The sequence below is a fragment of the Zootoca vivipara genome, chromosome 17, assembly GCF_963506605.1.
Source record: "Zootoca vivipara chromosome 17, rZooViv1.1, whole genome shotgun sequence".
Lineage (NCBI taxonomy): Eukaryota > Metazoa > Chordata > Lepidosauria > Squamata > Lacertidae > Zootoca > Zootoca vivipara.
The window spans coordinates 40,558,474-40,686,851 of record NC_083292.1 but is presented as its reverse complement, the minus strand read 5'-3'; the positions used below and the strand labels follow the sequence as shown (position 1 = coordinate 40,686,851).

Genomic DNA, 128,378 nt, shown 5'->3' with positions numbered 1-128,378 from the left:
GAGAACCCTTTCGCTGTTTGGAGCAAGAGGGGATGTATGGAGGTGTACTGCGGAAGAGGCAGCTGCTGTCGCCGCCTTTCCATACTCCTTTCTGTGCAAAGGGAGAGCGGGTTTCTTACAGCCGCCGCGTTTCTTTGGGCATTGCTTACGAGCGCCGAGAAAGAGCCCTGTGTCATCCTCAGCAGAGCAGAACAGACAGTGCTGGCTAAGAGAAAAATGACTCGCGGTGCCCTTGTTGCGCCCAAAGTTATTGCTCTTGTGAGCCACGAACGTGTCTGGTGCCGGAGCGGTATAAATAGCTGGAGTGGGAGAGGGAGAGGGCAGTGCGGACCCCTCTGGAGTGAGGAGGATGGCGCTGGGTGGGGGGCAGCAGAGAGAGGAGGCTCAACCTCGAAAAGGTAGCCCAGAGGAGGAGGAGGAAGTGGGGCGGGGGAGAAAGTTCTGGACGCCGAGCGCGCTTTCCTGACTGCAGTGAAGCCTGCTTTGATTGTCATCGTGAGTTTGGCAAAGCCGAGCTGCTGCCCCGCTGGGCTCCTCGCACTGCGCCGCTGCCGCCTGCTGAAGTTTCCTGGTCCACAGAGGGGTGGGGTGGCGAGCAGGGAGACCTGGCTTAAAATGGGGGGTGCTCTGGTGCTCTTGTGCGTGCGTGCGCGCGAGGGAGAAGTCCCCTTTTCCTTACCCAGATGCAGCAGCAGGAGGTTACCCCCGCGAGGTGGGCAGTCTGTGCTCTGTACACACACACCCCGTTTCGCCTCGCTCCGTCTCTCCCCCCTCCGCAAAGACAGCAAAAAAAAAAAGACATCCCCTGAAAATAAGCCGTGGTGTGTTTTTTGGGAGGAAAAATAAATATAAGGTCTTCTTTTACAAGGTCTTCATTTCAGCCACAAACCTTTAAAAATCCTCAATGAATATAGCAGCTCTGAGAGCAAAAACTCAGGGTGACAAAAGGAAGAAAAACTGGCACATCTTCAGTAGATCAAATGGAAGCTGTGACGAATTTGAAACTGTTCTGTTATATTTTTCTTTCACAACCGACCTATCAAAGGGTTAACACAGACTCCTGGTTAACTGACAGCAACATTCCATGGGAGGCGTGGCCTGCTGAGGGTTGAAATAGAAAGGGCAGCCTTTATGTCAGTTGAGAGGGATTTGAGGTGGGAGGTTGTGAGGAGGGTGGATTAGAGTAGATGTGGTATTCGTTAGGTTATCTGATATTTGCTTATTAGGAGCAATACCACTGAAACTAAGTTTGTACTAATAAAACCCGAAAGCAACCATCAAGAAATAATAGAATAAATGTGCATAGTTGAAGTGTTATACAAACCATCGCCTGTGATATTTTTTTTTCCAGCAAAGGTATCCTGAAACTCATTTGGTGGGAATACTCTTTTTAAAGACAAAACAGCCTTCAGGACTAGAAGGGTTAATTTGTGTCTGAGAGGGCACCAGGGGACAGGAAGGGGACAAGTTCTGGGTTGTGACAAAGTTACCTCAGGAAGGAGGAAAGCTTTTCAGTAGGGGAGTTTCTAGTGGAGTGAAGCCCTTATCTGTGTACACAAGGAACTGTCTCAGTTATAGCCCTGGGTTCATTAAGGTACCTGGCCACGTACGTACTGGAAATAATACTCTCAAATTATTCTAAAACCCCAAGAGTTATAGGGGGTGTTGTAAGACTAAAGGGAAGCGTGGAATGTTTTTATTTTACCTCATAAACCCCTGTTAGTACTTCTTTTAATTTGAGAGGTTTGAAGAAGTAAAGGCGAAAGACAAGAGGCCGATCGTCGCAGAGCCATCTCAACACAGGTAGCCAGTTGAGGTACTTTCAATTTGTTTCAGTTTTTCTTAACTTTTGTATGTTTCAAAGTAGCTTTGTAATTTTTTCTTGATTTTATTGTTTTCTCTTTTTGCAAACTTCTTTGAGGGTTTCCCCCCTCTAACAAGCAGCGTATAAATTTTATTTTATTTACGAAGTAAATAAAAAATAAATATATACATGCTGTGACCTTCTAAACTGCAGGATGGCTTCCAAACCCTTGAATTACTGTTTTACCTACCAACCTCTCAGATATAGAAAATGTAGCATCAGAGACGCTAGGCATGGCAATTTACAGTACTGGGCTGTTTTCATTCTAATGGTTTGCGACTATTTCCCTCCATTAATTTTCTCTCTTTTGCCCACCAGGCAGCTAAGTTGCAAAAATTCCCCTCAAAGGGCATTTCATCTCCCTCCCAGAGATCTTCATCAGCTTCAGTTCCTCTTCTTTCTTCCAAATACATTCACAGAGATGGTAATTGTGATCTGCACCAGAAGTCCCAGAAGAATGACGATAACTCTCCGGCTCTCCCAAGACAGGGGGACGTTTTTCCCCTATAGATAAAAGAGGAGGGAATGGAGGGGGAGGGACAGCCACCAGCAAAATCTGGAGAGCTCCCAATCTTGATGAATTCCCAATTGCAGCCAAAAAAGATAAGCTATGAACATTGGAGGCAGATGATGGAGAGTGTGGCATTGAGATGTTGGGGGACAGCCTGCCCTGTGCCCCCTCATGAAGCCTGCTGCCCACAGGAAACCACCTTCCCATCACAGGCCCCCCAAAATAAGTTTGAGCTGCCAGCCCAATGTGAGGGAGGGACAGGGCACCACCTTCTTGTCAGGCGGCAACATGTGGTGGTCCAGCCCTGGTGGGTTTTGGCCTCTAGCACCCTCCCTCCAGGGTCCTGAGATGAAGAATGTGCATTCCAGGTTGTGCTCATGGACCTAGCTAGGCTCTGATGCAGAAACATAGAATTGCAGAGTTGGAAGGGACCCTGAGGATCATCTAGTCCAACCCCCTCCAGTGCAGGAATACGCAGCTGTCCCATACCGGGGGGGGGGGGGGTCCAATCTGCAACCTTGCCATTATCAGCACCATGCTCTAACCAACTGAGCTATCCAGCTGATCTTACAACCTTCTGGATTCCAGTTGCTGGAAACCGCAGGAGATTGCTCTTGTGCTCAGATCCTGCTTGCTGGTTTCCTATAGGAACAGGATGCTGGATTAGATGGGCCATTGTCCTGATCCAACAGGCTCTTCTCGTGTTCCTATGCTCTTATCCTTTTATTGTCGAGCCCTAGTGGATTTTTAAAACTCACAGTCATGTGAATGTTCAGAGAGGGAGATCTGTTTTTATGCTGGGAGCACTTTGTGCTTGCTCTCCCCCCCCCTTGCCCATTACATACCCCAGAAAATATTTGATTCCATTAACTCAGTGTTCTTCTTTTTAAAACATCTTTGAATAATGTTCTAAGGCAACTCATGCTCAGTTTGGCAGGTGCTGAGCAAGTTGAAGGAGTTGCTCTGTTGATTGGCTGGATTGGTGACCAGGCAGGTGAAGTTGGGCTGTGATGAGTTGGGCAGCCAGGACAAGTGGAGATCGCTGTTGTTGTCAGAAAGATGGTACCAGCCCATGTCATCTTCTAAACCTGGGGAGGGGGGGGCATTCCCTCTTTTCCAGAAGATGTCAAATTCTCATTTTCCAGACACCACATACTGTAGGGTCATGTTGCAGCCCTCAGGAGTTTCAGACACATCTCGGGGTAGAATTGTTGACTCTGGAACTGGCTCTGTTGAAAATGGAGGAGGAATGCAGGTCATCTGTGCCCTCCACAAGTGTCAGGCCAGTAAAAATGCTCTCAAGGGGGAAAAGGCTAGATCCTATTTTATTCTCTGTTTCACAACTAGTAGACCCAAACAGTGAAAATTTTACTTACGATATACATAAAAGAGGGAGGTGTGTTCTTGAAACACTTTTGTAACAAATCTCACATGAACTTTATATGTTCCACTGTCCTCTGTCTCCAAAACTTTGATCTGCAGAGCAGTCTTGCTGGCTACTTTCAGCCTCTGCCCAAATCTGTCTGTCGGATTAGACCCCTCCAGTTTTTCATCCCTGAATTCAGTAAGCCAAAATGCCAAACCAGCTTTTGACTGGAAATCCCATTTGATTCTTTCCACGGCTTCTACTAAGGGAATGTTTATAGCAGGGGTCAGCAAGGTTTACCCCCTCCCCTGGGCTGGTTCACTCCAGCAGAGATCCCTCCATAGGTCGGATCATGCACGCACATGAGTGCGGCGACCGCGATTTCCTGTGTCTGTGCAGACACGATTTCCGGTGGCTGAACATGCACAGACATGATTTCTGGCACCACGGAAGCGAATCCCCGCTCGTGCTGGTTTAGTGCAGTGCATGGGGACTCACTGAGTGGGCAGCTCGGTTCGGGGGCAGCTCGTGGGCTGGTTAAATGACCCCCGTGAGCCGCTTGTGGCCCATGGGCCTTAGGTTGCCTAGCCCTGGTTTACAGCAAGCAGGACTGATCCTCTCAGGATCCCATCTACCTGATGCAAGTAAGGATTCTGCACTGCATTACTTGGAGAGCCTATTTATAAAAGAGAAAGGAGAGAGGGAAGATTTATGTCCCACTAAAAAATGGCAAAGGCACAATGTCCACGATGCTTGAAGCTTCCTCCTTGCAAAGGAGGTTGCAGGTTTTGCAAGGTTCCACCTGCATCCAGTCAATGCTTTTGCATTTGGCAAAATATCCACCATCCATTCAAATAGTCAATGCTGCTGGTAACCCTTACAATCTGGGATCCACATTTTGTCTACACCGGGGAGCATCACCCACACACTACAAAGGAATCAGTCTAGAGGACACATGGAAGGAGGACCCTGGGCTGGCTTCAGGTGTCCTGCCAGATTCCTTCCTTACCTGTGGTTTGGACAGTCAAAAGAGTTAGCCAAGTGCTTTTTGACTCCATCCTCCTTGCCACTGCCCTTTGTCAGATAAGATGGGCTTCAATTTGCAGGGCTCCACTTTGCTTGGTTCAGCCCCTCCTGCTTTGACCACAGCCCCCCAACCAAAACAGTTTCCTTTGTTTGGCCCACCAGCTTCACTCTTACATCTCACTTCCCTTCCAGGCCAGAGTGCCATAAAAAAATTTTTTTTACCTCCAACAGGCATTATTTTCTGCACCAGCCCCATGTCACTGAAGGTGGGTGTTCTGTTGAAAGCCCCAAGAAGCCAGGCCCACAGCCAGTCACTGTAGATTGGTCAGAATGAGATAGACCCCTAGGGTCTGACGTGGTATAAGGTAGCTTTCAAGTCTGTCAGCTCTGTCAGCATGGAAAACCCAGTCACAACATCCCTGCCAGGTGGGCCATCCAACCCCAACTTCAGAATGTCCTATGAAGAGTCCACCCCTTTGCAAGGCAAGCTGCGTATGTAGGAGGCCAAGGCATATTTTGCAGTAAAGGTAAAGGGACCCCTGACCATTAGGTCCAGTCGTGACTGACTCTGGGGTTGCGCGCTCATCTCGCATTATTGGCTGAGGGAGCCAGTGTACAGCTTCCGGGTCATGTGGCCAGCATGACTAAGTTGCTTCTGGCGAACCAGAGCAGTGCACGGAAACACTATTTACCTTCCCGCTGCAGCGGTACCTATTTATCTACTTGCACTTTGACGTGCTTTCGAACTGCTAGGTGGGCAGGAGCTGGGACCAAACATTGGGAACTCACCCCGTCACGGGGATTCAAACCGCCAACCTTCTGATCGGCAAGCCCTAGGCTCTGTGGTTTAACCCACAGCGCCACCTGCGTCCCATTATATTTTGCAGTACGCACACCCAAAATAATGGCAAGTTATCTCAGTTGGTTAGAACATGATGCTAACCATGCGTTTGATTCCCATATGGGCCTAGGACTGTAGCTCAGTAGCAGAGTATCTGTCTTGCAACCAGAAGGTCCTGGGTTCAATCTCCGGCTTCTTCAGGTAGGGTTGGGAGAGACTCCTGCCTAAAATCCCAGAGAGTTGCTGGTGGTCAGTGTTAGACATTACTAAGCTAGATGGACCAATACTGTAGTCTGATTTGGCATAAGGCAGCTTCTTGTTTTCCTAAGTTCCTAATTTTTTTGGTACCTATGATGTCATATCATCAACAACAACAACAACAACAATGATACATTTATTTATACCCTGCCCATCTGACTGGGTTTCTCCAGCCACTCTGGGCAGCTCCCAACAGAATATTAAAAGCATGATAAAACATCAAACATTAAAAAAATTCCCTAAACAGGGCTGCCTTCAGATGTCTTCTAAAAGTCAGGTAGTTTTTTATTTCCTTGACATCTGATGGGAGGGTGTTCCACAGGGCGAGCGCCACTACCAAGAAGGCCCTCTGCCTGGTTCCCTGTAACCTCACTTCTCGCAGTGAGGGAACCGCCAGAAGGCCCTCAGCACTGGACCTCAGTGTCTGGGCTGAATGATGGGGGTGGAGATGCTCCTTCAGGTCTACTGGGCCGAGAGCATCTAGGGCTTTCAAGGTCAGCACCAATACTTTGAATTGTGCTTGGAAACATACTAGAAACATCTCACATGTAGATGTGTGTTGCATAAGCAGGATAACTTTGATCAAAGGAAAGGATTGTTGGGCTTGAAGGGGAAAGTCTCCTGATCATAGAGATATAGGATATGGGGCAGCCCAAAATTATTTTGGGGTTCAGGCACGTATGAACATTCCTTTGGGTTCAGGGACTGGGAATTTTCCTGCTTCTTTTCTGTGAACTCCCCCCCCCCCCAAGCATCTGGCTTTTTGTTGCTGCTAAACCAACACCTCCACATCCTGCCCATGTGGACTGCACTCTCCTCCTCTAAGAAATTTAGTTTCACGGGTTCCGGTTTCCGCCTGCAGGAATGGCGGACCTGTTTTCCATCCCTCTGACCTTCGTAAGGAATTTGGCGGTTGCTAGGGGAGTAAATGGCAACCCCCTACCCTCTCCGGGGGTTACGGAGAGGGTCCGCTGGCCCGCGATGCCCCCAGACCCACTCCGACTGTTTATGGAGTGGGGGGAGCTTGGGCTGAAGCACTTACGAGGGCCAGGACTCCCGGACGCTAATCTGCATGGCGGGGATTTCCATGATTAAAGAAGATAATTAGGCTTAAATCTATGGACATACTTCAGAAGGAGGGGCAGAAGCGCTGTTTACTGCCGAGAAATCTATGCTGCTGAGGGTGAGGAGTTAAAGGCTGTATTTCATCTGGAAGAAGGATTGATGGGGACGGAGCGATAAGGGAAGCGAGTCTTTTTTATTTTTTTTCATATGAGTTACTTCGTACCTTCCCAGACGTGATGTCCTGGCTTGTTTGGAGTGAAAGAGAAGCAAAAGACTGTGTGAGTTGAACTTTATAAACTGTTGTTATTGAGCATATTTTTTGAAGATGAGGAGTTGCTGACGAGAAAAGCCCCCCTCTAGTTGGATGGGAGGAGTGCCTGGACGCGTTCGGAGGATTTATGAGTTGTGACGCACTTTGAATTGGAGCAGCGACCTGAAGCTAAGTTCAGCTATAGGGCAAGGAGATCCATTAATTTACCAAGAGTCTATGCATGGTGTGAGGTCTGGTTCTTCTGCCTGGAAAAGCTGTAAATTTTATAAAGATCGTTAATCTATGAGAGAAAACGAAAGTGATTTGAGTTTTTTTAAGATGGCGCTGCTTCGTGTTGAGAGTCGACGCAATAGGGACGCTCCAGACCAAGAAGATTTATGGGGAGGCTGGACCGATTAACTCACACAGGAGAAAGAACATTTGTGAAACTTTGTTTGACATTTATCTCAGCAGCTGGGAAATAATCGGTTGAAAGAGGAAAACATCTATGTGACTGTAAGGGAAAGATCTGGATTATTATGAACTCGGAGAGACGATTTGAACTTTAGAAAAAAGACGGCAGTGGACGGTTGCGAGGAATCCCCAATTTCTTGAAGCATGGGAACCCAAAAAAATTTTCTAGATGATTTGGCATAACATTCGGTTTGATTGATATATATGTGTATAATTTGAAATAATGAATGTGATATAATTGGTTTTAATTGGAAAAATTAATAAAAATATATTTAAAAAAAAGAAAAGAAATTTAGTTTCACTTTTGAGACAACTGGAAATGACAAAAGCCCTTCATTAACTTCTAGTCCTTGCCAACAAATCATGGCTCACTGCAGCAGAGACACAATTCTGGATTTTGCACATAGACAGAGGTGGAGCAAGGTGGGGGCAGCCGCCCTGGGTGCCATCCTGAGGGGGGGTGACATTTGTTGTGCCCGCGACTCCAAGCATACCCCGAGCCATCGGGGGAAGGGGGGCAGCTGCGCCACTTTGTTGGTGTCGCTGTGCTCCCAGCTGAAGGAGGCAGGCAGGCAGGCAAGCAGGCAAGAGGATGAACTATGCCACTTTTCTGGTGCCGCCGACAAAGCGGCACAGCTCCCCCCATTCCCCGGAAGGCTCGGGGTACGCTTGGGTTGTTGTTGTGGGGGGAACCGTTGCCCCGCAGGATAAAACAAGCACGCTCTGCACTCTGACAAAAGCAAACCATCTGCATGGCGCTGGGTTTACTTGTGAGCAAGGGCCTTTGCTTGCGGAATGAAACGTGGTCAGTTAGGACCTGTCTGCAAACCTGTCAATTGACCGCTGTTATTATGGTCAATTTAGGGCTGCCATATATGGAAGAGCCGCCTTTTCTTAACAGAAACCTTTGACAGGCACATAGGCAGGTGTATAACATACAAAGAAACACCCTGAGCTCGCACACTCTTTCTCGTCCTCCACTGATCCTTCTTGGTTTATATGGGGAGGAACAAAGAGCAGTGAAAGGAAGAGTCAGAAACAATGAAAGGAAAACTCAGTTTTGCTTGCATGAGAAGGGGAGGGAAAGCGAGCACAGACAGCCTTGCTGGTATAAAGAGGAGAGGAGGAAGGAGCCAACTATTGCGTTCGAAAGTTCACAGCTCTTGCAAATAAGACTCTGGACTCAGGCTATGCTTAAAGATGAATAAACAGGCTTATTTTACAGCATCTATCCTGGGAAGGAAAATGAAGCTATCTTCCTCACAGTGGTGAAACAGATGCCTCAATACTCACAGGCAGGACCTGAGCTCAACAGCAGCAAGTCTCCCCATCTGTGAGTCCCAGAAACGGACATTCTGGTGCGTGACTGCCACTCATGGCTCTCTGCACTTCCGGAGAGATACTACGATGGTGGATTTTTCTCCCAGAAGCACTCTTCTTCAGACTACTGCTGTGCTCTTCCTTGGGTAAGGACTTCAATGCTTTCTCCCTAAAGCAAGCAAGCAAGCAAGCAAGCAAACAAACAAACCCACCTAAATATCTGAGTTTCATTTGTTATGAAGAAGGAAATCAATGGCAATATTAGTTACTAGCACTCAGGGCATCCTCTCCCCAGCTGGAACCCTCCCAGAACATACTTGCTGGCTTCAATGGAAGCTCCAACAGAAGGCTTTTGAAATTTATTTGTGTGTGATATTTGTTACTGAGCTGAACTTGGGAGGGCAATCTGCATTTATAATGAAGGTGATCATCTGGTGATTCTGGTGAAGGTGATTCAAACTACAAGAAAGAAAATTCCACCTAAACATTAGGAAGAACTTCCTGACAGTAAGAGCTGTTCGGCAGTGGAATTTGCTGCCAAGGAGTGTGGTGGAGTCTCCTTCTTTGGAGGTCTTTAAGCAGAGGCTTGACAGCCATCTGTCAGGAATGCTTTGATGGTGTTTCCTGCTTGGCAGGGGGTTGGACTGGATGGCCCTTGTGGTCTCTTCCAACTCTATGATTCTATGATTCTATGATCTCCTCTGAAGGTGTGGAGTGAAATGGGATAAAAACACTGGACATGGTGATTGCAAGTCAACCTTGTCTCTAGGGCAGAAATGTTTTCCTGCAGGATTCTTTCCTATCATGTGTCAGTCATTAACCAATACAAAATACTGTAAATGTCAGTTAAGAGCAAACAGTGAATTAGAGGAGCCAACCAATGAGCAGAAAAAGGGGACTGGGGATCTTGGTGAAACAGAGTCAGTTTCTTCTCTGAACTCTGTGTTAACTTAGCTCAGTTGAACACAAAAATAGTGCATAAACATTGCTTCTTAGAATAATTTCTCACTGGGTTGGATCTTTTTGTGCTGAGTTTTTAACAGAAATTTTGTACAGCACTGGTTTTCTAAACTGCTTTGAGACTATCTTACAAGCAAGAAGTACATAAATCTTGTGAACTGAAATAAATGAAGTTTTGTTCCTTGGTTGGGGAAATTCTACTTCTTTTTCAGAATTTCCACCCCAAAATCAGTTCAATGGACAGCTTTGAAAAGGTTTAAGTGTTTAATCAATTGCTTTATTTACAGATGAAGTTCAGAACTCACATTATTTTATTTCTAAACTTTTTCTCTTTTTAAAAAATCTGCTGGGCCAATCTTTTGTCTGAGTGTTTCAGCATTCCAGTTCCTGGATACCAGATTGCTGGAGAACAAAGTGCACTTGATTATTGGAATTAAACTTTGGACTTATAACAATGTCCTTCTCTTCCAGTAAAGGGCCACGTTGTTGGGACAGCTAGGAGAAATTGTAAAATTTATTGGATTTAGGTTCAAATACCTGAGAGACTACTTCCTTCCCCATAGACCATCTCACCTGTTAAAACCAGCAGAAGGGGCACTCTTGGTAGTTTCACCTCCCTCATCTATTTGGGGGAGTGCCAGCCCAGGAGAAAACCTTCTTTGTGGCAGGCTGCTAAACTGTAGATGTCTCTCCCCACAGAAATGCACCTGGCACCTTAATTGTAGAGTTTCTAAAATATGCTGAAGATTCACACCTTTACCCACCCATTGACACCTGCAATATCATTTTTAGAACCCTCCCTATTACATTTTAATACTAGAAACAATACTGATACTATTTTCCCCTTTGTTTGTATCTCCTCCCCCACCACCCTCCCCTCACTAGAAACTTTAAGCCATGCAGTGGGGAATCCAACCCATCAGGTGAAGGGAATCCTGGGAGGATCAGTCTTGTTTCCTGCCAATGTATCTCTAGGAATAACAGTGGAGAAAACTGAATGGGACTTTCGTCCCCAAAGGCATGGCATAGACTATTGGCTGGGGGAATTCAGCCACGGTAAACTGGAGCACCCAAGTCCCACTGACCGGTTTGGACAACGGCTAGACATGGTGGACGAGACAACACTGAGGATCAAAGACCTGGAGTTGGATGATGGTGGAATCTACAATACTCGCATCTGGTTTACTAAATCACAGTATCAAGAACAGCGTTTCAGCCTCACTGTTTATGGTAAGTTTTTGCTTTCAGTGTTTGGCTCATGGAATAGGATCAGCACCATTTCCCTACAAAGGTACTGGAACAAGTGGGACACAACCTTATGCTGATTTCATTTGTGTTCAACAGAGCTGGTGCCAACACCACAGATACACCACCAAGTGAAATGCAAGACTCCACGTGGATGTAATGTGACCTTGCGATGCCACACACCTGGAAGGGAAGATCTCAAGGTCTCCTGGAAAACAGGGGTTCCTCACAGGGCCTTAGGAAAGAGTGTGAATCACTACCAGGTTTTTGACAATGGCAGGGAGCTCCGTGTCTTCTACTGGAACAGGTCTTTTGACTCCAAATTCACCTGCCTGGTCAGCAATCCTGTTGACCAAAAGAGAGCCTCCTTTGACTTGCTCAACATCTGCCAGAGTGAGGAAGGTGAGCAATGTATCCTTTCCTTCATTATCCAAAAGGGGTGCTTGTGATGGTGAATAGGCAGGATGGCCCTTAACATGAGGGATTTGAGGAGTTCTGTTTGTAGTCATAAATGCTGCTCTTCGCATGCTTCTCAGCAGAATTGGAGCATACACAGCACTCCTTGAAGACTGCCCTGATCCTGTGAATTGCTGCTGCTGCCCCCATCTCTTTCTATTCCAAGCACAAGAAAAAGATTCAGAGCAGACAAGTGTGTCTGACAGGCATTCACAGTCCAAATTCTTGCAATACAAACGGAACAGATTAACAACACTTGCTTATTTCATGTTATTTATTCTACTGCTCTGGGCCAGGTCTGAATCTCGGGCCCATGGGTTCAAGCCCCACCTTGGGCAAAAGATCCCTGCAATGCAGGGGGTTGGACTAGATGACTCTAATTGTCGATTCCACCTCTACAGTTCTATGACTCTATGAGAGTCACTCTGGTGGTTGTTATTAGAGTATGTTTTGAAATACTCTTATTGCTCATTGCAGGTGGACAGTTTGGAGCCTTGAGTTGGGGTCCATGGCTTATCCCTGCCCTCATAGCTCTTCTGGCAATAATGGTGATGGTGATGTGGATGTGCTGGAAGATCAGATTAGAAAGGCATAGAAGAGGTAGAACCATCTATATTGATCTTCTTTCCATCTCGCCTGTGAAGGGGCTTCCTGCCAAATACAGTGGTACCTGGAGTTACAAATGCCTCAGGTTACAAATGCTTTAGGTTACAAACTCCGCTCACCTGGAATAGTTACCTCGAGTTCAGAACTTTGTCCCAGGATGAGAATGGAAATCGCAGCGGCAGCAAGAGGTCCCATTAGCGAAAGCATGCCTCTAGTTAAGAACAGTTTCAGGTTAAGAACAGACCTCCAGAATGAATTAAGTTCGTAACTAGAGGTACCACTGTATATCTCTACCTTAATTTTGCTTATCCCAAAAGGCAGAGACTGGTCAGTGCCATGGACTCAATAATATGTCTCATGTTGCATTCCACAGGTGTTTGCTCTTTGATGCAAGAGAAGGGGAAAAGTTGTCTTACAGTCTGGAACTCAGAGAGGAGCCACTCAGAAGATGGTGATGATAAGGTGAGATGATTGTTGTGCAAAGTAATGAAGGGGTGATTGGTAGATAATAACAATTAAAGCACCTGATACATTTGGGAGGCATTTATTACTTATGAAATTATTATTAAAATTGTAATCTGTTATTTTTAAAGTAACAGCAAAAGATTTCAAACAGGCTAGTGACCCGATAATAAATAGCCATCAATTTGGCACAACCTGTCCCTACGAACTATCTCTGCTCATCTGCAGGAAGCTTCTCTTAAAATTATCTTTCGCTGTCACTTGACTCCATCACTTCCATCCAAGAGAAACTCTAGCATCTCTCCCTTATGCTGGAAAGGCTCATATTTCCATGTTTGGTGGAACTGCAGGTAGATATACTCTTTTTGGGAAAAGCTGTTTCACATTATTTCCAAAATTATGCAGCAATGCCTTCCACCCACATCAACTCTTGCCTTGTTATCATTAGACTCAAATTTAAACAATAACCTTCAATGCAGAGACTTTGTAGTTTTACTATTATCAGCAACCTGATTTACAAAGGTCAATTCTGGAAACAACCTATAGAAATCCCCATTGGAATCTGCTTAAATAACATTTGGAATGTGGCTCTATCAGAATAGAGCCTTACTCATCATAGAAGGGTAATTAAAGGCACTTCAAAGATAGACAGTTTTGGCGAGACAAGGCTTCCATTCCTTTCCTTCATAAAATGAGACAAAATATACTTTTATTCCACCCCCAACGTAAGAATCTCTGTAGAGAAACTACTTGACTTGACAATGCATAAATACATGTATTGTTTGTGTACTGTGTGCTGCATATGAAACTTAATAAGAATGTACCACTGGACAAGTTACTGTAGTTATATGTTGTCCTTGTATTTACATTGAACCAATAAAAATTATTTGGATTAAAAAAAACAGACCAATGACCCAAACATTCTGATCAAAAGACCTAACAAATGGATTATGGCACAAGGGGAGGCTTGTGCCAAGAGCCTGTTCCCATCAGGAAAGCATGCATGCCCAGTTAAAGGGGGCAGAATTGAACCCTCCCCTCACCAGCTAGTGAATGGAGAATTCAGGCCTCTGGCTGCAGGGCTCTGCTTCCCACATCCTTCCCCCAGTGAACCTAACAGGATTGCGCTCTCCACTCACCAGCTGTTCTGCACTCTTCCCAAAATACTCATTTTATCATTTCTTTAACCTGGAATCTCAAGTAATAACTGAGTGCTGGAGAATGGAAAGGACATACTTTTGTCAATTCAAAATGGCCCATTCCACTTGCTCTCTCAGGGACTTAGTTATGGCAAGTTGTTCAGGAGCCCATGGAACTAGAAAGCTAGCCCTAATGGCTGGGACTGAGGTGCAGGGAAGGTGCAAATTGGTATCCTTTCATAGAGAACGCTGGCCTTGGACAGGACTTTAATTTGGTCCAGGGTGCAGGTAGGTCAAAATGCCCAGGAACTCTTCTAGGAGTTGCATCTCAAGAGTCCCTCCTGTAATATTTTTCCCCCAATGCAGATTGAACCCTGCATCCCTCAGACCAACATGGGAGATCAGGCACATCTCCCGGAGCCAATGCCAAGGAATTCAGGGGAAAGAGCCACTGAAGTTCTCGCATTGCTGCCAGCTGAGCCAGAGGTACAGCCTACCAGCAGGCTTAAACATTGGCCCTCAAAGTCCCATGACCAGGCCAAAGAGCAAGACTTATCCAGTGATTATGGAAGGGGTCCAGCACTCCTCTTCAGCCTTGCTTTTGATGGAAACAGCACAGGCAAGAAGGGGTAAGTGAAGATATACATCAGATTCAGGAACAGGGGAGGCAGATAGATAAAAATCTGCATTGGATCAAAATGGTCCAATGGTCTGGGTCTCCTTGTGCGCAAGGAATCTCAGGAACGCCTTCATGACCAGCAGCAGATACACTCCTCTTCAGCCTTCCTGTTGCTGCAAACAGCACAGTCTCCGGCTCCTTCAAACCAGGCGCCTTGCCTTGCCTTGCCTCTCTTTTCCTATTTAGCTTGGACTCCCTCCATGCAGAGTGAAGGTGTAAATGGGTGAATAAACCATATTTCTGAAAGTTACAGCAGTCTTTGCCATGTCTTCCATTCTCCAAAGGAACACAGACCCTGTGTGGTGCTTGGGATCCCATGGGCTCTTGCCACTGCTGGGCAGAGAGAGGGGCAGGCACCCGACTTCTGCAACAATACATTGGTCTGGAGCGTAGGGTTGTTTTCACTCTTCTCCCTGGTGAAACATCTACAAAAGAGATTTTCTTTGGGGAAGGAGACATATGTTCCCTAACAGGGATACTCAAAAGGAGCGAGGCAAATATTTTAACAGCAGCAGAGTGACGGTGCTTGTCTGGTGTCAATAAGCAGGGAGTTTCCAAGAGTAGTGCTTCCAACCCTGAAAGATAGATCCCTTGGAATCATTGTATGAGGTTTGGGAAAGAAACAAAAATTTGCTGAAAAGGAAAACACCATGGTGGATATCACCTATAGAGGCTTTAACTGTTAAAAAGTTGAATATGGAAGGGAGATGGGCCACATATGAAGAGATTTTGGTGAAATCAAAGGATGGAAATTAAAACCATACAATGAAATAGAGGAGTTTTTATTGGATGGTTGCAATACCACCAAGTGAATGATGTGTTGTTGAAATATAAAAAAATAGGTTTTGAAGACAAAAGTCTAAATTTCAAATTGAATTGTTGGAAGGCAGAAGCAAACTTTTATCTAAATTGTATAACTTTCTGTTAGAATGGTTTACAAAAGATGAATTGTCAAAAGAAGTGATGATAAAATGGGAAAATGATTTTGGCTATAATATTGAATATGATGCATGTTTAAAATTATGGAATGAAACCTTGAAATTTACAGCATGTGCCGCCTTGAAAGGGAATGTAATGAAAATGATGTATAGATGGTACTTAACACCAGTGAAATTAGCTAAAATGTACCAGATAAGTAATAGAGCGTGTTGGAAATGTAAAGAAAAAGATGGCGAATTTTTTTCATATATTGGGCATGAGAGAAAGTAAAAGGATTCTGAGAAATCATAGAATCATAGAATCAGAGTTGGAAGAGACCACAAGGGCCATCCAGTCCAACCCCCTGCCAAGCAGGAAACACCATCAAAGCATTCTTGACATATGCCTGTCAAGCCTCTGCTTAAAGACCTCCAAAGAAGAACACTCCACCACACTCCTTGGCAGCAAATTCCACTGCCGAACAGCTCTTACTGTCAGGAAGTTCTTCCTAATGTTTAGGTGGAATCTTCAGTATACCTTTCCCAAAAAACCTGAAGCAATTTTGCTAGGTTTGATGGGGGAGGAAATTGCAAAGGTAGATCTGAGATTATTTATGTATGCAACGACTGTAGTGAGGACTTTACTAGCCCCAAAGTGGAAATTACAGGAGATACTGACGATTGAGGAGTGGCAAACGAAGATGATGGACTATGCTGAACTGGCAAAGTTGAAATGCGGGATCCGAAATCAGGGCGAGACAAAGTTCCAGAGAGAATGGAGTAAATAAATTGATTATAATAAGAATAACTGTAGAGGTTTGGAGACACTTGCAGGATTGAAATAAATCCTACGATATGAACTTGAGTTATCAGAAGGAACTATGAGACTTGGACTGAGAAACAAAGCCAAATGGTGGGAGGGAGGGAAGTCATAAGCTTGGCAGAGTGAATGGATTGAGAAGGGTGAATATATGTTGAAATGTAATTTGTTTTGTTTGTTTGGAAAATTTAATAAAAATTATTTAAAAAGAAAAAAGAAAGAGTGATCCCTTGGAAGTGCAAAGCAAACATTATGACATTTATACATGAGCCAGTTCTCCTTGCTGTTTGGTTCCATCTTCATTTTGTTCTTTCTTTCTTTCCTTCTTCTCCTCACCCCTCATCAGACTGGGAAGTGGTTGTGGTCTCGGATGAGAGAGGAAAGGGGAGGATTTTTGAGATCCTGGGGCTTGTATTTTGTGTCAAGGGGGAGAAGTTCTCCAGGTGTTGTGTTTCAAAAGGGGGGGGGGGGAGAGAGAGAGAGAGAGAGAGAGAGAGAGAGAGAGAGAGAGAGAGAGAGAGAGAGAGAGAGAGAGAGAGAATCACACGCTGAACAGGGGTAATAAGAAGTGGGGCAGGATCCCAGCTTCAGCACCACTCATATCCACCCCAGAGTGGCTTGCTCTGCCCCAGAACCCCTCAAGCTGGGCTAGAGACCCTGGAGGCACATTTGCCTACAGAAACCTTCCCTGGTGTCTTCAGGGTCCCATCTGCCCCCTTCCTCCATTTTAGCTCAATTTAACACATTTTGTGTTATTTTCAATAATGCTTGTATTGCTTTGTACACTTTATGATTAATGCATACAAAACGTGTGCACTGATGTGCACATATTTTACCAGAGCATGCATATTTGTACTTATTAATCGGCTGCTGAACAGCAAAGCAAAATTCAAACAAGTGTGGATTTCATCTGTCATGGATGGTTTAGCTAAGATTCCTGCATTGAAGGGGGTTCGACTAGATGACCCTTGGGAGCCCTTCCAATTCTACCATTCTATGATTTTTTTGATTCAAATTAAGTGCTAAAAGCAACATAGATACTAAAGTAAACATAGATACAGAAAAGCTAATGCCTCATGCCCTCATAGTGTAAAAGATACGAGCTGCAACTTACATTGAATTTCTGGGTGGGCACCTCGTGAACATTTCCTATTTTTAGCTCACAACTTTCTCAGCCTGGAAGACAATATCATGCTATTTCTGGCTCATGGTATCATGATTTCAGTTACTCTGCAACCTTTCCCTCTTAGAGGGAGCTTTGGGGATGTGACCTGCAGCATTTCTTATGCGTGGGAATGAAAGCAGAAGCCTGCTGCTGTACAACTGTGGGCAAATCAACTCTCCACCAGCAGAAGGCACACCTGAGGCTCCCTATGTTCCTGGCCAGAAATATTCATGAATTTTGTGAGCAGGAGCCTGGTGATCCTTCTCTCCTTTGGTCCATGGATCCTCTCTTCCCTGGGTAAGAAAAACAGAATGCATAGGGTGAAAAGCTATAGGTTTGGTTGGTAATGAAGGGGAAAGTAACTGACAATGCGGAGCTCATTTAAAGAATAGGCCTACTCCCTGAAAACTCTCCCCCCCCCCGCAATCTCAGGGTCAATGTGTTTTGGCACCTGCTGGTGGTTCACATTCCACTTCACAGCAATTTGAAGTGGCAAGATTTGCCAGAGAGCAGCCTGTTTGGAGGGCTGCAATTTGATCTCTCCGACACCCACGTGATGTGGGAGTTTTTGTTTCCTGAAGCCAAAAGCCCCAGTCGTGTTTGGCATTTTGGCTGGAGATGGAACTGTTTTCCTGTTCTGAAGAAAACTTTCCAGAACGGAAGGAGAAGACTGTGACGTCATCTCAATGACCACTGCAACCAGCAGGTGGCACTGCTTTGGGAGAAGCAGTTGGAACTTTTGTCCTGTGATGTTTGGACTCATGTCCAGAGGCAAAGACTTTTGGACATTAGCTGCAATCGTGTCAAGAAGACCAACAGCAGCACACAGAAGCAAGAAGCTTCACAAAGGGGACTTTTTGCTAGAAGCAATCTCTTTTTGCTGAGTGCATTGCACCAGAGAGACCATGGGACTGAAAAGCATTTGTTGTTTAACATGTTTTTCTCATTCCAGGTCCAAGCGCAGGTGAATGGGTTTCCAGGTTTCGCAGTGTGACTGTTCTGTTCTCAGAACACAAGCTATCCAAAGGAACTAAAGCTCAGCCTGAAGTGCAAAAGTAGCTTGTTCTTTACCATGTTGTGTTATTATGTACACATGAGGATGGTGGAAAGGTTACAGCAACATGTGATGTATTGTCTGTTAACCATATTTTTCCATGCAGGTTGTAAGCACGAAGACTTCCCAGATGCTGATATGTCTGTCACCAAAATGGTCAAAGTACCAGTGATCAGAACGTCGCAAATGGGGGGAGGAAGTTGGTGTCAGTGACAAAGTGTACCCGGAAAAAGTCTAGATTCCAGTGGCAGGGTCTGATATGTGGGTTCCAAAGTCACACACACACAGCACACAATGCTTAGCAAACATATTTAGCAAGTTTTTTCCTGGATAGAGACAGTGACAAAACCCAGAAAAAGCCAGTTTGCCAATGTTTGCATCTGACATGTGGGTTGGGAAAGTCACAAAACAGGGAGCATAACTTCTTCCTGTGGTATTGAGGCATGTACAAAGTACTAAAGCCTCATACCGATTTGTTTATACTCTATTGAGTGCAGTGCAGTGTGGGAGGTAGTTCTAGATGTTTTCCTAGACAACCCCATTGCTGCAGACTTACATAGTAAGTTTTTCGCTGTTATAAACAGCAGATGTGCTCACAAGAGTTTCCACTGCCATAGTGCAAGAGTTGCTAGCACAGTTGCTAAAAGATGGCGCTGTTTGCAGGCAGCTCGATACACAAAGGTATGTGTATGCTGAAGAGTTTGCTAACACAGATGTTTTGATTTCACTGTTGTAAGTAGCTCACCACAGGTCTCAAAACCCGGAGTACAGAGAAGGGTACAGAGTTTGTCCTCAAGAGGCAGTGAACCATGCCCAAAGGCTGTATGGGTAAAGACCATTTTCCTTGGAGAAGGAAGCTGGACCAAATGGGCGTGTGTACCAACAAAGCCAACTGTGCAATTTACTGATAGTCAATGTGCTATGACACCATGACTTATCAGATGTGCAAGATGGTATGGCCAAAGGCAAATCCAGTTGCAGGTAGTTCCAAAGGTGAACTGCAGCACAGGATAAATCGGGGGAGTTTGTTAGGAGATTCATTCCCCATCTGCAGTCATAGGTTTATTGTGTATCATATGACTGTATGTGTTTTCATTCCACAGAGTGGAAGTGACGTAGACAGGATGTTTACGTGGGACTGTTGTTTCTTTGTTCTTTCTCTTTACTGACTGTGATGCCAGAGAGAGGGAGCCATGATGTAGAGCTCCCAGTTTATTTATATGTAAATAAAGCAGTTTAGCCTTATTTACTGACTTGTGCTCATCATGTTTGTGAGAGCAATCACATATTTGGCCTGTGGGACCAGTCTAACAGCTGGCCCCCAGGATGGCCAAATTATTGACAAAAAATAGTGCATAAACATTTTTCCTGAAACACACAAGCAGATGGTTTTTCGATTGCTGCTTAGAATAATTTTTCCCTGGGTTAGATCTTTCTGTGTTGAGTTTTCAACAGACATTTTGCAAAGTTCTGATTTTGTAAACTGCTTTGAGGTTTTATGACAACCAAGAAGTATTAATCTTGTGAACTGAAATAAATGAATTTTTGTTCCATGTGAGGGGAAATTCTACTTATTTTTTGGAATTTTTCCTTGGGACAATTACACAAAGCCAGATATTCCAAAAATTGCAGCATTGCAAACTTTAAAAAGATTTAAGTGTTTAATCAATTTGTTTTTTCAGACTTCACTAAAAACGTTAATGATACTAATTTTGTTTGTATCTCTTCCCCCACCCCTCACCCCTCACCCCTCACTAGAAACTTTAAGCCATGAAGTGGGGAATCCAACCCTTCAGGTGAAGGGAATCCTGCAAGGATCAGTCTTGTTTTTTGCCTATGGATCTGAAGGAATAACAGTGGAGAAAATGGAATGGGACTTTCTACCCCAAAGGGGTGGCTTGGGCTTTTGGCTGGGGGAATTCAGACATGGGAAACTGCAGCACCCAAGTCCCACTGACCGGTTTGGACAACGGCTAGACATGGTGGACGAGACAACACTGAGGATCAAAGACCTGGAGCTGGATGACGGTGGGATCTACAATGCTCGCATCTGGTTTGCTAAATCATTGTTTCAAGAACAGAGTTTCAGCCTCATTGTTTATGGTAAGTAATTACTTCCACTGTTTGGCTCATGGAATAGAATTAGCACCATTCTCTTTATAGGTACTGGGATGGGTGAGGCAAACCTTAAGCTGATTTCATTTGTGTTCCACAGAGCGATGTGGTAAGCAACGATTTTCACAGTTCTGAGCAATGTTCAGGATTGGTGCCATTTTTCTTGAGAGTAGAGGGACACAAACTTCATGTCACTTTCATTTGTGTTCAACAGAGCCGGTGCCAACACCAAAGATAGACCACCAAGTGGAATCCATGACTCCAGGTGGATGTAATGTGACCTTGCGATGCCACACACCTGGAAGAGAAGAGCTCAATATCTCCTGGGAAACTGGGGGTCTGCACAGGGCCTTAGGAAAGAGTGTGAATCAGTTCCAGGTTTCTGACCATGGCCGGGAGCTCCGGGTCTTCTACTGGAACAGTTATTTCGACTCCAAATTCACCTGCCAGGCCAGCAATCCTGTTGATAAAAAGGGAGCCTCCTTTGACTTTCTCAACATCTGCCAGAGTGATGAAGGTGAGCGATGTATCATTTCCTTCATTATCCAGAGGAGGTGCTTGTGGTGGTGAATAGGCAGTCTGCCTCTTAACATGAGGGATTTGAGGAGATTCGTTTGTATTAATAAATGCTCCTCTTTGCATGCTTCTCAGCAGAATTGGAGCATACACAGCACTCCTTGAAGACTGCCCTGATCCTGTGAATTGCTGCTGCCCCCATCTCCTTCTATTCCTAGCATAAGAAATAGATTCAGAGCAGACAAGAGTGTTTGACAGGGCATTCACAGTCCAAAGTATTGCAATACAAATGGGACAGATTAGCAACATTTGCTTATTTCATGTTATTTACTCTACTGCTCTGGGCCAGGTCTGAATCTCAGGGCCATGGGTTCAAGCCCCACCTTGGGCAAAAGATCCCTGCAACGCAGGGGTTGGACTAGATGACTCTAGTTGTCCTTTCCAACTGTAGAATTCCATGGTTCTGTGAGACTCTGTCAGTTGTTATTAGAGTATGTTTTGAGAGACTCTTATTGCTCATTGCAGGTGGACACCTTCGACTCTCAAGTTGGAATCCATGGCTAATCCCTTCCGTCACAATTCTTCTGGTGACAATGGTGATGGTGATGGTGATAGTGATGCTGAATTGGATGTGCTGGAAGATCAGATTAGAAAGGAATGGAAGAGGTAGGACCATGTCAATTTTTTTTTTATATAATTATTTTTATTAAAGATTTTCTTGGGTTACAAAGGTAGTGCAATGTCTCGTTGATGTTTTTTTCATGCGTCATTTTTACACATCAATTTTACTTGTTGAGACATTATGAGGAAGGGGGGAAAGAGGTGGGTGGGATGAGGAGTTGGGTGTGATGGATTGTCGATGTTTCTGTCTTTCTTGATATGTGTAGGGGTTCGGCGTCAGCAACGTTTGTGCAGGTTCTCTGTTGTCTGTTCGTGTTTCTTTGTTGGTGAGAGAGGTCAGGATTTGTCTTAGAATGTGGTTGTTCATTTATGGTTGGCTGTGATGATCCTTAGTTTCTTGCGTGAGTGGGGTGGGAGGGTGTTTTGATCAAGTTAGCCATATTGATTTGTATGCTGATGGTAAGTTGTTGTCATTGTCCTCTTGGGCTGTATAAGTGATGAAGGGGAACCATACTGGGGTGAAGGTGTCTTCTTCTGTTTGTCCCCGTGTCAGTTTCAGCTTACTGGTTAGCTTTTCTAGTAGGGCTGTTTCCCATACAACTTGGTACCAGTGGTCCAAGCCCACTCCCGATAGGTCCCTCCAGTGCCTGGCTATGATGTTTCTGGTTGCTGATAACAGATGAATAATACGTTCTTTATGATCTGAGTGAGCGTTGTTATCTTGAAAGATATTTAGTAAAACCAATTCTGGGATAATTTCTAGCACTTGCTTAGTTATTTTACAAATTTCTTGCATGGATGACTTCCAGAATGATTGAATTTTAGGGCACTCCCACCACATGTGGAGATATGTGCCTGTGGAAGTGCATCCTCTCCAACATTTTGATGAGATTCCTGGACGTATTAGTGATAGTTTTCGTGGAGTCAGGTACCATCTGTGAGTTAGTTTCAACGAGAGTTCTTTTCTTTTCATTGATATAGATTTGAAAGGGGGTTTCGACCACATTTTAGTCCATTGGGTAGGGTTGATTTCATATCCTATGTCATCCTCCCATTGTCGTTTTATCTTGTCCAGGGGATCTATGGGATTCTGAATTAGTATTTTGTAAATTGCAGATACCATCCCTTTTCCGTGTCCTCTTGGCAATTGGAGGAGGCTTTCGAAAGCTGTCAGGGGTCTAGTTGCTGCTGATTTTACAGTTGGGTTATTCAGAAAGGCATGTAGTTGGTGTTGTGCTAACCAGGGCATTGGGATGTCTTCTAGTTTGTCCTGCATTTCTTGTGGTGACAAAGGCTTGTTATCTTTATAGAAGTCCATTAGGCGATGTAAACCTTTGGTTTGCCAGGTCTTTATCTGGAGGTTTTGTGCTGCATGATGGAACAATGGATGGTAAGCCAGGGGAATTAATGGGGATGGGGTTGGAGATAATTTACTGGTTTCTGCTTTCCATGCTTTGAACATGGTTTGTGTGTATCTGTTGAGTGTTGTGGGAATCTTCCTTAATTTGTTTGGGAGAAATGGATATGCTGTGGTGCAGATATTTTCAATTGAATCCCTCTCCAGATGTACCCATTGTTTTGTCTCGTCTTCTAGTATATATGGGATTATATGGCGTATTTGGTTGGCGTTGTAGTATGTTTCTATGTTAGGGATTCCCCAGCCTCCTACTGAGGTGGGGAGGTGAAGGTATTTGGTGCCAATCCTTGTTTTTTTATGTGAGAAAATAAAAGAATGTAATTTTCCCTGCCATTTGCGAAGTTGGGTTGGGGAGATCCAGATTGGGAGGGTTTGGAATAAGTATGTCAGTTTTGGGAGGGTGACCATTTTGACGATGGCTATCCTGTCTGAAAGAGTGAAACTCATACTGTCCCATTTCTTTAGGTCTTTGTTTATTTGTCACCACATGGGTTTGTAATTATGGAGGTATAATTTATTGAGGTTCTTGGTTATTTGTACCCCTAGATATCTGAATTTGGTGTGACAAAGTTTTATTTTGGTGATATTAGTAAGTTCTTTTTGGATATGGGGAGGGGTATTGAAGCACATGGCTTCTGATTTTCCAAAGTTTACCTGTAGACCCGACACCATTGCAAATGTGTTGAGTTCTCTGATTAGGGAGGTTGCTGTATTTAAGGGGTCTGGTGTTGTGACCATCAGGTCATCCGCAAAGAGCCCTAATTTATAATTTTTGCCTTTTATTTCCACTCCCTTGATGTCTGCGGCTGCTCGGATTCGGATTGCTAGGGGCTCCAAAGCTAGGATGAATAGGAATGGAGACAGCGGGCATCCTTGTTTTGTGCCTCTTTGGATTGCTATGGTGTTTGAGTCCATATTATTAATTCTGCATTTTGCTGAGGCTTGGGAATATATTTGTTTGAGGATTTGTAGGAAGTTGGGGCCAAATTTCATGTTAGTTAGTACTGCTAGTAAGTATTTCCACTCTAAGCAATCAAAAGCTTTGAGGATATCTAGGGACATAATTGTCAGTGGAAGTTTAGTTGCCTTGCTGTGGTTGATTAAGTTTAGTAGTTTCCTGATGGGGTCTGTAATATTGCGACCAGGGACGAAGCCAGTCTGGTCTGGGACTATTAAATTGCCTAGAAAGAATTTTAAGCGATTGGCCAAGATTGATGTGAATATTTTGTAATCCTGATTTATTAGTGAAATTGGGCAGTAAGATTCTACTTTGAGGCTGTCCTTTAATGGTTTTGGGATGGAGACTATTTTGGAGTGATTCCATGTTTTGGGGATGAGCCCCCCTTTCATGATATCATTGAATAGGCGGATCATGTAGGGCATCAGGGGTTCCTTGAATTTTTTATAGTATCTATTTCCTCAGGGGTGATAGGGCTGTCCATAAATTCTTGTTCCTCGTCGGTTAAGGTGGGCATGGTCAGGTTTGTCAGGAATTTTCTAATTCCCTCCTCAGTTGGGTTGTGAGAAGTGTACAGATTGGAGTAGAATTCTGCAAATTCAGAGGTTATCTCTTTCGGGGAAAATGTTACGTTGCCGTCTTTTTTGGTGATGCAGTGTATTCTTGTCTTAAGTGCTTTCTTCCTGCATCTATTTGCTAATAGTCTGGAGTTTGTCCCTCCGTACTCATAAAAGTGCTGTTTAGAATATAAAATATTGATCATTGTTTTGTTGATTTCTAAGGAGTCTAATTCTCTTCTCTTTTGTTCTAGAAGTTTAAGTAGTTTTTTGGAACCTGTTTGTTTGTAACGTGATGAGAGGGCAGTGATGTCTTGTTCTATTTTGTTAATTTTTGAAGAGGTTTGTTTTTTAAGGAGTGCTTTCTCTTTTATGCAAGCTCCTCTGGTCACCGCTTTCATTGCGTCCCATAAGAGGGGGGTATTTATATTGTCTACATCATTCTCCTTAAAATAGTTTTGAAGAGTTTTTGTGATACTTGCTCTAATTTGGGTGTTTGTGGTTAGGATGGGACTGAAAGACCATGATGGAGTGGTTTGCGTTTCTTCACCTATTTTAACAGTGACTTCTACTGGGGCATGATCTGTGATTTTGATGTTGCCTATGTTTGTTGATTCTACTAAGTGGATCAGACCCTGCGTGAGCATGATGCTGTCCAGTCTGGACGTTGTACCATGGCGTCCGGACTGGAATGTGTGGGTGGTGTCTCCCGGGTTGTGTTTGCCCCAAATGTCATAGAGACCCCTGTTTTTTAACATTTTTAGTAACTTGTAAGAAGCCTTAGTTGTTTGGGAGGGGGGGTTGAGGAGGTTTGCCTGTGAGTTTACAGGATGTGTGTTTTCCAAAGTTATGCCCTTTATATTTAAGTTAAGGTCGCCTCCTAGAATTGCTTCCCCCTCAGAGAAAGAAAGGAACTTGTTTAGTGTTGTTTGAAAGAATTCAAGTTGTCTCGAATTAGGGCCATATAATGAGCCGATTGTCAGTTTAATTTTGCCATCTAGTATTCCTTTAATGAAAATGAATCTACCTTTTTTGTCCTTTAGGACTGTTGTGGCGTTGAAATTTAGGTCCCTACTAATTATTACAGCTACTCCGCGGGCCTTTCCTGAGCCTTGTGCTACCCATTGTTGACTAAAACGAGGGTCATTCAGGAGTTTGTTCCCTTTGGGTGGGTTGTGTATTTCTTGCAGGAAGGTGATGTGTGGTTTCATGGTATTTATGTATGAGGTGATACGTTTTCTCTTGATGGGGTTTCCCAGCCCCCTCACATTTAATGTGATTGCTTTTAAGCTAGCCATCTTGTTTATTTATTTTGTAGGATGGTTCCTTGCCAACCCGTCTGGGTTGCCCTATGTCCCTCACTTCGTGTTGTGTATTGAACCATTGGGGTCACGCTGACTTATGGTGTGGCAGGTGGGGGTTCAGTGGGATTAGAATTAGAATCGGGTGAAAGAGTGGGGGGTAAGTTATAGAGGGTTTCCTATATGTAGTTATATAGGTGTTTGTTTGGGGTATTTTGGACCTTACGGCAATTAGCCAGTTGGTCCTTGGTCTCGGCTGATGTGAAGGGCTGTACTCAAGGACAGGCCTTCCCCTTCGTCGTTTGTGACAGGGGGTGATCAGTGAGACTTTGTAGAGTGGTTTTGTAATGTCAGTGTCAGGTACAAGGTTTGTGAGCAATGTTGCCAATGTTAATAGCAACATCACTGATGTGTTAGAGTGTGTGTATGTGTTGGCGCGCTCTGGTGCCACCATGTTGTTGAATATGTATCATGTTTTAGCCTGATAGTGAGTTGTGTTATGGATGTTGGGGGAGCTGTTTTTCTCTCGTTTGGTATGAAAGGGATACTGGAGATATGGGTTGTGGTTGATGGGGAATGTAATTGAGGTTATCTGGACTGGTGTCGGGGTGGGGTTGGGATAGGTTCTATGGAGGTGTGGTGTTGGGGGGGGATACTGATGATGTTAGTTATGTTCAAGGCCTATGGGGAGGAGGGTAGGGGGGGTAGGGGGATCACCAGACTTGCAGTTCGATATGTTTTCCGGTTGCCTCATTCAGCTGTGGTTGTTGTTGTTGTTGTTGTTGTAGGGTTGTTCCTCAGTGATGTTTTGGTTCGGTTGATCATGGATTGGCGTCCTGTGGAGAATGTTCGGTAGAATGATTTTGTGCACGATGGTAGATGATTGTATCGACGAGTCTTGACGTATTGCTTCTGTTGTCTCTTTCCTCTCTTTACTTCCATCCATTCATTTACTGCTGTTCCATTTTCTTGATCTCGGCTGTCACTTGGTAGGTCTTTCTGTTGCTGGTTCAATGGAGGGTCGAGCCCAAGGTTCCTCAATAGTTGTTGGGCTTCCGTTTCGTTTGTAGCCATGTATTGCGTTGTATCAGTTGCCACGATGAGACAGAAGGGAAAGCCCCAACGATATCGAATCCCTTTTTGCTGAAGAAGTTGAGTGTATGGACGTAGGCTTTTCCTCCGATTTAGGGTGTCCTGGGATAAATCTTGTAGGACCAATATGGAATTGTCTTTGTATTGGAGGTTGGTTGAGTTTCTGAGGCTGTTCCATATCTCCTCCTTTTTTCTGTAGCGTGAAAAGCACACTATGATGTCTCTTGGGTGGGCACCAAGTTTTGGCAAAGGTTTTAGAGCTCTGTGTGCCCTTTCCAGATCAGATATCTCGAGTGTCAGATTTGGGATTGTATCTTTCAACCAGCTCACAATTAGGTCTGCTGGGCTTTTCTCCTCTGCTTTTTCTGGGAAGTTGCGGAAGCGGATATTGCAACGTCTGTTTCGGTCTTCGATGTCTGCTTGTTTAATTCTCAATTCTTTGTTTTCTCTTTCCAGTTCGCACAATTTCTCATTCATGCGTGTGGTTTCATCCCGATATTGCTCTATTGTTCTTTCTTGCAATTGATTCTTCTTTTCTAGAGCTTCCACTCTGGAGGTAAGATTGCTGATTAGTAGCTGTATAGGGGTCGTTGCATTTTCCACTGCAGCTTCCAGTTTACTTGTCATCCTCTCTTCCATTTCTCTTAGGTGTTGTAATATTTCATCATTTTGAGGAGGTGTTGCGATCTCAATGTTTTTTACCATCTTTTTAGTTGGTGACACCTTCATTTCCTTGACGTTTTTGGTTTGAGGTTTGTTTGGCATTCTCTTGTTTTTAAAATACTTTAAAAAAGTATTCTTATGTATTAAGACGGAGTGAATAATATAAAGCTAGGGTAAAAGAGGTTGAGGGGGAGAGGACAACAGCTTTAAAGTGGTATAGGTGAAGTAAAAGAGTTGGGAGCTTGCAGGGGAGGGGGGTTGATTTTGTTTTGCTTTGTTTTTTCTTAAAGGGTTAAAATGTATGAAGAGAGAAGAGTTGGGTGCTAAAAGGTGAAAGGTGGAGGTGATAAATGGTAATAATACTATAAATATTGATTAAAGAGGGGAAGGGGGGGAATATTATTTTTTTTATTAAAAAAAAAGTGGGGAGGGAGGAGGGGGAAGAGGAAAAATTATTTCTATTTATTTTGTAGAAAAAAAATTAAGGGTAAAAGTGGGAAAAGGGGAGAAAAAGAATATATTTATTTATTTATTTATAAATATATATATATTTAAAAAATGTATAGATATATAGATATATAAAAATTTAATATTATATATATATATATAATTTTTTTAAAAAAAAATTCTTTAAAAAAAAATTAAAAATGGAAAAAACGAGGCCTTTCTAGTGGGCCTCCCTCTGGGCTTCTGGTTCGCTCCTTCCTCAATAGTTGGCGGGAAAGTGGACTCAGGCTGGGTCTAGGCCCAGCCGTGTGCTTCCTCGTGGCCTCAGTCCGTCCTCCTACCTCTCTCACAGTATTGGCGGCGGTAGCGGCAGCAGATCGATGGCGGGGCAGTTGGGCCAGGCTGGCAGGACCTCCCTCCTTCCCCCACGCAGCTCGCGCTTGCCCCCGGGTCTCTCCGGTCTCGGGGCCCTGGGCAGCCGGGTGACCTCGGTGCGACGGTGGCGCAGCAGCAGCCGCAGCAGGGAAGTTGACAGGTCCGAGGCTCAAGGCTCCACTCTCCGAGGGACTCCTCTCCCTCCTCAGGTCAAGCGCGGCGGTGATGGCGATAGCGGCGGCCGCGGCAGCAAAAAGGTCGGGGCTATTACCCCCAACAACCACCTCTCTCTCCCTCTGCCCTCGAGGCCCCGGCGCGCCGTGAGGCGGGAAATCCTGGGCAAGCGCGGCGGTGATGGCGATAGCGGCGGCCGCGGCAGCAAAAAGGTCGGGGCTATTACCCCCAACGACCACCTCTCTCTCCCTCTGCCCTCGAGGCCCCGGCGCGCCGTGAGGCGGGAAATCCTGGGCCTCGGGGCTTCGCTCAATCAGCGGCCGATGGGCGGACGGGTGTCCTGGATTCCAACCCGCCGCGCTCGCAGGGGAGGGGGGGCTCCCGGATGGTCCACTGGGCACCCCCGGCACCCACGCAACTGCAGCGGCGGTCACAGCGGCTCAGGAGCCGCTCAGGCAGCGCGAACTCACCGGCCGCCCTCAAGAGCTCCGTGGTGCCGTGGCGCGCGCCATGATGCCTCGCCCAGGACCATGTCAATTGATTTTCTTTCCATCTCCCTTGAGAAGAGGGGTTCCTGCCAAATACAGTGGTACCTGGGGTTACAAATGCCTCAGGTTACAAACTCCGCTCACCTGGAAGAGTTACCTCGAGTTGAGAAGTTTGCCCCAGGATGAGAATGGAAATCACAGCGGCAGCAAGAGGCCCCATTAGCAAAAGCACACCTCTAGTTCAGAACAGTTTCAGGTTAATAACAGACTTCAGGAAACGAATCAAGTTTGTAACTAGAGGTAACACTGTATACCTCTACCTTTCTTTTGCTTATCCCGAAAGGCAGAGACTGGTCAGTGCCATGGACTCAATAATGTGTCTCATTTTGCATTCCACAAGTGTTTGCTCTTTGATGCAAGAGAAGGGGAAAAGTTCCATGACAGTCTGGAACTCAGAGAGGAGCCACTCAGAAGATGGTGATGATAAGGTGAGATGATTGTTGTGCAAAGTAATGAAGGGGTGATTGGTAGATAACAACAATGAAAGCATCTGATTTGGGAGGTATATGTTACTTATGAAATTATTATTAAAAGTGTAATCTTTGATTTTTAAAGAAACAACAGCAACAAAAAACAGATTTCAAACAGGCTAGTGACCCGATAATAAACGGCCATCAATTTCGCACAACCTGTCCCTACGAACCATCTCTGCTCCTCTGCAGGAAGCTTCTCTTAATATTATCTTTCGCTGGCTCTGGACTCCATCCCATCCAGGCAAAATAAACACGAGCATCTCTCCCTTGCACTTCAAAGGCTTATATTTCCATTCATGGTAGAGCTGTACTTTGGTATACTCCTTTTGGGAAAAGCTGTTTCACATTATTTCCAAAATTATGCAGCAATGGCTTCCACCCAATTCAGCTCTTGCCTTGTCATCATTAAACTCAAATTTAAGCAATAACCTTAAAGGCAGAGACTTTGTATTTTTACAATTATCAGCAGCCCAATTTGCAAAAGGCCAATACTCAAAACAACCGATAGAAATCCCCATTGGAATCTGGGTAAATAACATTTGGAATGTGGCTCCACCTGAACACCTTACTCACCATCGAAGGTTAATTAAAGGCACTTCAAAATAGACACTTTTGGCGAGACTTATCTTTCATTCTTTTCCTTAATAAAATGAGACCCTACCGTATATAGTTTTATTCCACGCACAGCGTAAGAATCTCTGTGCAGAGGCTACTTGTCTTGACAATGAATAAATAAATGTATTGTTGTGTACTGTGTATTGCATATGAAACTTAATAACAATATACCACTAGACAAGTTCCTGTAGTTATATGTTGTCCTTGTATTTACATTAAACCAATAAAAAATTTTTGGATTAACAAAAACAAAAACAAGCCAGTGACCCAAATGTTCTGATCAAAAGACCTAACAAATTGATTATGGCACAAGGGGAGGCAGGAAGCTTGTGCCAAGAGCATGTTCCTATCAGGAGAACATACATTGCTAATTAAAATGAACAGAATTGAGCCCTCCCCTCACCAGCTAGTGAATGGAGGATTCAGCCCTCTGGCTGCATGGCTCTGCTTCACACATGATTCCCCCAGTGAACCCAACAGGATTATGCTCTGCACTCACCAGCTGTTCTGCCCTCTTCCCAAAATACTACTTGATTGATTATTTATCATTGATGATAACTGAGTGCTAGAGAATGGAAAGGACATACCGGTACTTTACTCAATTCAAAATGGCCAATTCCACCCGCTCTCTCAGGGACCTAGTTATGGAAAGTTGTTCAGGAGCCCATGGAACTAGAAAGCTAGCCCTAAAGGCTGGGACTGAGGTGCAGGGAAGGTGCAAATCCGTATCCTTTCTTAGAGAACCCTGGACTTGGACAGGACTTCAGGTGGGTCAAAATGCCAAGAAACTCTTTCAGGAGTTGCATCTCAAGAGTCCCTCCTGTCGTATTTTTTCTCCAATACAGATTGAACACTGCATCCCACAGACCAACATGAGAGATCAGGCACATCTCCCGGGGCTACGGCCAAGGAATCCACTGAGGGTCCCTAAGAGGAAAGAGCCATTGAAGACCTCTCATGGCTCCCAGTCAAGCCGGAGCTACAGCCTACCCAGCGCCTTTGAACACTGGTCCCAAGAGTCCTGTGATCAGGACAGAGAGCAATGCACCAAGACTTATGCAGTGACTATGAAGGAGGTCTCCTTGAGAGCAAAGAGTGCCAGAAATGCCTTCATCACCAGCACTTACAAGAGTGTATAAGGCACTCCTCTTCAGCCTTGCTTTTGATGGAAACAACACAGGCAAGAAGGGGTGAGTGAAGATATACATCAGGAACAGAGGAGGCAAATAGATAAAAAGCTGCATTGGATCAAAATGGTCCAATGGTCTGCATCTCCTTGTGTGCAAGGAATCTCAGGAATGCCTTCATAACCAGCAGCAGATGCACTCCTCTTCAGCCTTGCTGTTGCTGGAAACGGCACAGGTCTCCGGCTCCTTCAACCCAGATGCCTTTCCTTTCCTTGCCTCTCTTTTCCTATTTAGCTTGGACTCCTTCCATGCAGAGGGACCCAGGTGGCGCTGTGGTTAAACCACTGAGCCTAGGGCTTGCTGATCAGAAGGTCGGCGGTTTGAATCCCTGTGACGGGGTGAGCTCCCGTTGCTTGGTCCCAGCTCCTGCCAACCTAGCAGTTCGAAAGCACATCAACCTTTCCCTCTTAGAGGGAGCTTTGGGGATGTGACCTGCAGCATTTCTTATGCGTGGAAATAAAAGCAGGAGCCTGTTGCTGTACAACTGTGGGCAAATCAACTCTCCACCAGCAGAAGCCATACCTGAGGCTCCCTATGTTCCTGGCCAGAAATATTCATGAATTTTGTGAGCAGAAGCCTGGCGATCCTTCTCTCCTTTGGTCCATGGATCTTCTCTTCCCTGGGTGAGTCCCTGGGTAAGAAAAGGAGAATGCATAGGGTGAAAAGCTTTAGGTTTGCTTGGTCATGAAGGGGAAAGTAACTGACAATGCTGCGGTCAACTGGAGAATATGCCAATTCCGCCCAAGCGCCGTAGAAGATGCCCAAAAATTCCAACTCTCCAACACTCACAAGGAAATTTACATCAAATCTAAATCCTTAAACCTGTTCCTCACTTCCACTGTGCCAGTCATTAACTAATACAAAATAAATGTCAGAGGAAACACAGAATTGGGGGAGCCAACCAATGAGTAGGAAAAGAGGACTGGGGATCTTGGTGGGACAGAGTCAATTTCTTCTCTGAACTCTGTTTTAACGTAGCTCAGTTTAACACAAAAACATTTTGCAAAGTTCTGATTTTGTAAACTGCTTTGAGGTTTTATGACAACCAAGAAGTATTAATCTTGTGAACTGAAATAAATGAATTTTTGTTCCATGTGAGGGGAAATTCTACTTATTTTTTGGAATTTTTCCTTGGGACAATTACACAAGACCAGATATTCCAAAAATCGCAGCATTGCAAACTTTAAAAAGATTTAAGTGTTTAATCAATTGCTTTTTCAGACTTCACTAAAAATGATAATGATACTGTGAGGGACAGGGGATATCGCGAAGTCCCTCCCCTCCTGAGTTCCAGCCCATCCCCGAGCGCAGGGGAAAGCAGGGAGAGTTCCGACTCAAGTGGGGAAGCAGGAAGTCGTGTCCGAGGCTCAGGCAAGGTAGCGGAGCCATCGTCCCAGGTGGGACAGGAAGGGGGAAGCAAGGGGGGCAAGCCTATCCCCCCAACTCCGGAATTGCGCAGGAGGCGTCGGGGGAAGAGGCTGGGTCTCCCCAAGTTGTTATGTTGGAGAAAGACGCGCCAAACGCCATTCGGAGGTTCTGACTCAAGCGGTTAAGATGTTCCTCTGTAAATAGCACTGCCTTTAGCACTGTAAATACACAGCACCAAATAAAAGATAAAATGCAGAGCTGTGTGGAGTCGTTACTCTGAAGTAGCCCTTCAGACCCCTGTGACAGATACTAATTTTGTTTGTATCTCTTCCCCCACCCCTCACCCCTCACCCCTCACTAGAAACTTTAAGCCATGAAGTGGGGAATCCAACCCTTCAGGTGAAGGGAATCCTGGGAGGATCAGTCTTGTTTTTTGCCAATGGATCTGAAGGGATAGCAGTGGAGAAAATGGAATGGGACTTTCTACCCCAAAGGGGTGGCTTGGGCTTTTGGCTGGGGGAATTCAGACATGGGAAACTGCAGCACCCAAGTCCACTGACCGGTTTGGACAACGGCTAGACATGGTGGACGAGACAACACTGAGGATCAAAGACCTGGAGCTGGATGACGGTGGGATCTACAATGCTCGCATCTGGTTTGCTAAATCATTGTTTCAAGAACAGAGTTTCAGCCTCATTGTTTATGGTAAGTAATTACTTCCACTGTTTGGCTCATGGAATAGAATTAGCACCATTCTCTTTATAGGTACTGGGATGGGTGAGGCAAACCTTAAGCTGATTTCATTTGTGTTCCACAGAGCGATGTGGTAAGCTACGATTTTCACAGTTCTGAGCAATGTTCAGGATTGGTGCCATTTTTCTTGAGAGTAGAGGGACACAAACTTCATGTCACTTTCATTTGTGTTCAACAGAGCCGGTGCCAACACCAAAGATAGACCACCAAGTGGAATCCATGACTCCAGGTGGATGTAATGTGACCTTGCGATGCCACACACCTGGAAGAGAAGAGCTCAATATCTCCTGGGAAACTGGGGGTCTGCACAGGGCCTTAGGAAAGAGTGTGAATCAGTTCCAGGTTTCTGACCATGGCCGGGAGCTCCGGGTCTTCTACTGGAACAGTTATTTCGACTCCAAATTCACCTGCCAGGCCAGCAATCCTGTTGATCAAAAGGGAGCCTCCTTTGACTTTCTCAACATCTGCCAGAGTGATGAAGGTGAGCGATGTATCATTTCCTTCATTATCCAGAGGAGGTGCTTGTGGTGGTGAATAGGCAGTCTGCCTCTTAACATGAGGGATTTGAGGAGATTCGTTTGTATTAATAAATGCTCCTCTTTGCATGCTTCTCAGCAGAATTGGAGCATACACAGCACTCCTTGAAGACTGCCCTGATCCTGTGAATTGCTGCTGCTGCCCCCATCTCCTTCTATTCCTAGCATAAGAAATAGATTCAGAGCAGACAAGAGTGTTTGACAGGGCATTCACAGTCCAAAGTATTGCAATACAAATGGGACAGATTAGCAATGCTTGCTTATTTCATGTTATTTATTCTACTGTTCCGGGCCAGGTCTGAATCTCAGGGCCATGGGTTCAAGCCCCAACTTGGGCAAAAGATCCCTGCATTGCAGAGGGTTGTTATTAGAGCACGTTTTGAGTGACTCTTATTACTCATTGCAGGTGGACAGTCTGGATTCTCGAGTTGGAGTCCATGGCTTATTCCTGCCCTCATAGCTCTCCTGGCGATAATGGTGATGGTGATGTCGATGTACTGGAAGATCAGCTTAAAAAGGCATAGAAGAGGTAGGACCATGTCAATTGTTCTTCTTTCCATCTCATCTGAGAAGGGGGCTTCCTGCCAAATACAGTGGTACCTCGAGTTACAAATGCCTCAGGTTACAATCGCTTCAGGTTACAAACTCCGCTCACCTGGAAGAGTTACGTTGGGTTGAGAACTTTGCCCCATGATGAGAATGGAAATCGCAGCGGCAGCAAGAGGTCCCATTAGCGAAAGCATGCCACTAGTTCAGAACAGTTTCAGGTTAAGAACAGACCTCCAGAATGAATTAAGTTCGTAGCTAGAGGTACCACTGTATAGCTCTCCCTTAATTTTGCTTATCTTGAAAGGCAGAGACTGGTCAGTGCCATGGACTCAATAATGTGTCTCATGTTGCATTCCACAGGCGTTTGCTCTTTGATGCAAGAGAAGGTGGAATGTTGTCTTACAGTCTGGAACTCAGAGAGGAGCCACACAGAAGATGGTGATGATAAGGTGAGATGATTGTTGAGCAAAGTAATGAAGGGGTGATTGGTAGATAATAACAATGAAAGCCTCTGCTACATTTGGGAGGCATTTATTACTTATGAAATTATTATTAATATTGTAATCTGTTATTTTTAAAGTAACAGCAAAAGATTTCAAACAGGCTAGTGACCCAATAATAAATAGCCATCAATTTGGCACAACCTGTCCCTACGAACTATCTCTGCTCGTCTGCAAGAAGCTTCTCTTAAAATTATCTTTCGCTGTCACTTGACTCCATCACTTCCATCCAAGAGAAACTCTAGCATCTCTCCCTTATGCTGGAAAGGCTCATATTTCCATGTATGGTGGAACTGCAGGTAGGTATACTCCTTTAGGGAAAAGGTGTTTCACATTATTTCCAAAATTACGCAGCAATGCCTTCCACCCACATCAACTATTGCCTTGTCATCATTAAACTCAAATTTAAACACTAACCTTAAAGGCAGAGACATTGTAGTTTTACTATTATCAGCAGCCTGATTTACAAAGGCCAATTCTGGAAACAACCTATAGGAATCCCCATTGGAATCTGCTTAAATAACATTTGGAATGTGGCTCTATCAGAATGCCTTACTCATCATAGAAGGGTAATTAAAGGCACTTCAAAGATAGACAGTTTTGGCAAGACAAGGCTTCCATTCCTTTCCTTCATAAAATGAGACAAAATATACTTTTATTCCACCCCCAACGTAAGAATCTCTGTAGAGAAACTACTTGACTTGACAATGCATAAATACATGTATTGTTTGTGTACTGTGTGCTGCATATGAAACTTAATAAGAATGTACCACTGGACAAGTTACTGTAGTTATATGTTGTCCTTGTATTTACATTAAACAAATAAATATCATTTGGTTGAAAGAAAACACAAACAGGCCAGTGACCCAAACATTCTGATCGAAAGACCGAACAAATGGATTATGGCACAAGGGGAGGCAGGAAGCTTGTGTCAAGAGCCTGTTCTCATCAGGAGAACATGCATGCCCAGTTAAAGGAGTCAGAATTGAACCCTTCCATCACCAGCTAGTGAATGGAGAATTCAGGCCTCTGGCTGCAGGGCTCTGCTTCACACATGATTGTGCTCTCAACTCAGCAGCTGTTCTGGACTCTTCCCAAAATGCTACTTTTATCTTTGATTATTTATCATTGATGATAACTGAGTGCTGGAGATTGGAAAGGACATACTTTTGTGAATTCAAAATGGGCAATTCCACCTGCTCTCTCAGGGATTTAGTTATGGCAAGTTGTTCAGGAGCCCGTGGACATAGCTGTCAACTTTCGGATTTGAAAATAAGGGATCAGCAGCCTCACCTGTCCCGGGGACAGTCTACAGTATATCTAACAATCCAGTATAGCAGCCGGAAACGGCACTGGAATAAGCGAGTTTCCCGCAAAAAATGGGGAGGGTTGACAGCTATGCCCGTGGAACTAGAAAGCTAGCCCTAAAGGCTGGGACTGAGGTGCAGGAAAGATGCCTGCTTTTCGGCAAATTGGTATCCTTTCTTCTTTTTTTGCCTTTTTTAAAAAAAATTAAATACCTTTATTTCGTATTTTATAGTTACAAACCAAGATCATAAAACATAAATCATAAATTATATATCAAAGTTACATAACAAAATCATAAAACATAAATCAATAAGATAGGAGAAAGGTAGAAGGGGGAAAAAAGAAAGAAAAAAAGAAAAAAAAGAAAAAAAAGAAAGAGAATATAGCATATATATATACTCCCATGCATATGTAATATGTGTACATACACATGTACATATACATACCAGGTAAAAAAACAACACATACATAAACATAGAAATATAATATAGATTAAAAAAGAAAAGAAAAAAAACATTTCCTATTGTTTGAACATCACTTCCCTTTGTCAGTTCTTCCTTATCCTGCTTTATCTCTGTCCCCACATTATCTACCAAATTGACATTTTCTCCATTTATTATCCATTTGTTATTCATCCTATATGTATTTCACCTCAGATCGTATAAATCTTTCGCCTTTTACTAAATTGGTATCCTTTCTTAGTGAACCCTGGACTTGGACAGGACTTTAAATTGGTCCAGGGTTCAGGTGGGTCAAAATGTCCAGAAACTCTTTTAGGAGTTGCATCCCCAGAGTCCCTCCTGTCATATTTTTTCTCCAATGCAGATTGAACCCTGCATCCCACAGACCAAGATGGGAGATCAGGCACATCTCCCAGAGCCACTGCCAAGGAATTCATTGAGGGTCCCTCGGGGGAAAGAGCCATTGAAGATCTCTCATTGCTGCCAGTTAAGCCGAGGATACAGCCTACCCAGCACCTTTGAACACTGGTCCCAAGAATCCCGTGACCATGCCAAGGAGCAATGCACCAAGACTTATCCAGTGATTGTGGACAAGGTCTCCTTGAGAGCAAGAAGAGCCAGAAATGCCTTCAGCACCAGCACCAGCAAGAGTCTATAAGGCACTCCTCTTCAGCCTTGCTTTTGATGGAAACAGCACAGGCAAGAAGGGGTAAGTGAAGATATACATCAGATTCAGGAACAGGGGAGGCAGATAGATAAAAATCTGCATTGGATCAAAATGGTCCAATGGTCTGGGTCTCCTTGTGCGCAAGGAATCTCAGGAACGCCTTCATGACCAGCAGCAGATACACTCCTCTTCAGCCTTCCTGTTGCTGCAAACAGCACAGGTCTCCGGCTCCTTCAACCCAGGCACCTTTCCTTGCCTTTCCTCTCTTCTCGTGTATACTGTGTTTCTCATAAAATATAACGCACCTATCAAATAAGCCATGGCAGGGTTTTCATGCCTTGAAAAAATATAAGACATCCCGTAGTGCAGTTCCGGAGGGCGCCAAGGAAGAGGAAGAGGCCTGTCGGGTTTGGGCCCGAAACTGCTGCAGCCCCGCCAAAACACCCAGCAGCACGCGCCGCATGGAGCCCCGTGTCAGCAGGACCCAGCAATGCCCGCAGCGCGAAGCCCCGAGCCAGCGGGACCCAGCAACGTCCGCAGTGTGCGCCGTGTGGAGCCCCGAGCCAGTGGGACCCAGCTGAAGCGCCGACAAAGCGCCCAGCAGGCTGATTTATTTCAGGAAAATCATGTTAAAATCTGGAAGGAGATTAAAAAGAAAATGGAAATTTGGACAAAATTTAAAATCTCATTATTGGGGCGAATATCATTGGTTAAAATGTCAGTCTTAGCGAAGATGAATTATTACTTTCAAAATTTACCCATCCTAGGCGGACGCGGAATGAAATGCTTTAGGGATTGGAAAAAGGATATCACCAAATTCATATGGGGAGGCAGAAAACCTAGAATAAAATAATAAGGTGTTAATAGATCACAGAAGCAGAGGTGGCCTGGACCTACCGGACCTGGAGCTCTACCATGACGCAGCAGCCCTTTATTGGATGAAGGAGTGGGTGGACCTCAAGAATGATGAAATATTGGTTTGGAAGGGGAAGGGGAAGGTTTCAGGTGGCACTTCTATCTACTCCAAGAGAACTTAAAGCCCCCAAATATTTTTTTCAATAATATTATTAGGAAGTCTGTCTACAGAATCTGGAAAAAACACCGCGGTATTTTAGAAACAAAAATTCCCAGGTGGATATCACCATTAGAAGCGGTGGCAATTAAAAAACGTAACATGGGCACAAATTGGCCAAAATATAAAGAGGTACTAGAAGAGGATGAGGGTAAATTAAAATTAAAAAGTTATAATGAATTAAAACATCTCCTAAATAGTTGGTTGCAATATTTCCAATTAAATCAAAGATTCCAAAAAGATAGAAAGATAGGATTTAATAAGGAAATCTCTAAATTTGACAAAATTCTAACAATTGGCAAGAGTAAATACATAAAAAAATATATACAGCTTATTACTGGAATGGGAAACAAAAGAAGAATTAACTAAAACATCAATGATTCGTTGGGGACAGGATCTGGGAAAGGAAATCATGATTGAGAGCTGGGAGAAATTATGGAGCAGGGATATGAATTATACACCAAGTTATGATTTGAAGGAAAACTTAATCAAGATGCAATACAGATGGCATCTAACACCGCAAAAATTGGCCAAAATGTATAAAGGAGTGGATGAGAAGTGCTGGAGGTGTCAAACGGAGATAGGTAGTTATATTCATATATGGTGGAGGTGCAGTGAAATCAAACCATACTGGGATATGATATATAAGGAAATGAAAAAAATACTTAGATATTCCTTTAAAAAGAACCCCAAACTATTCCTCCTGGGCATGCTCCATGATGAAATTTGCCCAAAAGACAGAAACATTGTAATGTACGCAGCGACAGCAGCTAGAAATTTAATTGGCTCAAATTGGAAAAGCAATAAGATACCGACCAAAGAGGATTGGCAGAATAAATTGTTAATATATAATAACTCAGCAACAAAAAATGCTGAAGTTAAAGGAATTAATGAGGAAACCAGAAATAAAGATTGGGGGGAATATAGAAATAATCTAACAACAATGGTGGAAAATCCCTCGCTAGCAGATGCCATATGAGGGCTCAGAAATAAAAGGTTCACTAATAGAATTAGAACAAGTAATCAGGTATACAATTGCTCATAAGAACATGACTTCCGGTGAAGGCGCCCTGAGAGCGAGTCACGAAAACTTGGAGCTCCGCGTTTTGCCGAGCCCAACTAAAAGGATAGTGGCGTTTAACGGGGGGTGCTTAGCGTCAAAGCCCCCTCCAAACGACGAAAGTACGGGGGTTTCGTCGGAAAGAAAGAAAAAAGCGGCAAGAGGGACAGAACTCCGCAACCGGCACTTTTTGTGGAGGCGGCGGAGAGGAGTCCAGCTTTTAACTACAGACGCCATTATCTCGACGCGGCAGGCTTGCCCGGTAAGCGCTTGAAACTCACCGACTTAGAGATTATCAAGAGGGATCCCCCCCCCCCCCGTGAAGGTCGGAGGAATAAAGCAAGTACAAACTAATCACTAAAGAGTGAAAATCTTGCAGCATAGAAAAGCGCTGCTTAAGAGGACGATTGGAGAGGCGGGGGGGGGAGAGGACAAAGTCGGAGAAACACAGTATCACTGGCTGAAAGAATAGCTACAATATCTGCTTGTGTTTAAGCGTAACTTGTAAGAAAATATCACAATTTGAGTTACAAAAAGGTTAGAGTGCTGAGCGCCAAAGAGACTATTAACACCGGGAGACTTTTTGACTGTTATACGATCGAGTCTGACTGTGATTTGTGGCTTGGAACTGCGTTTTAGAGAAGGGGAGAAGAGGAGTGAAGAAGGGAGAATTAAATAACATCTTGGAGGAAAGAAGACGTGGCAAAAGGAGAGGGAGAGGAGGGGGATGAGAGAAGGGGTGGCTTAGGATATATTGAAAGAAAATGGCGATCGCCCGCTCTTGCTAAACCGCTCAGACAAACACTGCTTGAGGAAGTGGGTGAACTTGGAGGGTTTGATTGGAGTGACATCTAGTGGCTGAACACCTTAACGACATCTAGGCATTTCACCCCCCTCCCTTGAGTTTGTGATTCTACGACCTCCAAACCCTCCCTGCGAAGACAGATGTATCTGGAATTCATCAATTAAGGCCCAAATCAGACGGAATTCTTTATACTTCTCAATTTTATGTTTTCAACTTTAATTTGGGAATAATGACTCATTAGAGTCCGTGCAAGGAGATTCCCACAAATAAAGGACTGGGGCTTAAAGAAAGTGACTAAGGTGAATCTGGAGAATCAGTGGACACCTGTTTCGGAAATAACAAAATTTGGAAAGAAACGGAAGAACATGGGATCCAAAACTAGAGCAGCGACGGCAACAGCAACTACAAAACGCCAATCCCTTACGGGAGACAACGACCCGTTAGGTGATGTCAAGGATCTGATCACCGAAATGAATAAAACTCTAATTACCGAAATAAATAAAACTTTAAACGACAAATTGGACTCTGTTGAGGCTAAATTAGAGAATAATTCTAAAGTGATCTCAGAATTGACCGGCCAAATTAAAGAACTTTTTGGCAAGAGCAAGGAAATGGAAAAGGCGGTGAAAGAGCTGAACACCAAGGTTAACAATCAAGAGGATAATATTAGTAAATTAACAACAGAGAGCAAAGACCTGAGGAGAACCCAAGAAAGAAATGACAAAGAGAGGAGAGAATTATTAAAGATGCAAGAGGAGCTGGCGGATCAACTAGCCCTCGTAGAGATGAGACAGAAGGAGTTAATTGAGAGGCATCCCTGAAAGGCAAGGTGAAAAGATCGATGAGAAGTTATGTAAAGATTTGGCGGAATGGCTTGGTGTTAAAGAAGAAGATCTGATACTAGATGTGGACAAGATATACCGAGTTAGAGGGGACAGATCCAAAAGATTTAAAGGACCCGGGGACTGCCTCATATTTCTAAATTCTGGTCTGCTAAAAGACAAAATTCTCCAAAAGAAAAAACAGGGACCCTTGGTGATTGAGGGCAAATCGATTGCCATTTTTAAGGAGATTCCGAAACGAATTAGATTTAAGAGACAAAAATATAAAAAATTGACGGACGCCCTAACAACGAAGGGGATTTGGTATGTGTGGGAATTTCCTGAGGGTCTCACTTTCACATTTAAAGACAGAAGGAAAACTATAAAGAGTGCAGAGGACGCAGAAGCCTTTTTGGAGAGATCAGGGAAAGAATTGCTGGGAGGGGGAGAGGAGGAAGAGAATTGAGATTGAAGTAAACTGACAAGAAAAGGTTTGCAACTGAAAGTAATCTTTATTGAGGGGTGGAGGTGAGGTGATTATAACATTGAATGATAGAAGTTCATGTAATAAGTTCATGTATTAAGTTTTCTTTATCCTTCTTATCGAAATAATAAAAGTTGACAATCTTAAGAAAAAGAAGTAAATTATTAAGAGGAATATCTATACGTATACGTAAGTAGGTATACATATAGATATATAGAACGACAGTAACTCTAATTGTATCAAAATAGTTATGGAATTAAATATAGTGTCATGGAACATAAATGGGTTGAACTGCAAGAGGAAAAGAAATAGGGTGGAACATGTTTTGAAAAAAGGAAATTGGAATGTGATTTGTCTACAGGAAACCCATGTGGTAAAAAAACACGAAAGAGTCTTAAGGAATGAACGATTGGGGATAGAGTATGTATCGGCTGACAAAAAGAAGAAAAAGAGAGGAGTAGTAATATATGTAAAAGGGAACTTAAAATCAGAAAAGGTATTCCAGGATGAAGAGGGGAGGGTGGTAGGGGTGAGAATTTACACTCCGAGAGGAAAAGTAATAGTGATAAACATATACGCACCCAATGGATGTAAATCCAACTTTTTCCAAAGAATTGAACAAAATCTAAATGAGGTTATTGATGGGGAGGAGATAATATTTGTGGGGGATTTTAATGGTGTTGTATCACCAAATTTAGACAGATCAAGCAACACTAAAAAGGGAGGTAAGCTGCCGAAAACATTCTTCCAAATAATTGAGAATTATGAGTTAAAAGATATGTGGAGACTCAAGCAACCAACGGAAAGGAAATATACGTTCTTCTCCGAAGCTAAACAATCAGCCTCAAGGATAGATATAATTTGGGTCTCCACAGGTCTAACAACATTGGTTAAAAGATGTGAGATTATGGCCAAATCGGTAACGGACCATAACCCAGTGATGGTGCAGATTAAAGAAGTGAGGGAAAGCATTAAAAGGTGGAGAATGGACGATAGGATGTTGGAGGATGAGGTCTTTGCCAGAAAATTGAAAGAATCGGTTAAAGAATTTTTTCAACTCAACATATCGCCAGAGGTAAATATAACATCTGTATGGGATGCTAGTAAGGCCTTTATTCGAGGATTGTATATACAACAAAAAAGTAGATATAAGAGGGACAAACAGGCAAAATTAGAGAAATTAAAAGTAGAGATAGAACTAAAAGAAAGGGAGTTGGGGAGAAACCCGAAAAATGTGAATATAAAGACACAAGTGAAAATCTTACAGAATAATCTAAAACAGCTAATGGATGAGGAAATAGAGAATAGAATCATGTGGGCAAAACAAAGAACTTTTGAATTTGGAAATAGGTCTGGCAAATTATTGGCCTGGCAGTTAAGGAAAAGACGAAGTCAACAACAAATTATAGCTATAAAGGATGGGGATAAAATTAAGACCAACCCGGATGAAATACAAGATTGTTTTGTGAAGTATTATAGTAAATTGTATAAAGGGGAAAATATTAATAAAAAGAAATTAGAAGAATATTTAGACAAATTTAATGGAATTAGTATTAGGTCAGAAGAATTGGAGAATTTAAATAAGCCAATATCATATCAAGAAATAGAAGAAGAGATAAATAAACTCAAATTGGGGAAATCACCAGGCATGGATGGCCTTTCAGGAAAACACTATAAAGTGCTGCAGGAGGAATTAAAAGAAGTGTATAAGATAATGGTAGATGGGATTTTAGAGGGAGGAGAGTTTCCAAGAACATGGCAAGACACATATATTACCCTGATACCTAAAGATATAGAGAGAAAAGAGGAAATAGGGAATTACAGGCCAATTTCATTGTTAAATATTGATTATAAAGTATTTGCCGGAATTTTAGCCAACAGGATTAAGTGTGTTCTAAATAGAGTAATAGGGAAGGAACAACAAGGATTTTTACCCCAAAGAAAGATGTCAACTAATATTAGGATTCTGTTGGACATGTTTGAATATGTGGAATGGAATCCTAGTAAGAAGGCTGCCTTTATATTTTTAGACGCCGAAAAGGCATTTGACAATTTGGCATGGGAATTTATGAAGGGGGCGTTGGAAAAATTAGGAATCAAAGGAAGATTTATGGAAGGAATAAAGGCCATATATAGCAAACAAATGGCGAGGTTGATTATTAACGGGAACATAACAAAGGAATTCGAAATAACTAAAGGAACGCGACAAGGATGCCCATTGTCCCCGCTATTATTTATATGGGCCCTGGAATTTTTAATAAAAGATATTCAAATGGACAAAGACCTCAAAGGTATATCGGTCGGGAAAAGTGAGTTTAAAATACGAGCCTTCGCCGACGATCTGATAATAATGCTGGAAGACCCAGTGGAGACCCTACCCAAATTGAAAAGAAAGTTATTGGATTATGGGAAAGTAGCTGGATTAAAAGTTAATAATCAAAAAACTAAATTGATGATTAAAAATATAAGAAAAGCAGAAGGAGAAGAAATACAAATGATTAGCGGGTGGGAGATAGTGAGGAAAATTAAATATTTGGGAATCATTATTTCTAATAATAAAGTGGAATTATTTGATAATAATTATGCTAAAACTTGGAGGAAAATAAAAGTAGATACGGATAATTGGAAGGGATTGAATCTAACATTTTCCGGCAGGATTGCCGCAATTAAAATGATGGTTTTACCGAAATTGATATTTTTGTTTCAAATGCTGCCAATAAAATTAAAAAAAGAAACATTTGACACCTGGAAGAAAGATCTAAACAATTTTATTTGGCAAGGAAAGAAGGCAAGAGTACAATATAGATTATTAACGGATGCAAGAGAAAGAGGTGGATTAGGAGTTCCGAATCTCAAATTGTATTACGCTGCATCTTGCCTGTGTTGGATGCGGGAATGGTTCATGCTGGATGACTTGGAGCTACTCAAATTGGAAGGTTTTAAAAACATCGGAGGTTGGCATGCACACCTATTAAAAGAAAAAAGAGGTGAATACACATCATTTACAAACCATGTATTTAAAAAACCCCTATTAGATATATGGGAGGAATTTAGATGCTTATTAGAGCCTAAAATTCCATGGTGGGCCTCACCTGTAGAAATCTCAGCAACAAGTAAGGAACCCAAAGGGAGTAATTCGCCGACATATAAAGAACTGCTTAGAAAAGTAAATTACCAATATGAGCTAAAACCATATAACCAAATCGAACAATATTGTCAAAGCTGGTTACATTATCTTCAATTGCAATCGATTTTTAAAGGACATAAAGTAATTGGATTTGAGGATAAAAGATCAAAATTACAAGAATTATTATTGGAAAATCAGGAAAAACCATTGGCAAAAATTTTTATTAGAATGGGACATGAAAGATGAGATAGTAAAAGATGTAATGATAAAATGGGCTAAAGATATAGGGAGGGTAATCTATGTTAAGCAGTGGGAGAAATTATGGACCGAGGATATAAATTTTACAGCTTGTATGACAATAAGGGAAAATATATGGAAGATGGTTTATAGGTACCACCTCACACCAGCCAAATTGGCAAAAATTTACAGAAACAATCAAGATAAATGCTGGAAATGTAAGGAGAAGTTGGGAGACTTTTTCCACTGCTGGTGGAGCTGTAGTAAGATCAGCTCATATTGGTCAAGTATATATGAAGAACTGAAAAAAATGTTGAGATTTACATTCGAGAAAAAACCCGAGATCATGCTGTTAAGCATGATCCCGGAGAACATACCATCGGATAGGAGGAATATTCTACTCTATGCGTGTGCGGCAGCCAGGGTGCTGATCGCCCAAAATTGGAGAGGAGATAAGATTCCAACCATTCAAGATTGGTATCTAAAATTGACCGAATACATGACACTAGCAAAGTTAACCGCAGTGATCAGAAGGATACCTAAACAAAAAGTTAAAGATGAATGGAAATATGTGGATGAATATTTTTATAAACAAAAAATAAGCACAAAATTAGTGATATGTTTAGATTGAGAGACATAAGAGAATAAGAAATAAGGTGATGGGAGTAGAGAAAGATATTTAATTAAAAAGAAAAGGAGAAGCTTAATAGAACATAATAATGAGAGGGAACCGATGATAAGTGTTTGGAAGTCACATCTCTATTCTACTTTACATCATACTTACCTTTACTTTCCTTACTCTTACTTTTCTCGTTTTCTTTCCTTCTCCCCCCCCTCTCCCCCTGTTTTCCCTCCCTCTTTATTTTATCCCACCCCCCCTTGTCTTACCCCCCCTTTCCTCCCCTTATCACTGACTTACCTGGGATCTCTCCTCTCCTTTGTCTTCTTTCCTCTCCTGCTTTCTTCTTATCTGGCTTTTATATTTCGAGCCTCTCGGTCCAAGATTATAAAAATTGTAAAGATCAAATCTCAAATTACCGAGATTCGGAGGCCGATTTCATAACGGTACAATTCGAAAATATTGTTTATTTGCTATATATATTTTGTTTTGTTTTTGTAACTGAATAATATGTGCTTTGTATGTATTTTCTTATGTATTTTGTTTTTTGAAATTTTATAAGTAAATAAAGGTTTTTCAAAAAAAAAAAGAACATGAAAGGCGCAGAACAATATATGGCTGGAAGTATCAAATCATGCACGGTGGGTGGTGGGTAGGGTGGAGGGACATAGGAACATAGGAATACAAGTAAATATTTATAACTCCAAAAAAATTGTCATTATGTTTTGCTTTTGTTTCTATTTGATGTTTTGTTATTAATTGGTGTTATTTAATTGTCATTAATTGTTATTAATTATTATTAATTGGTGTCGACTTCTGTTTCAAGTGTATCTGAAGAAGTGTGCATGCACACGAAAGCTCATACCAAAATAAAAACTTAGTTGGTCTTTAAGGTGCTACTGAAGGGATTTTTTTTTAATTTTGCTTCAACTCAGACCAACACGGCTACCTACCTGTAACTGGTGTTATTTTGTTGAGTTTTACTTTCCTTGTTTGTACATACAATGTACAGATTATGTTGAATATTATAGGATTATAATTTTATATGATTTACTATTATTCATTTCTCTTTTCTTTTTCTTCTTTTTCTTCTGTGTCTTTTCTTCTTTCTGTTTATGTTATTGGTGATGTTTTGACTTGTAATGCTGATTTGTAATGTTGAAACATAAAAATAAAAGCTATACAGTAAAAAAAAGAGAATCCCCCTCCTGCTGCTGCGGCTCGGGCCGCTCTGCGCGGCGCTGCTGGGCACCTTGTCGGCGCTTCAGCGGGTCCCGCTGACTTGGGGCTTCACACGGCGCGTGCTGCTGGGCTCTTTGTCAGCACTTCAGCAGCAGCAGCAACTTACAGGTATTTTATTTATTTTTTTTAAAAGACACCCCCCGAAAATAAGCCAAAGGCTTATTTTCTTGAGTAAAATAAATATAAGACGGTGTCTCAAAATATGAGAAACACGGTAGCTTGGACTCCCTCCATGTAGACTGAAGGTGCAAATGGGTGAATAAAGCCTTTACCTTAAAGCTACAGCAGTCTTTGCCATGTCTTCCATTCTCGAAAGGAACAGAGACCCTGTGTGGTGCCCGGGATCCCTTGGGTCTCTCCACTGCTGGGCAGAGAGGGGGGCAGGAACCCGACTTTTGCAACAATACAAGGTTGTTTTGTTTGGAGCGCAAGGTTGTTTTCACTCTTCTCCTGGCAAAACATCCTCAAAAGATATTTTCTTTGGGGAAGGAGACATATGTTCCCTACCAGGGAGACTTAAAAGGAGCGAGGCAAATATTTTAACAACAGCCGAGTGACGGTGTAGTCTGGTGTCAATAAGCAGAGAATTCCAAAGACTAGTGCTGCCAACCCTGAAAGATTGATCCCTTGGAAGTGCAAAGCAAACATTATGACATTTATACATGAGCCAGTTCTTCTTGCTGTTTGGTCCCATCTTTGTTTTGTTCTTTCTTTGTTTCTTCTCCTCACCCCTCATCAGACTGTGGGATGTGGTTGTGGTCTTGGAGGCGGGAGGAGGGGGAGGGTTTTTGAGAACCTGGGACTTGTATTTTGTGTCAAAGGGGAGAAGTTCTCCAGGTGTCATGTTTCAAAAGGAGAGAAAAAGAGATAGAATCACAAGTTGAACAGGGGAAATAAGAAGTGGGGCAGGATCCCAGCTTCACCACCACTCATATCCACCCCAGAGTGGCTTGCTCTGCCCCAGAACCACTCAAAATAAGCTGGGCTAGAGACCCTGGAGGCACATTTTCCTACAGAGACCTTCCCTGGTGTCCACAGGGTCCCATCTCTCCCCAACTCCATTTTAGCAAAACAATTTTGCGTAATTTAACACATTTTGTGCTATTTTCACTAATACTTGCATTGCTTTGTACACTTTATGATTAATGCATACAAAACATGCGTGCACTGATGTGCACACATTCTCAAAGTGCATAGATGTTTGCACATATTAATCGGCTGCTGAACAGCAAAGCAAAATTCAGACAAGTGTGGCTTTCATCTGTCATGGATGGTTTAGCTAAGCTTCCTGCATTGAAGGGGGTTGGACTAGATGACCCTTGGGAGGCCTTCCAATTCTACCATTCTATGATTCTTTGATTCAAACTAAGTTCTAAAAGCAAAATAGATACTAAACTAAACATAGATACAGAAAAGTTAATGCCTCAAGCTGCAACTTGTATTTTCTGTTTGTCTGAAGCAGTGTATGAAGATAGTCCTAGAGCCATTTTGACTCTCCCAAACTGACCAGGTGTTTCTCTGCAAGGAGGGAGGAAATGGAAAAAAAACTCCCCATTGTCTCTCTCTGTGCTCACAAATCCTGCCTTAAGGGCACATTTGGGGTGTGAATAGGGTGAGCCTGTGAGCCTGTGTCCCTGCTCAGGAACGAAGTATTTATCATTACAAAAGACTGGCTGGGCTCCTCAGGTAATCCAGTCAAATGACCATTAACAGGTAAACTGGTAAAGGTACTCAGATTTCTGCTGGAGACCACCTCCTTCTGTGATGTATTGGGGGTGGTGGTCCCGGGCTGCATCCCTACTGTGATGTATTGATGACGCTTCTGGGACTGGTCTTGAATTTGAGGTGGGCAATTTCAAAAGTATATATAGGGGCTGACACGCCTTTGGTTGGGGGTCCTTCATTTCTCCTGTGTGAGAGAGAACACCCTGTTGCAACAGATTATTATTTTGTTTGCAAATAAATCTCGGGCAAATAGCCTTGCTTTTTCGGGTACCCTTGGTCTGGTCTGCTTTTTCCCATTTCAATACTAAACTAAACATAGATACAGAAAAGTTAATGCCTTATGTTGTCATAGTGCAAGATAACAGCTGCAACATGTATTGAATTTCTGTGTGGGCACCTTGTAAACATTTCCTATTTTTAGCTCATGTCTTTCTCAGTCTTGATGATTGTACAGTATCATGATATCAGTTACTCTGCAACCTTTCCCTCTTAGAGGGAGCTTTGGGGCTGTGCACTGCAGCATTTCTTATGCGTGGGAATAAAAGCAGGAGCCTGTTGCTGTACAACTGTGGGCAAATCAACTCTCCACCAGCAGCAGCCACACCTGAGGCTCCCTATGTTCCTGGCCAGAAATATTCATGAATTTTGTGAGCAGAAGCCTGGCGATCCTTCTCTCCTTTGGTCCATGGATCTTCTCTTCCCTGGGTGAGTCCCTGGGTAAGAAAAGGAGAATGCATAGGGTGAAAAGCTTTAGGTTTGCTTGGACATGAAGGGAAAAGTAACTGACAATGCTGGGGTCAACTGGAGAATAGGCCACCTCCGCCCAAGTGCCGTAGAAGATGGCCAAAAATTCCAACTCTCCAACACCCATGAGGAAATTTACGAGGCTGTAATGGGAGTAGCAGCCTGCCAAAATCTTCCTGGGGAGTACGGGAAGATGCAGTCTCATCCGCAGATGCCCACCACCAGCTTAGACTTCGGAAGGAAGGAGGGGTTGGGGGCACTGGATGGAAAGCCCCCGTGGGAGCCTGGATCTCCCAGACGCTGTTTTTATGAGCGATTTTGGGCTCCATGACTTAAAAGAGAAATTAGATCTGAATCGTGGACATGCTTCAGACAAAGAAGGAGATTTATACTGCAAAATACAGTCACTGAGAAAACAAAAGACCGAGGAATGTCTTTCATCAGATTAAGAAGGTATGCGACAGAGCACAAGGGGGATTGTGCTTTACTGAACCGTTTAAAATATTCATAAAGCAAGTGAAATTGGAATATAGACTGTGAATTGAAAAGTATAAATAATTAAAGTTTATAATCGGGGATTTGTTTGGAATGTGGTCAAAGTCTCCCTAAATTTATGGATATCAGAAAGAAGCAAGCTCATTAGCAGTTGGAAACCTGTCAAGAAATTTCTGAGATTTGACGCAGCTTTAAAAAACAGTCTCCGCCATTTTAAGAGACAGCCGGCCGTAACAGCAGTCAAAGGGGGAGGGAGCCATAAATAAAGACATCAGATTTGTGTATACGGTTGTGGCCTAGCTAACCTTCCCTGGAAAGGCTGCTGTGGAGAAACACCAGATTTATTGGGACTGTTTGAGGATTGTGGTCACCAGCTGTAAAGAAGATTTGTGGATTTATGGACGGACTTGGCAGGATGCCAGCGTGCGAGGAGACAGTGCTAAAATTACAAAAGGCAACTATAATATAAATTCATACAGAATCAAATATGATCTGATTAAATTTGCTTGCTGGAAGGAACTCAGTGACTTGGAAAAAAGAAAGAATGATAATAAAAGAATATGGAACAAGATCTGGACAACGAGAAAGAATTGCAGCACTATAAGAGGGCTAGGCCTTCTGAGTCTGGAGCATGGGAAGTCGATAAATTTGTATAATTTGGCAGAAGATTTGGATAAAATGTTTAATTGATATTTGTATAATTGGAAAATGGATTAGATATTTAAATTGGAAGATCTAATAAAATGTTTATTAAAAAAAACAACTGGAGAAAGGCCTCCTCCCTGAAAGCTCCCCACCACCACCGGAGTCTCAGGGTCAATATGGTTCGGCACCTGCTAGAGGCTCAAATTCCACTGACAAGAGCCCTTGCCCCTCCAGACCTTCTCCTTTCCACCACTGCGTTCACATTCTGGACCAATCAATAATGGTGGCCCAAGAGGGTTGGGGCACTGGCCAGAGGAGGCTGGGGACAGGGAGGAGTTGCCCATGTAGGATCCCCCAAAAGGACCAGCTAGACTGGGAGTCTGGGACAGACCCTGGGGGGCTCAGTGAGCTGTCTTAGTGGGGAGAGTTCCCCTTGTCCTGTCCAGGCTCCCCATGAGTCACTCTTGTGTGCAGAACTGGCCTCATCTTCAGAGCTGCCAGAGTCAGGCTCTGGCTCAACCACTCTGCCTGTTGCACCACTGGCTCCACCTCAGGAGCTGACAGATTCTTCCAGCCCCAGCCTGAGGTCAAGTACAGTGTTCTACCCAACTCTCTCAGCCGTTCCTCATGAGGCTTAATTTACAGACCCTTGATCAGGCATCTCCAAACTCGGTCCTCCAGATGTTTTGGGACGACAAGTCCCATCATCCCTGACCTGTTAGCTAGGGATGGTGGGAGTTGTAGTGCCAAAACATCTGGAGGACCGAGTTTGGGGATGCCTGCCCTTGATCATCTTAGTTGCGCTCATTTCACACGCTAGCAAGGTTATGCTTAAAATTCTACAAGGCAGGCTTAGGCAGTATGTGGACCGAGAACTCCCAGAAGTGCAAGCTGGATTTCGAAAGGGCAGAGGAACCAGAGACCAAATAGCAAACATGCGCTGGATTATGGAGAAAGCTAGAGAGTTCCAGAAAAACGTCTACTTCTGCTTCATTAACTATGCAAAAGCCTTTGACTGTGTCGACCACAGCAAACTATGGCAAGTTCTTAAAGAAATGGGAGTGCCTGATCACCTCATCTGTCTCCTGAGAAATCTCTATGTGGGACAAGAAGCTACAGTTAGAACTGGATATGGAACAACTGAGTGGTTCAAAATTGGGAAAGGAGTACGACAAGGTTGTATATTGTCTCCCTGCTTATTTAACTTATATGCAGAATTCATCATGCGAAAGGCTGGACTAGATGAATCCCAAGCCGGAATTAAGATTGCCGGAAGAAATATCAACAACCTCAGATATGCAGATGACACAACCTTGATGGCAGAAAGCGAGGAGGAATTAAAGAACCTTTTAATGAGGGTGAAAGAGGAGAGCGCAAAATATGGTCTGAAGCTCAACATCAAAAAAACCAAGATCATGGCCACTGGTCCCATCACCTCCTGGCAAATAGAAGGGGAAGAAATGGAGGCAGTGAGAGATTTTACTTTCTTGGGCTCCTTGATCACTGCAGATGGTGACAGCAGTCACGAAATTAAAAGACGCCTGCTTCTTGGGAGAAAAGCGATGACAAACCTAGACAGCATCTTAAAAAGCAGAGACATCACCTTGCCGACAAAGGTCCGTATAGTTAAAGCTATGGTTTTCCCAGTAGTGATGTATGGAAGTGAGAGCTGGACCATAAAGAAGGCTGATCGCCGAAGAATTGATGCTTTTGAATTATGGTGCTGGAGGAGACTCTTGAGAGTCCCATGGACTGCAAGAAGATCAAACCTATCCATTCTTAAGGAAATCAGCCCTGAGTGCTCCCTGGAAGGACAGATCGTGAAGCTCAGGCTCCAATACTTTGGCCACCTCATGAGAAGAGAAGAATCCTTGGAAAAGACCCTGATGTTGGGAAAGATTGAGGGCACTAGGAGAAGGGGACGACAGAGGACAAGATGGTTGGACAGTGTTCTCGAAGCTACGAACATGAGTTTGACCAAATTGCGGGAGGCAGTGCAAGACAGGAGTGCCTGGCGTGCTATGGTCCATGGGGTCACGAAGAGTCGGACACGACTAAACGACTAAACAACAACAACCCCGAAAATAAGCCATACTTCCGCGACGTGCGGAGCAAGACCACCGAGTGCCCCAGCCAGCTAGCGGGACCCAGCACGGCGGCCGCAACAGGAGGAGGAAGCCTGCCGGATTGGGTCGGTGTCCGGAAGCGGCTGCTGCTGCAGCAGCACCGATAAAGCGTGCAGCAGTGCCGCACGGAGCACCAAGGGCACAAGCCAGCAGGACCCAGCTCCTGCAATGCCGGCCATGGCAGGAGGAGTAAGCCTGCCAGGTCGGGTTGGCGCTCGGAAGCGGCGGCGGCTGCAGCGCTGACAAAGCGCGAGGCAGCGCTGCACACTCTCTGTGTGTGTGTGCGTCCGTCCGTCTCTTTCTCTGTGTGTGCATGCGCGTCTCTCTCTTCCCCCGTGCGTCTTTTTCTCTCTCTCCCCCTGTGTGCGCGTCTGTCTCTCTCTGTATGTTTGTGATCGCGTCTCTCCCCCCCCCCCCCCCGAGAAAAGGTGCCGCTCAGGTTCCTCTTTGGCTCGTCATTCAGCTGCCCTGGCCTCCTCGCTGAGAGCTGACGCCGCTCCTCTCCCCCTCCTTCCCTTTCCCCCCTCTCCTTCCTTCCGTCGGTCCCCCTCGCGCTTCCCTCACGAGCGTCTCGGAGTGGGACGGGTCCCAGCCTCCCTCCTCATTCCCCGGCCAGCGTGTGAGAGCCCGGGTAGCAGCCTCTATTCCTCCGTGCGCGCACACACCCGGCCGCCGCCGCCTTCGAAGCCATGGCGGCGAGCGCCAAGCCGAAGCAGGAGGAGAAGCACCTAAAGCTGCTGAGGGAGATGAGCAGCCTCCCTGTGTTCCCACCCAACCGCAAGTGCTTCGACTGCGACCAGCGCAGTCCCACCTACACCAACATGACGGTGGGCAGCTTCGTATATGCCTCCTACTCCAGCATCCTACGAGGTTTAAATCCACCTTACTGAGTGAAGTCCCCCCCCCCCCGTGTGCACGTCTGTCTCCTAAACAGGTGGCCACCCAGCCTCTGCTTAGAAGCCTCCAGGCCCTTGATTCAGGATGGGGAGGAGGGGAAACGGAGACAATAGAAGAGGCAGAAAATGTGCGCGGAAGAGAGCGCCAAGTGTCCTGAGCCAGTGGGACCCAGTTGTACCGGCACTTAAAAAAAAAAAAGACACCCCCTGAAAATAAGCCACCGTGTGTTTTTTTGAGGAAAAAAAGTTGTAAGACGGTGTCTTAAAAAAGGGGAAACACGGTAGGAGAATGTAATAAATGTTTAACTCAGAAATCCCCAACCTGCGGCCCTCCAGATGTTATGGCCTACAACTCCCACAATCCCTATTTAACAGGACCAGTGGTCAGGGATGATGGGAATTGTAGTCCAAAACATCTGGAGGGCCGAAGGTTGGGGATGCCTAATTTAACTAGAGAGTGAGCAGTTCAAGTGGGTCAATGTACAATTCAGCAACAGTTAAGATTAATCTGGGAAATGGTAAACTTCCTTTGATTTAGTTCCCAAATACATGAGAGACTACTTCCTTCCCCATAGACCATCTTAGCTGTTAACAGGGGCCCTCTTTCGAGTTTCACCTCCCTCAAACATTTGCGGGGAGTGTCAGCCCAGGAGAAAACCTTCTTTGTGGCAGGCTGCTAAACTGTAGGTGTCTCTCCCCACAGAGATGAACTTGTCACCTTCATTGCAGAGTTTCCATTATATGCCAAAGATTCACCCCTTTACCCTACCATTGACACCTGCAATATAATTTGTAGGACCCTTCCTATTACGTTTTAATGCTGCATTTTAAAATTATTGTAACCTGCTTTAGGACCTCATGAACGAGGATGGATAAGGAGCTCAAAATGATAATGATACTAATTTGGCCCTCTGCTTGTATCTCCCCCTCCCACACTAGGCTCGTTAAGCCATGCAGTGCGGAATCCACCCCAACAGGTGAATGGGATCCTGGGAGGATCTGTCTCATTTCCTGCCAACGTATCGCAAGGAATAAAAGTGAAGAAAATAGAATGGGACTTCCTCCCAAAATATGGTGGCCGGGCCTTTAGGCTTAGTGAATACAGACATGGGAAACCAGATCACCCAAATCCCACTGACCGGTTTGGAGAACGGCTAGACATGGCAAACCAGAAAATCCTGAGGATTAAAGACCTGGAGTTCAATGACAGTGGGCTATACGGAGCTCGTGTTTGGTTTACTAAATCATTGTTTCAAGGACAGAGTTTCAGCCTCACTGTTTATGGTAAGCTGTTATTTTCATTGTCTTGATAAAGGAAAAGGATCAACAGCATTTTTCCTACATATGTACACGTGGGACACAGGCTTCATGTCACTTTCATTTGTGTTCAACAGAGCCAGTGGCAACACCACAGATAGACCACCATGTGGAATCCAAGACTCCAGGTGGATGTCATGTGACCTTGCGATGCCACACAAGTGGAAGGGAAGAGATCAATATCTCCTGGGGAACAGGGGGTCCTCACAGGGCCTTAGGAAAGAGTGTGAATCGATGCCAGGTTTCTGAAAATGGCCAGGAGCACCGGGTCTTCTACTGGAACAGTTCTTTTGACTCCAAATTCACCTGCCTGGTCAGCAATCCTGTTGATCAAAAGGGAGCCTCGTTTGAATTGCTCAACATCTGCCAGACTGATGAAGGTGCGAAATATATCCTTTTCTTCATTATCCAGAAGAGGTGCTTGTGGTGGTGAATATGAAGGCTGGCCCTTGACATCGGGGATTTGAGGAGATGTGTTTGTATTAATAAATGCCACTCTTCACATGCTTGTGAGCAGGATCGGAGCAAACAAAGAGCTCCTTGAAGATTGCCCTGATCCTGTGAATTGCTGCTGCTGCCCCATCTTCTCCTTTTCCTAGCTTAAGAAATTGATTCAGGGCAGGAAAGTGTGTCTGACAGGGCATTCACTGCCCAAATCATTGCAATACAAACAGGAAAGATTAGCAACACTTGCTTATCTCTTGTTATTTATTCTACTGCTCTTGATCTGGTGTGAGCATGAGACTCTGAATCATGGGGTCATGAGTTTAAACCCCACTTTGAGCAAAAGATCCCTGCAATGCAGGGGGTTGGACTAGATGAACTCTAGTTGTCCCTTCCAACTATACAATTCTGTGATTCTATGAGAGTCACTCTGTCGGTTGTTATTAGAGTATGTTTTGAGAGACTCTTATTGCTCATTGCAGGTGGACAGTTTGGACTCTCAAGTTGGATTCCATGGCTTATTGCTTCCCTCATAGTTCTTCTGGTGATAATGGTGACTTAATAATGTGTCTCGTGTTGCATTCCAAATGTGTTTGCTCTTTGATGCAGGAGAAGGGGGAAAGTTCTCTTGCAATCTGGAACTCATAGAGTAGCCACACAGAAGACTGTGATGATAAGATGGATGATTGTTGTGCAAAGTAATGAAGGAGTGTGTCAGTTCCCAGCCCAGCTTGTGCACGAACATCACAAACCTCGCCCAGTAGCTGGGTATGGTCATGGAGCCCTGCTTGAGCATAAGCAGCTCCTGTTCTGTCACGTTTTCCTGCACTTCACTGGTAAACATTATATCCATCGCTTCATTGAACTTTTTAAGATCTTGGAGGGTGTCATTTCCTGCTGCAATTAACGGTCTGACCCATTTGAGCGCGGAGCCTTCCCGGTGGGCGATGACAAAAGCCACTCACTCTCTGTCATTGGCAAATGCCCCCCTTTGCAATTGCAGGGTGTAGTTTATCTCAGTCCTAAACCATAAATATTCCTGGGGGTTCCCACTGAATTTGCTCACCAGAGAGGGCACCTTCTTGCCCAGGCTTACCAGCTATGGCTACTGGTCCTGCAACCTGCGCACCTCCAGCCTCGCGTTGAGAAGTGCGGTGTGCACCTCTATCTCAGCATTCCTCCGAGTTAGGGCTTCCAGCTGCCTCACGAGCTCTGCTGCCTCCTCATCACCCTGAGCTGCTTGCTGGGCGGCTGCCGCCTGCTCCTGTTGGCTCATGTTGGCATCCTCTGGTCAGTCTCACTGGGCGAGGTGCTGGTGAGCAGGAGAGGCGGAGGCTCCCTGTACGGAGGTCCCCTGACAGGGTGATTGGTAGATAATAACAATGAAAGCATCTGATACATATGGGAAGCATTTATTACTTATGAAATTATTGTTAAAATTGTAATCTGTTATTTGTAAAGAAACAACAGTAACAGCAAACAGATTTCAAGCAGGCCAGTGACCCGATAATAAAAGGCCATCAATTTGGCACAGCCTGTCCCTACGAACCATCTCTGCATGTCTACAGGAAGCTTCTCTTAAAACTATCTTTTTCTGGCACTGCACTCCATCACTTCCAACCAAGATAAACTCTAGCATCTCTTCCTTATGCTGGAAAATCTCATATTTCCATGTATGGTGGAGTTGCACATTGGTGTACTCCTTTTGGGAAAAGGTGTTTCACACTATTTCCAAAATTACACAGCAATCTCTTCCACCCACATCAACTCTTGCCTTGTTATCATTAGACTCAAATTTAAACAATAACCTTCAATGCAGAGACTTTGTATTTTTTTTTTTTTACAATTATCAGCAGCCCAATTTGCAAAAGGCCAATACTCGAAACAAACTATAGAAATCCCCATTGGAATCTGGGCAAATAACATTAGGAATGTGGCTCCACCTGAACGCCTTACTCACCATAGACACTTCAAAATAGACACTTTTGGCAAGACTTGGCTTTCATTCTTTTCCTTAATAAAATGAGACACAATATACTTTTATTCCACACACAGCGCAAGAATCTCTGTGGAGAGGCTACTTGAATTGGCAATGTATGAACAAATGTATTGATTGTGTACTGTTTGCTGCATATGAAACTTAATAAGAATGTTCCACTGGACAAGTTACTGTAGTTCCATGTTGTTCTTGTATTTACATTAAACCAATAAATATTATTTGGATGAAAGAAAACAAAAACAGGCCAGTGACCCATATGTTCTGATCTAAAGACTGAACAAATGGATTATGGCACAAGGGGAGGCAGGCAGATTGTGCAAAGTGCCTGTTCCCATCAGGAGAACATGCATGCCAGTTAAAGGGGGCAGAATTGAACCCTCCCCTCTCCAGCTAGTGAATGGAGAATTCAGCCCTCTGGCTGCAGGACTCTGCTTCCCACATCCTTCCCCCAGTGAACCTAACAGGATTGCGCTCTCCACTCACCAGCTGTTCTGGACTCTTCCCAAAATACTCATTTTATCATTTATTTAACCTGGAATCTTAAGTAATAAGTGAGTGCTGGAGAATGGCAAGGACATACTTTTGTCAATTCTAAATGGCCAATTCCACCCGCTCTCTCAGGGACTTAGTTATGGCAAGTTGTTCAGGAGCCCATGGAACTAGAAAGCTAGCCCTAAAGGCTGGGACTGAGGTGCAGGGAATGCCCAGAAACTCTTTTAGGAGTTGCATCTCAATAGTCCCTCCTGACATATTTTTTCTCCAATGCAGATTTAACCCTGCACCCCACAGACCAACATGGGAGATCAGGCACATCTCCTGGAGCCACTGCCAAGGAATCCATTGAGGGTCCCTCAGGGGAAAGTGCCATTGAAGAGCACTCATTGTGATGTACCCAGGTACATGCCCTCAGGTATCAAGCCTATGTCTCAGGTACATATCTGCAAGGCCTGAGCTATATCTTTCACTTTTGCCTAAAAGCAATTTAGATTTCTTTCAGAAATCATTTCTTTGGTCTGTGTGCTCTTTGGTCCACTGGAAGAAGGATGCTATGTTATTACAAGCGTATCCTCATCCGAGATTACAACCACCTGGTTTTAGTCTGTGTTCTTCGCTAAGAAGAATAGGTTCAGAAGATAGAAGATGTTCAAGGTTTCTGAAGGAACTCGCGGATTGCCTGGAACTCTTGATAGGGGAGGCATTATTGTGAAATCAGGCGAAAGGGTTATGTGTGGACTCGTAGATTCTAAGCAAGAGAATATATATCTAATAATCATTTTTCCTTTCTGTATTGTTTTCTTAGATATCAATAATGTTGAATGTATTTGTAATGGAAATAAGGATGTTGGAACGTACCTGTGTTGGAAACCTAGCTTCTCTCTATAAGGGGACTGAAAGCTGGCTTGAGTCCTACAGGAGGGAGGGGTCTGGTTTGGAGGAATACTGCTCAAGCATCATGCAAACTGGGTGAAAGTTACATGCTTTGCAAACCACGAGGTCATCCTAACCCCAAGTTTGGCTGGACATGTCTTTATAAGGAATATGGGTATGCCATCCTTGTAAGGTAACTGCAGATGTACAATTTTGGTCAAAGGTGGGCTTTCCTGGAAAGGGGTTGTCAATTCCTAGAAGAGGTTGGGGTTTGTTCATATTTGGTGAACCGGAATTAGGCAGCAGCTTCGAAGTTTTAAGACTCGGTATTACAATTGTTGCCAGTTAAGCAGGGGATACAGCCTACCCAGCGCCTTTAAAGACTGCTCCCAAGAGTCCCGTGACCAGGCTAAAGAGCAATGCACCAAGACTTATGCAGTGACTATGGAAGGGGTCTCCTTGAGAGCAAGGAGTGCCAGAAATGCCTTCATCACCAGCACCTACAAGAGTGTATAAGGCACTCCTCTTCAGCCTTGCTTTTGATGGAAACAGCACAGGCAAGAAGGGGTGAGTGAAGATATACATCAGGAACAGGGGAGGCAGAGAGATAAACATCTGCATTGGATCAAGATGGTCCAACGGTCTGGGTCTCCTTGTGTGCAAGGAATCTCAGGAACAGCTTCATAACCAGAAGCAGATGCACTCCTCTTCAGTCTTCCTGTTGCTGCAAAAAGCACAGGGCTCTGGCTCCTTCAAACCAGGTGCCTTGCCTTGCCTTGCCTCTCTTTTCCTATTTAGCTTGGACTAATAGCCATGCAGACTGAAGGTGTAAATGGGTGAATAAACCCTTTTCCTTAAAACTCAACCACTCTCTGTCATGTCTTCCATTTTACAAAGGAACACAGACCCTGTGTGGTGCCTGGCATCCCTTGGGCTCTCTCCACTGCTGGGCAGAGAGAGGGGCAGGCACCCGACTTCTGCAACAATACATTGGTCTGGAGTGCAAGGTTGTTTTCACTCTTCTCCCTGGTGAAACATCTACAAAAGAGATTTTTTTGGGGGAAGGAGACATATTTTCCCTACCAGGGAAACTAAAAAGGAGTGAGGCAAATATTTTAACAACAGCCGAGTGACGGTGTAGTCTGGTGTCAATAAGCAGAGAATTCCAAAGAGTAGTGCTGCCAACCCTGAAAGATTAATCCCTTGGAAGTGCAAAGCAAACATCATGACATTTATACATGAGCCAGTTCTTCTTGCTCTTTGGTTCTATCTTTGTTTTGTTCTTTCTTTGCTTCTTCTCCTCACCCCTCATCATACTGTGGGATGTGGTTGTGGTCTTGGATGAGGGAGGAGGGGGAGGGTTTTTGAGAACCTGGGACTTGTATTTTGTGTCAAGGGGGAGAAGTTCTCCAGGTGTCGTGTTTCAAAAGGAGAGAGACACAGAGAGAGTCACAAGTTGAACGGGGGAAATAAGAAGTGGGGCAGGATCCCAGGCTCAGCACCACTCATATCCACCCCAGAGTGGCTTGCTCTCCCCCTGAACCCCTCAAGCTTTGCTAGAGACCCTGGAGGCACATTTGCCTACAGAGACCTTCCCTGGGGTCCATGGGGTCCCCCCTCCCACTCCATTTTAGCAAAACAATTTTGCTTAGTTTAACACATTTTGTGCTATTTTCACTAATCCTTGTATTGCTTTGTACACTTTATGATTAATGCTTACAAAACAATCCTTCACTGATGCGAACACATTTTCCCAGTACATGCATATTTGTACATATTGATCAGCTGCTGAACAGCAAAGCAAAATTCAGACAAGTGTTGATTTCATCTGTCATGGATGGTTTAGCTAAGATTGCTGCATTGAAGGGGGTTGGACTAGATGACCCTTGGGAGATTTTACCATTCTATGATTCAAACTAAGTGCAAAAAGAAACAGGGGGTTGCTAAACATAGATACAGAAAAAATAATGCCTCATATCATCATAGTGTAAAATATAAGACCTGCAACTGACTCACTGAAGTTCCGAATCTCTGTGTGGGCACCTGGTGCCCATTTCCTGTTTTTAGCTCACAGCTTTCTCGGCCTGGATGACTGTGGACAAGCTTATCAGTTACTACCAACTATTTCCCTCTTAGAGGGAGCTTTGGGGCTGTGACCTGCAGCATTTTTTATGTGTGGGAATAAAAGCAGGAGCCTGTTGCTGTACCAATGAGGACAAATCAACTCTCCACCAGCAGCAGCCACACCTGAGGCTCCCTATGTTCCTGGCCAGAAATATTCATGAAATTTGTGAGCAGAGGCCATGTGATTCTTTTCTCCTTTGGTCCATTGATCTTCTCTGTGGGATGTGATACATAAGTAGCAGTCAAATACAACATTCCTAGTTTTCCTAGAGTGGACATGCAAGGGAATGTTTGGTCCAGCCACTCGAAAACTCCATGTTTTCCCCTGGCTTGGAGCATCCTTCCTCTTAAATGTGACTAGTGGTGGGTGTGACCTTACCTGTGCAGGTAACAAAAGGGCAAGGCATGCAACACACACTCCCTCTTTGACTTCCTCCGCCATTGGAGCAACAACTTTTATCTAGAAATGCACACAGGGATTGTCTCCATATAGGATAGCTCCACATGTATATACTTTGTAACTAAGTCTGCCTTCAGGGATCCAACTGTGAACTGATGATTTGAGTAAACTTATTTTATATACTTTACACAAGATTGTGGCGTGTTTATTCTTTTAAGAGGGATATAAGGGAACGTACCAGGAATCTAATATTGAGAGGTTAAACAAGCCTGCCACCAGCTACCTGCTGTGCGTTTAAAAGGGGAATGTAAAAGTCTGCTAAGTTATAGAACTTGCTAGTGCAAGTTAGGAAGGATATTAATAAACAATATATCCTCTCCTGCCTCCCTGAACATTCCCACATTCTCTTCCCTGGGTGTAAGTCCCTGGGTAAGAAAACCAGAATGCATGTTTGCTTTGTCATGCAGAGGAAAGTAACTGACATTGCTGGGGTCAACTGGAGAATAGCCCCCCTGCCTAAAAGCTCCCCACCACCACTGGAATCTCAGGGTCAATGTAGTTTGGTACCTCCTGAGGGCTCACATTCCACTGACAAGAGCCCTCACCCCACCAGACTTTCTCCTCCTTTCCACCACTGCATTCACATTCTGGCCCAAACCACCTTGGTGGGTCAGGGGGATTGGGGCGCTAGACAGATGAGGCTGGTGACAGGGAGGAGTTGCCCATGCAGGATCCCCCAGAGGGACCAGTTAGACTGGGACAGACCCTGGGGAGCTCAATGAGAGGTCTTAGTGGGGAGGGTTCCCCTTGTCCTGTCCAGGCTCCCTGTCAGTCACTCTAGTGTGCAGCACTGGCCTCATCTTTAGAGCTGCCAGAGTCAGGCTCTGGCTCAACCACTTGGCTTATTGCACCACTGGTTCCACCTTGGGAACCGACAGACTCTCCCAGCCCCAGCCTGAGATCAAGCACAGTGTTGTACCCAACTATCTCAGCCGTTCCTCATAAGGCTTGATTTCCAGACCCTTGATCAGGCATCCCCATACTCGGTCCTCCAATTCCCATCATCCCTGACCTGTTAGCTAGGGATGGTGGGAGTTGTAATGCCAAAGCATCTGGAGGGCCGAGTTTGGGGATGCCTGCCCTTGATCATCTTAGTTGCCCTCCTCTGCACATGTTCTAGCTTATTAATTTCCTTCTTAAATTGTGTTGTCTAGGTCTGGACACAGTATTCCAAGTGTGGTCTAACCAAGGCAGAATAGAGTGGGACTATTCCTTCCCTTGAACTGGACACTAGACTTCTGTTGATGCAACCTAGAATAGCATTAGCTTTTTATTTTATTTTGCTGCTGCATCACATTGTTGACTCCTGTTAAGCTTGTGATCTCCTAAGACCCCTAGATCTCTTTCACTTGTACTACTGGCAAGCCAGGTGCCCCCCCCCAATCTTATATTTGTGCTGCTGGTTATTCCTGCCTAAATTCTCTCTGAATGGCTATATGGTGCCCCTGCACTTACGCTCCCTCATTCTCAGCCACCCACATTTAAATTGCCACAAAAAAATTAAAGCTGCTCTGTCACCTTTTTTATTTTAAAATAAAACAGTCCTTGTTTAAGTGGAGCCCATCCCTTTTGCGCAGGCCCAGGTTGCCCCAGAATGTTCCCCAGTGCAGAACAAACCCAAACTCCTTCTCCAAACACTATCATGTCATCCACACACGGAGACCACACTGCTCTGCTTGTCCGTTTGGCCCTGACGGACTTCCAGACCCTCTACACTTCATTTCCCCATGTCACTGGTGCCAACATGCACTGTGCTCACTGACTCCTCCCCAGCACTGTCTGCTAGGGCATTTAGGCAATGAGCAACATCCACTACCTTCGTTCACCCCATGGTTCATCACACACCCAAGTATCTATGTGCTGATCTATATTCTTAACTACCACGATCCCACCACCCATGGAAGAGGCATCTTCCTACAAGAGGCAGTGATGACCATCATCCGGGATGGCTTGAAAAGAGGATGAGATACATTTGTGGAGGAGAAGGCTGTGAGGGATACTAGGCAGGATGGCTCCCCTCTGCCTCCACGGCTGGAGGCAGCAATGCTTCTGAATACCAGGTGCTGGAAACCACAGAAGGATAGAGCATTCTTGTGCTCAGGTCTGGCTGGCCACTGTGAGAAGAACAGGATGTCAGGCTAGATCAGTGATGGCAAACCTATGACACGCGTGTCAGACGTGACACGCAGAGCCCTCACTGCTGGCACGCGCCCCATCGGCCCATTCGCACTGTTGTTGTTGTCCCCCCCCATTTGTTCTTCCGCTTCTCCTACAGCTTGTCTCCGCTACAGCTTGTCTCCGCTGTTAAAACCCGGATCCTTGGTTGTTGTTGTTGCTGGTAGCCAGAGATTGGTTTTTTAACCCTTTCTGTGCTGTTTTTCTGGCTCTTTGGCAGACTATGATTGGGTGTAACAGCGTTCGTTACTATGTTCGCAGACTATGTCGGTGCTGCGTGTAAGTTTCAGCGAATGTATATTATTCATCATTTATTTCTGTTCTCTTCCCCCCCCCCAAAAAAAGCGCAGCAGCTTTGGGGCATTCCCCCCCAAAAAGCAAAGCAACTTTTGCACCCCCCCAAAAAAACCCTCCAAAACTTTGGTCAGCAGCTCCCCCCAAAAAAGCTCAACAACTCTGGGCACTTTGTGATAAATAAGGGTTTTTTGGTTTGGTTTGGTTAAATAATTAGTTTTTGGTTTATTAAATACAGTTATATATTACATTCATACATATTTGTTATTTAAACTATAAATATCGTGAAATTATGGTTTTTTCTCTCGAAGTGACACACCACCCGAGTTATGCTCAGTTTTTGGGTGAATTTTGACGCACCAAGATCAAAAGGTTGCCCATCACTGGGCTAGATGAGCCACTGACAGGATCTGATGTTCTGATGTTCCTGATTTCCCCTCTGGAGTTAATTTCATACCTTTGGAGTTTGGGGGCAAATGAACATTCCTTTGGGGTTTAGTTACATGTGAGTTTTGCTTCTTTGAACTTCTTTCAAGTAAATAAACATCTGGGCAATTATAATGCTTTTTGTTGTTGTTAAATTTGTAAGAGTTTCCTCAGTCTGCAAAAGCTACTTGCATTTTTCATTGCTTTGGCTCTGCCCAGATTTGTCACAAGACTTTTGTTATTACCCAGTCTTTGCAAAGAGAACAATTCTACTCCTCCCCTACAAACCACACCCAGCGTTACACTTCCGTAGAGAAGCAAGCATGGCTTTTTATTGCAGACGTTTCCTCTTCAGAATGTTGCTGTACTTTCTGGGTAAGTCCCACATTGCTTTGTCCTAAAGAGTAAGATCTGCGCCAGCAGCTGGTGTTTCCAGGAGGCTGGGGAACAGACTGACCATCATTGTCTTCCCTGACATTTGCCTCTTGCAGCTGCCGGACTCCTCTGCAGTAGGATATGGGAGCCAGCTGTATGCCATATTCCCCTCCCCTCTGAACTGCATTTAAGCCAGGCTGCCTGGAGTGTAGGAAGACTAGGGCCAGAAACTTCATTGTCCATTAACTTTTGTGATGCTTTGTATCTATGTACTTAAGTTTCAATTTGTGTGCGTGTGTGGGGGGCAATATTGAATTTATTCTGTGTTTGCCAAATTGTTTATTTCAATTTATTCTGTATTTTGTACATTTGTATTTCCAATGCTCTGTATTTTGATGTTTTGAAAGTTTGCTGTGAGCCACTTTCGGCTCAGTTCATTGAGGAACAGATGCATATCAATCAATTCCAATCAAGAGAGAAAGCAGGTTCTCCCCTTAAGGAGAGCATGGGTTGTGGAAGGGTTAACAAGACATTCCCTGGTTTGTTGGGCGGGTCAGTTTGGATGGCCACTGGGTGTATTGTTGCTGGGGAGAATGTTATGTTGCAATTATTTGTTTGACAGCCACAGCCTATATATACTGAGCAAGCAGCTTGCGGTTTCACTTTTGGTGCTTGCAACGGATCTCCCGCCCTCCCTCCCTATATTTAGGGGTTTTGTTTGTGTATGATGTTGCTGTGCCTGTCATGTAGGAATTTTGCCACTCGGCTGATTGGCTGGTGCCTTGTGGTTTTTGCCTACTACATAGCAAAATGTCACAACTTGTAAGGTTGCGGTTAGGCATTGGTTCAAATTGGATGGTGGAGGGGTACAGATTTGGCTGGGCTTGCCACTCAAAATTTCTGCTGCCTTTAGGGGTATTGCGTTAAAGGAATCCTGGGGCTCCACATGTTGGTCCATACCCCTGGTGCATGAGCCTCGGGGAGCATCTGGGAGAGAGGTCAAGGGCTTGGCGGCCTCTCAGAGGGTGCTTACTTATCCTGGCTTCCCCAGTACGCTAGGGGAGTCCGATCTGTCCCAGGCGGGGAACAGATGGCTGGGGAACCAATGCCTAAGCAACCACTCACTTCAGTTGTATTTAAATAAAGTTGTGGCCAAAATTAACGCCAAAAAACCTTAAACTTAAATTCTGTGTGAAGTGTGAGTTACTGGTGGGAAGTCTTGGTACCTCAACACGCAAGTAATGGACGACCCCATGACAGGCACAGCAACGTCATGCGCAAACAAAACCCCTAAATATAGGGAGGGAGGGAGATCCGTTGCAAGCACCAAAAGTGAAACCGCAAGCTGCTTGCTCAGTATATATAGGCTGTGGCTGTCAATCAAATAAATTGCAACATAACATTTTCCCCAGCAACAAAACACCCAGTGGCCATCCAAACTGACCCGCCCAACAAACCAGGGGATGTCTTGTTAACCCTTCCGCAACCCATGCTCTCCTTAAGGGGAGAACCTGCTTTATTGGTTACCAGTATTTTTTTTTCCTGTGTGGATGCAGGGTTACGCATGCCCCTAAACATTTTGTGAATCTAAGTTTGGCCTCATTGCGGGCCTTATCTCAATATGAATAGGAAAATGAGAGTAGCCCTAAACATTTTTTTAAAGAAAACAATCACTGTTGGTCACTAGAAGCCAGTTTCCCGTGAGAGTGGGGCAATGCCACAGTGATCTTTATTATTGAGCTCAGTTTGTAGGACAATCTGCACATAAGATGAAGGCGGCAGTTAGAGTGCCCAACGGTAGGGGGCGCCAGAGTCAATGATAGGTAGAGCTAACTCATTCTAGTTCTGTTTCTGCCTGAGATACTTAGTGCTACAAGAATAACACAGATACTAAGGAGGAGGCAGCGCCAGGGCTGTTTGAATATGAAAAAAGAAGACCGGTGGGGACTGGCTAAGAACAGCCTGAAGCAGGCAGTGCCCCACTCACCCTCAGGGAACAGTCTCCACTGCCGGGAAGTGTTGCTGCACATTTGCAACTGTTTCTCTTCTTTGCAAGGGTTTTGCAGGACTCCGAAAGGTTGCTGATGTTGGTGAGAATCAAACACCTAATCTTCACAGAAACCTTTGACAGGCACACAGGCAGGAGTACAGCAGGTGTGCATTGCTAGACCACATAGAAGCACCCTGAGCTCTCACACTCTTTCTCCTCCTCCACTGCTCTTTGCTTGGAATTATGTACCTCCTTTGTACTTGTAACAATGCCCTTCTCCTACAGGAAAGGACCACATTGTTAGGACAGCTAGGAGAATGTAATAAATGTTTAACTCAGGTATCCCCAACCTGCGGCCCTCCAGATGTTTTGGCCTACAACTCCCATGATCCCTAGCTAACAGGACCAGTGGTCAGGGATGATGGGAATTGTAGTCCAAAACATCTGGAGGGCCGAAGGTTGGGGATGCCTAGTTTAACTAGAGAGTGAGCAGTTCAAGTGGGTCAATGTACAACTCAGCAACAGTTCAGATTAATCTTGGAAATGGTAAACATCCTTTGATTTAGGTCCCAAATACCCGGGAGACTACTTCCTTCCCCGTAGACCATCTCAGCTGTTAAAACCAGCAGAAGGGGCCCTCTTGGTAGTTTCACCTCCCTCAAACATTTGGGGGGAGTGTCAGCCCAGGAGAAAACCTTCTTTGTGGCTGGCTGCTAAACTGTAGGTGTCTCTCCCCACAGAGGTGCACCCATCACCTTCATTGAAGAGTTTCCATTATATGCCGAAGATTCATCCCTTTCCCCTACCATTGACACCTGCAATATCATTTTAGGACCCTTCCTATTACTTTTTAATGCTGAACTTTAAATTATTGTAACCTGCTCTGTGGACCTTATGAAGGAGGATGGATAAGGAGTTTAAAATGTTAATGGTACTAATTTTCACCTTCTTTTTTCCCTTTTTTTTTTTGTATCTCTTCCCCCACCACCCTCCCCTCATTAGAAACTTTAAGCCATGCAGTGGGGAATCCAACCCATCAGGTGAAGGGAATCCTGGGAGGATCAGTTTTGTTTCCTGCCAATGTATCTCTAGGAATAACAGTGGAGAAAATTGAATGGGACTTTCGGCCCCAAAGGCATGGCATAGACTATTGGCTGGGGGAATTCAGACATGGGAAATGGGCGTACCGAAGTCCCCCTGACCGGTTTGGACAACGGCTAGACTTGGTGGAAGGGACAACACTAAGGCTCAAAGACCTGGAGTTGGATGATGGTGGAATCTACAATACTCGCATTTGGTTTACTAAGGCACAGTTTCAAGAACAGCGTTTCAGCCTCACTGTTTATGGTAAGTTTTTGCTTTCAGTGTTTGGCTCATGGAATAGGATCAGCACCATTTTGCTACACAGGCATTGGTAGGGGTGGGGTGAAAGCTTATTCTGTTTTCATTTCTGTTCCACAGAGTTGGTGCCAACACCACAGATAGACCACCATGTGGAATCCAAGACTCCAGGTGGATGTAATGTAACCTTGCAATGCCACACACCTGGAAGGAAAGAGCTCAAGGTCTCCTGGGAAACAGGGGTTCCTCACAGGGGCTTAGGAAAGGCTGTGAATCAGTTCCAGGTTTCTGACAATGGCAGGGAGCTCCGTGTCTTCTACTGGAACAGGTCTTTTGACTCCAAATTCACCTGCGTGGTCAGCAATCCTGTTGACCAAAAGAGAGCCTCATTTGACTTGCTCAAAATCTGCCAAAGTTATGAAGGTGAGCAATATATCCTTTCCTTCATTGTCCAGAGGAGGTCCTTTGTGGTGGAGGTTCTTGTGACTGTCCCTTCACATGAGGGATTTGAGGAGATGTGTTTGTTTTAATAAATGCTGCTCTTCACATGTTTGTGAGCAGAATTGGAGCAAACACAGCACTCCTTGAAGACTGCCCTGATCCTGTGAATTGCTGCTGCCCCCCCCCCATATCCTCCCATTCCTAGCTTAAGAAATTGATTCAGGGCAGGAAAGAAATTGATGACAGGGCATTCACAGCCCAAATCATTGTATTTCAAATGGGAAAGATTAGCAACGCTTGTTCATCTCTTGTTATTTATACTACTGCTCTCAGCTGAGCTTGAGAATGAGACTCTGAATCTCGGGATCATGGGTTCAAGCCCCACCTTGGGCAAAAGAGCGCTGCATTGCAGGGGGTTGGACTAGATGACTCTAGATGTACCTTCCAACTCTACAATTCTCTGAGATTCACTCTGGCTATTATTAGAGTATGTTTAGAGAGACTCTTTTTGCTCATTGCAGGTGGACAGTTTGGACTCCTGAGTTGGAGTCCATGGCTTATCCCTTCCATCATAGTTATTCTGGTGATAATGGTGATGGCGATGGCGAATTGGATGTGCTGGAAGATCATATTTAAAAGGCTTAGAAGAGGTAGGACCATCTCTATTGATCTTCTTCCCATCTCACCTGAGATGGGGGCTTCCTGCTAAATATACTTCTACATTTCTTTTGCTCATCCTGAGAGGAAGAGATTGGTCAGTGCCATGAACTCAATATTGTCTTTCATGTTCTCTCCACAGGTATTCACTCTGTGATGCAAAAGAAGGGGTATAGTACTCTTACATTCCAGAACTCAAAAAGGAGCAAACCAGAAGATGGTGATGATGAGGTGAGATGATCGGTGTGCAAAGCAATGATGGGGTAATTCAGGCATCCCCAAACTGTGGCCCTCCAGATGTTTTGGCCTACAACTCCAATGATCCCTAGCTATAGGACCAGTGGTCGAGGAAGATGGGAATTGTAGTCCAAAACATCTGGAGGGCCACAGTTTGGGGATGCCTGGGGTAATTGGTATATAACAACAATAGCAGCAGCAGCAACAACAACAACGTATTTGTCCCTCGCCCATCTGATACATTAGGGAGGCATTTATTACTTGTTGTTGTTGTTCAATCGTTTAGTTGTGTCCGACTCTTCGTGACCCCATGAACCAGAGCACGCCAGGCGCTCCTGTCTTCCATTGCCTCTCGCAGTTTGGTCAGACTCATGTTGGTGGCTTCGAAAACACTGTCCAACCATCTCATCCTCTGTCGTCCCTTTCTCCTTGTGCCCTCCATCTTTCCCAACATCAGGGTCTTATCCAGGGAGTCTTCTCTTCTCATGAGGTGGCCAAAGTATTGGAGCCTCAGCTTCAGGATCTGTCCTTCCAGTGAGCACTCAGGGCTGATTTCCTTCAGAATGGATAGGTTTGATCTTCTTGCAGTCCATGGGACTCTCAAGAGTCCCCTCCAGCACCAGAATTCAAAAGCATCAATTCTTCGGCGATCAGCCTTCTTTATGGTCCGGATGTATAGAAATAACAAAAACCGTGAAAGCACTAAATCATATATATATGCAACCGGAAGGGATGGAATACATAATACATATGCATATGTCTCTGAACAGACAGATAAAGCTCAAAAAGTGCAATGTTCAATGTGCAGAAAGTCCAATGCAATGAGGTGTGAAAGTCTCTCAGGCGTCCTCGTCTGTGTTATTCCCATTTCACTGGTACAGTTTCTGCAAGGGACGGACTTCATCTTAAGTAATAATTTACAATGTACTCTGTAAGCATTTACATATCCCTTTTTAAATCAATAAGCATAATAATGTCTAAAAGGTACCAACATGTTATGGTCCAGCTCTCACTTCCATACATCACTACTGGGAAAACCATAGCTTTAACTATACGGACCTTTGTTGGCAAGGCGATGTCTCTGCTTTTTAAGATGCTGTCTAGGTTTGTCATTGCTTTTCTCCCAAGAAGCAGGCGTCTTTTAATTTCGTGACTGCTGTCACCATCTGCAGTGGTCATGGAGCCCAAGAAAGTAAAATCTCTCACTGCCTCCATTTCTTCCCCTTCTATTTGCCAGGAGGTGATGGGACCAGTGGCCATGATCTTAGGTTTTTTTGATGTTGAGCTTCAGACCCTATTTTACGCTCTCCTCTTTCTTCCTCATTAAAAGGTTCTTTAATTCCTCCTCACTTTCTGCCATCAAGGTTGTGTCATCAGCATATCTGAGGTTGTTGGTATTTCTTCTGTTTATTACTCACAAAATTATTATTAAAGTTTTAATCTGTTATTTTATATATATATATAAAAGACAGCAAAGGCAACAACAAACAAATTTCAAATAGGCTAGGGACCCGATAATAAATGGCAATCAATTTGGCACAACCTGTCCCTACGAACCATCTCTGCTCGTCTGCAGGAAGCTTCTCTTAAAATTACCTTTTGCTGGCCCTGGACTCCCATCACATCCAGCCAAAATAAACATCAGCATCTCTCCCTTATGCTGGAAAGGCTGCAGAGAGAGAGGCTCATTTTCATGATGGTGGAGTTGCACGTTGGTATACTCCTTTTGGGAAAAGGTGTTTCACATTATTTCCAAAATTACGCAGCAATCGCTTCCACCCAATTCAGTTCTTGCCTTGCTATCATTAAACTCAGCAGCCCAGTTTATAATAGCTCAATACTGGAAACAAGCTATAGAAATCCCCATTTGGAATCTGGGTAAATAACTTTTGGAACGTGGCTCTATCAGAACTCCTTACTTAGCCATAGAAGGGCAATTAAAGGAACTTCAAAAACAGACACCTTTGGCCAGACTGGGCTTCCATTCTGATCCTTTATAAAATGAGACAGAATATGCTTTTATTCCATCCACAACATAAGAATCTCTGTGGAGAGGCTACTTGACTTGACAATCCATAAATAAATGTATTGCTTGTGAACTGTGTACTGTATATGAAACTTAATAAGATTGCATCACTGGACAAGTTACTGAAATTTATGTTGCTCTTGTATTTACATTAAAACTAATAACAATTATTTGTATGAAAGAAAACAAAAACAGGCCAGTGACCCAAACCTCTTGAACAAAAGACTTTTGAAATTGATTGTGGCAGGCAGCTTGTGCAAAGATCCTGTTCCCATCAGGGGGATCATGCATGCACAGTTAAAGTGAGCTGAATTGAACCCTCCTCTCACCAGCTAGTAAATGGAGGATTCAGCCCTCTGCCCTCAGTGCATGTTTTCCCCAGTGCCCCCAACAGGATTGCACTCTCCAATCACCAGGTGTTCTGGACTCTTCCCAAAATACAAACTTTATCATTGATTTAACCTGGAATCTCAAATAATAACTGAGTGCTGGAGAATGGAAATGACATACTTTTGTCAATTCAAAATGGGCAATTCCACCCGTTCTCTTATGGACTTTGTTATGGCAAGTTCTCCAGTAGCCCGTGGAACTAGAAAGCTAGCCCTAAAGGATGGGACTGAGGTGCAGGGGAGATTCCTGCTTTTAGGCCAATTGGTATCCTTTCTTAGAGAACTCTGGACCTGGACATGACTTTAATTTGGTCCAGGGTTCAGGTGGGCCCAAATGCCCAGGAACTCTATTAGGAGTTGCATCCCCAGAGTCCCTCCTCTCATATTTTCTCTTCCCTTGCAGGTTGACTCAGACAGAGAGGATTTCTCAAGCAGTTCCAAACTACCCAGGGGATCCTTTCCTTCTCTCGGTTCTTATGCAATCTCAGAAACAGAGCCCTCAGAGGTTGAATACTGCATCCCACAGACCAACATGGGAGATCAGGCACATCTCCTGGAGCCACTGCCAAGGAATTCATTAAAGGTTCCTCAGGGGAAAGAGCCATTGAAGACCTCTCAATGCTCCCAGTTGAGCCGGAACTACAGCCTGCCCAGCACCTTTGAACACTGGTCCCAAGAGTCCCTTGACCATGCCAAAGAGCAACGCAACCATTCTTGTCCAGTGAATGCGGTTGGGGTCTCCTTGAGAGCAAGGAAGGTCAGGAAGAGGCCAGGTTTGTGGTCCTATTAAAGCAGAATGTGAGAACAACAAAGAACCAGCTTTGGTACAGAACCAAGGATGGTTGTAATGAAGGGGTTTTTTTTGGGGGGGGGTGTCTATTTTCAATAATGCTGGGCACAGAAGACCCATTTCTTCCAGAAAAGAGGAAGCTTAGTTACTCCCAGGAGCTTTTAAAGGCTGTCACTTGGTATCAACAGAATCCATCCTGTTGGAAGGGGGACTGGGGTGACTACCAGAAAAAGGGAAAGTGAAGACCAAAATGACTGAAAGCAAAGCTGTTCGTCTCCAGCAAGGGCAATGGTGGTTTCTGCCCTGCCTTTGCTCCTGCTTTGGGGGGGGGGAGAGAGAGAGAGAGGTGGTATTGTTCTGTGACTGCTGGTTCAATACAGTGCAACCTCAGGTTATGTTACCTTCAGGTAACGTAATTTTCGGGTTGCGAATGTGGCAAACCCGGAAGTGTATTCTCCCAGGTTTTGCTGTGTGTGCATGCCCAGAAATAACGCCTCTGCTTACGAAATGCGTAGATTTGGGTGGGAGGGTCCCCACAAACCATAACAATGAATAAATGGCAGGGTTTTGATTAATTGGGATATGGATTAAAGTACAGGCTGCAGGGCTGTGCCAGGCAGAGGAAATCCTAGGCTAAAAGGTAAAGGTAAAGGACCCGAAACTGCATTGTATGGTTTGTTTGAGGAGCTTAAGAAGGGAAGACAGGCTTATCTTTCTTCCAGTATGAGACTGTAAAATTGTACTTTCACTTTTACGCTGTGGATTCTTCTGCTCTCAGAGCTGAGAGAGAGAGCACCATGATTGCTTGTCTGTATATTCTGTAAATAAATTTGTAGTTTAGAACCACAATGTCTCTAACTTCTTGCTGTGTTGAGCCAGAAGGATAGTGTGCTTACACCAGCTGGTGTAGGTCACTGGGAGAGCCCTGGAGAAGAAGGGGGTGCCTTTTCCAGAGTTACACTCACTGGAGTACGTCCAGAGGAATGGGGGCTGCAGGCACCCCAAGGTGTTTTCTCCCAACACCCTGACAGTTATGTCTAGTCGCAGATGACTCTGGGGTTGCGGCGCTCATCTCTCTTTACAGGCCGAAGGAGCTGGTGTTTTTCCACAGACAGCTTTCCGGGTCATGTCGCCAGCAGGACTAACCGCTTCTGCTTCTGGTGCAATGGAACAACGAAACCAGAGCACACACAGAAATGCCATTTACCTTCCCAGCAGAGTGGTACCTATTTATCTACTTGCACTTTGATGTACTTTTGAACTGCTAGGTTGACAGGACCTGGGACCAAGCAACGGGAGCTCACCCCGTCACGGGGATTCAAACTGCTGACCTTCTGATCAGCAAGTCCAAGAGGCTCAGTGGTTTAGACCACAGTGCCACTCAGCTCATGCCAAACAGCCTGCCTGAGCTAGGACCATCAAGGAACAATAGCAAAAAATTGAGGGACAACACGGAGAAATGTAAAGTACTACACTTGGGCAAAAATAATGAAAGGCACCAATACAGGATGGGAGACACCTGACTTGAGAGCAGTACATGTGAAAAGGATCTAGGAGTCTTGGTAGACCACAAACTGGACATGAGTCAACAGTGTGATGCAGCAGCTAAAAAAAGCCAATGCAATTCTGGGCTGCATCAATAGGAGTATAGCATCTAGATCAAGGGAAGTAATAGTACCACTGTATTCTGCTCTGGTCAGACCTCACCTGGAGTACTGTGTCCAGTTCTGGGCACCACAGTTCAAGAAGGATACTGACAAGCTGGAACGTGTCCAGAAGAGGGCAACCAAAATGGTAAAAGGCCTGGAAACCATGCCTTATGAGGAACAGCTTAGGGAGCTGGGTATGTTTAGCCTGGAGAAGAGAAGGTTAAGGGGTGATATGATAGCCATGTTCAAATATATAAAAGGGTGTCATATAGAGGAGGGAGAAAGGTTGTTTTCTGCTGCTCCAGAGAAGCGGACACGGAGCAATAGATTTAACCTACAAGAAAGAAGATTCCGCCTAAACATTAGGAAGAACTTCCTGGCAGTAAGAGCTGTTCGGCAGTGGAATTTGCTGCTAAGGAGTGTGGTGGAGTCTCCTTCTTTGGAGGTCTTTAAGCAGAAGCTTGACAGCCATCTTTCAGGAATGCTTTAGTGGTGTTTCCTGCTTGGCAGGGGGTTCGACTGGATGGCCCTTGTGGTCTCTTCCAATTCTATGATTCTATGACATTAACAATACAAGAAAACTTCCTTCTCCTTGCCCCAGGTGTGAACAGGAAGGGGTTTTTTGGGAAGATTGCCAGGGGAGGAGGATACTGGGAGGAAGAAGGAAGAGTAAGAACTGAGATTTATCTTGGGTAGGTTGGCTGCAGGCGCTGTCGCACTTTGAAATTACCATGCCATAAGATCTGGACTAATGCCATGCAGACTGAAGGTGTAAATAGGTGAATAAACCCTTTTTCTTAGACCGTGTGTGATGCCTGGGATCCTATGGGCTCTTGCCATTGCTAGGCAGAGAGAGAGGCAGGCACCCGACTTTTGCAACAATACATTGGTCTGGAATGCAAGGTTGTTTTCACTCTTCTCTCTGGCAAAACATCCACAAAAGAGACTTTCTTTTGGGAAGGAGACATATTTTCCGTACCAGAGGAACTAATAGGTAGAGAGGCAAATATTTTAACAACAGCAGAGTGACGGTGCTTGTCTGGTGTAAATAAGCAGGGAGTTCCAAAGAGTAGTGCTGCCAACCCTGAAAAAATGATCCCTTGGAAAGTGCAAATCAAACATTATGGCATTTATACATGAGCCAGTTCTTCTTGCTGTTTGGTTCAATCTTCGTTTTATTCTTTCTTTGCTTCTTCTCATCCCTCATCAGACTGTGGGATGTGGTTGTGGTCTCGGAGGAGGGGGTGGGTTTTTGAGAATAGTGAACTTGTATTTTGTCTGAAGAGGCAGAAGTTCTCCAGGTGGTATTTCAAAAGGAGAAGGGAGAGAGAGAGAGAGAGAGAGAGAGAGAGAGAGAGAGAGAGAGAGAGAGAGAGAGAGAGAGAGAGAGAGAGAGAGAGAGAATCAAAAGTTTAACCAGTGGGGCAGAATCCCAGCTTCAGCACCACCCACATTCACCCCAGAGTGGCTTGCTCTGCCCCAGAACCCCTCAAAATAAGCTGGGCTAGAGACCCTGGAGCCACATTTGCCTGCAGAGACCTTCCCTTGTGTCCACAGGGTCCCATCTCTCCCTAACTCCATTTCAGCAAAGCAATTTTACTTAATTTAGCACATTTTGTGTTATTTTCAATAATGCTTGTACAATAATGCTTTGTACATATTATGATTAATGCATACAAAACATTCCTGCACTGATGTGCACACATTCTCAAAGTACATAGATGTTTGCACATGTAAATCGGCTGCTGAACAGCAAAGCAAAATTCAGACAAGTGTGGATTTCATCTGTCATGGATGGTTTAGCTAAGATTCCTGCATTGAAGGGGGTTGGACTAGATGACCCTTCCAATTCTTCCAATTCTACCATTCTATGATTCTTTGATTCAAACTAAGTGCTAAACGCAACATAGATACTAAACTAAACATAGATACAGAAAAGTTAATGCCTCAAGCTGCAACTTGTATTGAATTTCTGTCTGGGCACCTCGTGATCCTTTCCTATTTTTAGCTCACAGCTTTCTCAGCCTGGAATGATGTATCATGGTTTCAGCTAAAGTACTCTGCAACCTTTCCCTCTTAGAGGGAACTTTGGGGGTGTGACCTGCAGCATGTCTTATGGTGGGAATAAAAGCAGGAGCCTGTTGCTGGACCAGTGAGGACAAATCAACTCTCCGCCAGCATAAGCCATACCGGAGGCTCCCTATATTCCTGGCCAGAAACATTCATGAATTTTGCAAGCAGGAGCCTGGTGATCCTTCTCTTCTTTGGTCCATGGATCTTCTCTTCTCTGGGTAAGTCCTTGCAAAGAAAAGCTGAAAGCATAGGATGAAAGGCTATAGGTTGGGTTGGTGATGAAGGGGAAAGTAACTGACAATGCTGGGGTCAACTGGATAATAGACCCCTCTCTGAAAGCTCCCCACCACCACCAGGGTGTTAGGGTCAATGTGGTTTGGCACCTGCTGGGGGCTCACATTCCACTGACAAGAGCCCTCACCCCAGCAGACCTTCTCCTCCTTTCCAGCACTGCGTTCACATTCTGGCCCAAACAATCATGGTGGCCCAGGGGGTTTGGGGTGCTGGCCAGAAGAGGTTGGGGACAGAGAGGAGTTGACCGTGCAGGATCCCCCAGAGGGAACAGCTAGACTGGGACAGACCCTGGAGAGCTCAATGAACCATCCATGCAGAGGATCCTAGAAAGGTCTGGAGAAGGATATGTGAGCCAGCTGTATGCCTTCTTCCCCTCCCCTCTGAAATGCATTTAAGTCAGTTTACTCTTGTGTTGCTTTGTATTTATGTACTTAAATAAAAGACTGGGGGGGGTTAATATTGAATTTATTATGTATTTGTCCAAAAATACCATTCCCATCATCTTTTAATTTACTGTCATGTTCCATATTTCATACATTTGTATTTTCAATGCTCTGTATTTTGATGTTTTGAATGTTTGCTGTGAGCCACTCTCGGCAGAGCTCATTGTGGAAGGGACACATATAAATAAACTCAATCAATCCCAATCAAGAGGGACGTATCTGAGACAGCTGCTCTTGGTTACTAGAACCCAGTTCATCGTGAGTGTGGGGCACCACCACAGTGAACTTTGTTATTTGAGCTGGGTATGTTTAGCCTGGAGAAGAGAAGGTTAAGGGGTGATATGATAGCCATGTTCAAATATATAAAAGGATGTCATATAAAGGAGGGAGAAAGGTTGTTTTCTGCTGCTGCAGAGAAGCGGACACGGAGCAATGGATTCAAACTACAAGAAAGAAGATTCCACCTAAACATTAGGAAGAACTTCCTGACAGTAAGAGCTGCTCGGCAGTGGAACTTGCTGCCAAGGAGTGTGGTGGAGTCTCCTTCTTTGGAGGTCTTTAAGCAGAGGCTTGACAGCCATCTGTCAAGAATGCTTTGATGGTGTTTCCTGCTTGGCAGGGTGGTGGACTGGATGGCCCTTGTGGTCTCTTCCAACTCTATGATTCTATGATTCTATGAACTTTGTCATTTGAGCTCAGTTCGTAGGACAATCTGTGCATATGACAAAGGCGGAAGTTAGAGAGCCTAACCGTATTTGTGGCCATAGCCTATGATAGATAGAGCCAGTGCTTTTTCTGAGGGGACCAAGGGTACACATACCCCTAAACATTTTGTGCATTTTTGTAGTTTTGTCCATTTTTATTTTTATTTTTATTCATTTATTTTTCCTGATTTGAACTATAGAATGGTGATTATCTTGAGTGAAAGTGAAAGTATGCCAAAACATTTTTTTAGGGGAAAAAGAGCACTGGGTAGAGCCAACTAATTCTAGTTCTCTCACTGCCTGCCCTATTGAGAGCTACAAGAGTAACACAGATACTCAGGAGGAGGCAGTGCCAGGGCTAGTGGAAAAAAGGCAGGTGGGGACTGGCTAAGGACAGGCTGAAGCAGGCAAGCCATTGCCCCATTCACCCTCTGGGAACAGTCTCCACTGCTGTGTTGTGTTGCTGCACATTTGCAACTGTTTCTCTCCTTTGCAAGGGTTTTGCAGGACTCAAAATGCTGGTGAGAATCAAACACCTTTTCTTAACAGAAACCTTTGACAGGCACACAGGCAGGTGTATAACACAGAGAAAAAACACCCTGACCTCACAGACAGCCTTGCTGGTTTAAAGAGGAGGATCTGATTTGCTGGGAAGCGAGAGGATGGAAGGAGCTGACCTTTGTGTTCAAATGTGCATGACTCTTGCTGATAACAAAATAAAAAAATTCCTTCCGGTAGCACCTTAGAGACCAACTAAGTTTGTCATTGGTATGAGCTTTCGTGTGCATGCACACTTCTTCAGATACCTTGCTGATAAGTCTCTGTAGTCACACAATGCTTATAAGATGGATGAACAGGCTTATTTTAGAGCATCTATCCTGTGCAGAAAAATGAAGTTGTCCTTCTCACAGTGGTGAAACAGATGCCACAATGCCCACAGCCAGAACCTGAGCTCAACAGCAACAAGTCTCCCCATCAGTGCATCCCAGGAAGGGGCATTCTGTGGCGTGACTGCCGCTCATAGCTCTCTGCATTTCTGGAGAGATACGATGATGGATTTTTCTCACAGAAGGCCTCTTCTTCAGACTATTGCTGTACTTTTCCTTGGGTAAGGATTTCACTGCTTTCTCCCTCAAAAACAAAAACAAAAAAACAAAAAACAAAAAAAACCACTTAATTGCATGGAGGGGGCACTCTGCGTTTGATTTGCCATGAAGAGGGAAATTATTGGTAGCTAGGGGGTGGTGAGGAAGGCCCCCGCCAGGGACGCAAGCAAGGGTGTGTGTGCAAAATCAGGTAAAAAATATGTCCAAAAATATGTGTATAAATAAAAATATTGATTATTGCCTCACAATAAAATATTTTCAATAGAGGGTCTTTATATGAGGCAAAAGAAGAGCTAATCTGTCTGTGGCTAGGGGCGCAATCTGGACAGTTGTGCCAGGGGTGCAAGATCGCCTACCTACAGCTCTGGTTATTGGCAATATTGGTTACTAGTACTTAGGGCAGGCATCCCCAGACTTCGGCCCTCCAGATGTTTTGGACTACAATTCCCATCATCCCCGACCACTGGTCCTGTTAGCTAGGGATCATGGGAGTTGTAGGCCAAAACATCTGGAGGGCCGCAGTTTGGGGATGCCTGACTTAGGGCCTCCTCTCCCCAGCTGGAACCCTCCCAGAACACCCTTGCTGGCGTCAAAGGAAGCTCCAATAGAAGGCTGGTGAAAGTTTGATCCTTTTTGTGTGTTTAGACCTTTAAACCTCCCCCTTAAATAAATTCACACAAGACTCAACTTTTTGGTTTGGTTTTTGGCAGAATTTAGGCCACAACTTTCTTGATTACAACAAGTGGGTGGTTGCAAAGGCTCTGGTTTGCCTAGCTCCCTGCACCATTGCAGGTAGCGCTGACCCAGAGCTCTACCATAGGTCAGCCTAGGGTGAACACCTGGAAAGGCAGGAAGCCAGGGACATGCTATGTCCACCACCCAGATGTCCCCCTGGACTCAGGCACAGGCACAACCCCTTGCAGGGTTAACCAAACCATCGAGTCCCTGGATTCCTTTAACAGAATACCCCTCAACATAGGGATAGCAAGAGCGTTCCCCCATTCCTATCACCTGAACCAGAGCCTATCCACAACCTTACAAGTGGCAGGTGAAACCCAAATGGCACCAGCCAATCAGCCAAGTGGGGGAAATTCCTGCCGTGTCCCTGTCCCAACGACAGGCAACACATGACGGTATAGCAAGGTCAAGCGCACAAGCCCTGAATATAGGGAGAGGCGGGTGAGTGTTCCAATGTACTGACCAAGAGAGAAAGCTCAGGGTCACGTGCATTGGCACGTATAGGTCCCTCGATCCATTTGGCTAGCGTTCCATTTGTCAGATTTCAACCCACTTTTCAGAACTCAACTTTTCCAGAATTTTTCCTTGCGATAATTACACAGAGCCAGATGTTCCCCAAAATATGACTAATGGGCAGCTTTGAAAAGATTTAAGTGTTTAATTGGTTGCTTTTGTTTACAGATGGAGTTCACACTTTACTAAAAAACAATAATGATACTAATTTCCTTCTCTGTTTGTATCTCCTCCCCCACCACCCTCCCCTCAATAGAACCTTTAAGGCATCCAGTGGGGAATTCACCCCATCAGGTGAATGGGATCCTTGGAGGATCTGTCTCATTTCCTGCCAACGTATCCCAAGGAATAATAGTGAAGAAAATAGAATGGGACTTCCACCCAAAAAGTGGTGGCCGGGCCTTTAGGCTTAGGGGATACAGACGTGGGAAACCAGATCACCCAAATCCCACTGACCGGTTTGGAGAACGCCTAGACATGGCAAACCAGAAAATCCTGAGGATTAAAGACCTGGAGTTGAATGACAGTGGGATATACGGAGCTTGTGTTTGGTTTACTAAATCATTGTTTCAAGGACAGAGTTTCAGCCTCACTGTTTATGGTAAGCTGTTATTTTCACTGTCTTGATAAAGGAATAGGATCAACAGCATTTTCCTACATATGTACTGAGAGGCATGTGGGACACAGGCTTCATGTCACTTTCATTTGTGTTCAACAGAGCCAGTGGCAACACCACAGATAGACCACCATGTGGAATCCAAGACTCCAGGTGGATGTCATGTGACCTTGCGATGCCACACAAGTGGAAGGGAAGAGATCAATATCTCCTGGGAAACAGGGGATCCGCACAGGGCCTTAGGAAAGAGTGTGAATCGATGCCAGGTTTCTGAAAATGGCCAGGAGCACCGGGTCTTCTCCTGGAATAGTTCTTTTGACTCCAAATTCACCTGCCTGGTCAGCAATCCTGTTGATGAAAAGGGAGCCTCATTTGAATTGCTCAACATCTGCCAGAGTGATGAAGGTGAGCAATATACCCTTTTCTTCATTATCCAGAGGAGGTGCTTGTGGTGGTGAATACGCAGGCTGGCCCTTGACATCGGGGATTTGAGGAGATGTGTTTGTATTAATAAATGCCGCTCTTCACATGATTGTGAGCAAGATCAGAGCATACACAGAGCTCCTTGAAGACTGACCTGATCCTGTGAATTGCTGCTGCTGCCCCCATCTTCTCCTTTTCCTAGCTTAAGAAATTGATTCAGAGCAGGCAAGTGTGTCTGGCAGGCATTCACAGTCCAAAACATTGCAATACAAAGGGGAAAGATTAGCAACACTTGCTTATCTCTTGTTATTTATTCTACTGCTCTCGGTCAGGTGTGAGCATGAGGCTCTGAATCTCGGGGTCATGGGTTTAAGCCCCACTTTGAGCAAAAGATTCCTACAATGCAGGGGGTTGGACTAGATGACTCTACTTATCCCTCCCAACTCTACAATTCTATGTCTCTATGAGAGTCACTCTGTCGGTTGTTATTAGAGTATGTTTTGAGAGACTCTTATTGTTCACTGCAGGTGAACAGTTTAGACCCTCGAGTTGGGATCCGTGGCTTATCACTGTCCTCATTGTTCTGCCATTGATAACAGTGATGGTGATGTGGACATAGCTGCCAAGTTATCCCTTTTTTTCAGGGATTTTCCCTTATGCTGAATAGGCTTCCTCATGAGAAAAGGGAAAACTTGGCAGCTATGGATGTGGAAGTGTTGGAAGATCAGATTAGAAAGGAATAGAAGAGGTAGGACCATCTCTATTGCTCTTCTTCTCATCTCTCCTGAAATGGTGGCTCCCTGCCAAATATACCTCTCCCTTTCTTTTGCTTATCCCAAGAGGCAGAGACTGGTCAGTGCCATGGACTAAATAATGTGTCTCATGTTGCACTCCACAGATGTTCCTCTTTGATCTCAGAGAGGAGCCACACAGAAGATGGTGATGATGAGGTGAGATGATCGTTGTGCAAAGTAATGAAGGGGTGATTGGTAGATAATAACAATGAAAGCATCTGATACATTTGGGAAGCATTTATTACTCACGTAATTATTATTAAAGTTGCAATCTGTTATTTTTAAAGAAACAACAGCAGGCACAACAACAAACAAATTTCAAACAGGCCAGTGACCTGATAATAAAAGTCAATCAATTTGGCACAACTTGTCCCTACGAACCATCTCTGCTCGTCTGCAAGAAGCTTCTCTTAAAATTATCTTTCGCTGTCACTGGACTCCATCACTTCCAACCAGGTATCTGAAGAAGTGTGCATGCACACGAAAGCTCATGCCAATGACAAACTTAGTTGGTCTCTAAGTTGCTACTGGAAGGGTTTGGTTTTTTTTTAATTTGTTGTTACTTCCAACCAAGATAAACTTGCATCTCTCTCTTATTCTGAAAAGGCTCATATTTCCATGTATGCTGGAACTGCATGTTGGTCTACTCCGTTTGGGAAAAGATGTTTCACACTATTTCCAGAATTACACAGCAATCCCTTCCACCCACATCAACTCTTGCATTTTTATCATTAGACTCAAATTTAAGCTTAAAGGCAGAGAAATTTTTTACTACCGGTATTATCAGCAGCCTGATTTACAATAGCTCAATACTGGAAACAACCTATGGAAATCCCCATTTGGCATCTGGGTAAATAACATTTGAAATGTGACTCTAGCAGAACTCCTTACTTAGCCATAGAAGGGTAATTAAAGGCACTTCAAAATAGACACTTTTGGCGAGACTTAGCTTTTTCTTATCCTTTATAAAATGAGACAGAATATACTTTTATTCCACCCCCAACATAAGAATCTCTGTAGAGAGGCTAAAATAAAAAAATTCCTTCAGTAGCACCTTAAAGACCAACTAAGTTTTTATTTTGGTATGAGCTTTTGTGTGCATGCACACTTCTTCAGATACCTGGTTGGAAGTGATGGAGTCCAGTGACAGCGAAAGATAATTTTAAGAGAAGCTTCTTGCAGACGAGAGAGGCTACTTGACTTGACAATGCATAAATAAATTTATTGTTGTGTACTGTGTATTGCATATGAAACTTAATAAAAATATACCACTAGACAAGTTACTGTAGTTATACGTTGTCCTTGTATTTACATTAAACCAAGAAAAATTATTTGGATTAAAGAAAACAAAAACAGGCCAGTGACCCAAGCATTCTGATCAAAAGACCTAACAAATTGATTATGGCACAAGGGGAGGCAGGCAGATTGTGCCAAGAGCCTGTTCTCATCAGAGGAACATGCATGCCCAGTTAAAGGGGGCAGAATTGAACCCTCTCATCACCAGCTAGTGAATGGAGAATTCAGGCCTCTGGCTGCAGGGCTCTGCTTCCCAAATCCTTCCCCCAGTGACCCTAACAGGATCGTGCTCTCAACTCACCAGCTGTTCTGGACTCTTCCCAAAATACTACTTTTATCATTTTTAAAACCTAGAATCTCAAGTAATAACTGAGTGCTGGAGAATGGAAAGGACATACTTTTGTCAATTCAAAATGGCCAATTCCACCCAACCTCTCAGGGACTTAGTTATGGTAAGTTCTCCAGGAGCCCATAGAACTAGAAAGCTATCTCTAAAGGCTGGGACTGAGGTGCAGGGAATGTGCCTGCTTTTAGGCAAATTGGTATCCTTTCTTAGAGAATGCTGGCCTTGGACAGGAGATTAATTTGGTCCAGGGTTCAAGTGGGCCAAAATGCCCAAAAGCTCTTTTAGGAGTTGCATCCCCAGAGTTCCTCCCGTCGAATTTTCTCTCCAATGCAGATTGAACACTGCATCCCTCAGACCAACCCTGCAGGTTGACTTGGAGTGGGAGGAATTCTCGAGCAGTTCCACACAACCCAGGAATCCTTTCTTTCTCTCAGTTCTTATAGTTTCAGAAACAGAACCCTCAGAGATTGAACACTGTATCCCACAGACCACCATGGGAGATCAGGCACATCTCCTGGAGCCACTACTGAGGAATTCACTGAGGGGAAAGACCCATTGAAGATCTTTCATTGCTGCCAGTTGAGGTGGAGCTACAGACTACCAGCATTCTTAAAAATTGGCCCCAAAAGTCTTGTGAGCAGGCCAAAAAGCAACATACCAAGATTTATCCAGTGACTATACAGTGGTGCCTCGCAAGACGAATTTAACTAGTTCCGTGAGTCAATTCATTTTGCCAAAAATTCGTCTTGCGAATCGCGGTGTCCCATAGGAATGCATTGAAATTTCTTTTTTTGCCCATAGGAACACATTAATTAAATTTCAATGCATTCCTATGGGAAACCGCAATTCGCAAGATGAATTTTTCGCAAAACAAATTAGTCTTGCGAGTCACCATTAGATCGCAAGACACATTCGTCTTGCGAAAAATTAGTCTTGCAGGGCATTCATCTTGTGAGGTACCACTGTAGTTGGGATCTCCTTGAGAGCAAGGAGTCCCAGAAATGCCTTCATCACCAGCTGCAAACAAAGTACAGTATATAAGACAATCCTTTTGAGATTTCCTGTTGCTGGAAACAGCACAGGTCTCCGGCTCCTTCAACCCAGGCGCCTTTCCTTGCCTTGCCTTGCCTCACTTTTCCTATTTAGCTTGGACTCCCTCCATGCAGACTGAAGGTGTAAATGGGTGAATAAACCTTTTTTCTTACATCTGCAACAGTCTCTGCCATGTCTTCCATTCTCCAAAGGAAATCATTAAGCAGGAAGTTCCGAAGACTAGTGCTTCCAACCCTGAAAGATTGATCCCTTGGAAGTGCAAAGCAATCATTATTACATTTATACGTGAGCCAGTTCTCCTTGTTCTTTGGTCCCATCTTCATTTTGTTCTTTCTTTGTTTCTTCTCCTCACCCCTCATCATACTGTGGGATGTGGTTGTGGTCTCAGATGAGGGAGGAGGGGGAGGGTTTGTGAGAAGCTTGAACTTGTACTTTGTCTCAAGGGGGAAAAGCTCTCCAGGTGTTGTGTTTCAAAAGGAGAGAGACAGAGAGTGAGTCACAAGTTCAACAGGGGAAATAAGAAGTGGGGCAGGATCCCAGCTTCAGCACCATCCATATCCACCCCAGAGTGGCTTGCTCTCCCCATGAACCCCTCAAAATAAGCTGGGCTAGAGACCCTGGAGGCACATTTGCCTACAGAAACCTTCCCTTGTGTCCACGGGGTCCCATCTCTCCCATCTCTCCCCAACTCCATTTTAGCAAAGCAATTTTACTTAATTTAACACATTTTGTGCTATTTTCACTAATGCTTGTATTGCTTTGTACACTTTATGATTAATGCATACAAAACATGTGTGTATTGATATGCACACATTTTCCCAGTACATGCATGTTTGTATATATCAATTGACTGCTTAACAGCAAAGCAAAATTCAGACAAGTATGGATTTAATCTGTCATGGATTCTTTACTAAGGATTCCTGCATTGAAGGGGGTTGGACTAGATGACCCTTGGATGCCATTCAAAACCCACAATTCTTTGATTCTATGATTCAAACTAAATGCTAAAATCAACAGGGGGTTATTGAACATATATACAGAAAATGTAATGACTCAAGTTGCCATAGTGTGAAACAGGCATCCCCAAACTTCGGCCCTCCAGATGTTTTGGACTACAATTCCCATCTTCCCCGACCACTGATCCTGTTAGCTAGGGATCATGGGAGTTGTAGTCCAAAAACAGCTGGTGGGTCACAGTTTGGGGATATCTGGTGTAAAATATAAGAACTGCAACTTGTATTGAATCTCTGTGTGGGCACCTGGTGCCCATTTCCTGTTTTTAGCTCACAGCTTTCTCAGCCTGCATGACTGTGGACAAGCTTATCAGTTCCTTTGCACTATTTCCCTCTTAGAGGGAGCTTTGGGGCTGTGACATGCAGCATTTCTTATGTGTGGGAATAAAAGCAGAAGCCTGTTGCTGTACAACTGTGGGCAAATCAACTCTCCACCAGCAGAAGCCACACTGGAGGCTCCCTATATTCCGGGCCAGAAACATTCATGAATTTTGTGAGCAGGAGCCTGGTGACCCTTCTCTCCTGTGGTCCATGGATCTTCTCTTCCCTGGGTAAGAAAAGCAGAATGCATAGGGTGAAAAGCTATAGGTTGGCTTGCTCATGAAGGGGAAAGTAACTGACAATGCCGGGGTCAACTGGAGAATAGGCCCCCTCCCTGAAAGCTCCCCACCCCCACTGGAGTCTCAGCGTCAATGTGTTTTGTCACCTCCTGAGGGCTCACATTCCACTGACAAGAGCCCTCACCCTATCAGACCTTCTCCTCCTCCTTCCACCACTACTTTCTCATTCTGCCCCAAACAATCATGGTGGCTGTCATGGTCCCAGGGGGTTTGTGGCGCTGGCTAGAGGAGGCTGGGGCAGGGAGGAGTTGCCCATGCAGGATCTTCCAGAGGGACCGGCTAGACTGGGGCAGACCCTTGGAAGCTCAATGAACCATCCAAGGGGAGGATCCTAGAAATGTCTTAGTGGGGAGTGTCTCCCTTGTCCTGTCCAGGCTTCCCATAACTACGCGTTGCTGTAGTTATTTCCTGTGATCCCCACCCCCACCCTGTCCTGATCCATGATGTATCCTGCCCCTCCTCCCTCCACCCCGGCTCATCCCTGTGTTTCGGTAGGATACCCTTCCCTCCGTTGTCCCTGGGGAGTGTTGGCCCCTCCCCCCTGTATCCTCATACCTTGGCCCCCACCCTTGGAGAAGGAACTGTCAGCTTCTAGGTTTTATTTCCCAGCATGCACTTTTGTCTGAGCCTTCTGTTGTCCCTGGGGAGTGTTGCCCCCTCCCCCATGTATCTCCATACCTTGGCCCCCACCCTTGGAGAAGGAACTGTTAGGTTCTGGGTTCTATTTCCCAGCATGCACTTTTGTCTGAGCCCTCTGTTGTCCCTGGGGAGTGTTGGCCCCTCCCCCCGGTATCTTCCTACATTGGCCCCCACCCTTGGAGAAGGAGTTTCTGTGTTCCATTTCCCAGTATTTACTTTTGTCTGAGCCCTCTGTTGTCCCCTCCCCCCTGTATCTCCATACATTGGCCCCTGCGCATGAATCGTGAATATTTCTATATATTTAGATTAAGGATTGGGGGTGTTGATGCGCCCTGGGACCCAGAGAACTACTTAAAGAATCCTGTCCGGGGGGGGGTCAAATAGTGAAGCCCCACAGCCCCGTAGCAACAGACAGGCCCAGACAGAAGGAGGGGGGTCATATGGGCCACTTAGCACGGGCCTCCGAATCCAAAGGGGGCCTCGGTCAGCATATTCACAATCAGTAAAATGAAAAAAGTAACAAAAGGGTTAAAAACAGGGCCACATTATCTACCTGGCCCGGGCCCTATAAGGGCCTGGCAAGAGAAGGCACGTTCTGAAGCACCCAAGTTGTTCAGTTCCATAAAAATCCCAGGAAGTGGCAAGGGGAAGGTAGGGGATTGTAAAAGGGGTGGGGGGTGGCCACTGCAAATATCTGAGGAGTTAAACTGGGGAGAGAAAGTGCATGGTTGTTGTTTTTTTAAAAAAGACACAGAGGGTTGCAATCAGTTGTAGTATATACCGTTTCTCCTAAAATAAGACATACCCATAAAATAAGCCATAGCAGGATTTCTAAGCATTTGCACAATATAAGCCATACCCCGAAAATAAGACATAGTGATAGGCGCAGTTCTGGTGGGCCCCAAGGAAGAGGCGAGGCTGGACGCGTAATAAAAAAATAAGACATCCCCTGAAAATAAGCCACTGTGGGGTTTTTTTTTTTTAGGAAAAATAAATATAAAACGGTGTCTTGTTTTCAGAGAAACACGGTTAAAGCCTAGGTTAAAAGGGGCATGACTGCCCTTACTTAAAATGGCGACCGGAGCCTTGCATGTGACACAATGGCCACTAAATTATAAAGTGAAAACCCCTCGCTGTGCCCCCAAGTGCGTGTTAGGAGAAATGATGAACGACTGCCTAATGCTGCCAGGCATTTATTAATGCAGCCGCCGGGAGAGGCTTTGGGCTTGGGATGGAATGGCTGTTTTGGGGGCTGTTGGACAGTTGCTCCCCCCACCCTACATCAGCCCATGACCTATTTGGGCTCCTCCTCCCCCCACCTCCCACCCAGGGCTCCATTCAGGATAGTATTTAAAGGGCTGTAGAGCTGAGGCCTAGTCTGTAAAATGGAGCCGAGGGAGTGGGGGCCTGGCAGGGGCCTACATAAAACAAAGTCTGTGCTGCGGCCTGTGATCCGGGCGCTCGCCCTCTCCCCCCCCCCCGGGCCTAGTGGGGGCCTAGTAGCCTGACAGGAGCCTAGGGGTCTGATAATGGCCGCCTTGGTGGTTTCGGTTGCTTGGTTGATGATGTCATTTGGCTTCTGGGTGTGGCTTAGATTTCACAGGAAGGGAGGGGGTGGAGGACGGTATAACACCATTTGAGGGTGCTGTTTTACTTTGTGGAAAACCAGGTTTATACCTGGCCAGGTGCGAAATTTGAGGGATTTTTGTCCCCAACAATCCTCGGATCGTTGTGTCAAAATTTCAGGACGATCGGTCAAGCGGTTATGGAGAAAAGTGTGGCCGACAATTTCAAGATTTTTACATTTATATATATATAGATTTGTCCAAAAATACCATTCCCGCCATTTTTTAAATTTACTGTCATGTTCCATATTTCATACATTTGTATTTTCAATGCTCTGTATTTTGATGTTTTGAATGTTTGCTATGAGCCACTTTGGGCAGAGCTCATTGTGGAAGAGATGCAGGACCAGGGCCTTCTAAGGACTAGCCCTGACCTGGTGAAACGCTCTCTCTCAGGAGTCTAGGGCCCAGCGGGAGTTGTCATCTTTTCGTAGGGCCTGCAAGACGGAGCTGTTCTGCTTGGCCTTTGAACTGACTCAGTCTGACCCCAGGGTTACCCTCCCCTATGGTTTTATCCTAAAGATATTTAAATGAGGTTCCACTTGTAGATTCCTAATTTTAAAATTGAATTTTAACATTGTATTTAATCTGTATTTTAATTGAATTGTTTCTTTTATACTTGTTTTGATATTCTTGTTGTTAGCCGCCTGAGCCCGGTTATTATTATTATTATTAAAATAAACTCAATGAATCCCAATGAAGAGGGAAGTATCTGAGACAGCTGCTCTTGGTTACTAAAAGCCAGTTCCTCGTGAGAGTGGGGTAGCACCACAGTGAACTTTGTTATTTGATCTCAGTTCGTAGAACAATCTGTGCAAACGATGAAGGTGGAAGTTAGAGAGCCCAACCGTATTTGGGGCCATAGTCTCTGATAGGTAGAGCCAGTACTTCTTTTCTGGGGGACGCAGGGGTATGCATACCCCTAAACATTTTGTGCATCTTTGTACTTTTGTCCATTTTATTTTTATTTATTTTTATTTATTTTTCATGATTTGAACTATAGAATGGTGATTATCTTGAGTGAAAGTGAAAGTAAGCCAAAACATTTTTAGGGGGGGGGGGAAGAGCACTGGGTAGAGCCAACTAATTCTAGTTCTCTCACTGCCTGCCCTATTGAGAGCTACAAGAGTAACACAGATACTCAGGAGGAGGCAGTGCCAGGACTAGTTGAAAGTGGAAAAAGAAGACAGGTGGGGATTGGCGAAGAACAAGCTGGCAAAGGCAGTGCCCCATTCACTCTCAGGGAACAGTCTCCACTGCTGTGGTGTGTTGCTGCACATTTGCAATTGTTTCTCTCCTTTGCAAGGGTTTTGCAGGACTCCGAAAGGTTGGTGATCTCCAAATGTTGGTGAGAATCAAACACCTTTTCTTAACAGAAACCTTGCCCAAAAATACCATTCCCGCCATTTTTAAATTTACTGTCAATTTTGTATATTTGTATTTTCAATGCTCTGTATTTTGATGTTTTGAATGTTTGCTGTGAGCCACTTTGGGCAGAGCTCATTGTGGAAGGGACACATATAAATAAACTCAATCAATCCCAATCAAGAGGGACGTATCTGAGACAGCTGCTCTTGGTTACTAGAACCCAGTTCCTTGTGAGGGTGGGGCACCACCACAGTGAACTTTGTTATTTGAACTCAGTTCGTAGAACACTCTGTGCATATGATGAAGGCGGACGTTAGAGAGCCCAACCGTATTTGTGGCCATAGCCTATGATAGGTAGAGCCAGTGCTGTTTTCTGGGGGTACGCATGGGTACGCATACCCCTAAACATTTTGTGCATCTTTGTACTTTTGTCCATTTACTGTATTTATTTTTTCCTGATCTGAACTATAAAATGGTGATTATCTTGAGTGAAAGTGAAAGTACTCCAAAACATTTTTTATGGAAAAAAGAGCACTGGGTAGAGCCAACTAATTCTAGTTCTCTCACTCCCTGCCCTATTAAGAGCTACAAGAGAAACACAGATACTCAGGAGGAGGCAGTGCCAGGGCTAGTTGAAAGTGGAAAAAGAAGACTGGCTAAGGACAGGCTGAAGCTGGCAAAGGTAGTGTCCCATTCACTCTCAGGGAACTGTCTCCACTGCTGTGAAGTGTTGCTGCACATTTGCAACTGTTTCTCTTCTTTGCAGAGGTTTTGCAGGACTCCGAAAGGTTGGTGATCTTCAAATGTTGGTGAGAATCAAACAACTTTTCTTAACAGAAACCTTTGACAGGCACACAGGCAGGTATTTAACACAGAGAGTAACACCTTGAGCTCGCACCCTCTTGCTCCTCCTCCACTGATCCTTCTTGGTTTATGAAGGGAGGAACAAAGAGCAGTGAAAGGAGGAGTCAGAAACAAGGAAGGGAAAACACGATTTTGCTTGGATGGGAAGGGGAATGAAAGGGGCACAGACAGCCTTGCTGGTTTACAGAGGAGGATCTGACCTGCTGGGAAGCGAGAGGGCGGAAGGAGAAGACCGTTGTGTTGGAAAGTTCATGACTCTTGCAAATAAACCCAGGACTCAGGCTACGCTTATAAGATGGATGGACAGGCTTATTTTAGAGCACCTACTGGTATCTTGTGCAGAAGAATGAAGTTGTCTTCCTCACAGTGGTGAAACAGATGCCACCATGGGAAGCTCCAGCAGGACCTGAGCTCAACAGCAGCAAGTCTCTCATCTTTGAGTCCCAGAAACGGCCATTCTGGTGCGTGACTGCCACTCATGGCTCTCTGCACTTCTGGAGAGATACGACGATGGTGGATTTTTCTCTCAGAAGCACTCTTCTTCAGACTATTGCTGTGCTTTTCCTTGGGTAAAAACTTCACTGCTATTTCTCTCTCTCCCTCAAAAAACCCCCACAAACAACCCTCCTACATGCATGGAGGGGGACTCTGAGTTTGATTTGCCATGAAGAGGCGATATTGGTTACTAGCACTCAGGGCCTCCTCTCCCCAGTTGGAAGCCTCCTAGAACACCCTTGCTGGCTTCAAGGGGGGGGGGGCTGGTGTGATATTTGTTAATTGTGTGATATTTGTTAATGAGCTGAACCTGAGGGAACAATCTGTGTTTATGATGAAGGTGATAACTCCCCTGAAGGTGTGGAGTGGAACAGAATAAAAGCACAGGATATGGTGACTGCAAGTTGGCCTGGGTCTCTAGGGAAGAAGTTATTTATTTTTTGCGGGATTTTTTCTTGTGATGTGTCAATCACTACCCAAATCAAAATAAATATCAGTTAAGAACAAACAGTGTATTAGAGGAGCCCACCAATCAGAAGAAAAGGGGGTCAGGGATCTTGGGGGAACAGAGTCAGTTTCTTCTCTGAACTCTGTATTAAACTCTCGGTTTCACACAAAAAAGTGCAGAATCGTTTTTTCCTGAAGCACACATGCAGATTGTTTTTAGATTGCTGCTTAGAATAATTTTTCACTGGGTTAGAGCTTTCTGTGTTGAGTTTTCAACAGATATTTTGCACAGCTCTGATTCTGCTTTGAGACTTTCTTCCAACCAAGCAGTAGATAAATATTGTGAACTTAAATGAATGAACTTTTGTTCCTTGTTTGGGGAAACTGTACTTCTTACTCAGAATTTTTCCTTGGGACAATTACACAGACGTTCCCCAAAATTTGACCAAAGGGCAGCTTTGAAAAGATTTAAGTGTTTAATTGATTGCTTTATATACAGATGATGTTCAGACCTCACACTATTTTATTTCTAAACTTTTTACTTTAAAAAAAAAAAAATCTTCTAGGCCAATCTTCTGTCTTAGTTTTTCTGGATCCCAGTTCCTGGACAACAGATAGATGCCTATTGCTGGAGAACAAAGTGCACTTGATTCTTGGAACTGAACTTTGGACTTGTAACAATGTCCTTCTCTTCGAGTAAAAGGCTGCATTATTATGACAGCTAGGAGAATACAGTAAATGTTTAACTAGAGAGAGTTGGGTAGTTCAAGTGGGCCAAAGTACGTTCAGCAGCACTTAAGATTAATCTTGGACGTTGTTAACTTTGTTGGATTTAGGTTCAAATACCTGAGAGACTAGGGATGCAGCTGGCATTGTGGGTTAAACCACAGAGCCTAGGGCTTGCCGATCAGAAGGTCAGCGGTTCGAATCCCCGTGATGGGGTGAGCTCCCATTGCTCAGTCCCTGCTCCTGCCAACCTAGCAGTTTGAAAACACGTCAAAGTGCAAGTAGATAAATAGATACCGCTCCAGTGGGAAGGTAAACGGCATTTCCGTGTACTGCTCTGGTTTGCCAGAAGTGGCTTTGTCATGCTGGCCACATGACCTGGAAGCTGTACGCCGGCTCCCTCAGCCAATAAAGCGAGATGAGCGCCACAACCCCAGAGTCGGTCACGACTGGACCTAATGGTCAGGGGTCTCATTATCTTTACCTTTACCTGAGAGACCACTTCCTTCATCATAGTCCATCCCAGCTGTTAAAACCAGCAGAAGGGGGCACTCTTGGTAGTTTCACCTGCCTGAAACATTTGGGGGGAGTGCCAGCCCAGCAGAAAACCTTCTTTGTGACAGGCTGCTAAACTGTAGATGTCCCTCCCCACGGAGATTCACCCAGCACATTTATTGTAGAGTTTCCATTATATGCTGAAGAGTCTCCTCTTTACCCTACCATTGACAGCTGCATATCTTTTGTAGAACCCTCCCTATTACATTTTAATACTGCATTTTAAATTGCTGCAACCTGCTCTGGGATCTCATGATGGAGGATGGATAAGGAACTAAAAACAATAGTGATACTATTTCCCCCTTTCTCCCCCATCACCCTCATCTCATTTGAAACTTTAAGACATGCAGTGGGGAATCCAACCCATCAGGTGAAAGGAATCCTGGGAGGATCAGTCTTGTTTCCTGCCAACGTATCCCAAGGAATAACAATGGAGAAAATGGAATGGGACTTTCTACCCCAAAGGGGTGGCTTGGGCTTTTGGCTGGGGGAATTCAGCCACGGTAAACTGCAGCACCCAAGTCCCACTGACCGGTTTGGACAACGGCTAGACATGGTGAACGAGACAACACTGAGGATCAAAGACCTGGAGTTGGATGATGGTGGGATCTACAATGCTCGCATCTGGTTTACTAAGGCACAGTTTCAAGAACAGAGTTTCAGCCTCACTGTTTATGGTAAGTTCTTGCTTTCTGTGTTTGGCTCATGGAATAGGATCAGCACCATTTCCCTACAACGGTACTGGAACAGGTGGGACATAACCTTATTCTGTTTTCATTTGTTTTCCACAGAGCCGGTGCCAACACCACAGATAGACCACCAAGTGGAATCCAAGACTCCAGGTGGATGTACTGTGACCTTGCGATGCCACACACCTGGAAGGAAAGAGCTCAAGGTCTCCTGGGAAACACAGAATCTGCACAGGGCCTTAGGAAAGAGTGTGAATCAGTACCAGGTTTCTTTCAATGGCAAGGAGCTCCGTGTCTTCTACTGGAACAGGTCTTTTGACTCCAAATTCACCTGTCTGGTCAGAAATCATGTTGATCAAAAGAGAGCCTCATTTGACTTGCTCAATATCTGCCAAAGTTATGAAGGTGAGCAATGTATCTTTTCCTTCATTATCCAGAGGAGGTGCTTGTGATGGCGAATAGGGAGGCTGGCCCTTAACATGAGGGAGTGGAGGAGTTGTGTAGTCATAAATGCTGCTCTTCGCATGCTTGTGAGCAGAAGTGGAGCATACGCAGCACTTCTTGAAGACTGCCCTGATCCTGTGAATTGCTGCTGCTGCTGCCCCCTTCTGTTCCTAGCATAAGAAATAGATTCAGAGCAGACAAGTGTGTCTGACAGGGCATTAACAGTCCAAATTACTGCAATACAAACAGGACAGATTAGCAACACTTGCATATTTCATGTTATTTATTCTACTGCTCTGGGCCAGGTCTGAATCTCAGGGCCATGGGTTCAAGCCCCACCTTCGGCAAAAGATTGCTGCAATACAGGGGGTTGGACTAGATGACTCTAATTGTTGATTCCACCTCTACAATTCTATGACTTTATGAGAGTCACTCTGGCGGTTGTTATTATAGTATGTTTTGAGAGACTCTTATTGCTCATTGCAGGTGAAAAGTTTGGAGCCTTGAGTTGGGGTCCATGGCTTATGTTTTCCATCACAGTTCTTCTGTTGATAACAGTGGTGGTGATGGTGATGTGCATGTGCTGGAAGATCAGATTAGAAAGGCATAGAAGAGGTAGGACCATCTCTATTGATCTTCTTCCCATTTCTCCTGAGATGGGGGCTTCCTGCCAAATACAGTGGTACCTCGAGTTACAAACGCCTCAGGTTACAAACGCTCAGGGCCGGCCCTACGGCCAGACTGGGTGGCGCCGCCACGGTGGCAGCCGCCAGGGGGACGCCGCACAGCTGCGCCCGCCCGCCTGCCGCTCCACCGTGCAGCTGTGACCACCCGCCTGCAGCAGCCACGCTACACACTTTGCCCACCCGCCTGCCATGCTGGGAAATGGGGCCGGGGGGGGCGCCGGAAGGATCCGTCTTAAGCACCTCTGGCGCCATGGCACCAGAGGTGCTTAAGATGGTCCTGCAAACGCTTCGGGTTACAAACTACGCTCACCTGGAAGTGTTACCTCAGGATGAGAACGGAAATAGCAGCGGCAGCGAAAGCAGGTTAAGAACAGACCTCAGGTTAAGAACAGACCTCTGGAATGAATTAAGTTCGTAACTAGAGGTACCACTGGATATCTCTACCTTAATTTTGCTCATCCCGAAAGGCAGAGACTGGTCAGTGCCATGGACTCAATAATGTGTCTCATGTTGCATTCCACAGGCGTTTGCTCTTTGATGCAAGAGAAGGAGGAAAGTTCTCTTACAGTCTGGAACTCAGAGAGGAGCCACCCAGAAGATGGTGATGATAAGTTGAGATGATTGTTGTGCAAAGTAACGAAGGGGTGATTGGTAGATAATAACAATGAAAGCATCTGATTTGGGATGTATTTGTTACTTATGAAATTATTGTTAAAATTGTAATCTGTTATTTTTAAAGAAAAAACAGTAACAGCAAAAGATTTCAAACAGGCTAGTGACCCAATAATAAACGGCCATCAATTTGGCACAACATGTCCCATCGAACCATCTCTGCTCGTCTGCAGGAATCTTCTCTTAAAATTATCTTTTGCTGGCTCTGAGCTCCACCCCATCCATCCAAAATAAACATGAGCATCTCTCCCTTATGCTCCAAAGGCTTATATTTCCATGCATGGTGGAGCTGTACGTTGGTCTACTCCTTTGGGGAAAAGGTGTTTCACATTATTTCCAAAATTACACAGTCGCAGCAATGCCTTCCACCCAATTCAGCTCTTGCCTTGTCATCATTAAACTCAAATTTAAACAATAACCTTAAAGGCAGAGACTTTGTATTTTTACAATTATCAGCAGCCTGATTTCCAATAGCCTGATGCTGGAAACAACCTATAGAAATCCCCATTGAAATCTGGGTAAATAATATTTGGAGTGTGGCTCTATCTGAATGCCTTACTTGTCACAGAAGGGTAATTAAAGGCACTTCAAAGATTGACAGTTTTGGCAAGACTTGGCTTCCATTCTTTTCCTTTATAAAATTAGACAGTATATACTTTTATTCCACCCCCAACATAAGAATCTCTGTGGAGAAGCTACCTGACTGGACAATGCATAAATAAATGTGTTGTTTGTGTACTGTGTGCTGCATATGAAACTTAATAAGAATGTACCACTAGACAAGTTACTGTAGTTATATGTTGTTCTTGTATTTACATTAAACCAATAAAAATATTTGGATTAAAAAAACAAAACAGACCAGTGACCCAAATGTTCTCATCAAAGGACCTAACAAACTGATTGTGGTGCAAGGGGAGGCAGGCAGCTTGTGCCAAGAGCCTATTCCCATCAGGAGAAAATGCGTGTCCAGTTAAAGGGGACAGAATTGAACCCTCCCCTCTCCAGCTAGTGAATGGAGAATTTAGCCCTCTGGCTGCAGGGCTCTGCTTCCCACATCCTTCCCCCAGTGAACCTAACAGGATTGCCCTCTCCCCTCACCAGCTGTTCTGCACTCTTCCCAAAATACTCATTTTATCATTTTATTAACCTGGAATCTCAAGTAATAACTGAGTGCTGCAGAATGGAAAGGACATACTTTTGTCAATTCAAAATGGCCCACTCCACCCGCTCTCTCAGGGACTTAGTTATGGCAAGTTCTCCAGGAGCCCATGGAACTAGAAAGCTAGCCCTAAAGGCTGGGACTGAGGTGCAGGGAAGGTGTAAATTGGTATCCTACTAGCAGGCTTAAACACTGGCCCTCAAAGTCCTGTGACCAGGCCAAAGAGCGAGATAGTAAGACTTATCCAGTGATTATGGAAGGGGTCCAACACCAGCAAGAGTCTATAAGGCACTCCTCTTGAGTCTTCCGGTTGATGAAAACAGCACAGGCAAGAAGGGGTGAGCAAAGTTATACATCAGGAACAAGGGAGGCAGACAGATAAAAATTTGCATTGGATCAAGATGGCCCAATGGTCTGGGTCTCCTTGTGTGCAAGAAATCTCAGGAACACCTTCATAACCAGCAGCAGATGGACTCCTCTTTAGCCTTCCTGTTGCTGCAAACAGCACAGGTCTCCTGCTTCTTCAACCCAGGAGCCTTTCCTTCCCTTGCCTCTCTTTTCCTATTTAGCTTGGACTCCCTCCATGCAGACTGAAGGTGTAAATGGGTGAATATACCCTTTTCCTTAAAGCTCAAGCACTCTCTGCCATGTCTTCCATTCTCCAAAGGACCACAGACCCTGTGTGGTGCCTGGGATCCCATGGGCTCTCGCCACTGCTGGGCAGAGAGAGGGGCAGGCACCCGACTTCTGCAACAATACATTGGACTGGAGCGCAAGGTTGTTTTCACCCTTCTCCCTGGTGAAACATCCACAAAAGAGATTTTCTTTGGGGAAGGAGACATATTTTCCCTGCCAGGGAGACTAAAAAGGAGTGAGGGAAATATTTTAACAGCAGCAGAGTGACGGTGCTTGTCTGGTGTCAATAAGCAGGGAGTTCCAAAGAGTAGTGCTGCCAACCCTGAAAGATGGATCCCTTGGAATCATTGTATGAGGTTTGGGGAAGAAACAAAAATTTGCTGAAAAGGTAAACACCATGGTGGATATCACCTATAGAGGCTCTACCTGTTAAAAAAGTTGAATATGGAAGGGAGGTGGGCCACATATGTAGAGATTTTGGTGAAATCAGACAGAGGATGGAAATTAAAACCATACAATGAACTAGAGGAGTTTTTGACTGGATGGTTGCGATACCACCAAGTTAATGATGTGTTGTTGAAATATAAAAAATAGGTTTTGAAGACAAAAAGTCTAAATTTCAAATTGAATTGTTGGAAGGCAGAAGCAAACTGTTATCCAAATTGTATAACTTTCTGTTAGAATGGTTTACAAAAGATGAATTGATGAAAGAAGTGATGATTAAATGGGGAATGGATTTTGGTTATAATATTCAATCAATCAAAAATTTTATTGCATTAGCCGGTTGGCCATAGCACATAACACATAAAACATAAAAAATCCTAGCAGTAACCTACCACTATTATACAGAGCATGTATAAAAAACACTTACAAAACAATAATATTGAGTATGAAATTATGGAATGAAACATTGAAATTTCCAGCATGTGCCGCTTTGAAAGGAAATGTAATGAAAATGATGTATAGATGGTACTTAACACCAGTGAAATTAGCTAAAATCTACAGGATGAGTAATATTGAGTGTTGGAAATGTAAAGAAAAAGATGGTGAATTTTTTCATATATTGGGCATGAGAAAAAGTAAAAGGATTCTGGGAAATGATCTACAATGAACTGAAAAAAGATGTTTAAGTATACTTTCCCCAAAAAACCTGAAGCAATTTTGCTAGGTTTAATGGGGGAGGAAATTGCAAAGGTAGATCAGAGACTATTTATGTATAAATAAATAAACGACTGTAGCGAGGATTTTACTATCCCCAAAGTGGAAATTACAGGAGATACCGACGATTGAGGAGTGGCAAACAAAGATGATACACTATGCTGAACTGGTGAAGTTGACCTGCGGGATCTGAAATCAGGGCGAGACAAAGTTCCAGAGAGAATGGAGTAAATGAATTGATTATATTAAGAATAACTGTAGAGGTTTGAAGACACTTGTGGGATTGAAATAAATCCTACGATGTGAACTCGAGTTATAAGAAGGAACTACGGGACTTAGACTGAGAAAGAAAGCCGAATGGCAGGAGGGAGGGAAGTCATAAGCTCGGCAGAGTGAATGGATTGAGAAGGGTGAATATAGGTTGAAATGTAATTTGTTTTGTTTATTTGGAAAATTTAATAAAAATTATTTAAAAAGAAAAAAAGAGTGATCCATTGGAAGTGCAAAGCAACCATTATGACATTGATACATGAGCCAGTTCTTCTTGCTGTTTGGTTCCATCTTCGTTTTGTTCTTTCTTTGCATCTTCTCCTCACCCCTCATCATACCTGTGGGATGTGGTTGTGGTCTCAGATGAGGGAGAAGGGGGAGGGTTATTGAGAACCTGGGACTTGTATTTTGTGTCAAGGGGGAGAAGTTCTCCAGGTGTCGTGTTTCAAAAGGAGAGAGAGAGAGAGACAGAGACAGAGAGAGAGACAGAGAGAGACAGAGAGAGAATCACAAGCTGAACAGGGGAAATAAGAAGTGGGGCAGGATCCCAGCTTCAGCAACACTCATATCCACCCCAGAGTCGCTTGCTCTGCCCCAGAACCCCTCAAGCTGAGCTAGAGACCCTGGAGGCACATTTGCCTACAGAAACCTTCCCTGGTGTCCACAGGGTCCCATCTCTCCCATTTCTCCCCCCTCCCACTCAATTTTAGCAAAGCAATTTTACTTAATTTAACACATTTTAGAGTCTAAAACCACCCTCCAGTCGTTTGCACTGAGCTTTGGGAAAGAGGAGAAATATTGCTTTCCGGCAGGTCAGTGTTGTATATTGGCGGCCGCCAGGCACGTGACAATGCAAATCGCCCTTCTCATCGCCGCACGTCGCGGCACACCAGCCAGCGTCTCGCTGACAAACTTAAAGAAGCTGGCTGGATGAGCTCAACCTGAAACTTGCTGAGCAAAGGATTGTGCTGGCAGAGAAATCAGCGGCTTGTGAAGCCTTATTACAGGAGATTGCAACCAACACAGCAATTGGCAAGTGTTTCTTACAGTCATAATTATATAGTCCATATAGGGCGGCACAGAGTTAAATTTTTTAACTTTTTTAATGGTGGTGTGCCTCGTGATTTTTTTCACGGAACAAGTGTGCCGTGGCCCAAAAAAGGTTGAGAAACACTGATCTAAAGAATAGGCCTACTCCCTGAAAACTCCCCCCCCCCAATCTCAGGGTCAATGTGTTTTGGCACCTGCTGGGGGCTCACATTCCACTGACTAGAGCCCTCACCCCATCAGACTTTCTCCTTTCCACCACTGCTTTCTCATTCTGGCCCAAACAATCATGGTGGCTGTCATGGGCTCAGGAGGTGGGGGACAGGGAGGAGTTGTCCATGCAGGATCCCCCAGAGGAAACAGCAAGACTGGGTCAGACCCTGGTGAGCTCAATGAACCATCCACGGGGAGGATCCAAGAAAGGTCTGGAGAAGAATATGGGAGCCAGCTGTATGCCTTCTTCCCCTCCCCTCTGAACTGTAAGTCAGTTAAGTCAGGAGAGGATCCTAGGAATGTCTTAGTGGAGAGGGTTCTCCTTGTCCCATCCAGGCTCCCGATAAGTCACCCTACAGAACTGGCCTCATCTACAGAACTGCCAGAGTCAGGCTCTGGCTCAACCACTCTGCCTATTGCACCACTGGCTCCTGCTATGTGTTTAAACGGGGAATGTAAAAGTCTGCTAAGTTATAGAACTTGCTAGCGCAAGTTAGGAAGGATATTAATAAACAATATATCCTCTCCTGCCTCCCTGAACATTCCCACATTCTCTTCCCTGGGTGAGTCCCTGGGTAAGAAAAGGAGAATGCATGGGGTGAAAAGCTATAGGTTTGCTTGGTCATGAAGGGGGAAATAACTGACAATGCTGGGGTCAACTGGAGAATAGCCCCCTCCCTGAAAGCTCCCCACCACCACTGGCGTCTCAGGGTCAATGTGGTTTGGCACCTCCTGAGGGCTCACATTCCACTGACTAGAGCCCTCACCCCATCAGACTTTCTCCTCCTTTCCATCACTGCTTTCACATTCTGCCCAAACAATAATGGTGTTCCAAGGGGGATTGGGGTACTGGTCAGATGAGGCTGGGGGCAGGTAGGAGTTGCCTGTGCAGGCTCCCCCAGAGGGACCGGCTAGACTGGGGCAGACTCTGGGGAGCTCAATGAACCATCCACGGGGAGGATCCTAGACGGGTCTTAGTGGGGAGGGTTCCCCTTGTCCTGTCCAGGCTCCCCATCAGTCACCCTACAGAACTGGCCTCGTCTAAAGAACTGCCAGACTCAGGCTCTGGCTCAACCACTCGGCTTATTGCACTACTGGCTCCACCTTGGGAACCGACAGACTCTCCCAGCCCCAGCCTGAGGTCAAGCACAGTGTTGTACCCAACTCTGTCAGCCGTTCCTCAAAAGGATTCATTTCCAAACCCTTGATTATCTTAGTTGCCCTTCTCTGCACACGTTCCAGCCTGCCAATATCATTCTTAAATTGTGGTGCCCAGAACTGGACACAGGATTCCAGGGGTGGTCTGACCAACACAGAATAGAATGTGACTGTTACTTCCCTGGATCTGGACACTATACCTCTGTTGATGCAGCCTAGAAGAGCATTACCTTGTTAAGCTTGTGATCTATTAAGACCCCTAGATCTCTTTCACTTGTACTACTGGCAAGTCATGTGTCCCCCATCTTATATTTGTGCTCCGGTTATTCCTCCTAAATTCTCTCTGAATGGCTATATGGTGCCCCTGGACTTACGCTGCCTCATTCTCAGCCACCCACATTTAAATGTTAATGAAAGAATTAAAAGCTGCTCTGCCACCTTTTTATTTTATAATAAAATAGTCTGGTTCCATCCCAGTTCAAGTGGAGCCCATCCCTTTTGTACAGGCCCAGGTTGCTCCAAAATGTTCACCAGTTCAGAACAAATCCAAACTCCTTCTCCAAACACTATTATGTCACCCAAACATTGAGACCACAAGGCTCTGCTTGTTTGTCCAGAAAGTGGTGTCCACAAAGTGGTGTTAGGGAAAGAGTGTTCAGACCCCTGGGCTCTCACTTGTGGGGCTCTGTCCTCTCCCCCATGCTTTGTAATATCTACATGCAGCTGCTGGGAGAGATCATCAGGGGGTTTGGGCTGGGTGTTCATCAGTATGCGGATGATACCCAGCTCTACCTCTCTTTCAAATCAGAACCAATGAAGGCGGTGAAGGTCCAGTGTGAGTGCCTGGAGGTGGTTGGAGAATGGATGGTGGCTAACAGATTGAGGTTGAATCCTGACAAGACAGAAGTACTGTTTGTGGGGGACAGGAGGCGGGCAGGTGTGGAGACTCCCTGGTCCTGAATGGGGTAACTGTGCCCCTGAAGGACCAGGTGCGCAGCCTGGGAGACATTTTGGACACCCATCTGGTATGCAGGCAGAGACCCTACCTGCCTGTGGACTGTCTCACCAGAGTGGTGCATGCTCTAGTTATCTCCCGCTTGGACTACTGCCATTCGCTCTACATGGGGCTACCTTTGAAGGTGATCTGGAAACTACAACTGATCCAGAATGCGGCAGCTAAACTGGGGACTGGGAGCGGCCATCAAGACCACATAACACCGGTCTTGAAATACCTACATTGGCTCCTAGTATGTTTCCAAGAACAATTCAAAGTATTGGTGCTGACCTTGAAAGCCCTAAACAGCCTCGGCCCAGTATACCTGAAGGAGCGTCTCCACCCCCATCGTTCTGCCCAGACACTGAGGTCCAGCGCCGAGGGCCTTCTGGCGATTCCCTCCCTGCAAGAAGTGAGGTTACAGGGAACCAGGCATAGGGCCTTCTTGGTAGTGGAACCTGCCCTGTGGAACGCCCTCCCATCGTCTGTCAAGGAAATAAACAACTATGCAACTTTTAGAAGACATCTGAAGGCAGCCCTGTTTAAGGAAGTTTTTAATGACTGATGTTTTAATGTACTTTTAATCTTTAGTTGGAAGTCGACTTCATTTCTAAGGCAGAAATTCTTTTCCTGCAAAAATTTTTCCCCTGTGATGTGCCAGTCATTAACTAATACAAAATAAATGTCAGTAATTAGAGAAGCCACCCAATGAGCAGGAAAAGAGGACTGGGGATCTTGGTGGAACAGAGTCAGTTTCGTCTCTGAACTCTGTGTTAACTTAGCTCAGTTGAACACAAAAATAGTGCATAAACATTTTTCCTGAAACACACCAGCAGATGGTTTTTTTATTGCTGCTTAGAATAATTGTTCACTGGGTTAGATCTTTCTGTGTTGAGTTTTCAACAGACATTTTGCAAAGTTCTGATTTTGTAAACTGCTTTGAGGTTTTATAACAACCAAGAAGTATTAACCTTGTGAACTGAAATAAATGAACTTTTGTTTCTTGTGAGGGGGAATTCTACTTATTTTTTGGAATTTTTCCTTGGGACAATTACACAAAGGCAGATATTCCAAAAATCGCAGCATTGCAAACTTTAAAAGGATTTAAGTGTTTAATCAATGTGCTTTTTCAGACTTCACTAAAAATGATAATGATACTAATTTTGTTTTATCTTTCCCCTCACCCCTCACGAGAAACTAAGCCATGAAGTGGGGAATCCAACCCATCAGGTGAAGGGAATTGTGGGAGGATCAGTCTTGTTTTTTGCCAATGGATCTGAAGGACTAACAGTGGAGAAAATGGAATGGGATTTCCTACCCCAAAGGGGTGGCCTGGGCTTTTAGCTGGGGGAATTCAGTGACGGTAAACTGCAGCACCCAAGTCCCACTGACCGGTTTGGACAACGGCTAGACATGGTGAATGAGACAACACTGAGGATCAAAGACCTGGAGTTGGATGACGGTGGAATCTACAATGCTCGTATCTGGTTGACTAAATCATTGTTTCAAGAACAGAGTTTCAGCCTCACTGTTTATGGTAAGTTATTGCTTTCACTGTTTAGCTCATGGAATAGAATCAGCACCATTCTCTTTATACGTACTGGGATGGGGCAGGCAAACCTTATGCTGATTTCATTTATGTTCCACAGAGTGATTGTTTCAATCATACTGTCTATGGTAAGCAACCATGTTCACAGTTCTGAACAAGGTTCAGGATTGGTGCCATTTTTCCTGAGAGTAGAGGGACACAAACTTCATGTTGCTTTCATTTGTGTTTAACAGAGCCAGTGCCAAAACCACAGATAGGCCACCAAGTGGAATCCATAACTCCAGGTGGATGTAATGTGACCTTGCGATGCCACACACCTGGAAGGGAAGAGCTCAAGTTCTCCTGGGAAACTGGGGGTCTGCACAGGGCCTTAGGAAAGAGTGTGAATCAGTTCCAGGTTTCTGACAATGGCCGGGAGCTCCGGGTCTTCTACTGGAGCAGTTCTTTCGACTCCAAATTCACCTGCCTGGTCAGCAATCCTGTTGATCAAAAAAGAACCTCCTTTGACTTTCTCAACATCTGCCTGACTGATGAAGGTGAGCAATGTATCCTGTCCTTCATTATCCAAAGGAGGTTCTTGTGATGGCGAATAGGCAGGATGGCCCTTAACATGAGGGATTTTAGGAGTTGTGTTTGTAGTCATAAATGCTGCTCTTCGCGTGCTTGTGAGCAGAATTGGAGCATACACAGCACTCCTTAATGACTGCCCTGATCCTGTGAATTGCTGCTGCTGCCCCCATCTCCTTCTATTCCTAGCATAAGAAATAGATTCAGAGCAGACAAGTGTGTCTGACAGGCATTCACAGTCCAAATTATTGCAATACAAATGGGACAGATTAGCAACGCTTGCTTATTTCATGTTATTTATTCTACTGCTCTGGGCCAGGTCTGAATCTCGGGGCCAGGGGTTCAAGCCCCATGTCGTGTTAGAGCACCGGGCACCTTTTGTCTCTCCTCACCTCAGCACACCTGCCCTCTCTCCGGAGGTCGCCAGGCTGCCCTTCCCTGAGGATGACTAAGCTATACCTGGTTGATCTAACTTAGGGTTTCACACACCAACGGTAGCTGCCACCATCAATCTGCTTTAACCAAGCAAATTGAGACTAATATTTACGTTACTCTGGTAGAGGGCTAAGCAGCCAAGGACTGAAATTAGCAATGTGACTCAGAAAGGATCAAACCCACAAAATACCTTTTAACTATTTATTATAAAAGATAGTTAAACAATAATAAATTATTATTATTATTATGTTTGATGGATCTCTGTATTTTAATGTCTGATGGATTTCTGTATTTTAGAATTTCTGTTTTGTTGGAAGCCGCCCAGAGTGGCTGGGGGAACCCGGCCAGATGGGCGGGGTATAAATAATAAATTATTATTAAATTATTATTATTAAACAGAATATAACAGTTCTCAAGAAAGGGATTACAACCTTAAAACAAGAAAGCAAGCTAACTTATTAATACATACTTAGAAGAAGATAGGAACCATAGCTGAGTCTTTCCGTCCCAGCAAACTGCAGCCTCAAGCCTTTAGCATCCTCAGGCTTTCAAAAGTAGCAGGACAGACAACAAAGGCGTACCTTCCAAACCATGCTGCAAAGAATAACTTTCTCTTTCGGACTTATATCTTCAAGGAAGCCCTCAAGGCGTATGCCTGACCCCACGTGGAATTGTAGATGGTTATCCAATCCACGTTAGCCTAGCTTTACATTCAAATGAACCAATCAAAGGATTAACAAACAGTGATCTTGTCAATCAATTAGGGAGATTCTACAGATGCCCTGTGTTTACTCATTAATCACCCTGTAGAGCAATTAACTTCCTTGGTTCTCACACACACTGGAGAACCCTTTCCTCCCTAACTGCTTATCGCAGGAATGTGAAATTTACCAGCTGCAAGGCTGTGGCTTTTTACACTAAATCAAAGAGCAAGAGAAGGGTGAGAACACCCTCCTTTCTGGGGTTCAAAAGTTGAGTTTCCCAGCCAGGTCTCTCTCCAAAGCCATAGTCCCACCAGGCTTTGCAATCTCCCATCATACTTTGCAAGAACCAGTGATATAAGCACATATAATATCATGACACCCCACCTTGGGCAAAAGATCCCTGCAATCCAGGGGGTTGGACTAGATTACTTCTCCCTTCCACCTCTACAATTCTATGATTCTATGAGAGTCACTCTGGCGATTGTTATTAGAGTATGTTTTGAGAGACTCTTAATGCTCATTGCAGGTGGACAGTTTGGACTCTCGAGTTGGATTCCATGGCTTATTGCTTCCCTCATATCTCTTCTGGTGATAATGGTGATGGTGATGGTGATGGTGATGTGCTGGAAGATCAGATTAGAAAGGAATGGAAGAGGTAGGACCATCTCAATTGATTTTCTTTCCATCTCCCTTGAAAAGGGGGGTTCCTGCCAAATACAGTGGTACCTGGAGTTACAAACGCCTCAGGTTACAAACGCTTCAGGTTACAAACTCTGCTAACCTGGAAGAGTTACATCAAGTTGAGAACTTTGCCCCAGGATGAGAACAGAAATTGTGTGCCTGTGGTGCAGCGGCAGCAAGAGGCCCCTTTAGGGAAAACACACCTCTAGTTCAGAACAGTTTCAGGTTAAGAACGGACTTCCGGAAGGAATGAAGTTTGTAACTAGAGGTACCACTGTATACCTCTACCATTCTTTTGCTTATCCCGAATGGCAGAGACTGGTCAGTGCCATGGACTCAATAATGTGTCTCATTTTGCATTCCACAGGTGTTTGCTCTTTGATGCAAGAGAAAGTGAAAAGTTGTCTTACAATCTGGAACTCAGAGAGGAGCCACCCAGAAGATGGTGATGATAATGTGAGATGATTGTTGTACAAAGTAATGAAAGGGTGATTGGTAGATAATAACAATGAAAGCACCTGATACATTTGGGAGCCATTTGTTACTAATGAAATTATTATTAAAATTGTAATCTGTTATTTTTAAAACAGATTTCAAACAGGCTAGTGACCTGATAATAAATAGCCATCAATTTGGCACAACCTGTCCCTACGAACCATCTTTGCTAGTCTGCAGGAGGCTTCTCTAAAAATTATATTTTGCTGTCACTGGACTCCATCCAATCCAGCCAAAATAAACACGAGCATCTCTCCCTTATGCTTCAAACGATTATATTTTCTTTTTCTTTAAAAAATTTTTTTTGCAATAATATAGAAACAAACAAAAACAATATATAAAAGAAAAAGAAAGAAAAATAACAGACATACATAAAAAACAAAACAAAATAAATACAAAAATACATATATACAGCTTATATTTTTACAATTTGTCAACCTAGACTGATGCTCTTCCGAGCCTGTGACTTCCTTCCTTCTCTACATTGGTTTTTTCCTGTATCTTCTTTATTTCACTTTCCTACGTTCACCTCTGTCCCTTTCGCCTTATACTCTCCCTATAATTATTATGGTCAGAGATTTTTTATTTTAATGATTGCCAGCATTATGTAAAACCTGTCAGTATTTTAAAATCTTTACAACACTTTTTAATATATTCAATAAACTTACTCCAATCCATCAAAAACCCAAATGTTCTGATCAAAAGACCTAACAAATGGATTATGGCACAAGGGGAGGCAGGCAGTGTGCAAAGATCCCGTTCCCATCAGGAGAACATGCATTCCTAGTTAAAGTGAACAGAATTGAACCCTCCCCTCTCCAGCTAGTGAATGGAGAATTCAGGCCTCTGGCTGCAGGGCTCTGCTTCCCACATCCTTCCCCCAGTGAACCCAACAGGATTGCACTCTCCACTCACCAGCTGTTCTGGACTTTCCCCAAAATACTTTTTTGGTTGAATATTTTTCATTGATGATAACTAAGTGCTGGAGAATGGAAAGGACATACTGGTACTTTTCTCAATTCAAAATGGCCAATTCCACCCGCTCTCTCGGGGACTTAGTTATGGCAAGTTGTTCAGCAGCCCATGGAACTAGAAAGCTAGCCCTAAAGGCTGAGACTGAGGTGCAGGGAAGGCGCAAATTGGTATCCTTTCTTAGAGAACCCGGGACTTTGACAGGACTTTAATTTGGGTTCAGGTGGGTCAAATGTCCCTCCTCTCATATTTTTTCTCCAATGCAGATTGAACACTGCATCCCACAGACCAACATAAGAGATCAGGCACATCTCCTGGAGCTACGGCCAAGGAATTCACTGAGGGTCCCTAAGAGGAAAGAGCCATTGAAGACCTCTCAATGCTCCCATTTGAGCTGGAGCTACAGCCTACCCAGTGCCTTTAAAAATTGCTCCCAAGAGTCCCGTGACCAGGCCAAAGAGCAATGCAGCAAGATTTATCCAGTGACTATGGAGGGGGTCTCCTTGAGAGCAAGGAGTGCCAGAAAGGCCTTCATCACCAGCACCTACAAGAGTGTATAAGGCATTCCTCTTCAGCCTTGCTGTTGCTGGAAACAGCATAGGTCTCTGGCTCCTTCAACCCAGGTGCCTTTCCTTGCCTTGCCTTGCTTCTCTTTTCCTATTTAGCTTGGACTCCCTCCATGCAGACTGAAGGTGTAAATGGGTAAATAAACTATATTTCTTAAAGCTACAGCAGTCTCTACCGTGTCTTCCATTCTCCAAAGGACCACAGACCCTGTGTGGTGCCTGGGATCCCTTGTGCTCTTGCCACTGCTGGGCAGAGAGAGGGGCAGGCACCCAACTTTTGGAACAATACATTGGATTGGAGTGCAAGGTTGTTTTCACTCTTCTCCCTGGCAAAACATCTACAAAAGAGATTTTCTTTGGGGAAGGAGACATATTTTCCCTGCCAGGGAGACTAAAAAGGAGTGAGGGAAATATTTTAACCTGGGACTTGTATTTTGTGTCAAGGGGGAGAAGTTCTTCAGGTGTCGTGTTTCAAAAGGAGAGAAAAAGAGATAGAATCACAAGATGAACAGGGGAAATAAGAAGTGGGGCAGGATCCCAGCTTCAGCACCACACATATCAACCCCAGAGTGGCTTGCTCTGCCCCAGAACCCCTCAAAATAAGCTGGGCTAGAGACCCTAGAGGCACATTTGCCTACAGAGACCTTCCCTTGTTTCCATGGGGTCCCATCTCCTCCCCCCTCCATTTTAGCAAAACAATTTTGCTTAATTTAACACATTTTGTGCTATTTTCACTAATACTTGCATTGCCCCCTATATTCCGGGCCAGAAACATTCATGAAATTTGTGAGCAGAAGCCTTGTGATCCTTCTCTCTTTTGGTCCATGGATCTTCTCTTCCCTGGGTAAGAAAAGCAGAATGCATAGGGTGAAAAGCTATAGGTTTGCTTGGTCATGAAGGGGAAAGTAACTGACAATGCTGGGGTCAACTGGAGAATAGGCCGCCTCCCTAAAAGCTCCCCACCAACACCAGAGTCTCAGGGTCAATATGGTTCAGCACCTGCTGGAGGCTCAAATTCCACTGACAAGAGCCCTCACCCCACCAGACTTTCTCCTCCTTTCCACCACTGCTTTCACAATCTGGACCAAACAATCTTGGTGGCCCAGGGGGTTTGGGGCGGTAGCCAGATGAGTTTCGGGACAGGGAGGTGTTACCCATGCAGGATCCCCTAGAAGGACCAGCTAGACTGGGGCAGACCCTGGGGAGCTCAGTGAGAGGTCTTTGTGGGGAGGGTTTCCCTTGTCCTGTCCAGGCTCCCCGTCAGTCACTCTAGTGTGCAGCACTGGCCTCATATTCAAAGCTGCCAGACTCAGTCTCTGGCTCAACCACTCTGCCTATTGCACCACTGGCTCCACCTCGGGAGCTGACAGACTCTCCCAGCCCCAGCCTGAGGTCAAGTACAGTGTTGTACCCAACTCTCTCAGCTGTTCCTCATAAGGATTCATTTCCAAACCCTTGATCATCTTCTGCATCCTCTGCACACGTTCCAGCCTGTCAATAACATTCTTAAATTGTTGCGCCCAGAATTGGACACAGGATTCCTATTACTTCCCTTGATCTGGACACAATACCTCAGTTGATGCAGCCTAGAATAGCATTACCTTTTTCTTTTCTTTTCTTTTTTGCTGGGGCATCACACTGTTGACTCCTGTTAAGCTTGTGAACTACTAAGACCCCTAGATCTCTTTCACTTGTACTATTGGCAAGTCAGGTGTCCCCCATCTTATATTTGTGCTGCTGGTTATTCCTCCTAAATTCTCTCTGAAGGGCTATATGATGCCCCTGCACTCACGCTGCCTCATTCTCAGCCACCCAGGGGCGTACCCAGGATCAAAACTAGGGGGAGGCAAGAGGCGGGGCTAAGGCATGGGAGGGGCCACAAAGTGGGAACGTGGACGGGGCTACGGAGCCCAGGTGAGGAAAGACGTAAGCTCCAGAACCTCTTAAACAATGCCGCCCCCCACAGGGCCATCTTAAGCCTATCTGGCACCGTGGTTCAACGATCCCCCCAGTGCCCCCCTGCCAGCTTGGGACTTCCATTTTCACCAAGCGCCTGCATCTTCATCTGCTGCAAAGCAGGCAGCAGTTCGTCAGGTGCAGCTCTCCCCCTTTTCCCGTTGGTAAACAGCCTTCTCGTAAGGCGCAGTGGGCAAGATCCCGCACACACCCAAAAAGGGAGGCGAAACCAGAAAACGGCGAGCTGACCTCCCTGGCCGGCTTCTCGGGCAGCTGAATGCTCAGCACCGCTGCCTCGCCTTGGCCGGGATCTGCCTCAAACCACCTTTTCCACTCACCCTCAAAATCGCCTTGGTTTTGGGAAGGGAGGGGGGGCTACGGCCACCAGGGAGACCTTCTCAGCGACCCACTCTGTTCAGGGGAAAAGACAGAAATGGGGAAGCACGGAGAGAGAGTGGGGGGGGGGTTAAGTCTCCTATTACTGTATGTTGTTGTTGCTGCTACTGCTATCGCCTCCGCCACCGGCCTCAATCCAAGCTGCCTGGGGAATGTCTCTCCCCCACCATCATCACAAAAACTGCACATACACACACACACCCCACACTTTCCTATTGGGTTGTTGGACAACAGTCGCGATCTCCTCCCCTTCCCCCATGATTTCCGTCTCACTTCCACCGCTAGCCTCCCCGCTCCTCTCCAGTGGAAACAGATAACCCCTGCACAACCCGTGCCTCTTTTCTTTTCTTGCCGCCCCACCACCACCACCCCTCCTCCTCCTCCTCTATCATCACCTCCATTTCCTTGAGCTCTCTTCTCTTTCTCTCTCCCCCCTCCTCCTCCCATGGCTCCATGTGTCCGCGAGGAGCCCCCGGGGTCAAGCTAGCATGAGGCAGAGAGGGGCGAGGGGCGAGGCAGGCGGCCCCCGCACTTTGTTAGTGATTGTTGTGCTGCCAGGGCAGGGAACACTCAGCATGGCCAGCAGGGCGGGTGGGCGGAAGAGGGCACCTTCCCGGGGAGCCGCCGTGCGCGCTCATTCTTTCTTCTCTCCCACCCACACACCCCGCTTTACATCCTGGGAAATTCCTCGGCCGCTTTACATCCTGGGAATCTCCAGTCGAGGCTCGCGGACACACTGCACCCTGCTCCGCTCCCCGCCTTCCATTGGAGCGGCTATGGGCTGCGGCCAGCCATGCCCTCCGGGCGGGGAGCAACTGGAGGGCAGCTGCAGCAGGACGGAGGCTCTGGTCGCAGTGCAGGGCGGCATGGTGGAGGCGGCGCTGCCGGTAAGGCTCTGGAGGGCGGCGCTCCGGCAGGCAAGAGGCGCTAGTCATGGCACGGCATGACGGAGGTGGACGAGAGTGCCGCGTCCAGCCTCCGCCTCTTCTTTGGCGCCCTCCAAAATGTGACGCCTCTGACGACCACTTCGCCAGCCCTGCTTCTAGGGAGGGCAGCTGCCCCCCTGCCTACACCCATGCAGCCAGCCACATTTAAATGTTCATGAAAGAACTAAAAGCTGCTCTGCCACCTTTTTATTTTAAAATAAAATAGTCTGGTTCCATGCCAATTCAAGTGGAGGCCATCCCTTTTGTACAGGCCCAGGTTGCTCCAAAATGTTCACCAGTTCAGAACAAATACAAACTCCTTCTCCAAAAACTATTATGTCATCCACACGTTGAGTCTACAAAGCTCTGCTTGTCTGTCTGGCCCTGTATATCCATTAGTAGTATTTAAGAGAAAGCAACCTTAGAGGTCCTGACTTTCAGCATCCTTCCCAGCACCCTAAATTTGGCTTCCAGGCCCTCTGCACTACATTTCCCCATGTCACTGGTGCCAACATGCACTGGAGCCACAGACTCCTCCCCAGCACTGTCTGCCAGGCTATCTAGGCAATGAGCAACATCCACAACCTTCGTTCACCCCATGGTTCATCACACATCCAGCTATCTACGTGCTGATCTATATTCTTAACTACCACGATCCCACCACCCATGGGAGAGGCATCCTCTCACAAGAGGCAGTAGTGATGGCCACCATCCTGGATGGCTTGAAAAGAGAGTGAGATACATGTTTGGAGGAGAAGACTGTTGATGGATACTGGGCAGGATGGCTCTGCTTCTGAATACCAGGTGCTGGAAACCACAGAAGGAGAGAGCATTCTGGTGCTCAGGTCCTGCTTGCCAGTTTCCCACAGGCATCCGGCTGGCTACTGTGAGGAGAACAGGATGTCAGGCTAGAAGAGCCACTGAAAGGATCTCCTTATGTTCTGATGTTCCTGATCTCCCATCTGGAGTTAATTTTAGACCTCTGGAGTTTGGAGTTTGGGGGCACATGAACATTTCTTTGGGGTTTAGTTACATGTGAGTTTTGCTTCTTTGAACCTCTTTCAAGCAAATAAAAATTTGAGCAATTAGAATGCTTTTTGTTGTTGTTAAATTTGTAACAGCCTCCGTAGTCTGCAAAAACTACTTTCATTTTTCATTGCTTTGGCTCTGCTCAGATCTGTCAGAAGACTTTTCTTAATACTGTAGCCAGTCTTTGTAAACAGCAATTCTGCTCCTCCCCTACAAACCACACCCACGAATGCACAAAAAAGAGAAAGAGAAGAGAGAGAAGCAAACATGATTTTTTTTTGCAGACGTTTCCACTTCACAACGTTGCTGTACTTTCTTCTGGGTAAGTACCACACTGTTTGTCCTGAAGAACAATAAGACTGTGCCAGCAGCTGGTGTTTCCAGAGGCTGGAGAAGAGACTGACCATCGTTGTCCTCCCCGTCCCCGACATTTGCCTCTTCCAGCTGCCGGACTCCTCTGGAGAAGGATATGGGAACCCAGCTGTAAACTATCTTCCCCTCCCCTCTGAACTGGATTTAAGCCAGGCTGCCTGGAGTGCAGGAAGGCCAGGGCCAGAAACTTTACTGTGATAAAGCCTTGATGTGTTTTTGTGCGGAGGGTAATATTGAATTTTTTATTCTGTGTTTGCCAAATTGTTTATTTCAGTCATTTTTTAAAAATTGCTTTCATATTCTGTATTTTGTACTTCTAATGCTCTGTATTTTGATGTTTTGAACGTTTGCCGTGAGCCGCTTTGGGCACAGCTAGTTTCAGAACAGTGTCATATAAATAAGCTCAATCAATCCTAATCAAGAGGGAAGTTACTGAGAGTCTGAGATACCTCATATCGGTTTCTCCTTCTCCGCTGATCCTTGCTGGTTTATGAGGGAGGAACAAAGAGCTGTGAGAGGAGGAGTCAGAAACAATGAAGGGGAAACACAGTCTTGCTTGGATGAGAAGCAGAAGGAAAGTCAGCACAGACAGCCTTGCTGGTTTAAAGAGGAGGATCTGATCTGCTGGGAAGCGAGAGGGCAGAAGGAGAAGACCATTGTGTTGGAAAGTTAATGACTCTTGCAAACGAAACCCTGGGCTGGAGCTACGCTTATAAGATGGGTGAACAGGCTTATTTCTGTTTCAGTGTATCTGAAGAAGTGTGCATGCACACGAAAGCTCATACCAATAACAAACTTAGTTGGTCTCTAAGGTGCTACTGGAAGGATTTTTTTTAATTTTGTTTCGACTACGTCAGACCAACATGGCTACCTACCTGTAACTAGGCTTATTTGGCCACCTCATGAGAAGAGAAGACTCCCTGGAAAAGACCCTGATGTTGGGAAAGATGGAGGGCACAAGGAGGAGAAGGGGACGACAGAGGACGAGATGGTTGGACAGTGTTCTCAAAGCTACTAACATGAGTCTGACCAAACTGCAGGAGGCAGTGGAAGACAGGAGTGCCTGGCGTGCTCTGGTCCATGGGGTCAGGAGGAGTAGGACATGACTAAACGACTAAACAACAATCCTATGCAGAAGAATGAAGTTGTCCTTCTCACAGTCGTGAAACATGGAGGGGGCAGTCTGAGTTTGATTTGGCATGAAAAGGGAAATAATTGGCAATATTGTTTGCTAGCACTGAGGGCCTCCTTTCCTCAGCTCAAACCCTCCCAGAACACCCTTGCTGGTGTCAAAGGAAGCTCCAAGAGAAGACTTAATTCTTTTTGTCATATTTGTTACTGAGCTGAAGGGGGGAGGGGAGAGACTTCCCCTATGATGAGTGTGATCATCTCCCTTGAAGGTGTGGAGTGGAACGGAATCTCTAGGGCAGAAATGTTTTCCTGAAGGATTTTTTCTTGTCATGTGTCAGTCATTCACCAATACAAAATAAATATCAGGTAAGAGGAAGCAGCAGTGAATTAGGGGAGCCACCCAATGAGCAGGAAAAGAGGACTGGGCATCTTGGCGGAAGAGAGACAGTTTCTTCTCTGACCTCTGTATTAACTTAACTCGGTTTCAGGGGAAAAAAAGCAAAATCATTTTTTCCTGAAACACACATGCAGATTGTTTTTAGATTGCTGCTTAGAATAATTTTTCACTGGGTTAGAGCTTTCTGTGTTGAGTTTTCAACAGATATTTTGCACAACTCTGACTATGTAAACTGCTTTGAGGCTTTATTAAAACCAAGAAGTATAAATCTTGTGAACTGAAATAAATGAACTTTTGTTCCTTGTGAGGGGAAATTCTACTTACTTTTCAGATTTTTTTGGGGGGGGGGCAATTACACAAAACCAAGATATTCCTAAAATTTCAGCATTGCAAAGCTTTGAAAAGATTTAAGGGTTTAATCAATTGCTTTTTCAGACTTCACTTAAAACGATAATGATACTAATTTTCACCTTTGTTTGTATTTCCTCCCCCCCTCACCCCTCACAAGACACTTTTAGCCATGCAGTGGAGAACCCAACCCATCAGGTGAAAGGAATTATGGGAGCATCAGTCTTGTTTCCTGCCAACATATCTCAAGGAATAACAGTGGAGAAAATGGAATGGGACTTCTACCCTAAAAGTGGGGGCCTGGGCTTTTGGCTGGGGGAATTCAGTCATGGGAAACTGGAGCACCCAAGTCCCACCGATCGGTTTGGACAACGGCTAGACATGGTGAACGAGACAACACTGAGGATCAAAGACCTGGAATTGGATGACGGTGGGATCTACAATGCTCGCATCTGGTTTATGAAATCACGGTTTCAAGAACAGAGTTTCAACCTCACTGTTTATGGTAAGTTTTTGCTTCCACTGTTTGGTTCATGGAATAGGATCAACAGGATCAACTTTATGTTGCTTTCGATTGTGTTCAACAGAGCCAGTGCCAACACCACAGGTACTCCATCAAGAGGTATCCAGCACTCCAGAGGAATGTAATGTGACCCTGCAATGCCAGACACCTGGAAGGGAAGAACTCAAAGTCTTCTGGGAAACAGGGAATCCCCCCAGGGCCTTAGAAAGCAGCCTAGATGAGTTCCAGCTTTCTGATAATGGGAGGCAACTCCATGTCTCCTGGGAGACCATACCTTTTGACTCCACATTCACTTGCCTGGTCAGCAACCCTGTCAGCGAAAAGAGAGCCTCATTTGACTTGTTCCACATCTGCTCCAGTATTGAAGGTGAGCAATGTATCTTGATCCAGAGTTGCTGTTTGGGGTACTGGATAACTTATACCCTATAGGGATTCAAGGAGAGACGTTCATATATGCAAACACTCACCCTCATATGCTTGTTGAGCAGTGTTAGAGCAAATTCAGCCCTGCTTGAAGGTTGGCCTGACCCACCTGAATTTGCTGCTTCTGCTGCTTCCTCTTCCTCCGACCCCTAGGTAAATAAATTACATTTGAAGCAGGCAAAAGTGAAGGCTACAGCAATGTCTGACTGCACACTCTGAGCCCAAGAGTGTTCAGGATTGTGCTGTACTTCTGGATCCAGCCTTATGGCTACACCACCCAGTATGGTGACTTGCAGAGGCTGCCAGACTACCTGCCTCCATAATCCCTGCCCATTAGCCCTGCTGGCTGGAGCTGATGGAAACTGGAGTCCAGCAACATCTGGAGGGCAAGACATTTCCTGCCCCTGTTTCAACACCTCTTTTTATGTCTCCCCTTCATCTCACTGGCTTCTTGTATCCTAACAGATGACATTTTTGCTTTGGAAGTATGTCCCTGAAGTAATAGAATGGACTGGCATTTCATTCATTCATTCATTCATTCATTCATTCATTCATTCATTCATTCTGCTTCTCTCGGCCATGTAGGAGAATCACTTTGGTGGTTGCTACTGAAGCATTTTCAAGAGTCCCTTATCACACATTGCAGGTGAACGCAATGGAACCTGGGAGAACCTGCGGCTTATTCTTGGCCTCTCTGCAGGTTTTTTGTTGGGATTGTTGGCGATTGTGGTGATAATATGCCAGTGGAGAAAAATGCGTCAAAGAGGTAGAACCATCTGTATAAATTTTCTTCCTGTCTCACCTGGGATTGAGGCTCCCTACCAATATGCCTCTACCTTTGTTGTGTTTATCATGAGAAGCAGAATTAGGTCAGTGCCATTGAATAAATATAGTTTTTCATGTTACACTCCACAGAAATTGTCCGTATGCTTCCGGAGAGGGGAATTTTTTTTATTGCACACCAGAACTCAGAAGAGAGGCACTCACAACTTTTCAGGTAAGATGAGCATGCAAAGCAGGGATGATGCTAGATAATAACAATGGAAGCAACCAGTATGTTTGGGAAGCATTTATTATGCATAAACATATTTTGAAAGTGGTAATTTGATTTTTTAAAAAAAAAAAAACACCAGGGAAACACAAAACAGAATTAAGGCAGCAGGGCTCAGCCATAACTCCTCCTTCTTACCATCAGTCCCCTAATGGAGGGAGAGACAGCCAACCTCTGCAAAGAGCAGCACAGGGTGGGTTGCTTGCAAGAGTGTTTCCAAGCAGCCCCACATTGTTCTTAGGTTGTGTGTGCCTATTCCCATCAGGAAAACATTCACACTCAGCCAAACTGAGCAGGATTGAACCCTGATCCAATCCTCCTGGCTGTGAGGGCCTGGCTTCCCACAGGGAAAGGGCTTGTGAAATAGCACTGAACAGGATTGCACCCTTCTCTCACCAGCTATTCTGGACTCTTACTAAAATACTAATTTTATCATTAATACAAACTGGACTCATACAATAACTGAGATACACAGACTTTACCTTTAAAAATGTCACTCCTGGAATAAGGACACAGACCACTTTTGTCTTTTAAAAATGGGCAGCTTTAGCTATGGGAGCCTATACAACCAAACACTAACCCTGAATACTGGAATGGAGAGATAGGGAAGAGCCCTGTGGCCTTTCTTAGGGCACTGCTGGGCCTGGCCAGGGCTCAGTTCATGTCCAGGGTTTAGGTGGGGTCAAATGCTCAGAAACCCTTTTAGGAGTTGCACCTGAGTGTCTCCTGTCATGTTCTGTAGCTGATTATATTTTTCTCTGCCCCTGCAGATTTTCTGCATAAGTGAGGAATTCCACATAAGTTCCATACCACTTTGGAAATCCTGTCTTCCTATCCATTCTGACCCAGTAGCAGACACATATACCTCAGAAGATGAACAGACCAAGGGTTTGGAGGAGCAGGCATGTCGCTTGGAACCAGTGCAAGTGTTTGTCTTGAGGCAACATTGACAGTTCATCCGGCACAATGGCCAGAGCTTCCCTGTCAGGAGCAGGTCACCTTCCTCCTCAATAGATGGAGCGTCCCCTCGTCAACAAATGGAGCGTCCCCTTGTCAACAGATGGAGTGCCCCCTCCATAATCAGAGAACCTCCTCCTCGGTCAGAGATTTCTCTGTCTGCAGCTGCAGTATCCTCTCCTCAACAGTGGGAGTGCCGCCTCCCAGCGGCGGAGCATATGCCCGTGCTGCCCAGGGCAGGCGCGCTCCTGAGGGGGGCGTGGAGCAGAGGGTGCCCTCCCAGGTGCGGGGTAGCCACTCGGGTGCCCGGAGTGGCGTGTGCACCCTGCAGCCAGGGGCAGAGCGAGCCACCCATGGCGGACATTCGGCACGCCGCCCACCCACGACTCCCAAGCCTCCCCCAAGCTGTCAAAATGAAGGGGGAAGGGGGGAATGCTGCTGACAAAGCAGCACAGCTCCCCCCTTACCTCAATGGCTCGGGGTAGGCTTGGGAGTTGCAGGCGGGTGACGCGCCAAATGTCACACACACACCCTCAGTGAGGGCACCTGGGGCAGTCTGTCCCCCTTCCTATGCCCCTGCCCCCTCTCCAACAGCTGGAGCGCCCCCTTGTCAACTGCCAGGTGTCCTGAACAGGCTGTTTTGCAGAGGAATTGGCGACACCAGCTGGGGAACCCCCAGGGGAAGGAAGCTCAGAGCCAGAGGATTGTTGGAGGGATGAGTGGTTAGGGGAGAAGAGGGGGCAAACTGGGGGGAAGAGGAGGTGTCAGAAGCTGATGAGGTAACAGGGTTTAATGAGCAGGAAGAGGCGGTGGAAGAGAGATGTCCAGAATGGAGGCGGAATCAGAGGCCGGAGAGGAGGTAGGCCATGAAGTAGAGACAAGGCAGGCTGCTGAAGAAGGCAGGGAGTCTCCCTCTCCTGCTGCGACCAGCTCCCCTCCCCTTTGGTCTCCCAGAAAATGAAGAGGAATGGAGACAGCAGAGCAAAGAGAGAGAAGCCAGAGCACACCCACCCCTCACCAGCACCCAAAAACACTGGCACCTAAGTTCTTTTAAAAATATTACTTTTATTAAAGATTCTCTTGGTTTATAAAAGTACGTACCTTGTCTCCTTTTTCAGGTTGTACAGTCTTTCTTGCATATCAGTTACATTTGTTGTGAGACCTTAAAAGGGCAGGGTGTGGTTGGTTGTCTGCAGTGAGGTTGGTTAGCATTTGTGAGGGAAGGAGGGCTGGTCGGGTCAGGTAAGCCAGATTGATTCATATGCTGTTGGTGGGTTCTTGTCGTCTTGTTGGGCTGTGTATGTGATAAAGGGGAGCCATACTGGGGTGAAGGTGTCCTCTTCCATTTGTCCCCGTGTCAGTTTCAGTTTATTGATTAGCTTTTCTGGTAATGCTATTTCCCATACAATTTGATAACATTGATCCATGTTTACTCCTGACAGGTCTCTCCAGTGTCTGGCGATGGGGTTTCTGCCCTCAGAGTAGGTAGGTTCTGGGCTCTGTATACCTGGCTTGAGAGCAGTACATGTGAAAAGGATCTAGGAGTCTTGGTAGACCACAAACTTGACATGAGTCAACAGTGTGATGCAGCAGCTAAAAAAGCCAATGCAATTCTGGGCTGCATCAATAGGAGTATAGCATCTAGATGAAGGGAAGTAATAGTACCACTGTATTCTGCTCTGGTCAGACCTCACCTGGAGTACTGTGCCCAGTTCTGGGCACCACAGTTCAAGAAGGATACAGACATGCTGGAACGTGTCCAGAAGAGGGCAACCAAAATGGTCAAAGGCCTGGAAACGATGCCTTATGAGGAACGGCTTAGGGAGCTGGGTATGTTTAGCCTGGAGAAGAGACGGTTAAGGGGTGATATGATAGCCATGTTCAAATATATAAAAGGATGTCATATAGAGGAGGGAGAAAGGTTGTTTTCTGCTGCTCCAGAGAAGCGGACATGGAGCAATGGATTCAAACTACAAGAAAGAAGATTCCACCTAAACATTAGGAAGAACTTCCTGACAGTAAGAGCTGCTTGGCAGTGGAATTTGCTACCAAGGAGTGTGGTGGAGTCTCCTTCTTTGGAGGTCTTTAAGCAGAGGCTTGACAGGCATATGTCAGGAATGCTTTGATGGTGTTTCCTGCTTGGCAGGGGGTTGGACTGGATGGCCCTTGTGGTCTCTTCCAACTCTATGTTTCTATGATTCTATAATGTGAGTGGGCACTGTGGTATTGGAAGATAAAGAACACTGGCACCCAAGTTCTTAGACCGAGGAGAAGAGTGACATATCCAAGCTCATCATGTAACTGGAGAGTAGGGGTCTCCCTGAGAGCAAGCAATCCCTGAAATGCCCGTCACCCACCTGTGGCTGTGGTTCAGGAGGCCAGAGAAAGCGAATTGCACATCAAGCCCTCTTGCCTGTTTCTGAACTGCGGCAGCTGGCTGGCTACCCTGACAGCCTTGACAGGTACACCAGTGCAAGAAAGAAAAAATTATTGATTTATTTTTACAAAACTTAATATAGTGTTTATAAAAAATGGTTTTGAAATATTGTTAAATGTGTCCATTTGTACATGACTGTTCATGTGCTGTGTGTTTGAGCTGCAACGTCTGAAGACAACAGACCTGTATGTGAGGAGAGAGGCAAAGGTGTGTGTGGGGGGGGAGAGGTGCAAAAGAAAGGGGGTGTAAAGGCAGAAGAGTTCTCAAAAGAGTAGGCAGGGATGGCAAGTGGAATTAGCAGGGGTGACCACCCATATACATACAGGAGAGATGCTTTTTGTTTATTTTTAAATATTTTTTTATTAAAGATAGCCTAGCGGTTACTTCAGAACAATCTTTGCAGAGATGCTTTTTGTTAAAGAACTGCAAGTCATAAACCTTTGTGGATCTATTCATTCTATTCATTCTTTCTCACTGCCAGCCAGGTGAGAGAGGAGGCCAACTCATTTGCCCTCTGGCATAATCAGCCTCCTTTGTTATACTAATGGCCTTAATTAATATACTTAGGTGGCAACTTTGACCCTTGTCTAGCTGATTCAACAATGGAATCCTGGCGCCGTTGCCGGCATTGTCTAGTGTTGGGGTACGTATGGTTCCGCCAGTACTGATGGCCAGGAGGGGTCTTCCGTGGTTCTCTCCCCTGGTGGTCCCTTAAGGGTATCTCCAGCGCCGACTCCAAGAGGGGTGCCTTCTCCTCCAGGTCCTTGGCTTGTGGGGTGCAATGTTCATTCCCTGAAGATTCTGGGTCTGATACAGAGTCAGAACAGACAGAAGGACAGGATTTCCAGGGTGGTGGGGGACTTGTTGAAACTTCCCTTCTGTCCCAGAAAACCTGCAGGAGCAGAGAGAACCAGAACCAGCTATAGAACATGACAGAAGAGACTCAGATGCAGCTCCTTGAAAAGTCACTGAGCATTTGTACCCACCTAAATAAACCCAGGGAAGGATGGTGTTCTGGCAAAGCCCTATGGTGCCCTAAGAAAGATCACAGACACCTTCTCTCTACAATATTTCTACTCCTTTTGGGTTAGCATTTGGTTCTACAGGTTCCTGGATCATTGACCCTAAGTTAGGGTGTAGTTGCCCATTTTTAGCGGACAAAAGGAGGCAGTTTGCTTCTGCTGGCAGTGACATTTTTAAAGTCTAGGTCCATGTCTCAATTATTGTTTCATATTCCAGTTGGAATTGATGGTACAATTAGTTATTTTAGAAGGCATCCAGAGTATCTGCTGAGTGGAGACTGCAATCCTGGTTGGGGACTGTTCCACATGCACCTTTCCCTGTGAAGAAGCTGAACCCTGCAGACAGAAGGATTGAATGCTCTGCTCACCAGTGGGTGAGAGGAGGGTTTAATCCTGCTCAGTTTGTGCATGCATGTTCCCTTGATGAAAACTGGCTCTTTGCAGACGCTGCCTCCCTCTTCTTCTTGAATTGGATGAACTGGATTCTTGTTAACAAAAACATATGCCATAATAATGCCTTAAAGGTAAAGGGTAAAGGGACCCCTGACCATTAGGTCCAGTTGTGACCGACTCTGGGGTTGCGGCGCTCATCTCGCATTATTGGCCGAGGGAGCCGCCGTACAGCTTCCAGGTCATGTGGCCAGCATGACTAAGCCGCTTCTGGCGAACCAGGGCAGCGCACGGAAACACCGTGTATTTATCTACTTGCACTTTGAGGTGCTTTCAAACTGCTAGGTGGGCAGGAGCTGGGACTGAGCAACAGGACCTCACCCCATCGCAGGGATTCGAACCACAGTCCTTCTGATCAGCAAGCCCTAAGCTCTGTGGTTTAACCCACAGCACCACCTGCGTCCCATATAATAATGCCTTATGGCTTATGCCATACTAAATTTCCCATTTCCCCCTGGCTTAGGGAATGGGGCCCAGACTCACTTTGAACAGCTAAAAGAGGCTCCTGGGAGGCTACTGGGACATTGCTGGAACAATTATTGGATTGGGGCAACTGGATAAAATGTTTTAAAAGGTTCTAGTTTTGGTTCCTCTGTTTCATTTTTGTTGGGTTGGTGTTGGTTAAACATTTAGTTGGAGTTGGCAGTTACTTCAGTTTGGGTATAACTGCAAACTGTTTGTTGTTGTTGGTTTCTATTGATTTATTGGTTGCTTGTATGGGGTCCCCCCCCCCAATATTTGATGTTTTGTTGTGATTTTATATATGTTGTAAGTCACCCAGAGTGGCTGAGGAAACCCAGCCAGATGGGCAGGATATAACTTTAAATAAACCAACCAACCTCTTGATCAGTGAGTTGGGTAAGGGAGAGGGGTAGTTGTGGCTTAGTCTTGTTGCCTCTTTGTAATCTGTTTTGTGTCTTTTTTTTTTTCAAAATAAGACCACAATTTTAATGATTTTATAATTATTAGATTGAGCCATCATCCCTTCACCACTTCACGAGCTCATCTCACCTGATTATCACCACCTTGTTGTGGACTTCTTGCTGAGTTCCGGTGTGCAGAAGAGCTCTCCAAGCCCTCTAGTATCACCGGGTGAATATCTGAAAAGACATATTTATTCCATGGCATGGACCAACTTCTGCCTCTCAAAATAAGCAAAAGTAAAGTAAAGGTGTATTTGGCAAGCAGCCTCCATCCCACGTGAGGCAGGAAACAGATTGATAGAGATGGCCTCTACCTCTTTCCTTCCTTTTGAATTTTCGCTTCCTCCTCCTCCTTCTCCACATCATGGCCACCACCATCACGATCACCATGAGAACTGCAATGGAGATAATGCTATGTCTCTGGTGTCTGACCTGTACACCTGCAATGTGCAATGAGAGTCTCTTAAAATATTCTCTAATAACAACCACCAAATTAGTGCTAATACGCCCAGGAACCTCATCAAAATGCTGGAGAGGATGCACCTCAACAGGCACATATTTCCACATGTGGTGGGAGTGCCCCAAAATCCAATGATTCTTGAGAGCAACCATAAGAGAAATAGATAAAATAACCCAACAAACATTAGAACTTACCCCAGAATTGGCCCTGCTAAACATCTTCCAGGACAATAATGCCCACCTGCATTACAAAGAACTCATAACCCACTTACTCTCAGCAACCAGAAGCACCATAACCAGACACTGGAAAGACCTGTCAGGAGTAAGCATGGACCAATGGTGCCAAACGGTATGGGAAACAGCCTTACTAGAAAAAATAACCAATAAGTTGAAAATGACACGGGGACAAATAGAAGAAGACGGCTTCACCCCAGTATGGTTCCCCTTTATCACACACACAGCCCAACAAGATAATGACAAAAATCCACCATCAGCATACAAATCAATAAGACTAACATGACCCAAAACAAGCACCCACCCCACTCACACATAAAACAAAGACCACCACAACCAACCACAAAAGAAAAACATATCCTAGGCCAAACCCCAACATCTCTCACCATCAAAGGAACACAAGTAAACAGCAGAGAACCTACACAAGTGACACTGACAAACCACACACATTAAGTAAAATAGAAACATTGTCACATGACCCCACCCCTCACACCCTCCCCCATCTATCTCTCTTCCCCTTTCCTCCCCAATGTCTCAACAATTGAAACTGATCTGTAAATATGTTATGAGAGACATTACACATATCTTTGTAAACTAAGAAAACCTTTAATAACAATGATAATAATAATAATAACAACAACAATAACAACCACCACCAAAGTGACCCTCCTGCCTGACTGAGAGCAACAGAGCAAATAAGAAAGGGTAGGCAGATGTGCCAGTCTGTTCCATTTGTATTGACTTTATTGGATTACTTTGGCACAGAGCTTAGGTCCATCACTTCGGGTTGCATTTCATTTCCCCCTATCGTTTTATTTTTAATTTTCGTTTATAGATTTATAAACTATATTGCAACCAAAACTTACCCAATTAGTTCATGATAAAATAAGATAACACACAGAGATTCGGATCATCACATACCCAGGAAGCAAAAAACAATGAAACCATTTCTACAAATCACAGAATTGTCGAGTTGGAAACTCTAAATGAGGGTCATTTAGTCCAACCCCCTGCAATCCAGGAAGCTTTCACCCAACATGGGGCTCAAACCTACAACCCTGAGATTAAGAGTCTCATGCTCTACCAGCTGAGCTATCCCACTTAAATACAGCTATTCCTCCATACACTGACTAGGTCACACTTACTCACCATCATCACTTGGGCAGATTTTGAGCAAGTCAAAGGAGGCATTCTTTTGGTCAACAGAATTGCTAAGCTGGCAAGTGAATGCAGAGTCCTAAGAGTCTTTTCGCCAGAAGACATGGAGATTCCTGCCATTGTCAGAAAGCTGATACTCATACAGGCTGTTTCCTACTGCCCTGGGGGAATTCCCTCTTTTCCATGAGATACTGAACTCTTCACTTCTAGGTGCCTGGCACTGCAGGGTCACACTGCATCCCTCCAAAGTCTGGGAGACTTCCTGAAAGAGTATCTGTGGTGTTGGCACTGGCTCTGTGGAACACAAATGAAATCAGCATAAGGTTTGTGTCCCACTCCTACCAGTATCTTTGTAGGGAAATGGTGCAGATCCTATTCCATGAGCCAAACAGTGAAAGCAATAACTTACCATAGACCATGAGGCTGAAACTCTGTTCTTGAAACTGTGATTTAGTAAACCAGATGCGAGCATTGTAGATCCCACTGTCATTCAACTTCAGGTCTTTGATCCTCAGTGTTGTCTCGTCCACCATGTCTAGCCGTTGTCCAAACCGGTCAGTGGGACTTGGGTGCTCCAGTTTCCCATGGCTGAATTCCCCCAGCCAAAAGCCCAGGGCCCCACTTTCAGGGCAGAAGTCCCATCCCATTTTCTCCACTGTTATTCCTTGGGATACGTTGGTAGGAAACAAGACTGATCCTCCCTGGATTCCCTTCACCTGCATGGCTTAAAGTGTCTAGTGAGGGGTGGGTGGTGGGGGAGGAGATACAAATGAAGGTGAAAATTAGTATCATTATCATTTTGGCCTCCTTATCCATCTTCCATGGATGGACAAGGAGAAGGGGACGACAGAGGACAAGATGGTTGGACAGTGTTCTCGAAGCTACCAACATGAGTCTGACCAAACTTTGGGAGGCAGTGGAAGACAGAAGTGCCTGGCATGCTCTGGTCCATGGGGTCACGAAGAGTCGGACACGACTAACTGTCTAAACCAGGCATGTCAAACCTGCGGCCCTCCAGATGTTTTGGCCTACAACTCCCATGATCCCTAGCTAGCAGGACCAGTGGTTGGGGAAGATGGGAATTGTAGTCCAAAACATCTGGAGGGCCGCAGGTTTGACATGCCTGGTCTAAACAACAATCCATCTTCCATCATGAGGTCCCAGAGCAGGTTGCAACAATTTAAAATGCAGCATTAAAACGTAATAGGAAGGGACCTATAAATTATATTGCAGGTGTCAATGGCCATACCAAGGGGTGAATTTTCAGCATATAATGGAAACTCGTCCAGAAGGTGTCTGGTTCATCTCTGTGGGGAGGGACACCTACAGTTTAGCAGCCTGTCACAAAGAAGATCGTCTCCTGGGCTGGCATTCCCCCAAATGTTTGAGGGAGGTGAAACTAGTCTCTCGGGTATTTGGGACCTAAATAAAATAAAGTTTACAATATCCGATATTAATTTTAACTGCTGCTGAATTGTACATTGTCCCACTGGAAATGCCCAACTCACTAGTTAAACATTTACTACGTTCTCCTAGCTGTGCAAACAACGTGACCCTTTACTGGAAGAGAAGGACATTGTTACAAGCCCAAATTTAAATTCCAAAAATCAAGTGCTCTTTGTTCTCCAACAATAGGCACCTATCTGTTGTCCAGGGACTGGGATCCAGAAAAACTCAGAGAGAAGATAGGTCCAGGTGATTAAAATAAAATAATCTGAGGTCTGAACTTCATCTATAAATAAATAAATTAAACACTTAAATTTTTTCAAAGCTGTCCCTTTGCCATATTTTGGGGAACATCTGGCTCTGTGTAATTGTAACAAGGAAAAATTCTGAAAAGAAGTAGAATTTCCCTACACAGGGAACAAAAGTTCATTTATTTCAATTAACAAGATTTATATACTGCTTGGTTGTAAGAAAGTCTCAAAACAGAATCAGAGCTGTGCAAACTGTTGAAAACTCAACACAGGAAGCTCTAACCCAGTGAAAAATTATTCTAAGCAGCAATCTAACAACAATCTGCATGTGTGTTTCAGGAAAAAAATGATTATGCACAATTTTTTGTGTGAAACCAAGATAAGTTTGTACAGAGTTCAGAGAAGAAACTGACACTGTTCTACCAAGATCCCCAGTTGCCTTTTCCTGCTCATTGGTTGGCTCCTTTAATTCACTGCTTGCTCTTAACTGACATTTATTTTGTATTAGTTAATGACTGACAAAATCCTGTAGGAAAACATTTCTGCCTTAGAGACCAGGTTGACTTGCAGTCATCATATCCTGTGCTTTTATTTCGTTCCACTCCACACCTTCATCATACACGCAGATTGTCCCCCCCAAGTTCAGCTCAGCAACAAATACTGTATCACAAAAAGGATTAAACTTTCACAAGCCTTCTGAAGGAGCTTCCTTTGAAGCCAGCAAGGGTGTTTTGGGGCAGGTTCCAGCTGGAGAGAGAAGACCCTGAGTCCTAGTAATCGATATTGCCAATAATTTCCTACTTCATGGCAAATCAAACACAGAGTGCCCGCTGTCCCCCCTCCATGCATTTAGGTGGTTTTGTTTTGCTTTGCTTTTGTTTTGCTTTTGTTTTGTTTGTTTTTTGAGGGAGAAAGCAGTGAAGTCCTTACCCAAGGAAGAGCACAGCAATAGTCTGAAAAAGAGTGCTTCTGTGAGAAAAATCCATCATCGTATCTCTCCAGAAGTGCAGAGAGCCATGAGCGGCAGTCACGCACCAGAATGCCCCTTCCTGGGACTCACAGATGGGGAGACTTGTTGCTGTTGAGCTCAGGTCCTGCCTGTGGGCATTGTGGCGTCTGTTTCACCACCCTGAGAAGAACAGCTTCATTTTTCTGCACAATATAGGTGCTTTAAAATAAGCCTGTTCATCCATTTTCTAAGCGTAGCCTGAGTCCAGGGTTTATCTCTGCAAGAGTCATGAACTTTCCAACACAACGGTCTTCTCCTTCCGCCCTCTCGCTTCCCAGCAGATCAGATCCTCCTCTTTAAACCAGCAAGGCTGTCTGTGCTCGCTTTCCCTCCCCTTCTCATCCGAGCAACACGGTGTTTTCCCTTCGTTGTTTCCTACTCCTGCTTTCAATGCTCTTTGTTCCTCCCCTCATAAACCAGCAAGGGTTAGTGGAGGAGGAGAAAGCAAGCGCATGAGAGCTCTCTGCCTGTGTGCCTGTTAAAGGTTTCTGTTTAGAATAGGTGTTGGTTTTCACCAGCATTTTGATATCAACCTTTCGGAGTCCTGCAAACTGAGCTCAGTAATAAAGTTTCTGGCACTGGTCTTGCTACACTCCAAGCAGCCTGGCTTTAATACAGTTCAGAGGGGAGGGGAAGATGGCTTACAACTGGGTTCCCATATCCTTCTCCAGAGGTGTCTGGCAGCTGCAAGAGGCAAACGTCGGGGAGGAGAACGATGGTCAGTCCCTCCCTTCCCCAGCCTTCTGGAAACACCAGCTGCTGGCGGAAGTCTTATTGCTCTTCAGGACAGTGTGGGACTTACCCAGAGGAAAGTACAGCAACGTTCTGAAGAGGAAATGTCTGCAATAAAAAAATCATGTTTGCTTCTCTACGGAAGTGTAGCGCTGGGTGTGGATTGCGGGGGAGGAGCAGATTTCCTGTTTACAAAGACTGGCTATTAACAAAAGTCTTGTGAGAGATCTGGGAACAGACAAAGCAAATTTGAAGCAGGTAACCCCTCCCACAACCTGGCCCTATTGGCCAGCCAGGGCTCTGAGCGGCAGCGGGATAGGCTGAGCAGGGGGCCCTGCTCGATGCGTAAAGCGGGTCCCGCCCGCAAATTCCCCCCTCCCTGAAGAGGAGGGATATTAACAAAAGTCTTGTGAGAGATCTGGGGAACAGACATAGCAAAGAAAAACGCTGGTAGCTTTTGCAGGCTGAAGAGGCTGTTACGTGCCTTTGCTAGACTTTTTTCAGGCACCTGCTGAAAGCATTCTTCATACCTAGATGCTTAGGAAGTTGAAGTAATTTTAATATTTTAGCTTTGTATGTTTTAAGGTAGGATTGTTAATTTTTCTTGATTTTACTGCTGTGGT

The 128,378-nt window shown here is 44.9% G+C and overlaps 7 protein-coding genes across 33 annotated transcripts; 6 read left to right on the top strand and 1 right to left on the bottom strand.

Moving 5' to 3' along the window:
- The first annotated feature begins 8,567 nt into the window (after positions 1–8,567).
- Positions 8,568–33,974, top strand: LOC118078661 (SLAM family member 8-like). Of its 9 annotated transcripts, none has more exons than XM_060269686.1 (9): positions 11,451–11,582; positions 12,616–12,704; positions 14,210–14,472; positions 20,237–20,581; positions 20,808–21,110; positions 21,635–21,775; positions 27,512–27,611; positions 27,704–27,807; positions 33,267–33,383. In XM_060269686.1, exons 2-8 carry the CDS (start codon positions 12,691–12,693, stop codon positions 27,726–27,728), a joined length of 1,191 nt encoding a protein of 396 aa, XP_060125669.1. In that variant the 5' UTR covers positions 11,451–11,582; positions 12,616–12,690; the 3' UTR covers positions 27,729–27,807; positions 33,267–33,383. The 9 variants fall into 9 exon arrangements, with proteins under 9 accessions (XP_060125663.1, XP_060125664.1, XP_060125665.1 ...); XM_060269684.1 differs by lacking the exon at positions 33,267–33,383 and adding an exon at positions 28,518–28,592; XM_060269680.1 differs by lacking the exons at positions 20,808–21,110; positions 21,635–21,775; positions 27,512–27,611; positions 27,704–27,807; positions 33,267–33,383 and adding exons at positions 8,568–9,121; positions 10,821–11,165; positions 12,114–12,236; positions 17,510–17,721 and having other exon boundaries at positions 11,280–11,582; positions 18,377–20,378.
- Positions 28,390–33,267, top strand: LOC118079436 (uncharacterized). Its single transcript, XM_060269702.1, has 2 exons — positions 28,390–29,690; positions 31,196–33,267. The coding sequence occupies exon 1, from the start codon at positions 28,546–28,548 to the stop codon at positions 29,386–29,388; it is 843 nt and encodes a 280-aa protein (XP_060125685.1). The 5' UTR covers positions 28,390–28,545; the 3' UTR covers positions 29,389–29,690; positions 31,196–33,267.
- Positions 33,878–59,427, top strand: LOC118078662 (T-lymphocyte surface antigen Ly-9). 7 transcript variants are annotated; one of them, XR_009556922.1, is made up of 5 exons: positions 33,878–34,139; positions 34,601–34,723; positions 35,104–35,192; positions 37,377–37,721; positions 54,717–54,854. XR_009556922.1 is itself a non-coding variant. In XM_060269698.1 (5 exons), exons 1-5 carry the CDS (start codon positions 37,574–37,576, stop codon positions 58,309–58,311), a joined length of 873 nt encoding a protein of 290 aa, XP_060125681.1. In that variant the 5' UTR covers positions 37,428–37,573; the 3' UTR covers positions 58,312–58,423. The 7 variants fall into 7 exon arrangements, 6 of the variants coding, with proteins under 6 accessions (XP_060125684.1, XP_060125681.1, XP_060125679.1 ...); XM_060269698.1 differs by lacking the exons at positions 33,878–34,139; positions 34,601–34,723; positions 35,104–35,192 and adding exons at positions 55,172–55,474; positions 56,021–56,091; positions 58,306–58,423 and having other exon boundaries at positions 37,428–37,721; positions 54,717–55,061; XM_060269701.1 differs by lacking the exon at positions 37,377–37,721 and having other exon boundaries at positions 54,717–54,867.
- A 5,277-nt stretch (positions 59,428–64,704) lies between these two features.
- Positions 64,705–74,395, top strand: LOC118078660 (SLAM family member 6). Its single transcript, XM_060269703.1, has 7 exons — positions 64,705–64,759; positions 66,816–66,913; positions 67,752–68,096; positions 68,211–68,513; positions 69,053–69,181; positions 69,331–69,419; positions 72,244–74,395. The coding sequence occupies exons 2-7, from the start codon at positions 66,844–66,846 to the stop codon at positions 72,628–72,630; spliced, it is 1,323 nt and encodes a 440-aa protein (XP_060125686.1). The 5' UTR covers positions 64,705–64,759; positions 66,816–66,843; the 3' UTR covers positions 72,631–74,395.
- A 1,516-nt stretch (positions 74,396–75,911) lies between these two features.
- On the top strand, positions 75,912–102,091 carry LOC118078665 (V-set and immunoglobulin domain-containing protein 10-like). Of its 6 annotated transcripts, XM_035102610.2 has the most exons (6): positions 81,037–81,171; positions 82,088–82,139; positions 93,373–93,707; positions 93,822–94,124; positions 94,650–94,778; positions 95,373–102,091. In XM_035102610.2, exons 2-6 carry the CDS (start codon positions 82,126–82,128, stop codon positions 95,468–95,470), a joined length of 879 nt encoding a protein of 292 aa, XP_034958501.1. In that variant the 5' UTR covers positions 81,037–81,171; positions 82,088–82,125; the 3' UTR covers positions 95,471–102,091. The 6 variants fall into 6 exon arrangements, with proteins under 6 accessions (XP_034958499.1, XP_034958501.1, XP_034958498.1 ...); XM_035102608.2 differs by lacking the exons at positions 81,037–81,171; positions 82,088–82,139 and adding an exon at positions 75,912–76,570; XM_035102607.2 differs by lacking the exons at positions 81,037–81,171; positions 82,088–82,139 and adding an exon at positions 83,158–86,242.
- A 9,795-nt stretch (positions 102,092–111,886) lies between these two features.
- On the top strand, positions 111,887–118,727 carry LOC118078663 (SLAM family member 5). 8 transcript variants are annotated; one of them, XM_035102601.2, is made up of 6 exons: positions 111,887–112,754; positions 114,841–115,185; positions 115,268–115,570; positions 116,273–116,392; positions 116,542–116,623; positions 117,448–118,727. In XM_035102601.2, exons 1-6 carry the CDS (start codon positions 112,700–112,702, stop codon positions 117,458–117,460), a joined length of 918 nt encoding a protein of 305 aa, XP_034958492.1. In that variant the 5' UTR covers positions 111,887–112,699; the 3' UTR covers positions 117,461–118,727. The 8 variants fall into 8 exon arrangements, 7 of the variants coding, with proteins under 7 accessions (XP_034958492.1, XP_034958488.1, XP_060125673.1 ...); XR_004691757.2 differs by having other exon boundaries at positions 116,212–116,623; XM_035102597.2 differs by having other exon boundaries at positions 116,273–116,623.
- A 5,666-nt stretch (positions 118,728–124,393) lies between these two features.
- Positions 124,394–127,947, bottom strand: LOC118078667 (SLAM family member 8). Its single transcript, XM_035102615.2, has 3 exons — positions 126,945–127,947; positions 124,727–125,051; positions 124,394–124,611 (listed from the first exon to the last, which is right to left on the bottom strand). Exons 2-3 carry the CDS (start codon positions 125,037–125,039, stop codon positions 124,397–124,399), a joined length of 528 nt encoding a protein of 175 aa, XP_034958506.2. The 5' UTR covers positions 125,040–125,051; positions 126,945–127,947; the 3' UTR covers positions 124,394–124,396.
- Positions 127,948–128,378: the final 431 nt, after the last annotated feature.

Excerpts from the sequence above, each read along its gene's own strand:
- LOC118078667 (XM_035102615.2), bottom strand. The coding sequence starts at position 125,039 with ATGCAGGTGAAGGGAATCCAGGGAGGATCAGTCTTGTTTCCTACCAAC. Across the intron at positions 124,612-124,726 it reads TTTCAGCCTCATGGTCTATG|AGCCAGTGCCAACACCACAG; the intron begins GTAAGTTATTGC and ends TGTGTTCCACAG.
- LOC118078665 (XM_035102607.2), top strand. The coding sequence starts at position 86,052 with ATGCAGCATTTCTTATGTGTGGGAATAAAAGCAGAAGCCTGTTGCTGT. Across the intron at positions 86,243-93,372 it reads ATGGATCTTCTCTTCCCTGG|ACATGCAGTGGGGAATCCAA; the intron begins GTAAGAAAAGCA and ends TGAAACTTTAAG. Across the intron at positions 93,708-93,821 it reads TTTCAGCCTCACTGTTTATG|AGCCGGTGCCAACACCACAG; the intron begins GTAAGTTCTTGC and ends TGTTTTCCACAG.
- LOC118078660 (XM_060269703.1), top strand. The coding sequence starts at position 66,844 with ATGTTGGTGAGAATCAAACACCTAATCTTCACAGAAACCTTTGACAGG. Across the intron at positions 66,914-67,751 it reads CACAGGCAGGAGTACAGCAG|AAACTTTAAGCCATGCAGTG; the intron begins GTGTGCATTGCT and ends TCCCCTCATTAG. Across the intron at positions 68,097-68,210 it reads TTTCAGCCTCACTGTTTATG|AGTTGGTGCCAACACCACAG; the intron begins GTAAGTTTTTGC and ends TCTGTTCCACAG.
- LOC118078662 (XM_060269696.1), top strand. The coding sequence starts at position 37,574 with ATGCACCAAGACTTATCCAGTGATTGTGGACAAGGTCTCCTTGAGAGC. Across the intron at positions 37,722-54,716 it reads AACAGCACAGGCAAGAAGGG|GCTCGTTAAGCCATGCAGTG; the intron begins GTAAGTGAAGAT and ends CTCCCACACTAG. Across the intron at positions 55,062-55,171 it reads TTTCAGCCTCACTGTTTATG|AGCCAGTGGCAACACCACAG; the intron begins GTAAGCTGTTAT and ends TGTGTTCAACAG.
- LOC118079436 (XM_060269702.1), top strand. The coding sequence starts at position 28,546 with ATGGCGGGGCAGTTGGGCCAGGCTGGCAGGACCTCCCTCCTTCCCCCA.
- LOC118078661 (XM_060269680.1), top strand. The coding sequence starts at position 9,031 with ATGGCTCTCTGCACTTCCGGAGAGATACTACGATGGTGGATTTTTCTC. Across the intron at positions 11,166-11,279 it reads TTTCAGCCTCACTGTTTATG|AGCTGGTGCCAACACCACAG; the intron begins GTAAGTTTTTGC and ends TGTGTTCAACAG. Across the intron at positions 14,473-17,509 it reads AACAGCACAGGCAAGAAGGG|AGGGAGCTTTGGGGATGTGA; the intron begins GTAAGTGAAGAT and ends TTTCCCTCTTAG.
- LOC118078663 (XM_060269689.1), top strand. The coding sequence starts at position 112,700 with ATGATTTTTTTTTGCAGACGTTTCCACTTCACAACGTTGCTGTACTTT. Across the intron at positions 115,186-115,267 it reads TTTCAACCTCACTGTTTATG|AGCCAGTGCCAACACCACAG; the intron begins GTAAGTTTTTGC and ends TGTGTTCAACAG. Across the intron at positions 115,571-116,272 it reads CATCTGCTCCAGTATTGAAG|GTGAACGCAATGGAACCTGG; the intron begins GTGAGCAATGTA and ends CACACATTGCAG.